This window comes from Oncorhynchus gorbuscha, linkage group LG19, assembly GCF_021184085.1.
Source record: "Oncorhynchus gorbuscha isolate QuinsamMale2020 ecotype Even-year linkage group LG19, OgorEven_v1.0, whole genome shotgun sequence".
Taxonomy (NCBI): Eukaryota; Metazoa; Chordata; class Actinopteri; order Salmoniformes; family Salmonidae; genus Oncorhynchus; species Oncorhynchus gorbuscha.
In genome coordinates, this window is record NC_060191.1 from 27,275,614 (window position 1) to 27,419,792 (window position 144,179).

The 144,179-nt window shown below is 44.9% G+C and overlaps 2 protein-coding genes across 3 annotated transcripts; one reads left to right on the plus strand and one right to left on the minus strand.

The window, feature by feature from the left end:
- Positions 1–11,791: 11,791 nt before the first annotated feature.
- Positions 11,792–16,866, minus strand: LOC124004710 (prostaglandin reductase 3-like). Its single transcript, XM_046313421.1, has 2 exons — positions 16,281–16,866; positions 11,792–13,617 (listed from the first exon to the last, which is right to left on the minus strand). The coding sequence occupies exons 1-2, from the start codon at positions 16,562–16,564 to the stop codon at positions 12,690–12,692; spliced, it is 1,212 nt and encodes a 403-aa protein (XP_046169377.1). The 5' UTR covers positions 16,565–16,866; the 3' UTR covers positions 11,792–12,689.
- LOC124004709 (teashirt homolog 1-like) lies at positions 15,996–63,889 on the plus strand. 2 transcript variants are annotated; one of them, XM_046313420.1, is made up of 3 exons: positions 15,996–16,132; positions 17,889–18,447; positions 59,150–63,889. In XM_046313420.1, exons 2-3 carry the CDS (start codon positions 18,408–18,410, stop codon positions 62,602–62,604), a joined length of 3,495 nt encoding a protein of 1,164 aa, XP_046169376.1. In that variant the 5' UTR covers positions 15,996–16,132; positions 17,889–18,407; the 3' UTR covers positions 62,605–63,889. The 2 variants fall into 2 exon arrangements, with proteins under 2 accessions (XP_046169376.1, XP_046169375.1); XM_046313419.1 differs by lacking the exon at positions 15,996–16,132 and adding an exon at positions 17,386–17,734.
- The last annotated feature ends 80,290 nt before the right edge of the window (positions 63,890–144,179 follow it).

The following is a 144,179-nucleotide window of genomic DNA, read 5'->3' on the forward strand; positions in this document are numbered from 1 at the left end:
AACCGTGGTCCAGTTAGGGACTAACCCAACACACAACGTGCAGCACTCTGGTCCAGTTAGGGACTAACCCAACACACAACGTACAGCACTCTGGTCCAGTTAGGGACTAACCCAACACACAACGTACAGCACTCTGGTCCAGTTAGGGGCTAACCCAACACACAACATACAGCACTCTGGTCCAGTTAGGGGCTAACCCAACACACAACGTACAGCACTCTGGTCCAGTTAGGAGCTAACCCAACACACAACGTACAGCACTCTGGTCCAGTTAGGGGCTAACCCAACACACAACGTACAGCACTCTGGTCCAGTTAGGGGCTAACCCAACACACAACGTACAGCACTCTGGTCCAGTTAGGGGCTAACCCAACACACAACGTACAGCACTCTCAAATATACTAGGATCAGAGCGAGAGAGAGAGAGGGGGTTTGAAGGGCAACTCATGTAATGTTGATTTCTCTGAACCAAGATTCCCCTCTGCTACGGCAACTGACCTCCCCTGACTCTGATGATCCCGGTTGCCATGGCGACTGGCAAAACAAGTGGCACTCCTGATTTTTTTTTGGGGGGTTCCGAGGGGTAGAAATTAACGTCACCTTGAGCTCCCATATTGGCAAGAAATCAATAGACTTTTCCCCACATCGCATCGGTCCAGTCGGCTGTAACATATCAATCCATACGTGCACACACATTTCAGCGTAATCCCCTTCTCTGTGCTGAGAGAGAGAAAACGGCATAAGAAATAAAAGGAGCCCAGTCTTTTTGAACTCCTCTTTTTAAACCAATCTTTCTTTTGATACTCCGAGCTGAACACAGAGTGTGTGCCTGCCGTTCTGGAATGGAGTATTTGTGTTCATTTAGTTTTAAATTCATTTTCTCATTTCTCAGACAAGCCTTAAGCAGTGAGGGGAAAACTGAAGGAACGACGCTCTGTTCAGCCCAAGGGCCTCCAGAAGCCATATGGGTCCCCACTTTGATGGAGGCCTCGGCATCATTAAAGTAGAGACAAGCAATGGGTCAGAAACAGCTACACTCACTGGATTCACAGAGACGGACGGACGGACGGGCGGGGGGGGGGGGATACCATTTTGTAAGCTTTCTCCAATGTCTCATCAAAGACATGCCGAAAAGCCAGTGTTAAAATGAAGAGTAAGAGAGAAACAGACTGAAATATATAGCTGTGGGTTAACAGAAAGCATCAATTAATTATGTAACCCATTGCAGTTCGCTTCGAAAGTTCACTGTTCATGAAAAAAATGATGTCAGCTAGCGCTTCCTTTATGAGCATAATAAAAAATTATACTGTTGTACTTAAGATTTTTAATAGAGTGACTATGAACATTTAGGGAGACTGGCATATGTTCATATCAGGGAGAAGACCCGGCTGTCCAAACAGCTGTGTGAAAGACCACCTCTGATCTAAACTACCTCTGGTCCTCAAAGGTCAAGCCATATTTTTATAATAGCAGCCCAATGGCTAACTCTAAATCTGGCCATGAAGAAGGGGGAAGATGAGAGATGGAGAAGATCAAGTTAATAATACGGTATTGCACACTAATATTCACAGGCTGCACCTCCGTCACTCGGCCGCGTCGGCGCCATTGTTATCAGCGTTCCACAGACGCTGCAGCGTATTGATGTCAGACTGATGGTTAAACGCTCAGTCTTTCTGAGCGGGAGCTAATGACTGTTCCGTCGTCAACATTGCACCATAGTGGCCTGGAAATACAATGACATTGCTAAAGTCGAAAAATAATGAGTAGAAAACCAATTTGCCGTCGGGATGACGTCGTCAAGTTACTTTAGAAAGACTGCAATGTTGCCCTGAGTTGGTCAGAAATAGCTAGCAATGCTAACGTTACCTAGCTAAAATGTTGGTGGTCTCCCCTCCATCTTATCTAGCGAACTAAAGTTCTATTGCATCACAATGATGACGAAAGCTTGTCCTACTAATGATTTGCCTTCTTTTGAAATGTCATCGTGTTTCCAAGCCACAGTAATGCACTTTAATCTTCATCAGCACCTATTGAGACGGCTTCGATTAGAATGCTCAGATGGGCAAAACACTATTGTGACGAAGCGTGCAACCCATGAATAGGGTAGAATATGTGACTTCCATTTCCAAAGGAAATAGGTGCATTTGTGTGTGTGTGCGTGTGTAAGACTGTGTGTGTGTGTGTTTAATTGTGCATGTGGTGTGTGCTCATGTATCATGCATGTGTTTTCTGTATGTGTGTATGTGTTTGCATGTGTGTTTGAGTACGTGTGTGCGTGTGTGCCGCCAGTGTGTGTGGGTGGGTGGGTTGTTCTGTGTGTTCGTGTGCGTGTGTGTCTTGAGTGCTCCTGTTGTCAGTAGTGATTTCTGAAGGGTTGTCTGTGTTCCTCGGCCATGATGAGACCGTCTCTCTCTGACATGATCTGTTCTGTTAAGGTCAAGCCCTACAGAATGTCAGAGATGATGACACGCACTCACAGCCTTTATCTAATCCTTCCATTTTCCTTTTTCCTTCTCTGTCTCCCTCACTCCCCTCAGTCACTCACATAAACCACATAAACACACACACCTCCCCCCCTCCCCAAGTGTCATGGGTCTTGTGTCTGTGTGTGTGTCTGTGTGTGTGTCTGTCTGTTCGTCTGTATTTCTGTCTTGTCTGTTGCTGTGTGAATAACCTATGTAGGGAATCATCCTCATTCAGGGTACCATTTTGTAAGCAATTTTCCTATTTGTACATTTTTATTATTTTTATTTTATGATAATATGGCCTTAAAGAGAGAGTTCCCCCGAAATGACAAAATTACATATTGTTTTACTTACCCCATAAGTAGTCTATGGACAAGGTATGACAGCAATCCAAGCATTGGTTTAGTTTCAGTGGCACTTTCTTAGCAGTTTCCAAATGCTAACATTTTAGGATTTATGGTAGAAATCACATACAAATCCTGGTACCGATATTAGCCTTTTAAGCGCATCATGTTCAAATCATCTATATATGAATCTTTTGAGCTTCACAATCAATTTTAGATACTTTTGGATTATTTGAACATGATGCATGAAAAATGCTACAGTAGTATCGGTACCAGGACTTGAATGGGATTTGTGCCACAAATGCTAAAATGTTAGCATTTGGAAACCAGTGCCAAAGCATGGATTACTGTCCTACCTTGTCCATAGACAGGTTAAAGAAACCAATGTGTTATTTTGTCATGTGGGTGAACTATCCTTTCAAGAGAGTGGGATAGAAGTTTTGGAGGGAACTACTATAGTTTAAATCATAGTCAATTCAATTTAGATGAATTCAGATTCATTGTGATCACTATCTTTGTCAATGAATTAATTGACAAAGAATCAGTGTATTTATGTTTCCTTTTCACCTTTTCACAAATGGCATAGGGGATGTTTGAAAGAGAATGTAATTCTGTTATTTCTAAACGGAGTCAAATTTATTCAATTAAGCTGCCATGAGAAATACTGTTATTTACACTTCAGGAGATTATCTGGATTTAATTTCCAGTTTATTTTTATTTTTTTATAATTAACAAAAAGCACATGTGTTTTTAACTAAGCCTTTTATTATGCGCACAGTCGAACATGTCATCAGTTAATCTTCGTTTTTCCCCCCCACCTACGTTTCCCTTTTTTCCCCGCTCACTGTCTCCATAGTCAACACTTATTGAATTAATCATTCTCGGCAGATCAAACAACAAAACCTTTTCAATCAAGCCTTCTGGGTGACGGCGAGGTCTCGTCGACATTTGCTGATGTCTTGTTATGCACATTTCAGTCGGGAACGAAGCGAAACTTGTCAAACAACATATCCGACACACTTCATGAAATAAACCCTCTGTTTGGAATATTTTACATGGTTTCTTTTGCTAATAAAGCTAAACAAGGCTTGCCTTAGGATACTAGAAGTCTTCCCTCGTATCTATTCAAGCTGTCATTCTTCTCTCACCTCTGTGAATTGGGCACGGTATAGTGGGAAAATAACAAAGGAGATAGTAAGGAACGGAGGGAAATGGAGGATAATATAAAGAAGAGCAGCACTTGACGGTAACTGGTTGAGATTAACGCCTTAGGGGGTACAGCAGTGGCTGTGATTCGGATACGGCGCCCCCAGCTAAACGCTGAAGGCCGCCTTGCCTAGAGGAACCCACGTTCACCCACAGGCAGTCAAAAGTTGTTTTCTTTCTTACCAGCGCTTCCCACTTTCCTCTCTCCCCCTCTCTCTCCTCCCCACAGACACCTGTCATATCCAATGTCAAAACTCCAGAGAAAGGAAAAGACAACGCAAAGAATAAACAAAGGAAACATGCCTTTTTAAGACGGCACCCTGCATACAGATCTGTAATGGATCGGCTCTTGTAGAAGGCCTATATTTTACATCATCAGCTCTAACCCAATGCATACCCAATACATACCCAATGCATACCCAATACAAACCCACTGCTCCAGTGCATGGCCCAGATTTCTCAATGTAGCCTTTGTCAATGGGGCTCCCGAATGGCGCAGCGGTCTTAAACACTGTTTCTCAGCGGTTGAGGTGTCACTACAGACCGTGGTTTGATTCCAGGCTGTATCACAACCGCCGTGATTGGGAGTCCCATACGGCGGCGCACAATTGGCCCAGCGTCGTTAGGGTTTGGCTGGGGTAGGCCGTCATTGTAAAATAAAATTTGTTCTTAACTGACTTGCCTAGTTAAATAAAGGTCAAACGAATGGAGACCGATTAACGAGGGTTTGAAATGATTCTATGCACTTCCTTTTTTCTTTTCACTTTCTCTCTGTCTTTCTATCTCTACCTTTTTCTCTTTCTCTCTCTCTCTCTCTCTCTCTCTCTCTCTCTCTCTCTCTCTCTCTCTCTCTCTCTCTCTCTCTCTCTCTCTCTCTCTCTCTCTCTCTCTTTCTCAGGCCATCACTAACTGATATTGCAGTCATACTTTGTCAGAAGTGAAATATGTGATGTTCTATTCAAACAATTGCAGGTACACAAACAAAAGTAATGATTTAAATGTATTCGTGATTTTTAATAATGAATCTGTTCTCTAGTTGAAGTTGGACCGCTGGTTTTGACGTGATTGGACGCTTGGACGACCCTTGTGTTAGCCCAGGAGGTGGTGTCGTAGCCAATGGGGGGCAGAGGACAGCACAGAGAGTAATGCCTGTTACATGCCATCAGGTTCAAAATAAACATTTCATCCTTTTCCCCCTTGTTTCGCCTGTTGTGTTTTTCTCCATTTTAATTCCTTTTATTTGTTTGTTTGTTTGTCGACCTTGCCATGTCAGGTGACCTTCCTGCATCCACAACCGACAAAAAAGAAAACCCTGACGTTTCTGTTGGTCCTTGAGAAAAAAAGAGGAAACAAATGCCCTCAGATACATTTACTCAGAAATAAGTGTGCCTTGAACGCCCGTGCCTGTCCAGGTCCCCAGCCACCATTGCCAAAGAAGTGTCAGCGGTGTCGTGACAACTTCAGCAACTGCAGTGTGAGATGTGACCCCTGGCCGGAGAGGGGGGGGCTTTGTCCCCCCAACCACCCTGGATTCTGACAGATGTCATATACCTCCTCCATAGGCGCCTTCTGTTTCCTGCTCACCTTTCTCCATCCTGCAGCGTTAGGTCTCCTGTCGTTGCCGCGTCAAAGCCTCTCCCAGCACACACACACACACACACACACACACACACACACACACACACACACACACACACACACACACACACACACACACACACACACACACACACACACACACACACACACACACACACACACACACACACACACACACACACACACACACACATACGTCCCTGCTCAGGTGCTGCAGACACTTAGAGCTACACAAATTAGAGATGGGACGGAAAAAACAATAATGATGAATTCATTTGCCTTGGGTTACAATGACGAGGAAGTCCTTGGGAAGGGGAGGAAAGGCGGGCCTTCGCTGCAGTGCGAGTTCAATTGTTTGCTGTAATAGAGTCCATATTTGTGTCTCTTTTGTCTAACGCTCTGTGTGAATCTCTCTCGAGGCAAGGCTGGCGCGCCATGCTCGCTCAAATCTGTTATTCAAAACCTCTGAGAGATGATTATGCTCTCATAGTATTAATCGAAGGATTCCTTTCTGAGGGAGATTGTCTGGTATTTAAGCATACCTCTGGTTCTACCAAGTGTTTGCTCTGATATTGCTCAACATCCATGACAGTGACACCACTCCTTGACAGTCTTGAAGAACTCCCACCGAATGAGATTCTGTCGTGTTACATTGTGTTACGCTATTGCCTGAGTACGTCAATGGCCCACTACATGAATAGCAGACACGACAAACCGTAACACCTAATGGGATTAGATTTCCATAAGCATTTTGCTTGGCCGCCCCGTAGGTGATTGTGTATGACTGAGCCAAATACACTGTTGGATGGAACATGCACTCTAAATCTGATCATAGGCGGAGATGTTGTTCACTTCTCACACCAGAACGACACACTGCTGGTGTAAACAGAGGGACTCTGGGAGTAATCCATCAATCAAAGTGACGGCACGGTGGAGTGATGGATATTGTAATCTCCGTGTTATATACAGGTGCAAGGGATGGATGGGTGACGATTAATGGACGAGACTGTTTCCGCTCACATCTTTGTCCACACAGCTTGGCTCCGGGTACGGCGAAGAAGACGAAGAAGAACGACAAAAAAAAGAAGAAGAACCAGAACAATAACAAGAAGAAGACAGCTGGCAGCCTACAGAGTACTTTTTGTATTGGCTGTAGCTGTGCTGTGCATGCTACTTTCTTTAATACCTCATATGAGAAAGTTGAGACAACATGTGAGTCCCGAGGTGATGTAGATGTTAGCACAACGATGTCTTCTCTCTTCTGGGATCTACAACAAGTAGTCATTTCTTGACAACCCTCAGCATCCCTGCCTCACCTCATTTTCACGCAACCTGTTTGTTTCTCACAGTCTGTCGTTGCTATCACCTCCATAATTATCCCTTTGTTTTTACTTCACTTCAAACTTCTTTCACCACGATTTACCACAAAACATCACCCTCTTCAGGCAAAGTCTTAAGGTCCAATTTCCAGTAGTTGAATTAAACCAAAAACTTCCAGATCAATTCTGTCCCCCTCCCATTGGTTCCTCATGTGTTTTCAAAGGATCAGGGAGGCAATATCTGAAGAACTTCTGAGCTAGCGTATGATGCTAGCAGCTTTGGCTCCTGCAGTAGCTACCATGCCTGTTGGTCCCAGTTTTTGTCATAAAACCGTGTGGTTGTCCACGTGTCCTTTAAATCAACATCTCTTTCCTTCCTCTCGCCAGTGCCTTCAATCCCCGACATACCGTAGCTACAGTTAAACGGTTTCACTTCGCTAATTGGCCGATGTCAACGCTGACACGATGGTAAACAAACTGAAACAAACGCAAGCTCATTAGACTGATCAGAGGAGAGGGAGAAAAAGAGATGTTAAGAGGAAAAAAAAAATATTTTCTGCTTTGAACGTTCTTCTTTTCTAAATGTAGCTAGCCTATCTTGTTCATTGAGTAGGGGAGAGACAGAACTACGTCTTTACCCTCATCTTTGATGGGACCCGACAGAAGGGGTTCCATTGCATTTTTTTGTTATATATAGGCAAGGCAGTACTTATCTTGTGCTTTCCAGTCCACCTCTTCACCATTGACATTGAACATATAGTTATCATCCAGGGGTTTGAGGATTTGTTTTTCATGACACCAAACACTTTAGCATGAAATCTCTCTTCTTCTCTGTCCTTCTCGCTATCTCACGTTTATCTCGCTCTCTCTCTTTCTCACTATTTCCCTCCCTGTCGGCGCTTGTCCCCCATTGGGCATCTGTCATACCATGTTTATGGTCCCTTTTGCTTTTGTGTCCTGACGACCACTGTCACCGGGAGGCTCCCATTACCGATGCGACCTGATGAACGATGTCACCCAGATGCCTCGCTGCTGACACCCCGGCGTCCTTGGCTGCAGTGACGTTTGGCGGGTAAAGAATGGGGACAGGGGGACCTGGTGTTTGGGCTAACTGAGGACCTGTCCGTCATTCGCATGGGGTGGGATGGACTGGGTGTTTCGACCTTTACGTCTGCAGTGGAGAGACACCGACCAATGAAACTGGGATGCTGTCGTCCGGCACGGTGTGCTGATAATATCATCCATCCACTGTATGAATACTTACTGCCCTTGACTTTCGCCTGCACACGTGACATCCGGCTCAATGATCGTAGGCTAGCCTTTCCTGACTGTACAGGTTGCACTGCGTTGTTACGTGGCTCAGGTTTGCTACTTTGTATATTGCCACCAACATCAGATACATTTGGATACGTTTTGTTTTCTCTACCACTCATATCGTATGACCAATATGTATTTGACTGGTTTGTGGTATTGAAATGCAATCTGAAAGCGTATTTAATAGACATATAGTACGTTTACAGGCACCTGGATGTTTTTCATTCATTGGAATAAATACATTGATTTGGAACATGTAAAATAACATGCGGGTTTAATCAATACATTAATTTATAGTATAATATTAAAGGAACATTCGGCCTGTACAAAAATAGAACCGCATTCAATCAGTCAGGCCTCCCTTTCGGCATCTTCCGCCCCCCTCTCTCGGCACCATCCCCTCCTCTCTCTCGGCACCATCCCCTCCTCTCGGCACCATTCTCTCCTCTCTCGGCTCCATCCCTTCCTCTCTCTCGGCACCATCCCCTCCTCTCTCTCGGCACCATCCCCTCCTCTCTCTCGGCACCATCCCCTCCTCTCTCTCGGCACCATCCCCTCCTCTCTCTCGGCTCTCTTTTTCTCTCCAACTCTGTGAATGTCTTCACTGGGCAGTGGAGCCGCTGATGAGTTCTTAAGCAGATCACACTGATAATTGTATTTCCGTCAGCTGTGCGAAAGCTGTCCGTGGAGGGAGGGTGACTGCCAGCGCACTGAAGAGCTACTTGTGTCGTCGCCGTGTCTCCCTGTTAACCCCCCCCCCACTGTAAAACCCCAATCACCAGGGATGCTTACTGTCTTCAGCCTCAAATTACTCAATCAGGAGGACACATTTATGGATGACACCTTTATTATAATTAATCAGGGGAACTTGATTAAGAAAGGAATTCCTCCTCCTCAGTGAGACTTGAGTGGCCCGGCTGCATATTCTAATTTATGTCCCACTGAGTCCTTGTGACCCTGACAGACCGACAGATTGCCAGCAGTACTGATACATGCACACCCACACACTGCTACCCTACACTCTTCGAAAACAAGGTGCTATTTAGAACCTAAAAGGTTTCTTTGGCTGTCTCAATAGAACCCTTTGAAGAACCATTTTTGGTTCCAGGTAGAACCCTGTTGGTTCCAGGTAGAACCCTATTGGGCTCCATGTAAAAACCCTTTCCCCAGAGGGTTCTTCATGGAACCCAAAAGAGTTCTACCTGGAACCAAAAAAGGGTTCCCCTATTTTCTAAAAGTGAACCATAAAAAAATGGAGAAATGCAAAATAATGACATTAGTATGGAAAACGCTCACAAGAGAAACCTTGTGTTCATATTTCTATGCAATACAAAATGAGCAAAAGTAATATATTATAATATATTTTGTTAAATAAAACCACCAGGTAAAAAGTATTGGAAAGCCACCTGTTTTTACCTGAACTTACAGTGTGTGCATTGACTAATGCAGTGATGGTGATTGAGGGGTCTGAGTGACTCTTTGTGACTGAAAGTGGACCTGAGCCATGACAGACTTAGCCACTAAGGCACCAGCTTATACCAGACCACACCGAATGATGTCTATGTTAGGTGTTCTAGTATGGGAACAGGGACAGGAGAGTCTAAAGTAACACGGTTGATTGAATACCCAGCTGATCAAATTGATTTGATGTATTACAACACTGGCATTTCACTAAACTGTTGACAGTATTTTCCATGTATTCTTATAATCAACAATTATATGGTTCAATTGAATTGAAAGCAAAGCTGTAAAAAGGTCACAGATCCCATTTTGGGCGTGTTATGCACAAAGCACAGACCTCTGACAAACCAAGTATCACATCTATTCATGACTTGCACTTTTGGACATTTATTTTGGAATTTAACTTTTCTCATATACATTTTTGTGGTTGTTTCATGTTTGCCATATTATAACCTTTTCAATTTTATGTTTAGAGTTTCAGGGCTATACTCAGGTTAAAGACGGATGCAATATACTGGATCTCCAAAGCCCTAAAGATAGTCTAAGCAATAAAAAAAATTAAACAATAACTAATATTTTCAAACTACCGTTGAGAAACGCGACACTTTTCCAAAACATGTTTGTCACTCCACCAACTTTTGTCATGTACCTCAGAACTACAACAGGTATGTGTCTATATGATTTGTTAAGAGCCTGCTAACAGCTACAAGCCAATTAAATCAAATGTGTTGTTTTCTCCAGGTTGTCTTGTGCTGTAATTGGACTGTGAATGTGCACTAATCATGGCTGCTACAGGTGGGCCCCGGAGGACCAGAGTGAGGCCTCGGCTGGTAATTGAAGACAGATACACATTGACAGTCCGTACGTCTAGCCAGAGTATGCACGCTACTGTACTCGAGCACGGTAAATTCAAGTGAACATTCATTTGTGTCACCTCTCTCACCGTTCTGTGACTAGCGTGTGAGAGTGTGCTCTTGCAGTGGAATGACTGAGTGAACAATCCGTTTTACGAGCGGTAAAGTGCATCTGCCTTTAACAATAGCTTTCGGGTTGCTCACCTTCATCCACGCTGTACAGTGACGCTGTTATCAAACACTTACAAGGATGGGCGCAGAGATGGATCACTTCATCTCTATATTTCACACAGGAGTAGAAATCAAAGAGGACCTCAAATGTTTTTAAAATACCAAAGATAGTAAGAACCAATCTACAGAAATACACTGCATGCATTACACAGACCACTATTCTATTGGAACACATATGGGTGTGTGTGTGTGTGTGTGTGTGAGACACACTGGTGCAGGTTCAAATGGCTTCAGGCTGGTGGGTATGTTTTGATTTCCTGAGCTGCCTGCCTGGTGAAGGTAGCAGCTTTGCATGCTGGGGTCACACCTGTAACGTGTTTCACACTGAGATCTTTTCTGAGTGGCCACCTGGAGGAGGATATTGCATGTCCACAGTGCATGAGCACACGGGCGTCCCTCCGCGGTGGAAACAGGTGTTTGTTTGATACATAACGTATTGCCTTAGAAGGGTTTTTTGATGACCTTTTCTCACTTCTAAAAAAAAAATGAATTAAAAAAAAAGGCCACAGAGTAACACCCACCTTAACTTGTAAATAGATTTAGTATGTAAGATAAGGCATTTCTCCATGACAATTGTATCCCACCTGGTAACTCATCTACCCTCACCTCTAATGTGAGGGTAGATAACATGATACTTAGCTTAAAAGGGTTCTATATTTAAATTATTTAAAAAAGTGTATTAGCTTAAGAGAATCCAAAATGTCAAGTGGAACCTTATCCTCACGGTAACAAAAAAAACAAGAAAACCGTAGGCCTACCTCAGAAGGCATTACACAATACATTCAATATAAGTGGGTTCTGCTTGTTGTGGGACAAACCAATGGGATTTTCAACCCCAAGTTCTGGTTAGCTGGACTCATTTTTTTATTATGTGCAGCTTGGGGCATGTGAATGGAAAGATGTTTCTGTCAGCCACAAACATGCTATAAAATACCAAGCACACCTGATGCTGCATTCAGTTCTGACAAGTATATACACAGACTTTACAACAAAACACGTTTCATTTTTTAATCAAGAATGTAAGATAATTTATTCTAGATATTTGAATGTTAATTACACATCATACATTGCAAATACTTCTCAAAATGTACTATTTTAAAACCTACTGTACATCTACAATACATTGTATTTCTGTTGATTTTGAAGTTAATGTATTAATTATATGAATGCGTAATCTGTTGTGTATGTGTGAGGGACTAAATGAGTCAATTGCTCTGGGCATGCTGAGGCATATATTCCAAAAGTATGACAGAGGTTTAAACTGGTAACACTTAATGTGATCATTATGCAATATTGTCCTCAGATGCTTTGTTTCCTGCTAAACAGAGGGACAAGTTCAGCTGATATGCTGGTACATTGTCTGAAGTGCAGTAATCATGCATAAGCTGTGGACAGTCAATGCAGCCACTGGTCTAGTTACTGTAAATACAAATTTTAATAGGATTACATTTTAGTTAGCTTTAGTCTTGAGCACAGAGCAATTAAACAAGTGTGTGTGTGTGTGTGTGTGTGTGTGTGTGTGTGTGTGTGATAGCATGAGAATGAGGGAGGCATTTGATCTAGAGGGGTACAGTATTATTTTCTTGAGATAACCTTCTGTTACACCAGCAATCTTCACTCTACAAGTATGATCACCGTTCATTCGGACTTTGGCTTTGCTTTATTCAATACAATCATCAAAACATAAAGGAACTGTCTCGAACAGAACATTTTAGTAATATCAAAATAGATTCAGGTGAAATAAACTGTTCAAAAAATATATTCAACTCAAGAGTACTGTAGATTGTCACAGTTTGGGTAATTTGCCTTCAACATATGTACTTGCATAGTTCATTTCATTATACATACATACATTTGATTTGTTTGAGGATTCCAGTGCATTCACATCAAGGCAAATCACAGTTTGCTGTCCAGTGAGGGTGGAGTCACCTCAACCACCACCTTTCCAACATTTTTCCCAGCATACATGTAGTCCACAGCCCTAAAGACGGACTCTAGCCCCACAAAACGGCCCTCGGGGGCCATGTCCCCACAGTCCACTTCACACACCAGCTTCCCTTTAGCAAACATCTGCATCATGCTTCCCATCGCCTCCTTGTAGTCAGACAGGAAGTGAGGTAGGAAGAACCCCCTCACACTGGCTGACTTCTGGAGCAGCTTCACGGGCAGAGTCCCTCCTTTAACAGTTGGGACCCCTGATGCCGTTTGGTACCCTGAGATGAACCCGATCACGATCAGCCTGCCCTTATTGGCCAGATTGTTGACCGCCATGTCAAAGATTCTGCCGCCTATGGACTCGTAGACTACGTCCAGGCCTTGTGGGTACTCTTTGCGCAGCGTGGCGCTCAGGTCCTCGGACGTGTAGTTGATGGGCCTGTCGCAGCCAATGGTCTTTAAGAAGCCAGCCTTCTCATTGGAGGAGCAGGTGCCCACAACATGGCAGCCGGCCTGTTTGGCAAACTGCACGGCGAACTGGCCCGTGCCACCGGCAGCGGCTGTCACCAGCACTGTCTCGCCCTTCACCAGGTCGCCAAGCCGCTTCATGGCGATATAAGCCGTGGCACCGCTTAACAGCAGGGTGAGGAACTCTGGCTTCACCGCGGGTACGGGTACGGTCTTGATCATGGGTATCACCGTGTACTCTGCAAAGGCCCCATCAGCAAAGTAGGCCACGGTGTCGCCAACGGTGTAGCGGGCGCTGGCACTCAGGCCGAGTCCGACCACCTCGCCAATGCCCTCGAACCCGGAGTCAAACGGTGGCTTCACCGTAGGGTCGTAGCGGCCTGCTGAGTAGTTGATGTCCGAGGCATTGATTCCAACAAATCTGCATGGAATGGAACAGAGAACAAAATACAAGTGAATGATTAACAATTGTTACCTAGCATTCAAATCAATTCATGTTGGTACAAGATTTTGATGATAACATGATAATAGTTAGTTATAATAAAATAAAGAGGTGCACTTCAGAATGCCTACAGTAATGTCTGCGAAGGTCAAGATTTCACTTCTATTCCCTAGAAAACCTCTGCGACACCGTTCGGGAAGGAAACATTGGTTTGTTTTGGCAATGATTCCATTTGGTCTTGAAAAAACACCCACCCGAAACACATTGCATGATGTCATGAGTCATTGTCTTGAGAGACACACAAGAACAAACTGCACTTTTAAATCTTGTATATTTCTTTACCTCGACATGAAAAAAATGACTGTTTTCATCTCAGTTGATGACATGGAGAAAAAGAAAATCCTTGTGTGAAACAAATGTATAAATAAATCATTGTCTATCCTCCAGAAGAAAGCTTGTTGCGACTCATCATTGTGCATGTCACATTTGCATTTTTAGCACTTAAAATGTACCAGCCAGGTTTAGTTACAAATAAATGGCTCCAATTAAATATAGGAAAACATCTAGTTTCACTATACTTTCCAAGTCACTTTTTCTTTGCAGCCCTTCTGAATTTTTTCTTCAAAACCAGTAAATATTGTAACCTGAATCTCTCATAATGGACCAACAGAACTGAAACACCATGCATTACAGAAGAGCCAGTTCAAACTGGGATCTCTAGTCAGGATTGGGCCTGATATTCTTAAAGATGCTGGATTTTTAAAAATGTGAACATTTGAATGCACAATCATCTCGGCCTCTGAAACATATCAATGCATATCTCAATTTAATCTCAACATGTGTCACATTCGGGTTAATAATGCATAAAAGAAAAGAAAAAAACAAACATTTTCCTGATAAACATTGCATTGTGAACCAAAGCATTGCAGAGGCCAACAAGTGGCCCAGCCATGTCCATGTCCGTAGACATGCCACACAACTACAATAACGTTCTAAATCCTTTATCTACACCAATACATCATCTGATATTGCATTTCACTATCACTTAATGGTTTGTCTTTTGTGCAATTACCTTAGCAGTGGCGCTGACCCACTCAATTTTCTAAACAAAGCTCGTTTCACCTGTGGTTTACAGCTGTGTGATTTTTATATTATAGCCCACGCTATCTAATTCCTAAAGTCCAGCCTAATTCATGGGTAAATCACAGTTCAAAAGGTCAAGGGTCATCAATAGCTTATAGAAATGATCATAGGCTATATGTGCAATTAAATGACCGTGGACTACAGTGTTGCGCAACTGTCTTCCCACCCCAGATAATTTAACCAAGCAGACTTTTATACAAGGCCTAAATGCGACATCACAGACATATCTGCTAATTTCGAGCTCTGCATTGAGACCATAGAATTGGCCTTTCTGGTGTAGTTATTAACAAATAAATAATAACCCAGATCAAGAAATAGGCCTTGATAACTAGGCCCTTCTTGTTTTTTTTTTCTTCAGTTGAAGGTGCCCGTGAAGCCTAGTTGTTAGCTAATAGCTAAATGTTGTAATTGTCCAGGCCAACTTATATGATGGGGATTCATTACAGACAACAAACAAAGAATTGCAAAAAAAAGAAGTATAAGGGCATAGGCCTACATGAAATTATAGAACAATACGTGATACCATACTTTTCAATCTATTTCAATCTACAATTCAAGGTTTCGGGTGGGGGAGAATAACCTACCACTGCATCAACAGTTATTTCCTTTTCCCAAGATCAGAGATAGGCTACCTCTCCATGGCAAATTTTATATACAATTCAAAATTCCACATTTTCAAGTTATAAATGCGAGATATTTTTTAAATTCCCTAAATTACGCATACACAATTAAGCACACAAAACAAATCCTGTGAAAAAGGTTTAGGCTACATATGACAATTTCTGTAAATGTTCAAAGCTATTTGATCTTTTGATAATGCTACTATGTCCTTGGTCTCTAAATCCATAATGCAAGACCCTCCCTTCATTTCACTGATCAAATGCGCTCTAATAGGCTACACCAGCATTGACCCGCATTTTAATATCTCCTCGACTTGTATTGTAGTAAATAACCGGTTAGATTAAGTAGCCTACATTGCTGCTCTGTTACTGTACCCGAATGTAATCAACATTTGTAAATATCTGGCTTTGAACCGGACAGACACATATTGAGTCTTATGCATTGGTTTTATGCAGCGGAAAATGATGATCCTGCCGCAGCCCCAATGCCATGCAAAGCTGTTTCTCCATCTCCTCATCTATTCGTGAGAGTCTTTACACCCCCCCCCCATGACTTTCTGTTTGCAGGTTTGTGACGTAAGGAGACAGGACAGAGCGAGATGCCGAGATGGATTGATAGACAAATGTAGGGGCGGAACTTGGAAATATTCCTCACCTATTTTGCTCGCTCCTGAAATGGTCGCGAGTGGGCTACTATAATCGATGGGGATGGATAATCGATTCTAACCGAGGTAAGAGACCCTTTCACAACTTGAAAAAAATACCAAATAGTTTATCAAAGATATTGGCTCCAAAATGTGCCCCATATTGGAATGGTCTATACATAGGCTACGCATACGCGGAAAATGGGAACCTATCCAATTTCTAACCAAAACTTACCGATTTCTGACAAGCAAGTCCCCGTCGCCAGGTGTCGGGACTGGAACAGTTTGTAAGGCAACGGCGTCTCTGAAATTCTGGCTGAGCTTCGTTACGACCAGCTTTTTCATGGAGCTCGGTATCGAAGAACCTTTAAAATCCATGAACTGCGTGGAGTATGACAAATCTACAATGAAGCGGCGCGATATAAAATGAACTCTGGAAAGTGCATCGGTTCCTCTGCACACCCCGCCGATTATCGAAAACACTCTCCTACCGTTTCTCAACAAAAAAGAGGTGGACATTGCACCAGGGAGGGACTATGTGACAAAGTTCACGGGCACTGGCTGTGCGTTGATATCAATATGTTTATCGTTAGCCTATGCTAGGCTTTCTTCACGTAGCAGGGTAGGCCACGCCGATGCAATGCGATAATAATATTAGCCGCGCGTTTTTTTGTTTTGTTTGTTGTCGCATAAAATCGACACGCAATAACGTGCTTTTGCAATGTTTGCTTTGATGATCACTAGGCTATAGCACGGCGCAACCTTGTAGCGGCAGCCAAACTCCTACTGTAGCGGCGTGTCTCCTTTTGAGTCCCTCCCCTTCCGGGACATGACACACTTCCTCGTAAGGTGAAACATATCAATCGTAGTCTCAAACATATCCTCAACGATTGTACACAAAAAGCCAAAGAGTTGCCAACACAGCCAGTGCCGACCACCACCATTCAGGTATTAACAAGCACCGTTAGTAGGCTATTACCTGAAGAAATATAGTTTCTCCCCAAGCATGCGTAAATGTTGGCGCTCTCGCACTAGGAAACTTCATCCCGAATGTTTCCAACAAATAAGTCCAAAACATTGCCATGTTGGGTTTGACATAGGATCGCACATGTCAGGCAAAATAAAGTTAGTGTGAGTTTGTCACATGAGGATGATGATGACTCATGATTAGCCTAGTTATGGTAATATAGCCTAACCTAGGAATAGCTTTGTAGTAATTGACTAATTGCCATAATAACATTATGCAGGAAGTTTATGGACCAATATTTCAAAGCAACAATTTGATATTTAGCCTACTGATGCAAGCTTTCCTTTGTCAGTCATTTCAATTTGAAGCGGAGGAAAAAACAAGACAATTAAAAAGATTGACAGGTGGGCTCTACTGTCAGGGTGACGCTTGTAGCGCGAGGGGAGGAGTGAAAATGAAGCAGGAAAAGCCACTCGATGCGTCTGTCTATCAGTTGAGACTGTCTGAAACGCGTCGAGATTCCCTGCGTTTCATTTTTTTTCCGGAGGAGCAGACGAGACCTCGGTTCACTCCCCTGGAGTTTACAGAAGGAACATTCTCTCCGGCGAGGGTGGATGCCTGCATCTTGTTTGTTTCTCTTTAGTCGCAGGCTCCCCACCACATCAACCACCTGCATATTCCTTGATCGGCGGCTGATAATAGTCATTTTAACGACTAGAAATGTAAGTAGAAGCCCGTACCACCCCGACTCAAACTAGAGAGGGGAGAAAAGTATCCGCTGACGGCGAGGCTTTGGTCGGAATAGGTGGCGTGGTGACGGACTGACATTAACCATCTAATGCCTGTCTATTTTCTCTCAATTCTGTTTTGTTTCAGATCTGAGCTTGAAGAAGCGCAGCCTTCCCACGGAAATACATTGTGTTCGCTCACACTGGACTTATTCGTTTACCATCAGAGTTGATTTATTTTGGAGTGAAGACGATACAAAGTAGCCACAACACCGCCATATAGCCCCATATGGCAGCAGGGGAGTGACTGAAACTTGGCTTCGATGTCTGCCTCTTTTTTTTCTGACACACAGAGATGAGGGAAGATGGTATTTGATAGACATGTTATGAGCTGGCGAAATTCGTGCGTCGTTTTTTTTCCCGTTTGTCCTTTATCTCCTGTCATTTGTTTCTATTCCTAGGCCTTAAGGACATATTTAGTTACATTGTGGCCGTTTCAGGTTGTCTGGCATAAGCCCACAATTACAAAAGAAACGAACCATTCTAATAGAAAAAAACTGTTTACGGTTATTTCCCGAAAAAAAAAGCGAGGGGATGGTTTTTCTCCACTGACAGACTTATTGTTTTGATCCCTGCATGAAAAGTACCGTGGACCGTGACGGTCACTATGCCGAGGAGAAAGCAGCAAGAGCCCAGGCGATCAGCAGGTAAGCACCAGCGCACACAGAAGTTCATTTTCACCGTCTCTTACTAAATGGAGATACAATGTCGGACTTTTTTTTTCTCTCATCTTAATTCACTAAATGTTTTATTTTTTCAATTTCCCATTTCTCGTGTTATATATACGCAATAGCCTAAAAATAAGTTTGACTTTCAACACATCTTCATTTGTTGACCATTATTGTTTTCTGTTTTGCCATATGATTTCTGTCAACGATAGGCCTGACGTGTTATTAGCTTGCCAGAAAAGTCGACTACTTGGGGAGCTAGATAAACGAAACGTTAGAGATATAGTTTCCATTTGGGGTTCATTGCAGTGTTAAAGAGCGAGTAATAATGAATAATTCACTTCGGAAGAGAGGGAGAAAAAAAACTGTCCCAGAGCCGGTTTTGTTTCTTTTCGGTTTTATTTGAGGATTGCCGTCATTGATTTGATGCGTGATTGATCGCCTGTCATGTGGCAGCCTTTGATCTATTCATCCCTGATAAACATCAGTATATCTCTCCATGGAGACACGCATGCTCCTTACCGGATTTAGCCACTCAAAGGACAACCCTAACCCTGTTGTCTAAAAAAATAAAAAAGACAAAAAAAAAGTCGTTAAAAGGAGGGGAATCCTTCTTTCTTTAATATTTTCTAGAGAAAATACTAGAGGGAAGAATGAAAGAGGGAGGAGGTAGAAGTGTTTTGAGGATCACAGAAAGGGCTAAATCCTAATTAATTCGGGCACCTGAACCAGCCTACCACCAGTAGCCCCCTAGGTCTCCGTTAAAGACCCAGAGATTTGCACTTCTTATCCAAATACACACCTTCTCCTCTCTTCCTACAGAGCACTTTACCAATGCAGCCCATGTCTACCATCCACAGGACCGTGGTGTTTACTATCTGACAACCACCGATAAACCACATGTCGAGGTGGAGGTCTAGTGGTTTGGATTTTTGACTCTCTTCTCTTTTTCAAGCCGACTTTAAAACAAATGTAAATGAGTGACAGGGATTTCTACCTCTGTGCTAATGAGGCGCAGCCTTTGAAGTTAGGCATTAACAAGTGGAGTGAACAAAAGACAGTCATGGAATTTTAAAGAGATTCTGAAATATGAGGTGTAAAGCGGACCGAACAGGAGGGCCGGGCAGCGAAGACTTTGAACTCGGCAGGTTTATCATTTTAAATAGGCGCCAAGCGATGGGGAGTCAGTGTGGATTGACTGTGAATAGTATTCAACGAGTACTTCTCTCTACAGCTCATCCGCTTCTGACGCACGGTGTTGAATAGCCGTCTTATGCTTTATACTCACTGTTTGAGTCGCATCTGATTAGTCTCTTGTGTTGTATCACATCAACAAACAAACAAACAAAAAGCTGGGTATCAGGCTATAGGATGGTTCCGAACAGGTCTTACATGAAAACATGCCATCACCTTGACCCCTCCACATGGTCCTATCGATCCGCTTGACTGTCATTGACCGGCTTATACATCATGGCCTTTAATGGCCAATCACAACTTGGCAGACGGGAGTGTTACCATTCTGTCATGATCGTGACAGTTTTTTTTTTTGGAAGTAACAGCACCCTCCAACCCTCCCCTTTAACATTTAACACAAATACAGACACACATTCAGCTAAAGCATGATGGTCCAGTGTTTCAATGCTAGCTAGTAGCTACTGAACCATGCCTGGTACTCTGAAGCCTACGAGGAAATAGAGAGGGAGAGCCAAGGGGGATATCGCCATGGTAATGCCATGGTAATAGAGGTTTAGAGAATGAGTACTCGAGCGACCATCGGGAAAAGAGGTTGTTGTGAGTTATATTTTCACTGAGAGGGTAAACCAGGTTCAACCAAAACAAATGTGGAACCCCAGGGGTACAGGACTGGAGCTTTAGAGGAGAATGGAACGGAGCACCACAAGGAGACATGTCTGGACAAATTTTATACACACAATATATAGTATTGGGCACCCTTTTCACTCGTTTTAGGGAGGTAGAATAGAGTGACATTTAATATAGGGCCTTTTTACTTTCTGTGTGTGTGCGTGTTGTTTGTGTGTGTGTGTGTCTTGTGTGTGTGAACGTTTTAACGGTTATAATGGCACCATAACCATACAAAAGGCCTTTTCCATATATACAGTATACGTAGTGTCATGGGAAAGCCATGATATCTACTCTTCTTTCAGATATCCTGTCATTTACGGTTAAGACAAGCTACGGTTCATCTCCTGCAGTGTATTTAAGGCAGTTGGTAAGAGTGTGTGTGTGTGTTACACAGCACTGTGTGTTGCTTCATTTCAGGCCTCATTTTGTCCCTGAATATCAGTTTCAGTCGAGGGTGATGAGGACAGGAGCGACGTAAAAAACAAAAACAAACTAAAAGAGAAGAGAAGAGCGACGTTGTCTTTCATTAAATTGGGGGCTGTGTGTCTCAGCCAGTCAGAGCTAGTAGTCTGGGGAGAAAAAAACATCTCTTTCCCAGGGATAGAGGCTTCTTCATTATCCGAGAGAAAAGGTAAGGTTGCTTATCTTGGCTTCATTAGAGAAAGCCCCTAATTATCTGTAAACCTGATGGATTTGTGACGGGCCCTGACGATTAATGCTGACAAATTCAGTAAGGTGTCAAGTCCGCAGCTGCCTTGATGTAATCAAGTTGATATTATACAGTCCCCGTAGCCCCTAGTGCAGTGTCAACTCAATTTGCTCGTGCAGGTGACAAATGGACTTTGCTACCTGACTAATCATGTCGGAGGAGACGATGCCTCTTAATGACCTCCCTAATCCTCCGCCTTTAACGACATAATAAAAGTCCAGACACACCGAACCACGATCAGCTGCGTCGTAACACTCCTGCATGTGCAATGTTTATGTTTCCCTTTTATATATTATAATAACCGCAGTTGTCTTTCGTAATCGTTACTGTGCGTAAGAAGACAATTGTACACCTCAAAATAGCTACGTGTTTTTGTAAATGTTTTTAACGCGGGAGTTGTAGCTGCTTTTTCCAGAACATTCTTTTTTTTTGGGGGGGGGGCTATTTCTTTTTCTCACAACATTCTGGTCAGTGTAATATGAAATAATAATAATCTGATAATATGTTTATGCAACAAAATTCTAGCATACAAAGTATAGCTTTTATTTGCTAGGCGTTTTCATTTGATGGTATATTTTGTTAACATTTTGATGCAGCGCATTGAGGGACACACACACACACACACCTTTTCACATCTTCACATCTTAACCACATTGCTTAGTCTCAATGTGTGGAAAATGTATCTCTCCCTCTCTTGTGTTTTAGGGGGCATTCTAGAAACCTGGTATAAAAAAATCTCCCAGTGTATTTCTAGTGATTTAAGAAGCCCAGTGCCCTGGGATTAATGGTTTAGCATGCCCGGGGTAGCTAAGATTACACAGCGACCTTTGTGCTCTAACTAGACGATGCTGTTACATGATATTCTGCGCTCGAAAGAATCAGCAATGCCGAGATTTATGTGGCCCGCTCTTAGATCAACGGCCTGAGGAGGACCATCTTCCACAAGGTCTACCCCCCCCCCCCCCCCATTTTATTTCCCTGTAGTCGTCTGCCTAAAATATCTTGGGGAGTAATCTGAAAAATGATATTAGCACCGGTAAAAAATTCTAATCTGGAAGCCGGAGAACGTAAAGATTTGTTTTTGGAGGTGCGTGCAAATGTAGTGGGCAATTTAGTCAAGGTCAAGGGAATGTTAAGCGATAAATGTTTCACACGCTCTCTCTGTCGTCGACTGAGACGTCAACGCTTGTTGCCGTTAGAATTGTGTGTTTTTGTGTACATCTAACAATTCTAAGGAAATGTGAATATGACATTTGTGAGTGCAAAGATGGGCCTCTGGATGGGAACGTGTGTGTGTGTGTGTGTTTTGATGGAATAAATGCTGATACCAAGAGTAGTCGTTGTAGCACTCTAGTGTCTCCTTTCTGTTGGGCCCTGCGTCTCTAGTATGTGAGAGGGCAGTACATTGACACTCTGTTTACCATATGAGTAACACAAGGACTCCAAGCTAACTAGGACACACAAGCGTCAAACACGTATCACTAATGTACAGTGATATACAGTAGGGGTGGGGGGGGTTCTGTGCTGTGTGTGTGTAACAGTTCCCTGAGTGTGTGTTTGGCGGTCAGGCTCTCTTCTCTCTGTTTCATCAGAGGTTACTTTAATTGGAGCGCCTGTGTCGTTAGCAGGTGGCATCGATTGCTTTCGTCGATAGCCAGTTTTGCTCTTCTGCCACCCTCTGAGACTAATAGTTAAATTTGCATCTGGGATTTGAGCCAGTCACTCGCCCAACCTCTACTGCCTTAGCTGGAGGTGTGTGTGTGTGTGTGTGTGTGTGTGTGTGTGTGTGTGTGTGTGTGTGTGTGTGTGTGTGTGTGTGTGTGTGTGTGTGTGTGTGTGTGTGTGTGTGTGTGTGTGTTTTAGTAGTGACACATATTCCAGATACAAGGCATGACAGTAGTAGACATTGGGTATATTTTTTTGTAAGTATTTAAGCCGTACAACCATACAGTCCTGAATGAATAAAAAGTATATGTATGTGTGAAGCTAAGGATACATTTCATATCATGTTTAAGCTCATCTTGTCTTTCTCTATCTTTCTCATTCTTTCACTAAGCTGCCCTCAGGGCACGAAGCTACCATCAGAAGAGTGTCACCCTCTCTGCACTGTAGACACACACACACACACACACACACACACACACACACACACACACACACACACACACACACACACACACACACACACACACACACACACACACACACACACACACACACACACACACGCGCGCGCACGGTGGGAGGTCATAATGGGGGTGGCTTAGTATGATGGGAAATCATATCATTAAAGCAGCCAGATGTGCTTTGTTGCTCGGGAGAAAAATGTCTCTCTGAGTGGGGCAGAAAAGAAAACGACGCCAAACATATAGAAGGCAACCCTGTGGGATTGGATTCACTAGCCCTGTGGGATTGGATTCACTAGCCCTGTGGGATTGGATTCACTAGCCCTGTGGGATTGGATTCACTAGCCCTGTGGGATTGGATTCACTAGCCCTGTGGGATTGGATTCACTAGCCCTGTGGGATTGGATTCACTAGCCCTGTGGGATTGGATTCACTAGCCCTGTGGGATTGGATTCACTAGCCCTGTGGGATTGGATTCACTAGCCCTGTGGGATTGGATTCACGAGCCCTGTGGGATCGGATTCACGAGCCCTGTGGGATCGGATTCACGAGCCCTGTGGGATTGGATTCACGAGCCCTGTGGGATCGGATTCACGAGCCCTGTGGGATCGGATTCACGAGCCCTGTGGGATCGGATTCACGAGCCCTGTGGGATCGGATTCACGAGCCCTGTGGGATCGGATTCACGAGCCCTGTGGGATCGGATTCACTAGCCCTGTGGGATCGGATTCACGAGCCCTGTGGGATCGGATTCACTAGCCCTGTGGGATCGGATTCACTAGCCCTGTGGGATTGGATTCACGAGCCCTGTGGGATTGGATTCACTAGCCCTGTCCTCTCTGTTTGCTTTGTCACCGTTATTATAGTTTTTACTTTTTTAAAAAGTGATAAAAAATAAAAAAATTAAGTGAAAGTATTTTAGTAATGTTATTTGTATGGAATTTGAATTAGATTGTTAGCCCCCAGCAGGACGCGTGCCAATCGATAAAGTGCTGTATTAGTGACAGAGGAGTGCGTGGGCAATGGACAAATTATCCTCCTGCAGCAGCTGTGACTGCCGGGTGGACTCATCCTGTTACCTGTGAGACCAAAGTCAGGCAAACCTTCCCCCTGGCAGAGACCAAATCTCCTCGCCATCTATTTCATGCCATGGAGTGAGCTATTTCCACAAGAGTAAATGCAATACAATCATTTATCATTTATAATTATTATTTAACTAAATGTGGGTTTGTTTGTTGTTAATGTCCCGTTTCTTTGCTTCGTATGTTATTCCGTAGATGGCATTAAATGCTGAGTAGGCTTATTGCTTGCCATATAGTAGTTGCAGAGGGTCTAGGTGGTTTAACAGCAAATTATTGTCAAATTGTTTGCCGCTTTATTTGGTTCATGATTTGAGTCCAGTAACAGGAACATGTTTTTTTCAAGATCTCCAAAATGTTGTTAAGTTAAAGTGTTCTATTTGCAGAGAGTTAGTTTGTCCTCTTGATCAGCGGTAGTGTTCATCCTTCGAGAGGCTTGGCAGTGCTATGGGATGTCTGTACCAGCCAAATTGAACATGTTTCTGCCATCAATAAAAGATGAGCAATTACAGAATATTTTGTCTAATAAGTATTTGAATACCTCGGCACAGAAAAACATGTAGCTTACCCGCTCATTACATCAGTTAGACATACACTTTGAATCTTCAAAGCGTGTTGAGGTAGACCAAACTTAAACAAAGCTTTCAGCATATCTGTCAAGGGGCGACCACAGTAGAAGCTACGGTAATAACCAATCAAAATCAGTTCCTTTTTAGTAGTCCAATAGCCACCACTAGCACTTCACCCTGCCCAACCACTTTTCCAAGGTTGCAAACTCAATTTTGCCAGATTGATTGTCGCCTTCACAGATGTTCTTGCCAGATCTTGATTTGTCCAAATAAACAGCAGGACGGCACGAGGGGACGAGCACGGAGAACGAGAGGCAAGCGCTTTGATGCCAACAAACAAACAGACAAACGAGGTGGGCCTACTACAGGGGAGCCGAGCCCTACCCAGGGACATCCTCGCACTCATCGTCCTCCTTTCCCTCTCTCTCTCTTTTCTCACGTCCATCTCATCTCTCCCCCCATCTTTGTTGCCCCTTCCCTCTTTCTAACATGTATCCCTCACACTCCCTCCTCTCTTGCTAGTGCAAAGACCTCTCATTGTATCTTCTACTCTTTTCCCAACATTGCAGAGATTAGGTCAAGTTCTCTGTAACCAGTGCTTAAGAGCCATTTTGTTTCTTAACTTTTTCAAGCAAAGCAAGTATGTCGATTGGCGGCAAAATGCAGGCGAGCGAAATAAAAGGGGGAGAGGGGGTAGCTACTAGCTAGGCAGGCAGCAACAGGGCTGGAGGGAGGAAGTTCCACAGGACGGGTATTAAAGCTGACAGAGGAACGGGGCAATGGACAAATTCTCCTGCAGCAGCTGTGACTGCCGCCATTATCCTGACAGGTGTCAATTAAGAATTACTGCCGGGTGGAGTGAGCCAGGGTGACTCCTCCTCTCTCACCCAGCTGTCGGCGTGTGAAAGAAATAACCCTTTACTCGTGTCACTTTGGTTAGCCCCCCTAGCAGTCGGCCCCCGAAAACAAGGGGCGCCGGCGAGCGTGCCAATCGATAAAGTGCTGTATTAGTAATTATTGCGCCCTTCGGGTCCGGGGAGTGCGGTGGTGTCCGATGGGTGTTGCTAGTCAGAGATAAGGACTTCCCATGATCCTCCTCTTCACCAGGCCTCGCTGAGGTAGTTGGGAGAGGGGTGTGTTGAGGGATGTGTGTCGGGCCGGGTGGACTCTATCCTGTGTGGAGTACCTGTGAGACCAAAGTCAGGCTGGCAAACCTTCCCCCTGGCAGAGAGACCAAATCTCCTCGCCATCTATTTCACTGACCCACTCTCCCACTCTAACCCCTCTCTCTATTTCAGGACAGGCTAATCTCACGGTCGCACGGTCGCACACATTGTAAAGTGGCTAGCTCTGTTCAGTGAGTGAGAAAATGAACACTTGTCATTGGCAGTCCTGAAGGCTTATTTCCTCCCTAAGTGTTGCTTTAACTCACATCTAACACACACACCCCTGCTCGTCACCAATCCATTTCACTATGGTCGGCACGTGTGTGTGTGTGTGTGTGTGTGTGTGTGTGTGTGTGTGTGTGTGTGTGTGTGTGTGTGTATATATATAGAACGTACAAGAAAGTCAAAGAAACAGATTTTCCCCAACTGTTGGCAGGGGTTTAGTTGAGTGTGAGTGCAGTTGGATGTTTGAAATACAGGGAGGGAGGAAGTCATTCTGAGGCCCATACTGCTTCCACCTCATCATTACTGAGGAACAGCGTCCTCCCGAGCAGGGAACTGGGAAAGAGGGCGCTGCTGGGAGTTGTAGGAAATGATGTCATTGGCATGACTGGTATAATGCTGTTTTTACTGACTATGCTCAGCTCTTGTAGTAGGGGGTGCAGAGAAGTGTGTTGGTTTGTCATTTGTGATAGCTTCGCTGGAGGTGTGTGTGTGTGTGTGTGTGTGTGTGTGTGTGTGTGTGTGTGTGTGTGTGTGTGTGTGTGAGCACTATGACTGTAGGTGTGAGAAAATCATTTTGTATTGTACCACATCTTCTACATTCTGAATGATTGTTTTTCCAAAGATAATATATTTGATGACACCACAGTCTTGTACGCGGTTGTTGAGAGAGTGAGTACATATCACATCCATATTACAAGGTATTATCAAACCAGTTAAACACCTAGTATGGGATATAGAATATGAATATTCTGAAACCATTTATCAACAGCCTTCATGGAATAGACAATCTGTGACAGAAGTGAAGTAGCCGAGGAGAACTGAGAACTCTGGGAATATTCAGTTATGGAGATTTACATGCTCACGTGGGAGTAGTTTCTTTGGAAATTCCTCCCTAGAAATAATTTGCCACACAACATTTACTGGGAAAGAGACGATACTCTCTGTGTTATTTTTCCATTCTGTTGTATTTGCATATCTCGTTGTTTTAAATAAGTGAAATGCTAGCTTTTTAGAGCCTTTTCCTACTCAGGCCTTTCCCCTTCTCTCTCTCTCTCCCCTCTTTTATCTCTCTCTCTCTCTCTCTCCCCTCTTTCTATCTCTCTCTCTCTCTCTCCTCTCTCCCCTCTCCCTCTTTCTATCTCTCCCTCAATGTCTGACTGGCCCCAGACTGCTCCAAGCTATTATCAAACTTGCCTTTTTTTTTATTCCATCGTATTCCATATTCCATCCCCATGCAAATCGGATGTGCTCCCTCTTATCACTTTCTCCCCCAAACGTTTGTGTGTAATCAGAGTAAACGGCAGAGCTAAAGGGGAAGCAGCGCTTCGCGCCGAGATGGACGGCGGGATTAAATATTAACCGGATGCGGGCTGACTTAAGGCAGTGTTTTACATAGCAGCTCCCATCGCGGCGGTCCGCAATGCATTGATCCCGGCGCTTTTATGCGTTTGGCAGCCGCGGCACATTTTTTTCCCCCACCATCATCTTTTCCAAAGGCCAGCCCTGGCGCGGTGGAGGGAAGGTGGGGTGTGTGTGTGTGTGTTCCCCCCCCCCTGCTCTTAAAGGAGTAGGTGAGATGGATGATAGCAATTTGAAATGTTGTTTGTGTGTGTGATCATGGAGATTGTTTTCTTATTACCACAGTATAACCACTGGGATGATTCATTGAGGCAAACACACAGCGTACCGAGGCTCAGGGAGCAGAGGTACCGGGAACCGCAGAAATAGAATTACTAGACGGGATGAAGCCCCTCAACTAAGGCACTTTGACTCACATCAGTATGTTTTGATGCCCAGGACTTTCAGCATCGCTGGGCCAATTATGTGAATTTAGGGTTCTGTTTAGCCTCCCATGATCAACCATAGAGTCCAACACTGTGGACTGTGTCGTTTAGCGACCTGCCCCCTTACGGTCGCTTATATACGCACTCTGAACTGTACGACTACCATACACTGACCTTTTTGTTGAATTTTGTCCCCTATTTCCTTTCCCCACCACTTCCTCTTCTGTGATTTAACGTGAAAAATCCCCCCCCAAAAAAAAAAACAACCCTGAAATGTAAACAATGGCCTCAGTGTGTTTGTAAGCGCAACACACCGGGCATATGAATGACGTTCTGCTAGCTAAAGGCAACGCCGTTTGTTTGGCCGGTCCGTGTGTGACGCCTCGTGAAAAACAGCCAATATGCAGCGGGTCACACAGGCATGCTATGCTGTTAGCAGGGCTGCTACGGGTGTGTGGGGTCAGTCTCAGTAGCGGGTTCCTCAGGAATTGTGTGTTTTGTGTGTGTGCTTAGGTAGTTTGTTTCTCTCTCTCCCTCTGTGTGTGTGTCTCTTTCTCTCGCTCTCTGTGTGTGTGCACGCGCCTGTGTGTGTGTGTGTGTGTGTGAAGGCCCTCTGGCATTTATAAATGCAGTGTCGGTCATGTGGTGGAGCGTTGCAGCCCTGTAGTCACTGAAGGAGGAGGTCAAACATGGCAAGGGGCTCATCACTCAGCCCTAATGATGCCTTGTTTTCCCGCCCCTCTCCCTGCTAGCACCCAGCCAGAGTGCACATCTGACGGGGTCGTTCGTGGGTCACGACCCCCAGGTGGCTGCCCGGGCTCTCTCACTAGACGACTCTTGTTTTTGTTTTCTCTCTCTCTCTCTCTCTTTCTCTCTGTCTCTCTGTCTCTCTCTGACTCTCTGTCTCTCTCTGTCTCTCTCTCTCTCTCTCTGTCTCTCTCTGTGTGCTTTAACTATCTCTTGTCTCTCGTCTCTCTCTCCCTCCCTCCCTCAGTCAAAGTAGCTGGTCCCCATAGCAACACATTGTGAACTCTTTTAATGTTGTAGTGGTTCAGTGGACCAATAATGTGTGGAATCTGTGTTGGTGCCTGTATCTGGCCCTCTCCTATTCCTCATTCCTGACATTTCTGACGGAACCCGAACTGATCTCGTATCAGTCGCTTCTCACTCTCCCTCATCATTCAGGAATGATATCAAGTGATCCCTCTGCAGTATCTGGCTGTCTTTCTTTCAGCCGACCACATGGTTGGATGATAAGTACTGAACTACTGATCCTTATTCCCACCCGCTTTGTTGAAGGCCTCTGATTTTCTGGACTGGCTTTTGGTCGCATGACGATTGAGAGGTGACACTGAAACATTTCCTCTGTCTCAGCTGATTCACACTATGGGGTTTGTTGGCTGTCAAATCTCCAGAGAACTGATAACAGGTCAGCCGTGAGAGGGAGAGAGAGAGAGAGGGAGGGAGAGAGGTAGGGGGAGAGAGAGAGAGTTTGCCTCACATGTTGCTGTGTGGGCGGCGTGCGCAGTCGAAGGGTCAGTGGGGAGTTGTGACAGGCTAATCTGGCAGGAAGGCAGGGTCGGCCGTGTCTCACGGAGCTCTTTTATTGGCTGTGCTCGCTTTCTCTCTCATTTGTTCCGCCAAACTATTTCGGAGTCTGATAGTCAAACCGATATACAGAGCTATTTGTGTATATTCATTCCGCGGGATCATGTTTATTACTGCATTGTCCTTTTCATAAACAGATGGATGACAGATGACCCAGTAGGGAGACAGTCATCCTGAATAACCGGAATGTGCTAAGGCCCCGCTATGTTCATACCTTGTTTTACTTCCTCACTGTGATAAATCTTCGATTCACCTCAGACGTTGCGGTGTCCTTCCTCGAGTTACTAGGTTAGTACGTCATTAGAAGCTGTGTCATTGTGTGAGTGAGAACCAAACCAGGCCACAGCCTAGCTGTCTCTGAGCATGCCTGTGTCAGGGAAAGAGAGAAGGGAGGCGAGCGAGGAGTGTGGGGGGGGGGGGGGGGCCTTACTGGGCTAAAGAAAACCTAAATCCTAATAAATAAAAAAAAAGAACATGCACTCTGCCCAGGACAACAGAGAGGTAGAGAGAGAGAGAGAGAGAGAGGAGGGGAAAAAAGTTGATTTCCTTTTTCAGCAGAGCTATACATCACAGGGCCTCCCAGCTGCAGTGTCACGGGCTGACAGAATGACATGTGTCATTTATCAAAGGGGCCAGGCCAGGGCCTTGGGAAACGTGCACCACAAAGCCTGAGAGAGTTCATTCCAATGCTCAACCCCCCCCCCCCCCCCACGTCTCCACTCCGCCCCCACCGTTCTCTCTCTTTCCTCACCCCTTCGCTCTCCTCGCTTCGCCTGGTGCCAAAAACAGGCCCTGTAATGTTTTCTGTCTTCCCAACACCAACGCTGCACTACTCGCACGCACACACACACACACACAGGGGCCCTGTCTGTACTCAGCTGTGGTGTGTTTGTGTGGCTCACTGTAGCTCCTCCTGGGAACTGTTACTAGAGCCTAGTGCTAAGCATGGTTTGGCCCTGCCTGCCCCCCTTCCTCCCACGTCATTCTTCACTGTAGTCACTAACATACTAGTAGCTACTTATGTTACCTTTGTGTTTTTTTGTCTCTCGCTATGGTCTACAACGTCGTCTCCCAGTATCTAGCTTTGGTAAGGGTTTGTGTGTGCGCCTGTGCGTGTGTGTTTGTTTATGTCCGTGTGTGTGTGTGTTTACGTTTGTGTGTCCGTGTGTTTACGTTTGTGTGCGTCACTCGTTACCTGCTGTTTCCGGAGTTGTTCGACAGAGTGATTATCTCCTACCCAGGCTCCTATCGCCCAGTGAGGTCCTTGGGGTTAGAAGCACTACCAAACACCTCACCCTACCCCCCTCTACCCCCACCGGCCACGCCAACGGTTAGAACATCACCAGACGCCTCCAGAATCAGTAAACAAACTCACCTTGGCGTGGCAGGGAAGCAGGGACACGGAGCAGCAGACAAGGCTTAGGTGTCTGCTCTCCTCTTTCTTTCTCTCTTTCTCTCTTTCCCTCTCTCTCTTTCTCTCTCTCTCTTTCTCTCTCTCTCTTTCTCTGTCTCTCTTTCTGTCTCTCTCTCTTTCTCTCTCTTGGGGTGTGTGGGAGGGCCCCTGTCAAAATGCTGCACTACATCACAGCGTTACTTAGGTTCTCTCTGATGCTTTGTTAGTGCAACTTAAGCTACAGCACATCGTGTTTACAGTATGGCTAGTACTACACCTGACCTTGTTGAGTCACTACCCTCTGTTGTGAGTGATGCCATAGAAGTGTATGGCGACAGGAAGCACATGCTAGTCCAATTATGTGACAAACTCTTGGAGATCGCCTAAACGGAACGTAAAAATGCCTTTAAACCGGCCACTGTTCCACATCTTCCAAGTTCTTACACTCGTTTGGTGTAAATTTCAGAGCTTTGATAGTGCCCTCTTCTAATCTGTAAACTCTGCCAAATAATCCGAAAGCCTAGTTTATGATTTATTGAAGTGTTTGCTCTCACACCGCGGCCAAGCTCGGTTAAAAACCTCAGGTTGCGCACCTTATGACTTAAATGAGTAAATGTAACTTGTGTACCTTTTCATTTGTTTGGGGGGGAAGAAAGTGGAAGATATTTTGACTGGAGCAGAAGCAGCGGCTGTGTGGTAGATGCATAATATTATCTGGTGCCGTAGGAGGAAGGGGGAGAGCAGAGCAGCTAAAAAGGCTGTGTGGACATCTCTGTTTAATAATTAAGTTCAGACCCAGGGCAGCATTAGGTGGCTAACAGACAAGACAGACAGAGAGAGAGGGAGAACATTTTTAAAGAGAGAGAAAAAAAAAAAGAGAGAGAGAGAGGGGGGGGTCAGCTAGATAGAACGAAGAAGAAATGGTGGGAGGTGAGAGAAGAAAAGCAAGAGATGTTGTGAGGTGTTTTTTCCTTTGCTTTTGTCCGTCTGATACAAGACGTGGTTCATCATTGAGGGGGAACATGGCTGAGTGACGACACCTCCGACAGGTCAGAGAGAGTTCACTCTAGTGATGGGGGGGGGGGGTCTATACAGTTAAGTATAGTTATATACACTGTTCAAAAAATAAAGGGAACACTAAAATAACACATCCTAGATCTGAATAAATGAAATATTCTTATTAAATACTTTTTTCTTTACATAGTTGAATGTGCTGACAACATAATCACACAAAGTTTCAATGGAAATCAAATGTATCAACACATGGAGCTCTGGATTTGGAGTCACACTCAAAATTAAAGTGGAAAACCACACTACAGGCTGATCCAACTTTGATGTAATGTCCTTAAAACAAGTCAAAATGGGGCTCAGTAGTGTGTGTGGCCTCCACGTGCCTGTATGACCTCCCTACAATGCCTGGGCATGCTCCTGATGAGGTGGCAGATGGTCTCCTGAGGGATCTCCTCCCAGACGTGGACTAAAGCATCCGCCAACTCCTGGACAGTCTGTGGTGCTGGTGGATGGAGCGAAACATGATGTCCCAGATGTGCTCAATTGGATTCAGGTCTGGGGAACGGGCGGGCCAGTCCATAGCATCAATGCCTTCCTCTTGCAGGAACTGCTGACACACTCCAGCCACATGAAGTCTAGCATTGTCTTGCATTAGGAGGATCCCAGGGCCAACCAAACCACCATATGGTCTCACAAGGGGTCAGGGGATCTCATCTCGGTACCTAATGGAGGTCAGGCTACCTCTGGCGAGCACATGGAGGGCTGTGCGGCCCCCCAAAGAAATGCCACCCCACACCATGACTTACCCACCGCCAAACCGGTCATGCTGGAGGATGTTTCAGGCAGCAGAACGTACTCCACGGCGTCTCCAGACTCTCACGTCTGTTACATGTGCTCAGTGTGAACCTGCTTTCATCTGTGAAGAGCACAGGGCCCCAGTGGCGAATTTGCCAATCTTGGTGTTCTCTGGCAAATGCCAAACGTCTTGCACAGTGTTGGGCTGTAAGCACAACCCCCACCTGTGGACGTTGGCCCCTCATACCACCCTCATGGAGTCTGTTTCTGACCGTTTGAGCAGACACATGCACATTAGTGGCCTGCTAGAGATCATTTTGCAGGGCTCTGGCAGTGCTCCTCCTGCTCCTCTTTGCACAAGGGTGGAGGTAGCAGTCCTGCTGCTGGGTTGTTGCCCTGCTACGGCCTCCTCCACATCTCCTGATGTCCTGGCCTGTCTCCTGGTAGCGCCTCCATGCTCTGGACACTACACTGACAGACACAGCAAACCTTCTTGCCACAGCTCGCATTGATGTGCCATCCTGGATGAGCTGCACTACCTGAGCCACTTGTGTGGGTTGTAGACTCCGTCTCATGCTACCACTAGAGTGAAAGCACCGCCAGCATTCGAAAGTGACCAAAGCATCAGCCAGGAAGCATAGGAACTGAAAAGTGGTCTGTGGTCACCACCTGCAGAACCACTCCTTTATTGGCGGTGTCTTGCTAATTGCCTATAATTTCCACCTGTTGTCTAAGAACCTTGGCGTGATCCTGGACAACACCCTGTCGTTCTCAACTAACATCAAGGCGGTGGCCCGTTCCTGTAGGTTCATGCTCTACAACATCCGCAGAGTACGACCCTGCCTCACACAGGAAGCGGCGCAGGTCCTAATCCAGGCACTTGTCATCTCCCGTCTGGATTATTGCAACTCGCTGTTGGCTGGGCTCCCTGCCTGTGCCATTAAACCCCTACAACTCATCCAGAACGCCGCAGCCCGACTGGTGTTCAACCTTCCCAAGTTCTATCACGTCACCCCACTCCTCCGCTCTCTCCACTGGCTTCCAGTTGAAGCTCGCATCCGCTACAAGACCATGGTGCTTGCCTACGGAGCTATGAGGGGAACGGCACCTCAGTACCTCCAGGCTCTGATCAGGCCCTACACCCAAACAAGGGCACTGCGTTCATCCACCTCTGGCCTGCTCGCCTCCCTACCACTGAGGAAGTACAGTTCCCGCTCAGCCCAGTCAAAACTGTTCGCTGCTCTGGCCCCCCAATGGTGGAACAAACTCCCTCACGACGCCAGGACAGCGGAGTCGATCACCACCTTCCGGAGACACCTGAAACCCCACCTCTTTAAGGAATACCTAGGATAGGATAAGTCATCCTTCTCACCCCCCCCCCTTTAAGATTTAGATGCACTATTGTAAAGTGACTGTTCCACTGGATGCCATAAGGTGAATGCACCAATTTGTAAGTCGCTCTGGATAAGAGCGTCTGCTAAATGACTTAAATGTAAATGTAAATGTAATGTCTATTCCATTTGCAGCATGTGAAATGTATTGTCAATCAGTGTTGCATCCTAAGTGGACAGTTTGATTTCACAGAAGTGTGATTGACTTGGAGTTACATTGTGTTGTTCAAGTGTTTTATTTTTTTGAGCAGTATATATTATTTTTGACAATATATCATCGCAATATTATTTTTGCACTAGTTGGCTGTACCTGCACCAATACGCCATCATTTTTCCCTCATCTCCATGACCGATCAGAACTTTCTCATGGCACTCTTGTTCCTCTGCAGCAGACATATGTCAGCAATATGTTTGGAACATCCAATTGCAATCAAATCTAATTATCGAATCGCAATACATATAGAACTGTGAGAATCGCGATACATACAGTTGAAGTTGGAAGTTTACATACACCTTAGCCAACTGCATTTAAACTCAGTTTTTCAAAATTCCTGACATTTAATCCTAGCAAAAATTCCCAGTTAGGATCATCACTTTATTTTAAGAATGTGAGATGTCAGAATAATAGTAGAAATAATGATTAATTTCAGCTTTTGTTTCTTTCATCACATTCCCAGTGGGTCAGAAGTTTACATACACTCAATTAGTATTTGGTAGCATTGCATTTAAATAGTTTAACTTGGGTCATACGTTTCGGGTAGCCTTCCACACGCTTCCCACAATAATTTGGGTGAATTTTTGGCCCATTCCTCCTGACTGAGCTGGTGTAACTGAGTCAGGTTTGTAGGCCTCCTTGCCTCACCCTTTTTCCTCCAAACATAACGATGGTCATTATGGCCAAACAGTTCTATTTTTTTCTTTTGATTTTCCCATGACGTCAGCAAAGAGGTACTGAGTTTGAAGGTAGGCTTTGAAATACATCCACAGGTACACCTCCAAATGACTCAAATGATGTCAATTAGCCTATCAGAAGCTTTTAAAGCCATGACATCATTTTCTGGAATTTTCCAAGCTGTTTAAAGGCACAGTCAACTTAGTGTATGTAAACTTCTGACCCACTGGAATTGTGATACAGTGAATTATAAGTGAAATATTCTGTCTGTAAACAATTGTTGGAAACATTACTTGTGTCATGCACAAAGTAGATGTCCTACCCAACTTGCCAAAACTGTAGTTTGTTGAGAAGAAATGTATGGAGTGGTTGAAAAACGAGTTTTAATGACGCCAACCTGACTTCAACTGTATCATATTGGCACCTAGGTATCGTGATAATATTGTACCGCGAGGTCCCTGGCAATTCCCAGCCCTAGTTCACTCCACCCCCCACTCCTCCCCCCAATGCATCTTCAGAACCCCCACCCTATGTGTACAAAGCACAACCACTGAGGATAAAGGAAGGAGACAGTGTCTTGACTTTGGTCTTCCTCATACTGCGGCCATATTGCCATCTAGAATGTTCCTGGCGTGCCACTCAACGACTGATAACAAGAGAGGAAAAAAAGAAGAGAGAGAAAGAGAGAAAGACAAGGTTTTGACTAAGTGAGCCCTGCGTCTTTGCAGCGTGACTACGTTAATGGCTGCTTTGCTTCTCTCCCCCTCGCTCCCTTTTTTATTCAGTCTCTCTCTCTCTCTCTGCCTCTTTGTCTCCCCTCTCTCTCCCGCTCACTCTCTCACTCTCTCTGCCTCTTTGTCTCCTCTCTCCCTCTCTCCTTCTCACTCTCTCTGCCTCTTTGTCTCCTCTCTCTCTCTCTCCTGCTCTCTCTCTCTGCCTCTTTGTCTCCTCTCTCTCTCACTCTCTCCTTCTCACTCTCTCTGCCTCTTTGTCTCCTCTCTCACTCTCTCCTTCTCACTCTCTCTGCCTCTTTGTCTCCTCTCTCTCTCACTCTCTCCTTCTCACTCTCTCTGCCTCTTTGTCTCCTCTCTCCCTCACTCTCTCCTTCTCACTCTCTCTGCCTCTTTGTCTCCTCTCTCCCTCACTCTCTCCTTCTCACTCTCTCTGCCTCTTTGTCTCCTCTCTCCCTCACTCTCTCCTTCTCACTCTCTCTGCCTCTTTGTCTCCTCTCTCTCTCACTCTCTCCTTCTCACTCTCTCTGCCTCTTTGTCTCCTCTCTCTCTCACTCTCTCCTTCTCACTCTCTCTGCCTCTTTGTCTCCTCTCTCTCTCACTCTCTCCTTCTCACTCTCTCTGCCTCTTTGTCTCCTCTCTCCCTCACTCTCTCCTTCTCACTCTCTCTGCCTCTTTGTCTCCTCTCTCCCTCACTCTCTCCTTCTCACTCTCTCTGCCTCTTTGTCTCCTCTCTCTCTCACTCTCGCCGTGTCTCGGCGGTGGCGGCAGGAACAGCCCTTTTCATTTGTCTTCATAAAGCCTAGTTTATTTTCCCAGCCAGATGTGAGCTGACAGACATCACTCAGTGGCCTGCCTCCACCGGGTCCCCCCTGTCCCCCACCCTAGTCCCCCGCCAGGAGGTCAGGAAAACAGTCACGTCTTCCCTCGGCCCCCCCCCCCCATCAGAATTACTGAAGATGGATGTGTCTTTAAAGCAGAGATTGATTGTGGATATCAGAGTTATGGCGCCATTTATCACGGCCGATATTATTTAGACGAGAGGGATTGAGCGTGGAGGTGTAACTCAGAGCCCTCCTGGGTGGTAGGGGGGACAATGTACAAGGAAGTTTAATAGATTGAAGACAAGGAAGTTTAATAGATTGAAGACAAGCATGTGTCTCAGTTACTCTGCACCTTTGTGAGAGAGATGTGTGTGTGTGTGTATGTTCAAGGGTGTATATGTGTGTGTTTATGAGGATGTTGTTCAGCCTGTGTGTACATGCATGCGCATGTTTGTGTCCTAGCTGTGTGTGTATGTGTGTGTATGTTCAAGGGTGTATATGTGTGTGTTTATGAGGGTGTTGTTCAGCCTGTGTGTACATGCATGCGCTTGTTTGTCTCCTAGCTGTGTGTGTGTATGTTCAAGGGTGTATATGTGTGTGTTTATGAGGGTGTTGTTCAGCCTGTGTGTACATGCATGCGCTTGTCTGTGTCCTTCTAGCTGTGTGTGTATGTTTGCCGGCTGTTGTTGTCTCCTCCTTTTAGATGTGTCTCCATTGATCCCCGGCGATGTGATCTTCCTTCGGAGCCTTTTCTCACCGGACGTTTGATTTATGGCTTCATTAGGATCCGTGTGCTGTCTCCCCTTTTCCCTTTGTCTGTATCCTCTCTCCCAGGTCACTCCTCTATGGAAGAGCCAAACCAAAACCACTCTCTGTGGGGGAGACCGGGAGAAAGGGACTCGTCAACTAAATCAAGCACCTCCACTAATTTTTAACTTTACCCCTTGTTTAACTTTACCCCTTGTTGTGCATAGGTTGGTTCTCTCGTGGTTTTCTGCCTTGTGCCCTGAAAGTACCTACCCTGCCAGAGTTGCACCTCAGCTTACCCCCCCCTCTAAGCCCCTCTCGGGTAAAAGCCTTCATTGTGTGTGTCGTCTTCTATGGTTCTTGTCTTCTCTCTGGATGAAGAGGAGGGATGCACTCCAACCGACATTCAAATGCATGCGGTCATGTGGCCAACAGTGCAGGACAAACACCACAGGGTGTAAACCTTGGCACTGAAAAGGAAGTGGGTGTGTGCATGTGTATGAGTGTGTTTGTTTGCTCGTGTGTGTGTGTGTGTGTGTGTGTGTGTGTGTGTGTGTGTGTGTGTGTGTGTGTGTGTGTGTGTGTGTGTGTGTGTGTGTGTGTGTGTGTGTGTGTGTGTGTGTGTGTGTGTGTGTGTGTGTGTGTGTGTGTGTGTGTGTGTGTGTGTTAACCTCCACATTTTGAGTACAAAACAATGGGAACACCTGCTCTTTCCATGAAATAGTGAACCTGGCGAACCAGGTGAAAGTTATGATTCCTTATTGATGTCTCTTGTTAAGTCCACTTCAATCAGTGTAGATGAAGGGGAGGAGCCAGTTAACCCCTCTAAGGTATGTGAGATGGTAGCGTCCCACCTCTTCAAAAGCCAGTGAAACTGCAGGGCGCCAAATTCAAAACAACAGATATCCCATAATTACAATTCCTCAAACAAACATGTTTTTACACCATTTTAAAGATACACTTGATGTAAATCCAGCCACAGTGTCCGATTTCAAAAAGGCTTTACGACAAAAGCAAACCAAACGATTATGTTAGGTGAGTGCCTATACACAGAATAACACAGTCATTTTTCCAGCCAAAGAGAGGATTCACAAAAAGCAGAAATATAGATAAAATTAATCACTAACCTTTGATGATCTTCATCAGATGACACTCATAGGACTTCATGTTACACAATACATGTATGTTTTGTTCAGTAAAGTTCATATTTATATCCAAAAATGTGAGTTTACATTGGTGCGTTATGTTCAGTAGTTCCAAAACATCCTTTGATTTTGCAGAGAGCCACATCAATTTACAGAAATACTCATAATAAACATTGCTAAAAGATACAACTGTTATGCAGGGAATTTTAGATCCACTTCTCCTTAATGCAACCGCTGTGTCAGATTTCAAAAAAGCTTTACGGAAAAAGCAAACCATGCAATAATCTTAGTTGGCGCTCAGAGCCCAATCAAGACACAAATATATCCGCCATATTATGCAGTCAACAAAAGTCATAAATAGCATTATGAATCTTCACTTACCTTTTCCGACGAAGATCAGCATGCACTCCCAGGACTCTCACTTCCACAATAAATGTTTGTTTTGTTCGGTAATGTCCATCATTTATGTCCAAATAGTTACTTTTGTTAGCGTGTTTGGTAAAAAAAATCCAAAGTCACGAAGCGTGTTCACTAAAAGCAGACGAAATGTCAAAAAGTTCCGTAACAGTCAGTAGAAACATGTCAAACGATGTATTGTATTAGGATGTTTCGAACATAAATCTTCAATAATATTCCAACCGGAGAATTCCATTGTTTTCAGAAGTGCGATGGAACGAGCATGGTCAGCTCATGGCAGACCTTACTCATTCCCTTCTCCTTCGGCCCCACCTAACAGTAGAAGCATCAGACAAAGTTCTAAAGACTGTTGACATCTAGTGGAAGCCTTAGGGAGTGCAACATTACCAATATCCCACTGTATCTTCAATAGGAGTGACCAAACTCAGATTTCCCACTTCTTGGTTTGATTTTTTTCTCAGGTTTTTGCCTGCCATATGAGTTATGTTATACACAGACATCATTCAAATAGTTTTAGAAATCTACTAATAATATGCATATTGTAGCTTTTATGGCTTTGTAGCAGGCCGTTTACTCTGGGCATGCTTTTCATCCGGATGTGAAAATGACTGCTCCCTACCCCAAAGAAGTTAATGATGTATTTTCAAACCCTTGAGACATGGACTGTATGTGTGCCATTCAGAGGGTGAATGGGCAAGACAAAATATTTAAGTGCCTTTGAACAGTCAGAGGTGCAAGGCGCACCGGTTTGTGTGTATCAAAAACTGCGACACTGCTGGGTTTTTTTCACACTCAATAGTTTCCCGTGTGTATCAAGAATGGTCCACCACCCAAATGACATTCAGCCAACTTAACACGACTGTGGGAAGCGTTGGAGTCAACATGGGCCAGCATCTCCGTGGAATTGCTTTCAACACCTTGTAGAGTCCACGCCCCCAACGAATTGAGTCTGTTTTGAGGGCAAAAGGGGTTGCAGCTCAATATTAGGAAGGTGTTCCTAATGTTTTGTCCACTCAGTGTATAGCTCACATTTAAAACATTCCCTTTTCCTATAGCCAAGCCGCCTGCCATAACTTACCTGCTTTCCTTCACGAAGAAGAGAATTTAAGTGTATTCTTTCTCCTGTTTCAAATCCTCGCCATTATCAGAAGTGTAAAAATGTAAAAATAGGCGAGGTAATCACACTTTGTGCGGCTGCTTTTGCCGTCAGTGCGTGATGGAAACGGGTCCAAATATGAGATTAAAAGCTGCCGGTGACTGGCGCTGTTAGCCAGATATGCCATAAACTTGACTATCTCCTATTGCGGATTAGCTCAAATTATACAGGGAGACAGCCTTGGTTCCTGCCTCGCCTGTTCTTAGGTGGGCATTTGAGGCACTCTTAAGTTGACAGTGTCTGTCTCTGCTTAGTTCACTGAGACCGGTCGTGTGACAGCAGATGCCCGGCATACTGCTTGCAAAGTCTGTGTGTGTGTGCGGGGAAAAGAGCGAGTTATCAAATGACAGAAAGCATGTGTGTTTCAAAGTGATTGTTTGTTTCTAGATAACTGCCAAGGAGTGACCAGTTTGAACCTCTGTATCTTTCTGCTGGTGATATAGTTAACTTGTGTAAGTCTTATATGATGGGCAATAAGGAAATAAATATAGACCGATGTTGTTCATCAAGTTTTCCTGTGAGTCAGTTCAGACGAAACGGCACCCTATTCCCTATAAAGCAGTGCACTATGTAGGGCATTTGGGACACAGACTTGGACAAGGTAAAAACTGGAAGAGATAGAGCCGGTGCTGAATTTGCTTTAGCCGGGCCCTGTTCAGCAGAGCACTCAACAGACATTGTTTTGCAACAGAAAGTGAAAATGAGCCGTCCTTATTGGAAAGGTCAAGCAGGTCCCTTCCTGTTTCCGGTCCGTCTTCAAGGCTTCAAGCTGATTGATGCTTTGTGAACAAGTGCTGAATTTGAATGTTTACAACGCAGTCACAGTGGGATTCAAACGCTCACGAGCCCCCAAAAAAGTTGTCTACTATGTCACCTAGTGTATGTGCAGATATGTGCAACACGTCATTGCTCTCTCACTTCGCTGTGTGTGCATCTTGCTAGCTGTCGCTGAAAAGGGCGAGGTGCTGAAGCTCATTGGCTGGAACTCGAATTGCTAGGGGTCCGGTCCACATGGGGGGAAAATGTGAATAGTCACTTTCAAACTAGGGATTTCGTGGCTAATTGAGGTAAGAACGTAATTCTGCTCATAGATTATGCATGTACTGCATGGACTACGCATTGAGAGATCCAGGCCAAAGTAGGAGGTTTGAAAAATATTTACTACTCGCCAAAATTCTGGAGCATGTCTTTAAGTGTTTGTACTTTCAAGTTAATACACCCCAGTCAGTGAGGGATTTTCTTATCCGATATCCACTCCTCCGGAATGTTGGAGCCCCAACATGCAAATACAGCCTGTTTTGAACTCCCTACTTCGCAGAGCCGGAGTGATTTGCAACGGTGACATGTCCTTTAATGTTATGCAGTAAAAATTGGAGGGGATTTATCAGCGAGACCCCTGTTTCCCTCGCGCTGAACGCTCTCCTGGGGTCACATGATGGCAGGTAGTTACAGCCTCGCCGCAGTTATTTACCGTCACTACACTTTTGATTTATGGCCTGGATCCCCCTCTTCTCTCTCTCTCTGCTCTGTGTCTCTCTCTCTGCTCTGTGTCTCTCTCTCTCTCTCTCTCTGCTCTGTGTCTCTCTCTCTCTCTGTGTGTCTCTCTCTCTCTCTCTCTCTCTGCTCTGTGTCTCTCTCTCTCTCTCTGCTCTGTGTCTCTCTCTCTGCTCTGTGTCTCTCTCTCTGCTCTGTGTCTCTCTCTCTCTCTGCACTGTGTCTCTCTCTCTGCTCTGTGTCTCTCTCTCTCTCTGCACTGTCTCTCTCTCTGCACTGTGTCTCTCTCTCTCTCTGCTCTGTGTCTCTCTCTCTCTCTGCTCTGTGTCTCTCTCTCTCTCTGCTCTGTGTCTCTCTCTCTCTCTGCTCTGTGTCTCTCTCTCTCTCTGCTCTGTGTCTCTCTCTCTCTCTGCTCTGTGTCTCTCTCTCTCTGCTCTGTGTCTCTCTCTCTCTCTGCTCTGTGTCTCTCTCTCTCTCTCTGCTCTGTGTCTCTCTCTCTCTCTCTGCTCTGTGTCTCTCTCTCTCTCTCTGCTCTGTGTCTCTCTCTCTCTGCTCTGTGTCTCTCTCTCTCTCTCTCTCTCTCTCTCTCTCTCTCTCTGCTCTGTGTGTGTCTCTCTCTCTCTCTCTCTCTCTCTCTCTCTCTCTCTCTCTCTCTCTCTCTGCTCTGTCTCTCTCTCTCTCTCTGCTCTGTGTCTCTCTCTCTCTCTCTCTCTCTCTCTCTCTCTCTCTGCTCTGCTCTCTCTGTGTGTGTCTCTCTCTCTCTCTCTCTCTCTCTCTCTCTCTCTCTGCTCTGTGTGTCTCTCTCTCTCTGCTCTGTGTGTCTCTCTCTCTCTCTCTGCTCTGTGTCTCTCTCTCTCTCTCTCTGCTCTGTGTGTCTCTCTCTCTCTCTCTGCTCTGTGTCTCTCTCTCTCTCTCTCTGCTCTGTGTGCTCTCTCTCTCTCTCTCTCTCTCTGCTCTGTGTCGCTCTCTCTCTCTCTCTGCTCTGTGTCTCTCTCTCTCTCTCTCTCTGCTCTGTCTCTCTCTCTCTCTCTCTGCTCTGTGTCTCTCTCTCTCTCTCTCTCTGCTCTGTCTCTCTCTCTCTCTCTCTCTCTGCTCTGTCTCTCTCTCTCTCTCTCTCTCTGCTCTGTGTGTCTCTCTCTCTCTGCTCTGTGTGTCTCTCTCTCTCTCTCTGCTCTGTGTCTCTCTCTCTCTCTCTCTCTCTGCTCTGTGTCTCTCTCTCTCTCTCTCTCTCTCTCTGCTCTGTCTCTCTCTCTCTCTCTCTGCTCTGTGTCTCTCTCTCTCTCTCTCTCTGCTCTGTGTCTCTCTCTCTCTCTGCTCTGTGTCTCTCTCTCTCTCTCTCTCTCTCTCTGTGTCTCTCTCTCTCTCTCTCTCTGCTCTGTGTGTCTCTCTCTCTCTCTGCTCTCTGTGTCTCTCTCTCTCTCTGCTCTGTGTGTCTCTCTCTCTCTCTCTCTCTCTGCTCTGTGTCTCTCTCTCTCTCTGCTCTGTGTGTCTCTCTCTCTCTCTGCTCTGTGTCTCTCTCTCTCTCTCTCTCTCTCTCTGCTCTGTGTCTCTCTCTCTCTCTCTGCTCTGTGTCTCTCTCTCTCTCTCTGCTCTGTGCTCTGTCTCTCTCTCTCTCTCTCTCTCTCTCTCTGCTCTGTGTCTCTCTCTCTCTCTCTCTCTGCTCTGTGTCTCTCTCTCTCTCTCTCTCTCTCTCTGCTCTGTGCTCTGTCTCTCTCTCTCTCTCTCTCTCTCTGCTCTGTGTCTCTGCTCTGTGTCTCTCTCTCTCTCTGCTCTGTGTCTCTCTCTCTCTCTCTCTGCTCTGTGTCTCTCTCTCTCTGCTCTGTGTCTCTCTCTCTCTCTGCTCTCTCTCTCTCTCTCTCTGCTCTGTGTGTCTCTCTCTCTCTCTCTCTCTGCTCTGTGTGTCTCTCTCTCTCTCTCTCTCTCTCTCTCTGCTCTGTGTGTCTCTGCTCTCTCTCTCTCTCTGCTCTGTGTCTCTCTGCTCTGCTCTCTCTCTCTCTCTCTCTCTGCTCTGTGTCGCTCTCTCTCTCTCTCTCTCTCTGCTCTGTGTCGCTCTCTCTCTCTCTCTCTCTCTGCTCTGTGTGCTCTCTCTCTCTCTCTCTCTCTGCTCTGTCTCTCTCTCTCTCTCTCTGTCGCTCTCTCTCTCTCTCTCTCTCTCTCTCTCTCTGCTCTGTGTCGCTCTCTCTCTCTCTCTCTCTCTGCTCTGTGCTCTGTGTCTCTCTCTCTCTCTCTCTGCTCTGTGTCGCTCTCTCTCTCTCTGCTCTGTCTCTCTCTCTCTCTGTCTCTCTCTCTCTCTGCTCTGTGTGTCTCTCTCTCTCTCTGCTCTGTGTCTCTCTCTCTCTCTCTCTCTGTCTCTCTCTCTCTCTCTCTCTCTGCTCTGTCTCTCTCTCTCTCTCTCTCTCTCTCTGTCTCTCTCTCTCTCTCTCTGTGTCTCTCTCTCTCTCTCTCTCTCTCTGCTCTGTGTCTCTCTCTCTCTCTCTGCTCTGCTCTGTGTCTCTCTCTCTCTCTGCTCTGTGTCTCTCTCTCTCTCTCTCTCTCTCTCTCTCTCTGCTCTGTGTCTGTCTCTCTCTCTCTGCTCTGTGTCTCTCTCTCTCTGCTCTGTGTCTCTCTCTCTCTCTCTCTCTCTCTGCTCTGTGTCTCTCTCTCTCTCTCTCTCTGCTCTGTGTCTCTCTCTCTCTCTCTCTGCTCTGTGTCTCTGCTCTGTGTGTCTCTCTCTCTCTCTCTCTCTCTGCTCTCTCTCTCTCTCTCTCTGCTCTGTGTGTCTCTCTCTCTCTCTCTCTCTCTGCTCTGTGTGTCTCTCTCTCTCTCTGCTCTGTGTCTCTCTCTCTCTCTCTGCTCTGTGTCGCTCTCTCTCTCTCTCTCTGCTCTGTGTCGCTCTCTCTCTCTCTCTGCTCTGTGTCTCTGCTCTGTGTCTCTCTCTCTCTCTCTCTCTCTGCTCTGTGTCTCTCTCTCTCTCTCTCTGCTCTGTGTCTCTCTCTCTCTCTCTCTGCTCTGTGTGTCTCTCTCTCTCTCTCTCTCTGCTCTGTGTCTCTCTCTCTCTCTCTCTGCTCTGTGTCTCTCTCTCTCTCTCTCTCTCTCTCTGCTCTGTGTCTCTCTCTCTCTCTCTCTGCTCTCTGTCTCTCTCTCTCTCTCTCTCTGCTCTCTGTGTCTCTCTCTCTCTCTCTCTCTGCTCTGTGTCTCTCTCTCTCTGCTCTCTCTCTCTCTCTCTCTGCTCTGTGTCTCTCTCTCTCTCTCTCTCTCTGCTCTCTCTCTCTCTCTGCTCTGTGTCGCTCTCTCTCTCTCTCTCTGCTCTGTGTCGCTCTCTCTCTCTCTCTCTGCTCTGTGTCGCTCTCTCTCTCTCTCTCTGCTCTGTGTCGCTCTCTCTCTCTCTCTCTGCTCTGTGTCGTCTCTCTCTCTCTCTCTCTCTCTCTCTCTGTGTCGCTCTCTCTCTCTCTGTCGCTCTCTCTGTCTTTCTCTCTCTGTGTCGCTCTCTCTCTGCTCTGTCTTTTTCTCTCTCTCTCTCTCTCTCTCTCTGCTCTCTCTTTCTCTGCTCTGTGTCGCTCTCTCTCTCTCTCTCTCTCTGCTCTGTCTCTCTCTCTCTGCTCTCTCTCTCTCTCTCTCTCTCTCTCTCTCTCTGTGTCTTTCTCTCTCTGTCTTTCTCTCTCTGCTCTGTCTTTTTCTCTCTGTCTTTCTCTCTCTGCTCTCTCTTTCTCTGCTCTGTGTCGCTCTCTCTCTGCTCTTTGTGTCTCTCTCTCTCTCTGCTCTGTCTCTTTCTCTGTCTTTCATTTTTCTTTCCCTTTGGTCTTCACTCTCTTCTCTCCCCCTCCTCCTGTAATAATTGGAGTTTGCGATGTACACGTGACATGAAGTTGAGCGAGTTACTCAGTAATAACCTCTTTTGCTCAGTGTGACACAGTTACACTGTAGTTTTGTGGCTGGAACTCTGGGCTCTTATTATGTTATCCCCCCCCACCACCACACACACACACACTGCACATGTGTTTCCCCATGAACGACAGTAGGCCTACATGTCCAACCCTTTCACTATACTGACGGATTACATCTCTCAAACAACAGAGAGAGAGAGAGAGAGAGAGAGAGAGAGAGAGAGAGAGAGAGAGAGAGAGAGAGAGAGAGAGAGAGAGAGAGAGAGAGAGAGAGAGAGAGAGAGAGAGAGAGAGAGAGAGAGAGAGAGAGAGAGAGAGAGAGAGAGAGAGAGAGAGAGAGAGAGAGAGAGAGAGAGAGAGAGAGAGAGAGAGAGAGAGAGAGAGAGAGAGACGGGCGGTGTAGATGTATTGAAGGACAAGGCAGCTTCACGCCGGCCAGAAAGACTGTGCTGAACACCTGCTCCTGCCTCCATCGCCCCTTCAATTTCCCCCATTACCTGTCAATCTATCACACGCAGAACCAGATCAAACATCTGGAAGGGGAGGGGGGGGGGCAGGAGAGGAAGGGAGGTGTGTAGGCAGTGAGAGGGAGGGGAGGGGAGTGGAGAGGGAGGGAGGGAGGAGTGAAGTAGGAGGCAGAGAGAAGGGACAGTTTGTAAGACTAGTAAAAAAAGTCTGAACCTTTGCTAGTGAGTAAACTGCTTTGGACAGTTCTACGTGAAATCTTTAGGTTATTTAAACTTGTTTTGGACTTTTTGTCACCATTCCTCCTCAATCCAAGTGTGTCTTTGTTTTATACTGGTATGCTGTACAGTGCAGTGTACCCCCTCCCCTCTGGCTTTTGGACCGGTCTGCTCTCCCCTGCCTTATCAATGTTTTGGGCTGCTCTGTCTCGCCCTTGATTGGCGCCTCTGTGTAAAGAGGTGAATCTCTGACAGACAAGCGCCTCTGCAGGGAGGCGGGGAGTGGGGTGTCGGATTACAGCGACAAGGCTGCTGCATCTGTGTACCTGTGTTTTTGTGTGTTTTTGTGTGTTCCTGTGTTTTTGTGTGTACCTGTGTTTTTGTGTGTACCTGTGTTTTTGTGTGTTCCTGTGTTTTTGTGTGTACCTGTGTTTTTGTGTGTACCTGTGTTTTTGTGTGTACCTGTGTTTTTGTGTGTACCTGTGTTTTTGTGTGTACCTGTGTTTTTGTGTGTACCTGTGTTTTTGTGTGTACCTGTGTTTTTGTGTGTACCTGTGTTTTTGTGTGTTCCTGTGTTTTTGTGTGTGCCTGTGTTTTTGTGTGTGCCTGTGTTTGTGTGTGTACCTGTGTTTGTGTGTACCTGTGTTTGTGTGTACCTGTGTTTTTGTGTGTACCTGTGTTTTTGTGTGTTCCTGTGTTTTTGTGTGCGTGTTTGAGTCAAGGGAGGGGGAGGGGGAGGGGGTCTGAGCTCATCAAGGTGCATTAGTGCATGCATGACCAGTTCCACCCCTCCCTTATTTTTGATCTTGCTCTCTTTCACCCTCTATTTTGCTCTCTCTCTCTTTTGTATGTCTCTCTCTCTCTCCACTGCTCAATCTCTCTCTCTCTCTCACCCTCTGTTTAGCTCTCTCTCTTTTGTATTTTTCTTTCTCTCTCCCCTGCTCTCCCCCTTAGTGTCTGAGCTCTTGTGATTTACGGTAATTATCCATCGTTGGGGTCATCTATCAGGCTCGCGGTTGCTAGGCGATGGAGACAGCTGCGGCTGGCCGGGCCGTTTTCTAGGCTGCACTGTTGTCTTGTCGAGGTGGGGGTGGAGTGGGTGGGGGTGCTCAGGTGAAGTTGGGCTTGCTGGATTGTCGGGCCTGCACAGGGCCTGACACAGAGTGTCACAGGTGCCTTTATAGCGAGAGAGGGGAAGGGGTATGAGGGGGAAGGGGTATGGATGTTGAAATGGGGCAGGTGGAAATCAAAGGAAGTGTTTGGGGGGAGGGAGGGACGGGGGGTGGCAGCTTAAAAGGCACAGGTGTGTGTGTGTGTGTGTGTGTGTGTGTGTGTGTGTGTGTGTGTGTGTGTGTGTGTGTGTGTGTGTGTGTGTGTGTGTGTGTGTGTGTGTGTGTGTGTGTGTGTGTGTGTGTGTGTGTGTGTGTGTGTTCTGGTGGTGGGGTACGTTTTAAAAAGGGATTTATATGGGCAGATGGACGTTTGGTGCCTTTCGAGAGAGCGGATGTTTTAGGGGCCGTGAAAATGAGGGTGGAAGGAGAGAGAAAGGGTTTTATAACTGTCGGCAGGTGCGACTCGGAGCCTGATGGCCGTCTGGGCCTGTGAGTTGTGTTAGCCCTCAACCTCTATATTATTTTGATGACTCTCACTATGCTAATAGGAAGGTACGTAGACTGGGTTAACTGTGGCTGGACCGGTGAACTTTTCATTATGACAGTGGTGTTGTTAGTCTGACACATGGATGCGGTCTCTTTACCAAAACAACACACACACACACACACACACACACACACACACACACACACACACACACACACACACACACACACACACACACACACACACACACACACACACACACACACACCTGCCCTCTCCACCCCTCCCTTTACCCAGAACTAATTACAAGCGGTTAGTGTTTGCCATCACGTTGTTTGGGTGGGAGATTAAGAACACCTCTCTGTTAATTTGTAATCAGCTGTTTGTTAATTAGCTAACCTGTTGTAAGTGGCCTTAAGGGCCGTTGTGTAATTAGCTAAGCTGCTGGAAGCGGCGAGTGTGTGTTGACATTGACCTGAAGCGTCCACTCGACCGTCCCAGCCACTGTCGTGTCTGTCGTCTGCTGTCACGGTCACCCTGGACAAGGAGGTGGCCTTCAATCAATTATTATACCCTCAGCCCATTATGTTTGTTCAGGGAACACATACACATAATGCATAAACTGCTGTGTTATACACACACACACATACACACCGGGCATGTACGGACACACACGCACACACACCCCTAGTACCTGTACCCACTACCTCACCAGCCTACTACTTTCCAAGCATTCCTGGAGAAGAAGTACCAAAAAACTACAAACACACACACACACACACACACACACACACACACACACACACACACACACACACACACACACACACACACACATACGCATTCTTTTGAACATTTACCATTTACATCTTCATATAAAACAACATCCCACCTAAATGAACAGCATCTGTGTTGGAGCGGTTTTTAACTCCTCACTTCAAAGGCACTTGTTTACTCTCCTGCCTCCCGACATTGTCTCTGGTAATTAAACGGACGTGTTGAAATTGATGGTTTAATTATACAGGGCTTGTTATGCAGAGGAGACGACAGGGGGGGTTGAGCTGATATGCCCAATAAATACATTGCATATTGTTTTATTGAACCTCTGACTGTTTGTGTGCGTGTGTTTGAATGTGTGTGTGTGTGTGTGTGTGTGTGTGTGTGTTCACATGCACGCCTATACGTGCGTGAACACGTATTTTGCCCCTCCCCTAACAAGCTAGTAACATGCTCAGTGCGTGTGTGGGTGAGAATGAAAATAAAAAAGTGAGATGAATTGCGATCGATCCCTGCTGGTCGACTCTATTGATCACACTATTCAACCCAGCTGTACTGCACCCAGTGCATTCATTCAACACCCTTTGAAAACAGCCACTCGTTTTTACATCCCCCTCTTTACAATCAGACAGGAGAACCAACAATCATGTTGCTAAATATATAAGGGTGTGTGGGATAATGTACAAGAATACATGGTGCAGAAATTGTGTGTGTGTGTGTGTGTAGATACAAGAGGTATGGTGTGTGTAGATACAAGAGGTTTGTGTGTGTGTGTGTGTGTGTGTGTGTGTGTGTGTGTGTGTGTGTGTGTGTGTGTGTGTGTGTGTGTGTGTGTGTGTGTGTGTGTGTGTGTGTGTGTGTGTGTGTGTGTGTGTGTGTGTGTGTGTGTGTGTGTGTGTAGATACAAGGAATGGGTATTTTTCTGTGTGTGTGTGTGTGTGTGTGTTTTGCGCGTGCGTGCGTGTTCCCTTGCGCAGGTGTTTGTGTGTGTGACTCTAATGTAGAGGGGGTTCAGTCAGGCTTGACCACTGACAGATAAATGCTTTGTGTTGTAGAGCTGCCAGCTCAACATGGCTGTGTGTGTGTGTGTGTGTGTGTGTGTGTGTGTGTGTGTGTGTGTGTGTGTGTGTGTGTGTGTGTGTGTGTGTGTGTGTGTGTGTGTGTGTGTGTGTGTGTGTGTGTGGATACAAGAGGTATGGTGAGTGCGTTGCTTCTGTTTTATTTTTAGAGCCAGGTCTATTAATGCACACACACACACACCATACCTCTTGTATCTACACACACACCATACCTCTTGTATCTACACACACACCATACCTCTTGTATCTACACACACCATACCTCTTGTATCTACACACACCATACCTCTTGTATCTACACACACATGCTGTACATGTACATCTCACACCTCCCCTCCTTCTCATTCAATATGTCTAAACCTACACACAGAGCAGTGCTACCTGTCTACCAGGCAGTAGTTTTCCTCTCTATGCCCTCTAGATGTGTCATGTAAGAGCTGTTACCACACAACACTGCAGTGTTCAGTGTGTGTGTGTGTGTTTCCCATCATAATCTCACATTTGAATCTCACAAATACTAATGTTGTGTTGTGCCGTCACTAAGCTGTGGTACTACTGTATGAACACAGAAGGGACTAAGGGAATAGAGCAATCTGGAAGGAATTCTGTTGACATGACTTCATCGTCTCACTCTTCACCCCTTGGCTAACACTTAAGCTGACACAAATATTCAAGGTTACGGAGGCCACATTACAGCAACTGTAACTATGCCTCGCGAGTTGTGTATACATCATCTTTCAACCCTCAACCTTGTGGGGACACGCACAATTGATACCCATTCAAAATCCTATTTTCATGAACCCCTAACCTTAAGCTTAAACCTAACCTTTAACCCCTCAGCCTAATTCGAGCAACTGCTCTCCGCACCTCTCTGATTCAGAGGGGTTGGATTAAATGCAGAAGGCACATTTCGGTTGAATGCTTTCATTTGTACAACTGACTAGGTATCACCTTTCCCTAACCCCAACACTTAATTCTAACCCAACCCTAAATGGGGGGGACTGGCAAAATGTCCCCAGTTGGTCAAATGTTGGTTTGTTTACTGTTCTTCTGGTCCCCACAAGTATTGTTAAACATGTCTACACACACACACACACACACACACACGCTCCGTCTCTGTCTGCAGGAATAGTGTGTGCGGCCACCGCTCCACTCTGCTCCGGCTGGCAGTTTTCTCAAATGAGTGGAGATGAATCGGTACGGTGAGGTGGAATGGCGCAGCAGTTATTTAAGGCTCTGTAGGTGCTTGGCCATATGCTCTATTTTTCTACTCGAGAGGGGCTGACGTCCGGTGGTTGGACCAGTGTGGAGGACAAGAGAGAGAGAGAGAGAGAGAAAAGCAGGGGAGGATGGACATGTGGAGGTGGAGGTGGAAAGAGGTGTGGGTGGCAGTGGAGGGTGGCAGTGGAGAACCTATATCACGCACATCTCCCGACTCGATGTTAGGACTTAGGAAGACGATGCAAGGGAAACAAATAACTTATTGCAGAAATGGATAATTATCTTATCTTTTGATTTCCCTGTATTTTACAAATACTTTTTACCTTGTTAGGTAAGATGGTCCCTCCAGTGGTGCTAAACTCCAGACACTTACAGTAGATATCCATTCGTTCTTTCTAGAGGTCGACCGATTATGATTTTTCAACGCCGATGCCGATTATTGGAGGACCAAAAAAAGCCGATACCGATTAATCTGCCATTTTTTAATATATTTTTTTACAATTTGCAATGATGACAATTACAACAATACTGAATGAACACTTATTTTAACTTAATATAATACATCAATAAAATCAATTTTTCCTCAAATAAATAATGAAACATGTTCAATTTGGTTAAAATAATGCAAAAACAAAGTGTTGGAGAAGAAAGTAAAAGTGCAATATTTGCCATGTAAGAAAGCTAACGTTTCAGTTCCTTGCTCAGAACATGAGAACATATGAAAGCTGGTGGTTCCATTTAACATGAGTCTTCAATATTCCCAGGTAAGACGTTTTAGGTTGTAGTTATTATAAGAATTGTAGGACTATTTCCCTCTATACCATTTGTATTTCATTAACCTTTGACAATTGGATGTTCTTATAGGCACTTTAGTATTGCCAGTGTAACAGTATAGCTTCAGTCCCTCTCCTCGTTCTTCCCTGGGCTCGAACCAGGAACACAATGACAACAGCCACCCTCGAAGCAGGGTTACCCATGCAGAGCAAGGGGAACAACTACTCCAAGTCTCAGAGCAAGTGACGTTTGAAACGCTATTAGCGCACACCCCGCTAACTAGCTAGCCATTTCACATTGGTTACACCTGCCTCATCTCAGGAGATGATAGGCTTGAAGTCATAAACAGTGCAATGCTTGACGCACAACTAAGAGCTGCTGGCAAAACGCACGAAAGTGCTGTTTGAATGAATGCTTACGAGCCTGCTTCTGCCTACCACTGCTCAGTCAGATACTTGTATGCTTGTATGCTCAGTCAGATTATATGCAATGCAGGACACGCTAGATAAACTAGTAATATCATCAACAATGTGTATTTAACTAGTGATTATGATTGATTGTTTTTTATAAGATCAGTTTAATGCTAGCTAGCAACTTACCTTAGCTTACTGCATTCGAGTAACAGGCAGTCAGTCTCCTTGTGGAGTGCAACGAGAGGCAGGTGGTTATAGCGTTGGACTAGTTAACTATAAGGTTGCAAGATTGGATCCCCCGAGCTGACAAGGTGAAAATTGGTCGTTCTGCCCCTGAACGAGGCAATTTACCCACCGTTCCTAGGCCGTCATTGAAAATAAGAATGTGTTCTTAACTGACTTGCCTAGTTAAATAAAGATTTAGTAAAGGTGTAAAAAAAACAAAAAAAACTATCGGCCTAATCGGTGTCCAAAATCGATTGTAATGAAAACTTGAAATCATCCCTAATTAATTGGCCATTCCGATTAATCGGTCGACCTCTAGTTATTTCTTAGACATCTACATGTAGCCTACTCTATACGGTCCTGTATGCAACCAACTGTATCATGGAGGGTGGGGAGTGGAAGGTGCCAGGCCCAGAGTGGATGGTTCCAGGCCCAAATGCTGCCCCGCTGTTGTGCCTACAATCTTAGAAAAAAAAGGTGCTATCCTAGTACCTAAAACGGTTATTCGGCCGTCCCCATAGGAGAACCCTTTGAAGAAGGGTTCCAGGAAGACCCTTTTGGTTCCATGTAGAACCCTAGAACCCTATCACTGTCAAACGCTCCCCAAAAAATTCAGCGAGTAGGCCTTTCTAATCGACCTGGCCCGGGTATCCTGGGAGGATATTGACCTCATTCCGTCAGTAGAAGATGACCGGTCGTTATTTAAAAGCGATTTCCTCACAATTTTAAATAAGCATGCCCCATTCAAAAAATGTAGAACCAGGAACAGATATAGCCCGTGGTTCACTCCAGATCTGACTGCCCTTGACCAGCACAAAAACATCCTGTGGCGAACGGCATTAGCATCGAATAGCCCCCGCGATTTGCAACTTTTTAGGGAAGTTAGGAACCAATATACACAGGCAGTTAGGAAAGCTAAGGCTAGCTTTTTCAAACAGAATGTTCATTCTGCAGCTCAAACTCCAAACAGTTCTGGGACACTGTAAAGTCCATGGAGAATAAGAGCACCTCCTCCCAGATGCCCACTGCACTGAGGATAGGAAACGCTGTCACCACCGATAAATCCACAATAATTGGGCATTTCAAAAAGCATTTTTCTACGGCTGTCCATGCTTTCCACCTGGCCACCCCTACCCTGGTCAACAGCCCTGCACCCCCCACAGCAACTTGCCCAAGCCTCCCCATTCCTCCTTCACCCAAATCCAGATAGCTGATGCTCTGAAAGATCTGCAAAATCTGGACTCCTAAAAATCAGCAGGGCTAGTCAATCTGAACCCTCTCTTTCTAAAATGATCTGCCGAAATATTTGCAACCCCTATTACTAGCCTGTTCAACCTCACTTTTGTATCGTCTGAGATCCCCAAAGATTGTAAAGCTGCCGCGGTCATCCCCCTCTTCAAAGGGGGAGTCGCTCTAGACCCAAACTGCTACAGACCTATATCTATCCTACCCTGCCTTTCTAAGTTCTTTTGAAAGCCAAGTTAACAAACAGATCACCGACCATTTCGAATCCCACCGTACCTTCTCCACTATGCAATCTGGTTTCCGAGCTGGTCATGGGTGCACCTCAGCCACTAAACAATATCATAACCACCATTGATAAAATACAGTACTGTGCAGCTGTATTCATCAACCTGGCCAAGGCTTTCAATCACCACATTCTTATCGGCAGACTCAACAGCCTTGGTTTCTCAAATGACTGCCTCGCCTGGTTCACCAACTACTTCTCAGATAGAGTTCAGTGTGTCTAAAAGGAGGGCCTGTTGTCCGGACCTCTGTCAGTCTCTCTGGGGGTGCCACGGATAAATTCTTGGGCCGACTCTTTTCTCTGTATACATCAACGATGTCGCTCTTGCTGCTGGTGATTATCTGATCCACCTCTATGCAGACGACACCATTCTGTATACTTCTGGCCCTTCTTTGGACACCAGATGAGCTTCAATGCCATTATTTCGCCACTATGGCCTATTTATTGTCTTACCTCCCTTATCTTACCTCATTTGCACACACTGTATATATATATATATATATATATAATTGACTGTATGTTTGTTTATTCCATCTCTGTGTTGTTGTTTGTGTCACACTGCTTTTCTTTTACCTGGCGAAGTCGCAGTTGTAAATGAGAACTTGTTCTCAACTAGCCTACCTGGTTAAATAAAGGTGAAATACAAATATTGGGTTCCATATAGAACCCTTTCCCCAGAAAATTCTACATGGAGCCCAAAATACTTCTACCTTGAACCAAAAATGGGGACAGCTACAGAACCTATTTGGAACCCTTTTTCGAAGTGTGTACCGTCAGGGGAGGGAGAGGAGGGCCTCGGTGGGCAGACCGACACGCAGGCAGCCCACTGCTCTCTCACGTTAGCCGCTCCAGAGGAATCCACAACCCAGCATGCTCTCTGTCTGCTCTCCCTCTCTGACACGGCGGGCCCGGCAGCAGACATTACCATAATTGGGTTTTCTACATGATGGGACAGAATAAGTAATAATGTCACTTTATTTACAACCCCCTCGCCTCTTGTCCTGGTCCGAGGAGCTATCACCCCCCCCCCCCCCCACCCGTCCTCCTCGTCCCCTTCACATACACTCATCCTACCCACCTCCCCCTCCTCCTCTCTATCTCATCCCTCTCTCTCTCTCTGGCTGGCGCGAGTCGTTCTCGTCGGGCTGCCACGGCGCGTAGGTCAAGCGATGGCTTTTTGATCAGCTCCTGTCCAAAGCCATCAGGGCTGAGAGGACTGTAATGGAGGAGCAGGGTGACAAACAGAATGTAGGGGAAGGAATAAGACTGCCAGTTTCCCATTAGAGCGTGGGATAAATGGCCCCTGGCCCCCACCTCCCTCCCAGCTCCCCATACCCCCACTAGCCCACTCCAACACCAGCCTAAATCACATGAGTGAAGGGGGCCGGGATTGGACATTAGTGGCGCAAATGACTGCGGTGATTGCACCCCTCTTTCCAAAATCACATCAGATAAATAGAGAGATGTGTGTAAGGAAATAGGAGGGGTGTTGGGGACGGGAAATGGGGGAGTAACTGACTGGTCTCATCCCCCGTTCTCTCCCTCCCTCTCCCTCCCTCTCTCGTTTCATCGCCTTTCTGCTTTTCTTATCTGTTTTGTTTTGGTTTGACTGCGGCCAAATGGCGAGGCGCGGCCAAATGGTGAGGCACCGCCAGCCTGACAGAGATTTATTGATTTAACAACTAGCAGAATTCGGAAAGACAACAAAAACACAAAATGGAAGGGCCAGACCGAGATGCCAAAGTTTGAGAAGAAGTGATATGACGCCGAGCTACTCTCTGCTAAAACGCTGATGTGCATGTGATTACATTTAATTTGTATCATTCCCCAAGTCAAATGAAACAGACTAGTGTGTGTGTGTGTGTGTGTGTGTGTGTGTGTGTGTGTGTGTGTGTGTGTGTGTGTGTGTGTGTGTGTGTGTGTCATCTCCAGCCCTAACATTGTGTTGAGACAGTACAGAGTGAAAAGGAACACAGTCATCCTCATTAATCATAACACCGTCTAAACCCGTGTCTCTCTGTCTCTGTCTCTCTGTCTGTCGGTCTCCTCTCCTACAAGACTACACACATCTGGAAACCCCCTGACGTGAGACGAAGCTAGGGTTTACTTTGTTTGGTAACAGTCAAGGCTTCCCTGTTACATGTCCACAGACGTGCAGTCGGCCTGTTACTGATAGTGTAGTTTGATGCACATAATATAGATGGACTGTCCACTAACCACTTTCTTCAGAACAATGTAGATCCTCCGTGGGGTTGATGATGTTTATTATGTGTACGTGTGTACGGTGCCCGAGAAATGGCGTGGCGTTTAGTGTGTGCGTTGCGGTGACATGGCGTGGCTTGATCCGGGCCGTTTGTGACAGCACAGGCCTCGGACACATCCTGGCCGCGCCACCACCTGTCCGCTTGACGACGAGGTGTCCCGGAGCAGAAGTGACAGGTGCCTTTACGCCCGCGCAGATGGCCCCGCTCACAGCCATCACCCGCTCGGCAAGCTAAACCACCGGGGACGGCACGCCAAACCCCTCCCCTCGCTCCCGTCTCCCCTCATAAGTGCGTCTAGGTCTAGGACACATTGAGGAGGCGGGATTCGGTCACCAGTCGGATTTTGAGTCGTTGTGTTCGATCAGGTTTCATGAATGGCTGAACTGATAAAGCTGTCCTATTTCTGTTTATTTATTTAGTTTGGGGGGGGGGGGCATTGTCATCTGCTTGCAATTTAATCACAGCGTCAAAATATATAGATTTTATGTCTCACAATTGTCTACCTAGGTGTAATTTTTTTGTGTTTCATCGTAAGATCCCACATTCATAGTTTCTGAAGCCTTCCACTTTCCAACCTGTGATTTTACAGATGTTTTAGGTCGTTCTTTTGTCTGCAGGCTCTCTTTGTTGTTTCCATGACAACGCGAGGGGATAAGCATTGATTGACAGCTATCGTCAAAGGGTTTCCTTCGCGTCCTGTCGTTCCCCATTCCCCGCCCCCTCCCCTCCCTGTCTGTATTTTGTCATTCACTCACAGACAGTTTTCTCCCGTTCCATTCACCCTTTCATTCCGTAGATTTGCGGGGCTGCCAAAATGCCGCTTTTGGCACCGATGATGTGGACATAGTTATTCACATGGGTTCGCTGGAACTGATCAGAGGCTAGTGACGACTGAATAGCCATTTTACTGTATGATTTCATAGTCCTCTTTCTTTTCAAGCACAGGTTGGCCGTTGGTGAGGGGAAGGCTGGCGTAATAACGGGGACATGTTTTACAGTTAGCTTGTACAGTATACAGCTAATGCTAATCTGCTGTGTTACGGATTTTCAGAGTTTTAGGGAACTGTCTCAGCTTCTGTCTGTCAGTGGGATTGAAACACAGCCAGGTTCTCCTGTGCTGCGCTCGTTTCCCTCCAAATCCTGTCAGGAATCAAGAGAATGAGGAGAATACACTATGTGGCTCGTTTGGAGAGAAGGGCCTATCAGTCATAGACAGAAAATACAAACCTATAGACAACGTTAGGGCCTTTATGTTCGAAAGGTACCGTGTTAAAACCTACACGTATGAGAACATGCGAATGGCACACACCAATGCAGGCACACACACACACACACACACAAACGTGCACACACACCCACACACACACATAAACGTGCACACACACACACACACACACACATAAACGTGCACACACACCCACACACACACACATAAACGTGCACACACACACACACACATAAACGTGCACACACACCCACACACACACACATAAACGTGCACACACACACACACACATAAACGTGCACACACACCCACACACACACACACTTCCATATGCAGCTGCTCGCCTTTTCCCCCTCCCATCTCCTCTCAGGCAGCAGTAAATGGTGCCAGTGTACATATATCAGGTATTATGTCCACTTAGATTATGATATGACAGGTTAGCGTGCTGTTTGAAGCTGACAGCACATCTGTTTCATCAGGAGAGACTGATGCTGGCATCTGGGACACACATCTCACCACGGAGGAAGGAGATAAAAAGAGAACTGAGGGGGCCGTCTTTCCTGTCTCCCTCCCTTGCTCCGTCTCTTGCTCTCTCTCTCCACCTCCTTTTACTCTGTTCCTCTCCCTGACGTTCTACTTGCTCGCAGACTCCCTTACAATATTTTCCCTTATTCTCTCTCTCGTACCTGTTGTGTTGTAGTTTCATCCCCTGTGTTTTTTGATGATAAGTTGTTTACACGCTGTATGTGTCAGGGAAAATAATACAGAACGCCATGTATAGTATGACCCATACCCATGTCTACCTCTCAAACATAACAGAGACAGTCAAGGAGTGTCACTCCCCTATTTGACATTGTAGAGATGACTTGACAGTGCTGTCTGGTATTTAATATCATTGTATTTGTTAACTCGGTGAGAGTGGCCTGAAGGAGATGCAGCAACATCCCAGAATGAGTGTTTTGTTTCCCTCCCTCCTGATTGGTTGCGTAAGCTCACCATGTGAAGTTCACTGTGTGTGTGTGTGGTGTGTACAGTGGGACAAAAAAGTATTTAGTCAGCCACCAATTGTGCAAGTTCTCCCACTTAAAAAGATGAGAGAGGCCTGTCATTTTCATCATAGGTACACTTCAACTATGACAGACAAAATGAGAAGAAAAAAAATCCAGAAAATCACGTAGGATTTTAAAGGAATTTGTTTGCAAATTATGGTGGAAAATAAGTATTTGGTCAATAACAAAAGTTTCTCAATACTTTGTTATACACACTTTGTTGACAATGAGAGGTCAAACGTTTTCTCTCTTCACAAGGTTTTCATACACTGTTGCTGGTATTTTGGCCCATCCCTCCATGCAGATCTCCTCTAGAGTCGTGATGTTTTGGGGCTGTTGTGTGTGTGTGTGTGTGTGTGTGTGTGTGTGTGTGTGTGTGTGTGTGTGTGTGTGTGTGTGTGTGTGTGTGTGTGTGTGTGTGTGTGTGTGTGTGTGTGTGTGTGTGTGTGTGTGTGTGTGTGTGTGTGTGTGTGTGTGTGTGTGTGTGTGTGTGTGCGTGTAGAGATAAGGCATGAGGGAGAAGGAAAGGAGGGGAGTCAAGTAGCTGGCTGACAAGGCTACACACTTAGCGATATCCTAGGGAACAGGAGGCATGGGCAATGAAATGGGGAGTAAAGAAAGAAATTGTCAACACTTTAGTGTCTTCTTTCTCTATAAAACTAGATTTCTTCACCACTGACACTCAGACATACGCATGCGCGCACACACACACACCACACACACACACACACACAGATAAAAGCCCATATTTCCTGCAACAGATTATTCATCGCTAGGTTGTGTTAGTGCATTGTAAATATTTTATTTCACTTTGTTGACCTCCTTTTTCTCTTTTCTCTATTGCTCTCTCTTCCAGCTTACTCGCCAGAGGACGAGTTTAAGGCAGGAGCAGTCGACGAGGAACACCTGCAGGATGACGGGCTGTCACTGAATGGGGAGGACACTGCGTACCTTTGCAACGAGGGAGAGGATGGAGGCCAACCGCCCAGCTACCGGGCCTCTCCACTCAGCAACGGCACCAACCCAGACGCTGGTTACGGCTCCCCGCTCAGCGATGCCAGCGACCGGCTCACGGACTTCAAGAGCACCTCCTCCAGGGATGGCCATGAGAGGGAGGAAGCCCCCCTCCCCTCTGGACTGAACAATGGCCTCTCCCTGAGGGACAGCCTGGCTCAGATGAAAGCTGTCTATGCAAACCTGATCTCAGATGCTTCCTGGTCCAGCATTGCCATGGACATCATGAAAGCCACACCGGCTACTGCTGGCGCCATCCCCACCGCCACCAGCCCCACCGCTACCACCACACACAACAACAACCACAGTGAGAACAGCAATGCTAGCAGCCACCACCACAATGGGAGAAGAAGTACCGCCACCGCCTACCACCACAGAAGCAGTGGCAGCTCTAACGGCACCGCGGCTAACTCCATCAGTAGCAACAGTGGCACCAGCAGTGGCGGTGGCGGTGCTAGTAACGGTGGGGCTGTGGCCTATGACTGGCACCAGGCAGCCTTGGCTAAGACCCTCCAGCATACCCCTTACCAACTGCTGCCTGAGCCCAGCCTGTTCAGCACGGTGCAGCTCTACCGCCAGAACAACAAGCTCTACGGCTCAGTCTTCACCGGCGCCAGCAAGTTCCGCTGCAAAGACTGCAGCGGCGCCTACGACACGCTGGTGGGGCTCACGGTCCACATGAACGAGTCGGGCCACTACCGTGACGACAACAAGGACAAGGAGGAAGAGCGGGGCAAGCGCTGGTCCAAGCCCCGCAAGCGCTCCCTGATGGAGATGGAGGGCAAAGAGGACGCTCAGAAGGTGCTCAAGTGCATGTACTGCGGCCACTCCTTCGAGTCTCTGCAGGACCTGAGCGTTCACATGATCAAGACCAAGCATTATCAGAAAGTGCCTCTCAAAGAACCGGTGCCAGCCCTGGCCACTAAACTGATGCCCTCTGCCAAAAAAAGAGCCCTCCAGGACGCCCTGGTATCCCCATGCTCCCCAGACTCTGTACATGGTAGCGGTGGCCACATGCCCCAAGGGGACATTGTGAAAGACCCCAAGTCCACGACAAACCCCTATGTCACACCCAACAACCGCTACGGCTATCAGAACGGTGCCAGCTACACTTGGCAGTTCGAGGCTCGCAAGGCACAGATCCTGAAGTGCATGGAGTGCGGGAGCTCTCACGATACATTGCAGCAGCTGACTGCCCACATGATGGTCACGGGTCACTTCCTTAAGGTCACAAACTCTGCCTCAAAAAAGGGCAAGCAGCTAGTGTTTGACCCAGTGGTGGAAGAGAAGATCCAATCCATCCCTCTGCCACCCACCACCAACAGGCTTCCAGTCCCCAGTGTCAAATCTCAGCCGGTCTCCCCTGCACTCTCCTGCGGCTCTGACGAAAAGAGAGAACCGGAAGACGAGAGGATTGAGGCGAGCGAACCAGGGGAGAAAAAGATCAAAGAGGAGATGGAAGAGCCAGGTGAGAAGATTGAGGTGAACGCTGGGTCGTATAAGTATCTGACAGAGGAGGACCTGGAAGAGGCTCCTAAAGGAGGTTTGGACATCCTCAAGTCCCTGGAGAACACTGTGTCCAGTGCCATCAGCAAGGCCCAGACGGGCACGCCTCAGTGGGGTGGTGGCTACCCCAGCATCCACGCTGCTTACCAGCTCCAGGGCCACATGAAGCACGCAGCACTGCACTCCTCGGTCCAGAGTGTGCAGATCCAGCCTGTGTTCAACAGCGGGCTCCGCGGGCTGGTGACCCAGGACTCCAGCTCAGTTATCCACTCCCCCAGGAGCCCTGCATCTCCGCCCTCTCGCAGGAGCAATGTTACTGCCATGGAAGAGCTGGTGGAGAAGGTCACAAGGAAAGCTGTTGCTGCTGCTGTGAAGAAAGAGGAGAAGTTGGTCAGCTTGGACCGCCACAGCCATCCATCCTCCCTCAAGTCGCCGTCTCCTGTACTGAAAGAGCAGAGGGACCACCACTCAGCACCCAATGACTTCACCGTCGGGAAGCCCCTCGTGAGGAACAGCGGCCCTGGAAATGTAGAGTCAGAGCTGGTCTGCAAAAAGGAGCCCAAAGAGAGCCTGGTAGACAACCACCACAGCCATTCAAAGAACGGCCCAGAGACTCGCCAGTCACCCATCACCAACGGCACCAACAGCTTGGGCATCATCACCGATCACTCACCAGAGAGGCCTTTCATCAACCCCCTCAGCGCACTTCAGTCAATCATGAACAACCACCTGGGCAAGGCCTCCAAGCCCGTCAGCCCCGCGGGTGACCCGCTAGCCATGCTCTACAAGATCAGCAACAGCGTGATGGAGAAACCGGCCTTCAACCAGACTCAAGCCAAGCAACCCGAGCCCATCAACTGCTACTATCAATACGAGAGCAACGACCAGCCTATGGACCTGAGGAAGTCCAAAAACAGCAACAACAGCAACAACAACAACAACAGCAGCACTGTCAGCAACAGCAACAGCAGCATAAATGGTAACAAACCCATAATGTCAAGCCTGTCTCTGTCTGACATTTCTTCTCCTCTGAGAGAGAATGCTTTGATGGACATCTCAGACATGGTGAAGAACCTTACAGGCAGGCTGACACCCAAGTCCTCCGCCCCGTCATCCATCTCAGAGAAGTCGGACGCAGACGGCAGTGCGTTCGAGGATGCTCTGGATGACCTCTCCCCGGTCCAGAAGAGGAAAGGGCGGCAGTCCAACTGGAACCCCCAGCACCTCCTCATCCTCCAGGCTCAGTTCTGCTCTAGCCTGCGGGAGACCCCGGAGGGCCGCTACGCCATGACGGACCTCGGCCCCCAAGAGCGGGTTCACATCTGTAAGTTCACAGGCCTCTCCATGACCACCATCTCTCACTGGCTGGCCAACGTCAAGTACCAGCTCCGGCGGACTGGCGGGACCAAGTTCCTGAAGAACATGGACTCCTGCCAGCCTGTGTTCCTCTGCGGTGACTGTGCCTCGCAGTTCAGGACTGCGTCCGCCTACATCGGCCACCTGGAGTCTCACCTGGGCTTCAGCTTGAAGGACCTGTCCAAGCTGTCCAATGAGCACCTACGGGAGCAGCAGGCTGCCTCCAAAGTGATCACAGACAAAATGACTTTTGGCAGCACCCTGGCATCCCTGACCTCACCAGACGACGACACTGGCTCAGTTTACCAGTGCAGGCTTTGCAATCGGACATTCGTCAGCAAGCACGCGGTCAAACTGCACCTCAGCAAGACTCATGGCAAGTCACCAGAAGATCACCTGGTGTTCGTCACTGCTCTTGAGAAACTGGAGAAGTAGTAGAGAGGTCTGGAGCTGAGGGAAGAGACAGATAAACAGACAGAAAGACGGCTGTGTAACTGACCAGAATTTCATTGCACTAAGATAACATTGTTCACAGTTACTGCACTGGGCCAAACTGAGCTGCCAGAATCAGTCTTATTTTTTTGTTGTGATACTGCCTGACTGGACCATGTCTTATTAGATTTTTTTTTGCCAAGCTTTTTTAACACTTATTTTGTAATGTATTTATATGCTATTTGTCTGATCTGTGCATGTATTTTAGTGAACCAAGGTTAAACACGTTTTTTTGTATCTTTTCATGACAAAAAAAACGACTACTGTTTCAATGGTGACTAAAGTGGTGAAAAAGAATTAAGGGGAAAAGAAAACTGTACAATACTTGATATGAAGAAGGTGAAAAATCATTGTACACACCAAAAGAATGGAAGAACCCCTTCAAAGGCTGAAGTAGCACCTTATAGACATTTAAGATTTTATTTGTAAAGAGAACGTTTTAAGATATTCTGCATTTGTCAAAATATGTTTTAATTTGAAAGATAAATTATTTTCTTCTCTCGGTTCTTGTCACTCTGCAACATCTTTGATAATGAATGGCCTGCTCAGAAATCTGTCAGTGTATGACAAAACTAAACAGATAATGTAAACATTCAGAGTAATTGAAATGCTGCTTTCGGTTACATATCAGTCAGTGAAAATGAATGGCCGTACAGTATGCAAGTTTGCTAAAAAAAAACTTTTATGTGAAGTATCACTTACAGTAATTTTCCAATTGTTTGTTACCAACTCCTCTTTTTAAAATTTTGCCGCTTCGAATTCAACCATAAAAAGAGCAGTCCTTTACATGTAAATGACTTGCAGTGAAATGTCATACTCCATAAGACATATCTTGCCATTTGCAATAGCTCAACATTCTTTGTTCTTAAAGGTGTGTGCATTCTTTAACTTTTATATCATCATTTTATATAATAAAAAAATAATAAAAAATGTTTTAAAAAATTGTGTATATAGATATATACTGTAGATCCACAAAAATGTCATTTTTTAAGAAATAAGAATTTAGCTTCTTTGGCTTGGTTTACAGAAATGATTTGAATTATACTTGCATCCAGTTTGATGCATGATATGGTGTGAAAAAGAATTAAGCGATGCACAATGACTATACATTTCAATGTTTTATCAATGATATTGTAAAAAAAAATATTTCTAGCACCGATTAGTTTGTTTCATTTTTGTTTTTTCTCAATTGTAAAATAAATCTCAAAGCAGTTCTTGTTAACAGTCATGCATTTGTGATTGTGTGTTCATTTTGCATGGAAGTTGAAGTTGAAGTCGGAAGTTTACGTACCCTTAGGTTGGCGTCATTAAAACTTGTTTTTCAACCACTCCACAAATGCCTTGTTAACAAACTATAGTTTTGGCAAGTTGGTTAGGACATCTACTTTGTGCATGACACAAGTAATTGTTTAAAGACAGATTATTTCACTTACAATTCACTGTATCACAATTCCAGTGGGTCAGAAGTTTACATACACTAAGTTGACTGTGCCTTTAAACAGCTTGGAAAATTCCAGAAAATGATGTCATGGCTTTAGAAGCTTCTGATAGGCTAACTGACATCTTTTGAGTCAATTGGAGGTGTACCTGTGGATGTATTTCAAGGCCTACCTTCAAAGTCACTGCCTCTTTGCTTGACATCATGGGAAAATAAAAAATAAATCAGCCAAGACCTCAGAAAACAAATTGTAGACTTCCACAAGTCTGGTTCATCCTTGCGGACAATTTCCAAACGCATGAAGGTACCACATTCATCTGTACAAACAATAGTATGCAAGTATAAACACCATGGGACCACACAGCCTGCTCTACCGCCCAGGAAGGAGACACGTTCTGTCTCATAGAGATTAATGTACTTTGGTGCGAAAAGTGCAAATCAATCCCAGAACAACAGCAAAGGACCTTGTGAAGATGCTGGAGGAACCAGGTACAAAAGTATCTATATCCACAGTAAAAACGAGTCCTATATCAACATAACCTGAAAGGCCGCTCAGCAAGGAAGAAGCCACTGCTTCAAAACCGCCATAAAAAGCCAGACTACGGTTTGCAACTGCACATGGGGACAAAGGTCGTACTTTTTGAAGACATGTCCTCTGGTCTAATGAAACAAAAATAGAACTGTTTGGCCATAATGACCATTGTTATGTTTGGATGAAAAAGGGGGAGGCTTGCAAGCCGAAGAACACCATCCCAACTGTGAAGCACGGGGGTGGCAGCATCATGTTGTGGGGGTGCTTTGCTGCAGGAGGGACTGGTGCACTTCACAAAATAGATGGCATCATGAGGATTGAAAATTATGTGGATATATTGAAGCAACGTCTCAAGACGTCAGTCATGAAGTTACAGCTTGGTCGCAAATGGGTCTTCCAAATGGACAATGACCTCAAGCATACAGTGGGGAGAACGAGTATTTGATAACCTGCAAAATCGGCAGTGTTTCCTACTTACAAAGCATGTAGAGGTCTGTAATTTTTTATCATATGTACACTTCAACTGTGAGACGGAATCTAAAACAAAAATCCAGAAAATCACATTGTATGATTTTTAAGTAATTAATTAGCATTTTATTGCATGACATAAGTATTTGATCACCTACCAACCAGTAAAAATTCCAGCTCTCACAGACCTGTTAGTTTTTCTTTAAGAAGCCCCCCTGTTCTCCACTCATTACCTGTATTAACTGCACCTGTTTGAACTCGTTACCTGAATAAAAGACACCTGTCCACACAATCAAACAGACTCCAACCTCTCCACAATGGCCAAGACCAGAGAGCTGTGTAAGGACATCAGGGATAAAATTGTAGACCTGCACAAGGCTGGGATGGGCTACAGGACAATAGGCAATCAGCTTGGTGAGAAGGCAACAACTGTTGGCGCAATTATTAGAAAATGGAAGAAGTTCAAGATGACGGTCAATCACCCTCGGTCTGGGGCGCCATGCAAGATCCCACCTCGTGGGGCATCAATGATCATGAGGAAGGTGAGGGATCAGCCCAGAACTACACGGCAGGACCTGGTCAATGACCTGAAGAGAGCTGGGACCACAGTCTCAAAGAAAACCATTAGTAACACACTACGCCGTCATGGATTAAAATCCTGCAGCGCACGCAAGGTCCCCCTGCTCAAGTCAGCGCATGTCCAGGCCACTTCTGAAGTTTGCCAATGACCATCTGGATGATCCAGAGGAGGAATGGGAGAAGGGCATGTGGTCCGATGAGACAAAAATAGAGCTTTTTAGTCTAAACTCCACTCGCCGTGTTTGGAGGAAGAAGAAGGATGAGTACAACCCCAAGAACACCATCCCAACCATGAAGCATGGAGGTGGAAACATCATTCATTGGGGACGACTGCACCGTATTGAGGGGAGGATGGATGGGGCCATGTATGGCGAGATCTTGGCCAACAACCTCCTTCTCTCAGTAAGAGCATTGAAGATGGGTTGTTCTCCCCACTGTACCTCCAAAGTTGTGGCAAAATGGCTTGAGGACAACAAAGTCAAGGTATTGGAGTGGCCATCACAAAGCCCTGACCTCAATCCCATTGAAAATTTCTTGGCAAAACTGAAAAAGTGTGTGCGGGCAAGGAGGCCTACAAACTTGACTCAGTTACACTAGCTCTCTCAGGAGGAATGGGCCAAAATTCACCCAACTTATTGTGGGAAGCTTGTGGAAGGCTACCTGAAACGTTTGACCCAAGTTAAACAATTTAAAGGCAATGCTACCAAATACTAATTGAATGTATGTAAACTTCTCACCCACTGGGAATGTGATGAAAGAAATAAAAGCTTAAATAAATTATTCTCTCTACTATTATTCTTACATTTCACATTCTTCAAATAAATTGGTGATCATAATTGACCTAAAACAGTAACTTTTTTTTACAAGGATTAAATGTCAGGAATTGTGAAACTGAGTTTAAATGTATTTTCCTAAGGTGTATGTAAACTTCCGACTTCAACTGTAGACACAGTGAAAAGACTGGGGCTAACTTCGATAATTCCCTGGTTACTATTTTATGGTTAAGAAAATAAATAACACTCGTATAGTTGCTCAGAGGAAATACTGTAACGAAATACTCACCTTGCACAACATTCTGTGTTTACAAGGTTATATAAGGTGCAACATTATATTTGAACAAATTATATAAAATGATATATTACGTGTAGGGCACACAAAAGAACATTAGCTTTCCTTCATCATTGATTTAAAAAAAAGAATGTCTATAAAAAAACCTAGTGTCATACCGCAGACTAATGACTGAGAATCATCATATAATGATGATGATGAGGGTGACGATAAGCTGTAAGGGTGTTTATTGTGCTGTGAGCCCCATGCTAGGCTTGTGACTGGCCTTTGGAGTTTTCTGCGCTGAAAGAATCAGTGTTGTCTTCATGATGGGAATGAATGTGCTTGTGCCTGTCTTCCTGGAAACGAGTCCGATGGGTGTCTGTTCCATTTGACACAGACTGCTGACTGTCGCCACTGAGCAACTCAATAAATAACACAATTAAGATGAGTCAATACTGAGACAATACTATAATATGAGTTTTTCTTAATAATGTCACACAGCCAACTCTTTCAAGAGTTAATGCATTAGATCAGGGACAGAAAGATGAATCCTAGTATTAACCCACCGGGCGGGCACACACTGGTTGAATCAACATTTTTCCATGTAATTTCAATGAAATGTGCCTAGTGGGAAGTGAGCTTTGTTTGACCTTTGCTGTAGTTTAACAGTCTCACATAAGATACGTTCCTCGAGCAGCTGTAGAGAAATGGCACCATCCAGAATTTGATGGCTCATCTCTCCCCCAGGTCTCAGATTTCCGACTGGGTTCTAACTAGACTTTGTGTCAGCAAAGGAGCACAACAGTGTAATGACTTGCAGTCCTCATTCTCAAAACGTGTTGTATTGGCAGAGTGCGCTGTGCCTATCACTGTCACACACACACACACACACACACACACACACACACACACACACACACACACACACACACACACACACACACACACACACACACACACACACACACACACACACACACACACACACACACACACACACACACACACACACACACACTAGTAAGTAGAGTCTTTGTGGGGAAAAATGACAGACCTTTTTTGATCCAGCTTCACCTTAGCATGTGCTACATGGATTCGGTGACAAAGGAAACACAGAGAGTGAAGATTAACCTGGAATGAGGAGGCAGTTTTCCTGGAATGGTGTTAGGGAGTTGGGTTAAAAAAACGAACAGAGGAGATAAACAAGGAACACTTTGAGGAGAGACTGTTCAATGCACACAATACATTTTTTTCGGTTTAATACCCTACGGGTTAAACCTGTAATTTTGCTCTGCTGTCAGATCGCTGTCTTTTGAGCAGATAGAGACTCTCTCCCTGCTTTGTTAGAGATCAGCACACTGTTTCCTGTGCGTATTCCTGTGCGTATTCTATGTAAATTACATGCGATAATCGCAACGCAGGACACAATGCTGGTTCCCGTGGTGCAAATGCAAACCGAGGGTAGATAAACACAGTCTGGGCAGATTTGCATAGCATTTGTGTTTTGGGCGCGCAGAAACGTGCGCCTTGAGGATTCGTGGGGATTTCCTCGAGGTTTTGTATTAGTAAATGCCGACTTCCTCCCAGGGATCGGACCATTATGTACAGGAGCAGCAGACAGAGGTGGGTGTCGAGAAGGACCACAGACAGAATAACTAAATATTACCTGGGCTTGTAACAGTATGTGGAGGTGAACATATCAACTTCTCTGCCGCTCTTACTGTAACAAAATAGGAAAGAAGAACAATCGCTACAAATAATAGAGAAATGTCCCCTAAATGGAGAGGTGTATGTAACATTAGCCACTCCTGAACTCCATCAGATCTCAATCGTTCAAATGCTCGAGGAAGTGTGTGTGTGTTGCCATGTTTTCATTTCCTGTGTGACTTTGCATCTGATCCCTCACAGGAGCATTAATCCCCTTCAAGGTGTATTATAAAACTAAGCTCTGCCTCTGGGTTTGTATTATGTACATTACGTGCACACACACACACACACACACACACACACACACACACACACACACACACACACACACACACACACACACACACACACACACACACACACACACACACACACACACACACACACACACACACACCTCAAGTACCTTTTAGGTCCATGTGTCTGGACTGTTTTACCTGTGAATATGTCGTGGTTACCGGCAGGCAGATAGATCAGAGTTACTCCCCCTTAAACAAAGACAAGTGGCAGCAGAGGATACCACCGCCGGGCGCTTAAAGCCTTGAACTCTGTGCGCACCAACGTACGCTTTAATACCCCCTCAAAATACCACACGCTCCCAGCAAAACAATGCCTGACAGTATCAGCACAACACAACCAACGCAGACAAAGGGCAACTTTGTAACCATAACTGAAACGAACACAGGGAGAATCTGTTTGTCTCCTGATATGAGTAGCTATTGTCAACGTTGGGAGGTTATCGACGTGTGTTTGTGTTACGTGAAAGGTGGCTAAACAACGCTGTTTCCTTTTCTCATTCCATTGTCAAATTTCATGTTGACCTGATATTCGAGAAGGACCACAGACAGAATAACTAAATATGCTTCAGTTAGAATACAGCGCTCCACAGAAATAGTTTGCTCGAGATTAGGATATGAAATTTCACTCTCTAGTTAAGTTTCCAGGTTTTCTATGCTGCTGATCAGTCCGCTGTATCATTGATTCACCCTGAACACTCTCCCTGGTGTTTCATGGTGTTGTAACTCAATGGAGTCCATCATGTTGCAGTCACACTGCTTCCTTCAGCTGGATGTAATTGATATCTGCTGGTTGCCACTGAGGCGCCCTTGTAAAATGCCATATTAGTGTCAGAAATAGTGCAGTTGTTTTAGATGGCCGGCCAGGGGCCCTTTTTATCAAAGCAAGGTTATGTTGGCGTAGGAGGGAGATGTGACAGAGTTGTCTTGGCAGAATGATGGTGGCTGACACATGCGGCTATAACGGATGTTGTAGATAATCATTGTCTGCCACGTCTTTAGTTATGATCTCTTAGGCTGCCTGGATGAGGACTGCAGGTGTATACCGCCAAGCCCCTTCATCCATCACATGCCCAGACAAAATGCTGAAGATGAAATGCTTCTCCATCTTCGGGATGAGGGATGTGGTTTTATTGAACACCCTCCCCTCCTCTAAAATCTCTCCATACTGCCTGACTGCAGGTTACTTTCTCCTAAGAAGGGAGGTTGTTGTGTTGTTTTTTTTCTCAATCGAGGAAAAAGCACAAAGAAATGATGTTGAAACGTACAGTGTATCTATAGCAGAACAGTAAATGATCAAATGCTCAAATACATCTGATCTATTTTCTTGCCTTAAACCACCTTTTGCAAACCCTTTGAACACACATGTCGTCAGCGAATACAAAATTCACTGTTACGTGTTTGTTTCACAAATATTTGCACATTGTTTCAAAGAGAAATGTGCACAATTGTGTTCACTTTTTCCGTCAATCAGTAAACACTACTGCACAAAATTCTAAATCACCCCATCAGTGTCATACAGTGGTGGTCGATGCCGTTTATTAAGATAAGGGAGAACAACATTTTTTTTAATGAGCATGAACTTATTTCTAGTACAGCATATTGAATGACTGACTTTCACATTCCATTCACCCAGCTCAATGTAACCCAGTTCAATGATTCTTCAAATTTGCCACCCTTTGCCTTGATGACAGCTTTGCACACTCTTGGCATTCTCTCAACCAGCTTTGCCTGGAATGCTTTTCCAACAATCTTGAAGGAGTTCCCACATATGCTGAGCACTTGTTACCTGCTTTTCCTTCACTCTGGGGTCCAACTTATCCCAAACCATCTCAATTTGGTTGAGGTCGGGTGATTGTGGAGGCCAGGTCATCTGATGCAGCACTCCATCACTCTTATTCTTGGTCAAATAGCCCTTACACAGCCTGGAGGTGTGTTGGGTCATTCTGTAGAAGAACAGATAGGCCCACTAAGCGTAAACCAGATGGGATGGCGTATCTACACAGAATGCTGTGGTAGCCATGCTGGTTAACTGTGCCTTGAATTCTAAATAAATCACAGACAGTGTCACTAGCAAAGCACCCCCACACCATCAGACCTCCTCCTCCATGCTTCATGGTGGGAACCACAAATGCGGAGATCATCCGTTCATCTGATCTGTGTCTCACAAAGACAGTTGGAAGTTGGAACCAAAAATCTCAAATTTGGACTCATCAGACCAAAGGACAGATTTCCACCGGTCTAATGTCCATTGCTCATGCTTCTTGGCCCAAGCAAGTCTCTTCTTATTATTGGTATCCTTTAGTAGTGGTTTCTTTGCAGCAATTTGACCATGAAAGTCTGATTCACGCTGTCTCATCTGAACAGCTGATGTTGAGATGTGTCTGTTACTTGAACTCTGTGACGCATTTATTAGGGCTGCAATTTCTGAGGCTGGTAACTCTGATGAACTTATGCTCCTCAGCAGAGGCAATGCTGGATTTTCCTTTCCTGTGGGGGTCCTCGTAAGAGACAATTTCATCATAGCGCTATATAGTTTGTCTGACTGCACTTGAAGAAACTTTCAAAGTTATGAAAATCTTCCGAATTGGCTGACCTTCATGTCTTAAAGTAAAAAAGGACTGTGGTTTCTCTTTCCTTATTTGAGCTGTTTTTGCCATAATATGGACTTAGTCTTTTACCAAATGGGGCTATCTTCTGTATACCACCCCTACCTTGTCACAACACAACTGATTGGCTCAAATTGTAATGATGTACGCTGAGAGTCAGAAAGCTAGTTCAGGGAGTGAATACATTTAATAAATGAACAAAACAAGAAACACAAATAGCACACCGACATGAAACAGAAACAGTGACGACTGGGGAAGAAACCAAAGGGAGTGACATATAAAGGGCAGGTAATCAAGGAGGTGATGGAGTCCAGGTGAGTGGCATTATGTGCAAATGCGGGTAACGCTGGTGACAGGTGTGTGCCATAAACAATCAGCCTGGTGACCTAGGGTTCCGGAGAGAGCACACATGACACAAATGCATTAAGGAGGAATGAAATTAGACAAATACATTTTTAACAAGGCACACCTGTTAATTGAAATGCATTCCAGGTGGCTACCTCATAAAGCTAGTTGAGAGAATGCCGATAGTGTGCAAAGCTGTCATCAAGGCAAAGGGTGGCTACTTTGAAGAATCGCAAATATAAAATATATTTAAATTTGTATAACACTTTTTTGGTTACTATAGGATTCCATATGTGTTATTTCACAGTTTTGATGTTTTCACTATTATTCTACAATGTAGAAATAGTAAAAATAAAGGAAAACCCTTGAGTGAGAAGGTGTGTCCAAACCTTTGACTGGTACAAAAGTATGTGTACACCCCTTAAAATTTGTGGATTCAGCTATTTCACCACACCGGTTGCTGACAGGTTTTAAAAATTGAGCACACAGCCAGGCAATCTCCATAGACAAACATTGAACGTAGAATGGCCTTACTGAAGAGCTCAGTGACTTTCAATATGGCACTGTCATAGGATGCCACCTTTCCAACAAGTAATTTGGTTACATTTCTGCCCTGCTAGAGCTTCCCCGGTCAACTGCAAGTGCTTTTGAAGTAGAAAATCTCTGTTGAAGTAGAAAATCGTGGCTCCGCCGCGAAGTGGTAGACCACAGAAGCTCACAGAATAAGACCGGCAAGTGCTGAAGAGTGTAGCACGTAAAAAACAACTGTTCTCTGTTGCAACACTCACTACAGAGTTCCTAACTGCCTCTGGAAGCAACATCAGCACAAGAACTGTTCGTCGGGAGCTTCATGAAATGGGTTGCCATGGCCGAGCAGCCACACACAAGCCTAAGATCACCATGCGCAATGCCAAGTGTCGGCTGGAAGGGTGTAAAGCTCGCTGCCATTGGACTCTGGAGTAGTGGAAACGCGTTCTCTGGAGTGATGAATCATGCTTCACCATCTGGCAGTCCAACGGACGATTCTGGGTTTGACGGATGCCAGGGAAATGCTTTCTTGCCCTAATGCATAGTGCCAACTGTAAAGTTTGGTGGAGGAGGAATAATGGTCTGGGGCTGTTTTTCAGGGTTCGGTCTAGGCCCCTTAGTTCCAGTGAATAGAAATATTAACGCTACAGCATACAATGACATTCTAGACGATTCTGTGCTTCCAACTTTGTGGCAACAGTTTCTGGAAGGCCCTTTCCTGTTTCAGTATGACAATGCCCCGTGCACAAAGTGAGGTCCATACAGAAATGGTCGGTGTGGAAGAACTTGACTGGCCGGCACAGAGCCCTGACCTCAACCCCGTCAAACAACTAATCGCCCAACATCAGTGCCAGACCTAACTAATGCTTTTGTGGCTGAATGGAAGCAAGTACCTGCAGCAATGTTCCCAACATCTAGTGAAAAGCCTTCCCAGAAAAGTGGAGGCTGTTATAGCAGAAAACAGGGGACCAACTCCATATTAATGCCCACGGTTTTGGAATGAGATGTTCGATGACTTTTGGTCATGTATTGTATGTTTATCCCCGTTTCGTTTCCGTTTGCTTCCGTTTTAAGAAATCTTTTTCAACAGAATCGGAGGAAGGAATACACCCCTGATAAACACCCAACACACAATACACTCCACACGCAAAAACAGTTCCCTTTCCTAGCAACCACATACAAACAGCGTGATCCCTTTGACCATTGTATAATTAATTATTGCATCTTCGCACTCTCCTCCTCTCACCTTTTCCCTTCGCTTGTGGACTTCAGTGCATAGTGCATCAGCATTCTGTGACCAGGCAAAAGAAAAACTTTCCAAGACACACCATATCATACCCGCTAACCGCTACACACAGCCTACATCGTTGTCACCATATTAGCTAGCATCTTAGTCAACATAGCTACTAGAACCAACGCATTAGTAAACCTGCTACAATCATGCACCACATCCAATAAGCAGTTTAGCCGTTACACTGGCGGGCCCTGGTGGCAATAAATTAATAAAACCAAAAGCTTACCTTGACTTGGAAGAGTTCAGGTGTTGGATAGCCATAGCCAGCTAGCTAACATATCATCCCTGTTTTACCCTGGTGTTTGAGTAAGCTAAACTAGCTAGCTGCATTCGCTAGCTAAGTAAGTGAAAGTGAAAGTGGAAATAAAAATACAACAAAATCTCTCTCTCTCTCGCTTCTCCTTCCTTTTTAAATAGATGTTTGTTTTCAAAACTTTCTCTTTGAGTCAACTACTCATCACATGTTATGCACTGCTAGATAGCCTTATCTCAGGCTTTCAGTACTAGATTCATTCCCTAATCCTTTGATTAGGTGGGCAATATGTCAGTTCATGCTGCAAGAGCTCTGATAGCTTGGAGGACATCCTCTGGAAGTTGTCATAATTACTGTGTAAGCCTGTGGAAGGGGTGAGAACCACGAGCCTCCTAGGTTTTGTATTGAAGTCAATGTACCCATCCTCCGGCTACACCATGGTGCTACCCTACAGAGAGCTGTTGAGACTACTGTAGACCTTTGAAAAACAGTGTGTTTCAATCAATTATTTGATGACGTGAATACATTTAGTATAGTTTTATCTAAAAAGGATAACTTTTTCATGTTGAACTATTTTTATTTTTCAGAAATTCAATGAGCAGGATGGTCCTTTTCTGAGAAGCCTCCACTAGGGTCCTACCATGTACAATATATGGAAAGATTTAGGCAATGGGGACTGTCTAATTGTTAGACTTTTGCAGAAATGCAGAGATGCAGTGTTAATTTCATTAACAAAAATACTGACTCAAATATTCAGCAAAAAATTGAGGAGACTTAACTGACTAAATAATAGACCCCCCCACAAAAAAACCTATAAATTAACGAAAAGGATTTTTAATTTCAGTTGACTAAAACGAGAAGAGACCAAAATGATCTCACGAACCACGTTTCCATCCACACTCTTTATGAGTGAAGTCATACCCTATATACAAATATTAAATAATGACAGCTGTGATGGAAAGAGGTAGCTTCGGTACAATTTTATAAATGCCGACGGATACTGTCATTTGTTCATTCAACATGGTGGGAACTTTTTCTGTGGGTAAAATGAATTGGTATGATATGGTGTGTGAAACCATGCAGTTTATTTGACTATCGGTGGTTTAACTTCACAGGGTGGTTTAAGTGCATGGTGATATTGATGCTCCAATCCAATAAATATTGAGGGTCTTATTCTGGTGACATGATGATCATCGCTTGACTGCGGTTTAACAAATACAATAATTCTCAATTCTTATCCATAATAATCTCACCATGTAGACTAGACTACCCATCTGTACTGTATCTGCCAGGCTCTTGTCCATAATAGTCTCATCATGTAGACTACCCGTCTGTACTGTATCTGCCAGGCTCTTGTCCCTAATAGTCTCATCATGTAGACTACCCATCTATACTGTATCTGCCAGGCTCTTGTCCATAATAGTCTCATCATGTAGACTACCCATCTATACTGTATCTGCCAGGCTCTTGTCCATAATAGTCTCATCATGTAGACTACCTGTCTGTACTGTATCTGCCAGGCTCTTGTTCATTATAATCTCATCATGTAGACTACCCATCTGTACTGTATCTGCCAGGCTCTTGTCCATAATGGTCTCATCATGTAGACTACCCGTCTGTACTGTATCTGCCAGGCTCTTGTCCATAATAGTCTCACCATGTAGACTACCAGTCTGTACTGTATCTGCCAGGCTCTTGTCCATTATAATCTCATCATGTAGACTACCCATCTGTACTGTATCTGCCAGGCTCTTGTCCATAATGGTCTCATCATGTAGACTACCCGTCTGTACTGTATCTGCCAGGCTCTTGTCCATAATGGTCTCATCATGTAGACTACCCGTCTGTATTGTATCTGCCAGGCTCTTGTCCATAATAATCTCATCATGTAGACTACCCGTCTGTATTGTATCTGCCAGGCTCTTGTCCATAATGGTCTCATCATGTAGACTACCCGTCTGTATTGTATCTGCCAGGCTCTTGTCCATAATGGTCTCATCATGTAGACTACCCGTCTGTACTGTGTCTGCCAGGCTCTTGTCCATAATAGTCTCACCACCGGGGCAAATTACCTGCCCTCCAGGACACCTACACCACCCGATGTTACAGGAAGGCCATAAAGATCATCAAGGACATCAACCACCCGAGCCACTGCCTGTTCACCCCGCTATCATCCAGAAGGCGAGGTCAGTACAGGTGCATCAAAGCTGGGACCGAGAGACTGAAAAACAGCTTCTATCTCAAGGCCATCAGACTGTTAAACAGCCACCACTAACATTGAGTGGCTGCTGCCAACACACTGACACTGACTCAACTCCAGCCACTTTAATAATGGGAATTGATGGGAAATTCTGTAAATATATCACTAGCCACTTTAAACAATGCTACCTTATATAATGTTACTTACCCTACATTATTCATCTAATATGCATACGTATATACTGTACTCTATATCATCGACTGCATCCTTATGTAATACATGTATCACTAGCCACTTTAACTATGCCACTTTGTTTACATACTCATCTCATATGTATATACTGTACTCGATACCATCTACTGTATCTTGCCTATGCTGCTCTGTACCATCACTCATTCATATACCCTTATGTACATATTCTTTATCCCCTTACACTGTGTATAAGACAGTAGTTTTGGAATTGTTAGTTAGATTACTTGTTGGTTATTACTGCATTGTCGGAACTAGAAGCGCAAGCATTTCGCTACACTCGCTAACCATGTGTATGTGACAAATACAATTTGATTTGATTTGATCTGCCAGGCTCTTGTCCATAATAGTATCACCATGTAGACTACCCGTCTGTACTGTATCTGCCAGGCTCTTGTCCATAATAGTCTCATCATGTAGACTACCCGTCTGTACTGTATCTGCGAACTGCTGGCTAGAGCGCACGTGCCAAAACCAGAGTAGGCACATTTGTATTCATCCGCAAAGTTGAAAATGCAATGGAAACACATTGAACTTTAGATTTGTATTCAGTACATGAAAACTTAAGCGAAAAAGTACATTTTTTGTGCACTATGTCATCACACAATTATTTTTATCAGCAACAAGTCTGTTAGGAAAATTTGCATATTTTCTTTATTCGGAATTTAGAATATTCGCATGAAAATCTGTTGCCAATTGGATGGAAACCTAGCTTGTGACGAAAATCTGACTAGTAAATGGACTAGACAATAGTTTTTGGAGAGTGTAGAAAGTACAATTAATATTACAATTAATATTAAAGTACAATTATATTAAAGTATTAATATAACAGTACAATTAATATTAGCAGTACAGATGCACAGTGCAGTTGTGTTCAGCAGTGGGAAGGACTCGCCACACCCGTCACATACAGCCTACATCAGCTGGTGAGGTTCGGGGAGCAAGAGATGAGTGTGGGCAGAAAGGCTCTGCTCCAGCTCAGCCTCCAGTGATACACATTGCACAGGGGACTCTCTTTCGTCCCTGTAGATAACCAGTCACCGCCTGCCTTCTAGTTAGCGACCCTTCTCGCTGGCAACTCTCTTGCTTACCTGTAGCTAACCAGTCATCAACAGCCTTCTATAGTAGTGAACTACCCATTGCCTGGATAAGAAATGTAAGTGACGAAATAAAAACAACAACAGCATTGAGTGTAATAGTAAAATAACAGTCGAGCTCTGTTTTTATCTCACTTGAGTATAAAAATGAGTCTGTCTTTGAATTTGTAGTCTCCCTCCCACTTTCCCCAATGGATTTCAAAGCCAGGTTGTAGCCAATGTAGTCAAATCTCCCTCCTTTTCTCAGAAGAAAATGGCTTAATTTGAACCCTTAATTCAAATGATGTGACCCGTAACACCAGCGCTACATTTTTTTTGAGGTGCGTTCAGCAGGATGCACCGTTTTGGAACGTACAGATAGAAATATGCTAGGTAGAACAAACATGCCTCTCTGACATGTTGAATAAGGAATAACTTTGGAACTATTCATTGGAATTTCTACCAGCAACATTTGAGAACGTTTTGCAACTGAACGTGGCCTTTGTAACATTAGCAGTAGCCTACAGTCGTGGCGAAAAGTTGAGAATGACACAAATATTAATTTTCACAAAGTCTGCTGCTTCAAATTGATGGCAATTTGCATATACTTCAGAATGTTATGAAAAGTTATCAGATTCATTGAATGTCCCTATTTGCCATGCAAATAACTGAATCCCCCAAAAAACATTTTATTGATTCGAATAACAGACTGGAAGCTTCAAAAGGAGGGTGGTGCTTGGAATCATTGTTCTTCCTCTGTAAACCATGGTACCTGCAAAAGGACTAGCTGACATCATGTCAGTGATTCTCTCGTTAACACAAGTGTGAGTGTTGACGAGGATAAGGCTGGAGGTCACTCTGTCATGCTGATTGAGTTCGAATAACAGACTGGAAGCTTCAAAAGGAGCGTGGTGCTTGGAATCATTGTTCCTCCTCTGTAAACCATGGTACCTGCAAGGAAACACGTCCCGTCATCATTGCTTTGCACAAAATGGGCTTCACAGACAAGGATATTGCTGCCAGTAAGATTGCACCTAAATCAACCATTTATCAGATTATCAAGAACTTCAAGGAGAGCGGATCAATTGTTGTGAAGAAGGCTTCAGGGCGCCCAAGAAAGCCCAGCACCAGGACCGTCTCCTATAGTTGATTCAGCTGCGGGATCGGGGCACCACCAGTACAGAGCTTGCTCAGGAATGGCAGCAGGCAGGTGTGAGTGCATCTGAACGCACAGTGAGGCGAATAACTTTTGGAGGATGGCCTGCTGTCAAGAAGGGCAGCAAAGAAGCCACTTCTCTCCAGGAAAAACATCAGGGACAGACTGATATTCTGCAAAAGGTACAGGGATTGGACTGCTGAGGACTGGGGTAAAGTCATTTTCTCTGATGAATCCCCTTTCCGATTGTTTGGGGCATCCGGAAAAAAGCTTGTCTGGAGAAGACAAGGTGAGCGCTACCATCAGTCCTGTGTCATGCCAACAGTAAAGCATCCTGAGAGCATTCATGTGTGGGGTTGCTTCTCAGCCAAGGGAGTGGGCTCACTCACAATTTAGCCTAAAAACACAGCCGTGAATAAAGAATGGTACCAACACATCCTCCGAGAGCAACTTCTCCCAACCATCCAGGAACAGTTTGGTGATGAACAATGCCTTTTCCAGCATGATGGAGCACCTTGCCACAAGGCAAAAGTGATAACTAATTGGCTCGGGGAACAAAGCATCGATATTTTGGGTCCATGTCCAGGAAACTCCCCAGTCCTTAATCCCATTGAGAACTTCAATCCTCAACAGGTGGGTGGACAAACAAAAACCCACAAATTCTGACAAACTCCAAGCATGGATTATACAAGAATGGCTGCCATCAGTCAGGATGTGGCTCAGAAGTTAATTGACAGCATGCTAGGGCAGATTGCAGAGGTCTTGAAAAAGAAGGGTCAACACTGCAAATATTGACTCTCTGCATCAACTTCATGTAATTGTCAATAAAAGCCTTTGACACTTATGAAATGCTTGTAATTATACTTCAGTATTCCATAGTAACATCTGACAAAAATATCTAAAGACACTGAAGCAGCAAACTTTGTGGAAATTAATATTTGTGTCCTTCTCAAAACTTTTGGCCACGACCATATATGCAAACACTTGGTGGCACAGAAAGAATGGAAAAGGGATAGTAAACAATTTATTGATTAAATTCCTCTTGCAACTACACTATATCTGACTGAGTGAATAACTTTATTTTGAGTTAATGTGGACCGATTAACTCAGACTTCGGCACTTGGAACAGGACTTGAGCACTGGGACTCGTACTTCCGTCATAAGGACTCGTGACTTGACTCGGACTTGAGACTCGATTCGAACTGGAGGTTTAGTGACTCGACTGCAACACTGGGCGAAACAGTCATTAGCTGTTTCTCTCTCTCTCTCTCTCTCTCTCACTCTTCTGCTCTCTCTCCTCTCTCTCTCTCTCTCTCTCTCTCTCTCTCTCTCTCTCTCTCTCTCTCTCTCTCTCTCTCTCTCTCTCTCTCTCTCTCTCTCTCTCACTCTTCTGCTCTCCTCTCTCTCTCTCTCTCTCTCTCTCTCTCTCTCTCTCTCTCTCTCTCTCTCTCTCTCTCTCTCTCTCTCTCTCTCTCTCTCTCTCTCTCTCTCTCTCTCTCTCTCTCTCTCTCTCTCTCTCTCTCACTCTTCTGCTCTCTCTCTCTCTCTCTCTCTCTCTCTCTCTCTCTCTCTCTCTCTCTCTCTCTCTCTCTCTCTCTCTCTCACTCTTCTGCTCTCTCTCTCTCTCTCTCTCTCTCTCTCTCTCTCTCTCTCTCTCTCTCACTCTCTCTCTCACTCTTCTGCTCTCTCTCTCTCTCTCTCTCTCTCTCTCTCTCTCTCTCTCTCTCTCTCTCTCTCTCTCTCTCTCTCTCTCTCTCTCTCTCTCTCTCTCTCTCTCTCTCTCTCTCTCTGCTTGTGTGTGTCTTGTTTGTTTTGTATTTAATTACCAATATCTATTTTCCTCAATTAGGAATTTAGTTTGCCAGATAATTATTATATATTCTTCTATATGTTTGTCATATTTCTGCTGTTGGGAAGAGAATATGTTGTTATGCAGAAAGGTGTTGGTAGGACAAAGCTATGTATGTTTGGAAGTCAGTAATTTATGTTTACTAAAGGTTAATGAGGCAATACAAATGTGATGTGACAAAAATGTGACTAAAATGAAAGGGCATTTCGTTTACTAAAATAGTCCACTGTTTTCGTCATTTTGACAATTACTAAACTAAATCATTATTCAAATGACAAAAATGTTATTATGACCTAATTATATTTGAGCCAAAATCACTAAGACTAAACTAAATCTAAAAAGAGACGCAGTGAATAAAGTTAGGTTACTTCTAAGTAACCTTGGGTTAATCCTACAGTAAATCATCTCTAACATTATGACCTTTCATAGTAGAGCCATGATCTACTGGGTCTAACTTTCTGTATTTTCTACTTGGACTCAAGAGATGACTCTGGTTGCATTAATATTTTTGCAGGCAGTCGTGTTCTTTTGATGACTGTATTTGAAATTTTGAAGGTATAATATGAATTTTGATTAATTAATTTATGTTTTGAGAAGGCATCTACATTTCAAAAATGCATTTACTGTTTTGTAAAAGGCCACAGAGTTTTGTGTCTTTTGGACTCTGAAAATCAAATCAAATCAAATTGTATTTGTCACATGCGCCGAATACAACAGGTGTAGACCTTACAGTCAAATGCTTACTTACAAGCCCTTAACCAACAATGCAGTTTTAAGAAAATACCCCAAAAAAGTCAGAAATAAAATAAACAAATAATTAAAGAGCAGCAGTAAAATAACAATAGCGAGGCTATATACAGGGGGTACCGGTATAGAGTCAATGTGCGGGGGCACCGGAGGTAATTGAGGTAATTTGTACATGTAGGGAAAGTTATTAAAGTGACTATGCATAGATAATAACAGAGAGTAGGAACAACGTATAAAGGGGAGGGGGGGGATGCAAATAGTCTGGGTAGCCATTTGATTAGATGTTAAGGAGTCTTATGGATTGGGGGGGTTAAAGCTGTTAAGAATCCACTTGGACCTAGACTTGGCTCTCTGGTCAGGTCTCTGACCTCCTTCCTATAGGCTGTCTTGTCGTTGTCGGTGATCAGGCCTACCACTGTGTCATTGGCAAACTTAATGATGGTGTTGGAGTCGTGCCTGGCCGTGCAGTTATGGGTGAACAGGGTGTACAGGAGGGGACTGAGCATGCACCCCTGAGGGGCCCCCGTGTTGAGGATCAGCGTGGCGGACGTGTTGTTACCTACTCTTACCACCTGGGGGCGGCCCATCAGGAAGTCTAGGATCCAGTTGCAGAGGGAGGTGTTTAGTTCAAGGGTCCTTAGCTTAGTGATGAGCTTTGAGGGCAATATGGTGTTAAACGCTGAGCTGTATTCAATGAATAGCATTCTCACATAGGTGTTCCTTTTGTCCAGGTGGGAAAGGGCAGTGTGGAGTGCAATAGAGATTGCATCCTCTCTGGATCTGATGGGGCGGTATTCAAATTGGAATGGGTCTAGGGTTTCTGGGATAATGGTGTTGATGTGAGCCATGACCAGCCTTTCAAAGCACTCCATGACTATAGACGTGAGTGCTACGGGTCAGGGAGTCATTTAGGCAGGTTACCTTAGTGTTCTTGGGCACAGGGACAGTGGTGGTAGTCTGCTTGAAACATGTTGGTATTGCAGACTAAGACAGAGAGAGGTTGAAAATGTCAATGAAGACACTTGCCATTTGGTCAGCGCATGCACGGAGTACACGTCCTGGAAATCCATCTGTCCCTGTGGCCTTGTGAATGTTGACTGGTTTAAAGGTCTTACTCACATTGGCTGTGGAGAGTGTGATCACACAGTCATCCGGAACAGCTGATGCTCTCATGCATGTTTCAGTGTTACTTGCCTCAAAGCGAGCATAGAAGAAATTTAGCTCACCTGGTGGGCTTGTGTCGCTGGGCAGCTCTTGGCTGTGCTTCCATTTGCAGTCTGTAATAGTTTGCAAGCCCTGCCACATCCAATAAACATCGGAACTGGTGTAGTCCTGTGTTGATGCTTTGCCTGTTTGATGGTTTGTCAGAGAGGGCATAGTGGGATTTCTTATAAGCTTCCAGGTTAGTCACACTCCTTGAAAGTGGCAGATTGACCTTTTAGCTCAGTGCTGATGTTGCCTGTAATCCATGGGTTCTGGTTGGGGTATTACGTACAGTCACTGTGGGGCGAAGTCATCGATGCACTTATTGATGAAGCCAATGACTGATGTGGTGTACTCCTCAATGCCATCGCAAGAATTCCGGAACATATTCCAGTCTGTGCTAGCAAAACTGTCCTGTAGTTTAGCATCTGCTTCATCTGACCACTTTTTTATTGACCGAGTCACTGATGCTTCCTGCTTTAATTATTGCTTGTAAGCAGGAATCAGGGTCAGATTTGCAAAATGGAGGGCGAGGGAGAGCTTTGTACGCGTCTCTGTGTGTAGAGTAATGATGGTCTAGAGTTTTTTTTATCTCTGGTTGCACATTTAACATGCTGATAGAAATGAGGTAAACACTGATTTAAGATTCCCTGCATTAAAGTCCCCGGCCAGGAGCGCCGCCTCTGGATGAGCATTTTCCTGTTTGCTTATGGAGGTATACAGCTCATTGAGTGTGGTCTTAGTGCCAGCATCGGTCTGCGGTTGTAACTAAACAGCTACGAAAAATACAGATGAAAACTCTCTAGGTAGATAGAGTGGTCTTCAGCTTATCATGAGATACTCTACCTCAGGCGAGCAAAACCTTGAGACTTCCTTAGATATCGTGCACCAACTGTCGTTTACAAATATATAGACCGCCACCCCTTGTCTTTACCAGAGGCTGCTGTTCTATCCTGTTGATAGAGTGTATAACCCGCCAGCTGTATGTTATTAATGTCATCGTTCAGCCACGACTCGGTGAAACATAAGATATTACAGTTTTTAATGTCCTGTTGGTAGGATATACGTGCTTTTATTTTCCAGTGATTGTACGTTGGCTAACAGTACGGATGGCAAAGGAAGATTAGCCACTCGTCGCCCGATCCTCACAAGGCACCCTGATATCCTCTCTGTCTCTTTCTCCTGCGAATGATGGAGATGAGGGCCTGTTCGGGTGTCTAGGGTAAATCCCTCTCATCCGACTCATTAAAGAAAAGTTATTTGTCCAATTCAAGGTGAGTAATCTGTGTTCTGATGTCCAGAAGCTCTTTTCGGTCATAAGAAGCAACATTATGTACAAAATAAGTTACAATGTGAAAAAACTAACAAAATATCACGGTTGGTTAAAAGAGCCATTACATCGTCAGCCATCCCCTCTGGCATCATTATACACAAATCGACAACATTGTTCCAAAAAGTCCATGTACAGTACATGATTGAGAAAAACTGTACTATGCATTTTTTTATTGCTTTAAATATAATTGCAATACAAGAAGAAGATATGTGTTTTATTTTCTTTTACAAATAATTCTGATCGTTTGATTTAGTTAAATGTGACCGACCGCCGCAATTCGGTTTTATGTAGCAACATTTAAAATGTTTTATTTTATTTTTTTACATTGGATTAAAGTAATGGCATATCATACACTGCAGTTGATGAACAACGGGAAAGTAATTCTGCTTTGAAAGTTGATAAATGCGTAACCACACTTTTGAGAAAATGGCCCTTGAATGTTTTGGTACACCTACTCGAGAGCTCTTCTTTGTTTACACCTATTCCGTATCATTCACATCCTCTTAAGCCTTAGCCCCACCCATCTCTTTAAGGATTCACATGTGAGGCCATGTGTTAAACACAATAAGCGAGGTAGTGTAGTAAACAGCCAAAGATTTCAAGACCAAAAGTGGTAAAAGTAGTAGCGTACAATAAGGAATAACTCTAGGTATTCTAGGTAACTCTAGGTAAATACACTTTATCTAGTCCTTGGCCTATATCTTAATCTGACTTTGAACGTGTGTAGATAAACATGTTGCATAAATATTTTACATTTAATAGATGATGCTTACCCAGACAATACTATAACAGCTCCCAGCCAAATCTAGCTACGTGGAGGGGTCACTATCGTCTAGACATGTACACATGTTCATGAAATACAATAGATGGCCGTAATCACCCCCAGACACACCTAGCTAACTTGATGGGTCATGTAATCATTCTCTTGCAAGTGGAGTCTTTTGTTTAAACATGTAGCTAGCGAGCAATGAACCATAATCCCAACCCATAGCTACAGTACAAACAGATTGTCATAGCTAGACACCATGCAGGAAATGCTGGAGTATGAATCTGCAGGTAGCTAAAGCTAACCAACTAGGTTCAATGTTAGCTAGCTAGCTAACATTACGCCATAGCTAGCTAACATTACGCTATAGCTAGCAATGCAAATTGATTTTTTGAGATACAAATACTATTACTACACAGATCATACATGTAATGTTCACTAGAAATCCAGCAACATTAGCTAGCGAGCCAACAAGCTAAAGTTCGCTAGATAGCAAACAGTATGCTTTAACTTGCAATGAAAATGACTTTCTGATGTATGTTATCTGATCAGATATCTGATGATATCTGAAAATGTAGCTAAACTTATACATGGATGAACGCTTCACGGCAGCTTGTCTTTTCCGTTTGGTTTATAGCTAGCTACAGCTTGTTTGGCCCGTTGTTGTGTCAAGTCACTCCGGGTTCACACTGACAGTGTGCAGAAAGTAGTCCATCACATCACTTTTTCCCACTGCTAAATTCTGGGCAGCAATGTTGTTGAGAGCAGTAGCAGCATTTTTTCAGATCTCCATGGCTAATGATATATCTTTCAAAAAAGCTGTGGTAGCAAGGATTATCTACACAAACTGAGCAGCTCATGTTACAGACAGAAGCATGCTACATGGCAGACCAATCTGAACTCATCTCTCCTCATTTCCAACCCAGCCCTTATCTCAGCCAATTAAGCACGTAATTTAGCAATTTTATTCAGATTTACAGATGGCATATACATTTGTTATTAAGTTCACGTTCCAGAAGGTATTTATGTCCCCCAAAAAACGCATTTTGATTAATAAAAAAAGCAGTGTTTTTATTTATTATCCGTTATTTTACCAGGTAAGTTGACTGAGAACACATTCGTATTTGCAGGAACGATCTGGGGAATAGTTACAGGGGAGAGGAGGGGGATGAATGAGCCAATTGTAAACTGGGGATTATTAGGTGACCGTGATGGTTTTGAGGGCCAGATTGGGAATTTGGCCAGGACACCGGGGTTAACACCCCTACTCTTACGATAAGTGCCATGGGATCTTTAATGACCTCAGAGAGTCAGGACACCCGTTTAACGTCCCATCCAAAAGACGGCACCCTACACAGGGCAGTGTCCCCAATCACTGCCCTGGGGCATTGGGATATTTTTTTAGACCAGAGGAAAGAGTGACTCCTACTGGCCCTCCAACACCACTTCCAGCATTAAGTAGCGATGTTGGATATACACCTAGCTTCTTGAAATGGGTCACAAATATAGAATTAAATAATCAAATTACTTAGGATAATAATAGACAAAGAAATATATCTAGAGGATCTCGTCAATAGTGTTGCCAGGAGACACATTGTCAAAACCCAAATGTATAAAACATATACAGTAAATCTTTAATGATGCATTTCCCACTATCTGTTGTGTGTATGATTTAGTCATTGACCTCTTGAGAGGTCTCTGAATATGAGATGCACCATGTCCCTGTCGCTTCCTATTTTATATCAAAGAGGTCAATGTAGAAAATGACTCGAAACCAATTTGTGTTACAAAAAAATACTCCTGAGAAAACACTGCGCTTGGTGTTATGTTTGATATGCACAGAGACACTTATCCATCCATTCACTCCGCCACCCCGCGAATAGAGAAGTGCTCCGGGAATCGCCGCTGCAGCCGCTGCATCAGTGAGATATGATGCTGGTTGATTTTGATCATTGACATTTGCTTTTTCGTGCATTCCCCGAAAACAACGGCCTCCCTTCCATTAAGGAATTATTCAAATGACCTTCAACGATGCATGTTTTCCTACAGTTTTGTTGTGGGAATATGAGAACGCATAGTGACATCTCAATTACTTATGCAAGGCTCAGACTAGGCCCAGTGGAGGCAATCACCATGTGTGGAGTCCTCAGTCACTCCGAATCAAAGAGGAGCCCGGACAGACACACATAATTCAGACAAGTCAGACAGGATTTGCATACAAAGACAAAAAGCAAAAAAATAGACAGGGCATAAATAAAAAATGCATCTTGAGTGGGAAGTCAAGGTAGAGTGTGTGTGTGTGTGTGTGTGTGTGTGTGTGTGTGTGTGTGTGTGTGTGTGTGTGTGTGTGTGTGTGTGTGTGTGTGTGTGTGTGTGTGTGTGTGTGTGTGTGTGTGTGTGTGTGTGTGTGTGTGTGTGTGTGTGTGTGTGTGTGTGTGTGTGTGTGTGTGTGAGAGAGAGAGAGAGAAGGTTTGAATTGTTAAAAAAGGGCATAATATGTCATGTTTTATGTGTGGAGTTCCTCAGCCATCACTAGCCCCTAGCTCACAGTGGACCAGACAGTCATAGTCCGTCTTTATCCCCTTAAACAGAGGGTCCTTCCCCCCTGGAAGTGACACATTGTCTAACGTGTGCTGATGGGGGTGGAGGGATCGGGTGGGGTGTGGATGGGGGGGCAGGCGGAGGTGGAGGGAGGCTACCCGGAGTCACGTCATTAGCGCGTTCGGAGGGAGACGCAGGGCCTCCCTGACACATGTCACGGACAGCAAGCCCAAGCCCACGTATGAACCTGACACACTGCGCATAATTTATCCCGTGACACGATCTGCATGCCGAGTTGTTGATCTGTTGTGTTTGGTTTAGACATGGGCGCTGGCAGGGAAGACAGAGGGGGTCATTATGCAGGTAGTGGTGGGGGGGAGTGGGGGTGAGGTCGGTGGTGGAGGTTAGAGGGGGGTGAGGTGGAGGAGGTGGCAGGAGGGCATCTCTGTACTGTAGCTACACCACACTGAAGGGGCGACACATTTGTCATGTCCAGTGAAAAGTGACATACACAAACAAGCAGAGCCACATATAATACACACACACACACACACACACACACAAATATATACAGTCACCTTCAAAATTATTGACACCCTTGATAAAGAATAGCAAAAAACACAGGATAAAGTAAATAATACAAATGATTTTTTTTATTTTTGTATGCTAATACAATTGCTTAGATATAGAGATCTTGTTTAAGTTAAACAACATTCTGAAAAAGATAGGGATCAAAATTATTGGCACCCTAAAGATTCTTAAAAATGGAATCAAACAAAATACAATCTGCATTAACATTCTACTTTTTTAATAACCCGTTGAGTGTAGGGGGCGGTATTTTGAACTGCCCATTTTTCAGGTCCAGAAGCTAGAATATGCATATAATTGTCAGATTAGGATAGAATACAAACAAAATATTGTCTGTGAGTATAACAGATCTGATATTGCAGGCAAAAACCTGAGGAAAATCCAACTAGGAAGTGCCTCTTATTTTGAAAGCTCCCTGTTCCATTGTATGCCTTCCCTCCATTTAAAGGGATATCAACCAGATTCCTTTCCCCGTGGCTTCCACATGGTGTGAACAGTCTTTAGACATAGTTTCAGCCTTTTATTCTGAAAAATGAGCGAGAACGATCACATCATGTCAGTGGATGGCTGGGTGCCAGCAGAGTTTTGCATGTGCAACAGCTTGGAGCAGACATTTTCTCTCTCTCTCCTATTGAAAAAGCTACAATCCGGTTGAAATATTATTGATTATTTATTCTAAAAACAACCTGAGGTTTGGTTATAAAAAATGTTTGACATGTTTCTACAAACTTTACGGATACTATTTGGAATTTTCGTCTGTGTCACGCCTTGGTCAATATGTTTTGTGTTTTCGTTATATATTTTGGTCAGGCCAGGGTGTGACATGGGTTATGTGTTGTGTTCGTATGGGGTTTTTATAGCATTGGGATTGTGAATGATTAGGGGTGTGTCTAGTTAGGCTTGGCTGCCTGAGGCGATTCTCAATCCGAGTCAGGTGATTCTCGTTGTCTCAGATTGGGAACCGTATTTAGGTAGCCTGAGTTTCACTTTGTATTTTGTGGGTGATTGTTCCTGTCTCTGTGTTGTTTCACCAGATAGGCTGTAATTAGATTTCACGTTCCGTTTGTTGTTTTTGTATTGAGTTATTTTCATGTATCGTTCCGTTTTCATTCATTAAAGATCATGAGTAACAAACACACTGCATTTCGGTCCGACTCTCTTTCGACAAACGAAGAACGCCGTTACAGTCTGCCCCGTCGTGACCGCTTGAGCCTGTGGATTTCTGAACAAAACGAGCCAACCAAATGGAGGTATTTTGGATATAAAAATAATATTTAAGGAAAAGGAACATTTATTGTGAAAACAAAAGGAACATTTATTGTGTAACTGGGAGTCTCTTAAGTGCAAACATCTGAAGATCATCAAAGGTAAGCGATTCATTTTATTGCTTTTCTGACTTTTGTGACCAATCTACTTTGCTGCTAGCTGTTTGTAATGTTTTGTCTGCTGAGAGAGATGTCCTTACATAAACGCTTGGTTTGCTTTAGCTGTAAAGCTTTTTTTTTTAAATCTGGCACGCCAGGTGGATTAACAACAAGCTAAACTGTGTTTTGCTATATTGCACTTGTGATTTCATGAAAGTTAAATATTTTTAGTAATTTAATTTGAATTTGGCGCTGTGCAATTCAGCGGATGTTGATGAAAATTATCCCGCTAACGGGATGGGTGCGCCAAGAATTAAGTTATTCTCAGTTTAAGAAAATGTATTGTGGCCTTCCATGGCTTCCTGTTCCACTGGGGTATGTCATCAATCACCATGGGGAAAGACAAAGAACTCATAAATGAAAGAGACAAATGGTTGTTGACCTATATATATCAGGCAAAGGGAATTCAGAATATATATATATATATATATATATATATATATATATACTCTACATGACCAAAACGCGTGTGTATTTTGTCCCCACGCTCAGTGAGAAGGATGACTCTTTAGGCAAAGAAAAGTCAAAGGGCCACAGTTGTAGAATTACAGAACTTGGTCGCATCATGGAGTCACCAAGCCTCTTATTCTACAATTAGAGGCCACCTCCCTGCCAATAGGCTCCCTGGAAGGGTTTCTGTGAACAAAGCCTTTAATTGTGAGCAACCAACAAATGTACACACCTAGAGCTAAATGGCATTGCCACTTCGATTGGAGCCTGGTGCTGTTACCATATGAAATGAAAATAGAGGTCTTTGGCCATGCACACCAGCAGTATGTTTGGCATCGAGAAAAGAATGCATATGCAGAAAAGAACCTCATAGTTAATGTCAAATATGGTGGTGGATATTGGATGTTATGGGACTTTTTTTATTTATTTTTTGCTTCCCCTGGTCCTGGGGAATTGGGTCACTTAGCATCATGAACTCCACCCAGTACCAGGACATTGTAAACAAAAACCTGGTTGCCTCTGCTAGGACTCGGAGGCTGAAACTTGGCCACAAGTGGATCTTCCAGCAAGACAATGACCCCAAGCACCAACGTCTCCGTTTCAGCGGCAACTGGTCAATTTAAAAAAAAAACTCTGATCTTGTAGATTATTTAGGCAAATTTATGAGTTAGGAAAGTATGTATGAATCATACAAAACAGGATTGGAGAGCCTTTGCGCACAAAATATATTGATGAAACAAAGATACAGTGCTTTGTTTCATCCTCAAAGTTGCCATATTCAAGTTCAATGCATGAGGCATTGGAAGGTGGAAAACAGTGAACAGATAGGGGTTGAACAATAGTCATTCTCAATAATCATGGAACTGTATGACAACTGGCCCGTCCTCGTGAACCATGTGCCAGGCCCCAGGTTTAAACTGCTACATGTGGTCTTAGTAAAGGAAAATCTACATGGATGTGGCAAAATAAAGAAAGGCAAACGGAATGGAATGATGCAAAATGTAGGCTACAAAATTAAGGAAACTTACATTAAATTAGAAACTGGATGGTTCAAGTCCTGAATGCTGATTGGCTGACAGTTGTGGTGTGCCACAGGTATGACAAAACATTTTATTTACTCTAATTAACTTGGTAGCCAGTTTATAATAGCAATAAGGCACGAGGGGGTGTGGTATATGGCCGATATACCATGGCTAAGGGCTGTTGTTACACACAACGCAACGCAGAGTGCCTGAACACAGCCCTTATCCGTGGTATATTGGTCATATACTACAAATCCCCGTGACAGTTACAGTATAAGTGTATGTGTGTATTACTGATGGTGGCTCCTGATAGTGGCTAATATTTAACAAAATATTTAACATATAACTGATAATAAATTGAATCCCTGCAAATTATGATTAGAATTATAAAATGATAGCCTATGACATGTCATGTTAATATGACAGCGGGTTCGCTCGACCTTATTCATGGTTTCATCGCACGTAAATGTGGTGGAGTTCTAGAGGAATTAAGTCAAGAATACATCTTTCTGTGGACTCACCCCTGACACACCTTCTTAAATCTCCACCCTAAAATGAATAGTGGGTGAATAGCAAACTATTCTCACGCCTAAATTCAAGGTCAGAGTACACGTAGAGAGAAAAGTGCATAAAAAAATGGAAGTTCCATTTACACGCGCTAAACTCGGGTCAAAATCCCCCCTATAGAGCACTGCATTTCAATGGTCATCATCTGCTTTGAGTTCCTTCTGAATGTCTTGATATAAAATGAATACCACCCCTTGTTGTAATAATACCTCAGACTATTCCATTCCATTCCATTCCCCTTCACTTCTGTTTCACTCTATTTCACTCTATTTCATCTCTGCTCCAGTGACTGACTGACTGAAGTGTTTATTCAGACATCACTGTGTGTTCATACGCATTTTTCCATTATGGCTGTACTCAACACCCCCCCACCCCCAATTCCCCCTCCCCCGCCATCATGTTTACATGAATTATGCATATGAGCAGTCTCATTAGAGAAACCCCTCCCATGTCACACGGCTAATCCTTGTCGTTGCCCCAGTAACCAGATTAGAGGGAGTAGGGATAGGGACCTCGGGGGCCGGTTTGGTCAGACCCAGGCCCTTGATGTATAGAGATGTGGGGATGTGGTGGGCCTCAAGGCCTGAAATAGATGGCCACAGTCCTAGCACCTGTCCACTGCTGTTAGCATGTTAGCATAGATAATAGGAGCTAATAGGAAATGTGACCCTCCATTTGCTGGTTTGCCCAACATTATGGAGGGTATTTTGTAAGCCTTAACACTTCGGTCTGTTTTAAGGCTTAACTATAATTTGCGGTCAATTTCATTTCAATGATAATAAGGCCATTTCATTGACCCCAACCCTGGTAGCTACAGACTTAACGTGAACAAATAACTCACATTACCATGGACAGTATTGTTTTTGTACAGAAAGTACATTAAAACAGTGGCCACAAGTGGGGAGACGATGACACATTGGGAAGGTGTAGACTGTGTGACAGAAATGGTCCATTTCGTAAGTGCACCGTGGTTGTTTAGAGTCTATTAATTGTATAGCGCCACGTGGGATTATCCATCTGCTTAAAGGTTAACTGCCTTCTCACTTGTGAAATGTGCGTTTTTAACACAGCGGCGCTGCTCCATGACAAGCCGTCTTGTCTCCTGACGCGTCAATAACGTTTTGTATTTGTCTGAACAAAGAATGAATAGAGTTTAAACTGCATCTGAGCAAATTGGACGATTCTGATGGTCCCTAGAAGGCTATCGCTCTCTTCAGAGCCATGTTGATATCCTACTCTTCACGGCGACATTATAAATAAACATGCCTGGTAACAGATCTGCTGCCTGTCTGTGCATGGCCAGACAATCCACTTAATGGCCACGTTGATGGGGGCCTCATCACCAGAGTGATGGAAGGAGGGGAGCTGCTAGTGTCTGGGGTTTGATTTAATGGACTGCTTGTCACATCCCTGTCACTTTTACTGGATAATTCTACTTCACCCTGTCAGGTGGATGTGTGTGTGTGTGTGTGTTTGTGTGTGCGTGTGTGTGTGTGTGTGTGTGTGTGGTGGTGGGGGGGGGGGGGGGTAGAATCTTGTAATACACTGTAATTAATTGAACAGACACATTTTGTTACCAGTATTATCACCTGACAATTCCCAGAGAGGCAGAGACAATGATTCCCATGGTGAGTATGCCTGACCACAAAACTCGACCAGTAAGTCCAGTAAGTCTGAGGGAACTCGGAGGGGAGCACTATTTAAGGAATACGGCGCCATTTCGGACGCAACCTGTGTGGCTGCTCCAACATCCCTCCCTATGTAGAGCCAGCCAGCCACGGAGTGCCACAGACACTGACGAAGGCGTGGAGAAACACATGCCAAAAAAAGGCCCTACTGCCACCCTCACTCTCACATCGCGACAATGATAGGCTGTCATCACACAGCGCTCAGCAACGTCACCCACAACATGAGCACCCACACACGCACGAAGGAGCACATGTACACACACATGTACACACGTCTACGCACGCACACACACCAACGACCCACGGCTGTGAAAATCCGCACCAGTCTGACAACAGTGACAACCAAGACACCCTTGTCACTTCAGTTATTTTTACACCAGGCCTGACAACACATCAAAACTCCCTCTCGTAAGGGAAACAATATGAGACCACTGCATCAAGCATCAGGCCCATTAAACGCTATGTATGTGTCACACAGCACATTTTATTATGCATTAGGCCCAATTAAGTTAGAGGTGTGGTCTAACTCATGTTACTATGTAATGGTAGTGGTACCCTATTGAGTGTTGGAATGTAGAGATAATATTCTGGTCCAGCTGAAAACAACAACATCACTACATCCTAGATTGCGATCCCTGTAATGGTGATCAGTTTGCATGGGTTGGGATGCACTAGAGATAATATCTGTTCAGACTGTGTGTATGTCTGTGTGTGTGTGTGTGTGTGTGTGTGTGTGTGTGTGTGTGTGTGTGTGTGTGTGTGTGTGTGTGTGTGTGTGTGTGTGTGTGTGTGTGTGTGTGTGTGTGTGTGTGTGTGTGTGTGTGTGTGTGTGTGTGTGTGTGTGTGTGTGTGTGTGTGTGTGTATGCATGTGTGTGTGAATGCGTGCCTGTGTGTGTGTGTGTTGAGGTCTCAGGCTGGCAGGCGAGGGGTTAAGTCTCTGGCCCTGGCCGCTGTCAGGAAGCAGACAGCTGCTTTGTGATGCGCTTGATTGGCGGCCTCCGGCACTGAGATCAGTGGCTGCGCCGTGTGATATGTGCCATTTTGGCCTGCATGTGATGTGCAGTGCAGTTTGTCCGTGGCGTCGCATAAGGAAGCCTTGGAAGTATTGTTGGTTGTCACTCAAAGGGGATGTGGCAGCTCAAAATTCGGCACCTGGGTTTTTCTCTTCAAAGATGCTTCATTTGATGCTGTCATCTGAAAAATAAGGTAATAAAATGAGACCCAAACATACAAAGCCTAAAAACATTCACATGGCTTTCAGAAGGTTTTCACACCCCTTGACCTTTTCCACATTTTGTTGCTTTACAGCCTGAATTTAAATTAGATTAAATATATATATTTTTTGTCACTGGCCTACACACAATACCCCAAAATATAAATGAAATCACATTATTTACAAGTGAATGAAAGATTTTTAAGCTGAAGTGTCTTGAGTCAATAAATATTCAACCCCTTTATTCAGCAGCAAAAATGATATGTTGCATGGACTTACTCTGTGTGCAATAATAGTGTTTAACGTGATTTTCTAATGACTATCTCATCTTTGTACCCCACACACACAATTATCTGTACGGCCCCCCAGTTGAGCAGTGAATTTTAAACACATATTAAACTACAAAGATCAGGGGGGCTTTCCAATGCCTTGCAAAGACAAGGGCACTTATTGGTCAAAAATAATAAAAAGCAGACAGACCTTTTAGCATATTGAAGTTATTAATTACACTATGGATGGTGCATCAATACATTTAGTCACTACAAAGATACAGGCGTCCTTCCTAGCCGGAGAGGAAGAAAACCGCTCAGGGATTTCACCATGAGGCCAATGGTGACTTGACCTCATGGTAAAAAAACAATCAAGTTACAGAATTGAATGGCTGTGATAGGAGAAAATTGAAGATGGATCAACAGCATTGTAGTTACTCCACAATACTAACCTAATTGACAGAGTTCAAATAAGGATGAAAATGTACAGAATGAAAATATTCCAAAACATCCATCATGTTTGCAACAAGGCACAAAAGTAATACTGCAAAAAAATGTGGCAAAGCAATTCAGCGTTTGTCCTGAATACAGTGTTGATTGGGGCTAATACAATACAACACATTACTGATTACCACTCTCCATATTTTCAAACATAGTGGTGGCTGCATCATGTTATGGGTATGCTTGTAATCATTAAGGACTGGGGAGTTGTTCAGGATACAAAAGAAATGGAATGGAACTTTTAAGCACAAACAAAATTGTGGAGGAAACCTGGTTCAGTCTGCTTTCCTCTGTACACTGGGAGATTAATTTACCTTTCAGCCCAAGGCAAAATGTACACTTGAGTTGCTTACCAAGAAGACGGTTTACGTTTCTGAGTGGCCGAGTTACAGTTTTGACTTAAATCTGCTTGGAAATCTCTGGCCAGACTTTAAAATTGTGGTCTAGCAATAATCAATAACCAATTTGACAGAGCTTGAAGAATTTTGAATAGAATAATGGGCAAATATTGTATAATCAAGTTGTTCAAAGCTCCTACAGGCTTACCCAGAAAGACTCACAGCTGTAATTGCTGCCAAAAGTTATTCTAACAATCTATTGACTCATTGCATATGCTGTGTTCATTTTCAATAAATCTGCAAACATTTCTAAAAACATGTCTTTACTTTGTCATTATGGAGTGTTAGATGGATGAGAGAGAAAAACAATTAAATCCATTTTGAATTTAGGCTGTAACGCAGCAAAATGTTTATAGCTGTTTTACTCAACGGTTTCCATAATATATTTTCTACACCACGTTCAATTTTTTGAGAAGAAAGTCAGTGCTCAGTCAGTCTAATGGATAAAACAAAGAGAACGTAATATTGTCAATAAACATCCCAGCTAGCAATGAGGAATTGGCCCAGAAGCGGCCCTCTTCCGGGGGGCCGGAACTGATTGAATCGACCCAGAATCTTGTGTCGGACTCGTCCCGGACTCAAAATGGAATCGGCCCAAGTATATCAGGCTGTTTCCGTCTACCGGAATTCACCCTACTTTGCCTGCGTTTTACCAGCATCCCCCCAGAAGCGGCCTGATGCAAATTTAAATAAATGTATACAAAATGACCAGATTTAGTCATTCTAAATATGACTATTTTATACCCATCCACAAAAATGATTTTGTGTTGGAGGACACACCATACACCTGTTGACCATGTCAGTGGCCCACCACAGGAGACACTACAGAGCAATGGGACAAGGACCTCCTGGCCAGCCAAACCCTCCCCTAACTCAGACAACACTGTGCCAATTGCAATTGAGTCACTTCATGGGTCTTCTGGTCACTGCCAGCACAGGTTTTGAACTAGCATCTGTAGTGATACAGTGTTCATAGCATTGCAGTGTCTTAGACCACTGCGCCACTTGGGAACTTCCATCCATAACATCTTTAATGCTTATCAATTGCCTTCCATGTATCAAGATACTAAAATGCCATGCAGGACTCTTAAATAATACCATTGAAATGTTAATTGTATTTTTTTATCACAGAAACATTGAGGAAAATATGGAAAAATAAATAAATAGTGAAATGTTATTTATATAAAGCAGCCCCTGTAATCATCTGCCAGAGAGTAGCCACAATCGGCCCATGCCCCAAGTAATACATTTGGGTCAGATAACTCACACCGGAATCAGCCTGAGCTCAATCCCCGCATCCTAGCCATAAGTAATACTTCCGAAGGCGGCCCAGACTCGGGCCACATGATGTCAGCCGAGTCTGACTCTCAGCTGAGTGCCATGACGATCAGTCGGAATCAGCCCAGATCCCCTGTGCTAGCTGGGATGTTGACAATAAACATATTCTTGTCAATAAACATACTGATTCATCACACATAAAGAAGAGTGTAGGCCATATGCAGGGCGAGAAAACAGAAATGCTAATCGCTAGCTACTGGGCCACACTCCAGGGAAAACAATGCCCTTGCTGTTAGCCTCCTGTTAGCTCTGACAGAATGGGATTAAACACAGTGTGTAAAATGTTACAGTTCAGAACAGCCCTTTGTACATTTTGTGACAAAATAGTCAAATTAAGTCTTTACCCCATGCAGCTCTACCCTTTCCCTCCTCTTCCCTCTTTGTTTTTAGCCTGGAGCTAGTTAGTGGGGAGAGGCGTCACAAGCGGCCAGCGGAGGTCAGCTATGCCTGCAGGCATGAAGGCCTTCAAGTCTGCGGCCTCTCATCTGGCCATTTAACACAACATAGAGGGACTAGATGGATACAGCAACAAGGAAGTAACACTACAACAATACACTAAACCGCAATTAGCAGAACAAAATCTCATCCGAATAATGGCATTGTTTAGTATGAAGCTATTGAGCCCTACATGGTTGAATGCCTGTTTGGGAGATGTAAATTGAAGTGCTGTATGTACAAATTATAGGAATAGACATGTATTAATATTTGTATGGTCATAGCTCTTTAATTAAGCAACTTCTTAATACAGTATCCAATCTATGTGGCTTTTGCTTCTTTAACTGAAAACAAAGGAAGATCCAAATCAACATATTTTTTTCCCCCATTTTTCACCATTGTCACCTTGAACTAAATGTATTTCACTGGAGGATATTTCCATGGAGTCACAGTGGCATCTATCCTCTGTCTGACTGTCTCTGGAGGTGCTTGAAGCGTTTATCCAGCAGAACTGACAGAGAGAAGGCTTTAATTAGCAAGCCTACTCTCTATATTGCATAACATACTGTACTGTCTGTCTGAACGCTAGATAGTAATATTCATTCACTGATGTTTTTGAAGGACCAGTTGGAGAGAGCGTAGCTCCTCATTTACGCCACATAATTAAAAGCAAATGACAATTCCACTTACTGATTTAATTAACCACTTTAGATAAAGCAAACGCACACACGCGCGCACGCACACACGCGCGCACGCACACACGCGCGCACGCACACACGCGCGCACGCACACACGCGCGCACGCACACACACGCACACGCACGCACACACACACACACACACACACGCACCCACACACACACACACACACACACACACACACACACACACACACACACACACACACACACACACACACACACACACACACACACACACACACACACACACACACACACACACACACACACACACATAGATGCACACAAATAGGTCAACCACGAGGGTTATTTAATCACGTAATATTTCAACTAGGAGCTTAATGATTTTGATATTATTCAAAGGATAAACCGGCCTCATCTCGCTCCATTTTGACGTCAGTCAACTTGACATCATGTAAATACTCTTTCAAGCTCGGATTTCAATATTTTTCCCCCTCCAATAATTTGCGAGTTCTCCTCAGTGTTAACGATGAAGGGTTTAATTCATCATAACAGTATTCGTACAACCTCTAATTAGCGGCAACACTCGTACAACAATGCCGCTGTTATCTCAACATGCAAATGAGCTCTCAGTCTGTTACGTGTGCTCATTTTATGAAACGGGCGATAACTAACGCCTGCGTTAATCTCCTCTGCATTTAACCCCGGTTACTTTTTAATCCGCCATCCATAACAAACAAACAACCAATAATCCTATTACCGGCTTGATGATTCTCTTTTTATTTATTTTTTATTTTTCATTGAATTTAATCTCAATTAGAGGCAGAAAAACCTAGACAGACTGACTGCACTTGACAGGAAGTACCTTTCCCTCTTTCTTTCTCAGTTTGATGGATAAGCCGTGGATAAGTCTCAGTCTCTTTTCTCTCCTCTGGCTGTTCATGTTGAGATTCAGCATGAGTGAAGCTGCATCACATGTACACACACATACAAGGACACACATGCACATGCACCCAGGCACAGGCACATGCACATGCACATGCACATGTACACTCACGCAAGCACAGACATGCCTGCACGCACACGCACACGCACACGCACACAAACCCATACACTCCCTCCCTGTGCTGAGGGAGTCTGAGACGCTGGCCTAGGTTCACTGACCTTGTCTGTATTGACAGGTCCTGCTATTAGGGGTCAAGGCGGTTAGGAGTCCCTGTGGTTAAATTACTGAGAGATGAATGCTGCATGCTTCACTGTGTGCCACTGTCTGTGTGCATCTCTCTGTAACACTCTACCTATTTATGGGCTTGTGCGTGGGACTGAGTAAATGTCACTAAAGGTATGTATGCTAGGGTTTATTACATTGTAATTTGACAATGTGGCTGTGGCTATTGTTCTTCATGTTTTGACATACTAACACGTTGCAGTAGTTGAGAGTTAGTGTTGATGTTTGACTGTTTGATTTGATGTTTACTGTTTGTCTGAGAGAGTACTTTTATCTTCGTGCCCGTTTGCAAGAGATTCAACTGATAAACATGGACTATCGACAAAAGCATCTTCAATACAACTGAGATTGACTGCTTCGTGTGTGTTCCCTTACTAAACAAACGTGTCATATGTGCAGTTTCACGTGTGAAAATCAAATGATCACATCTGAAATCTATGTTTTTTTCCTCTCTCACATGTTGAGTTGAAATTTCACATGTGAAACCAGATGTTCACATTATTAACATTTTGAGTTCACACGTTAACACCACTTTTGCACGTGTAGAATAGGTAGAATAACATGTTTTAACCTCACATGTGAATTGCAGTTTTACATGTGAAATTTGCAGTTTCACTTATTAAAAACTTTCACTGCATATCTCATTTTCACATGTGAACATGTTTAACATGTGAAACCACGTATTTGGTGTTAACATGTTGCAGTAACAATGTTTCCACCAGTGGAATTAGAGTGACCGCATCTAAAAAAAAGCCCAAATACAGGACAAGGGAGCGATTTAGCGGGACATTCCCGTGACAGTGGGTAGAATGCATTTTTGCGGGGCAGGTTTACTGAATCACGCTCAAATGGCGGCATAGTTCTGCTGTATGAAGGTCACTACCTGTTAAAGGGGCAATCCTTCGTTGGTACATGCATTTTTTGGACTTAATCATATGTACCCATTGATTCTTGAAGAATATAACACATAAATGCCTCATCATTTTTGTTCAACTGTCGCACCCCACCAGAACCCAAAATGTAAGCTAGTATTACTCCAATGTAAACAACCACTGCATAGACCGAAAAACATGGCTAAAACAATCATTTTGATATCATGGATGGTCAGTCCTTGCATCCATAGCGTTTCATTTGAGAGTGGTTGCATTTCTCCAGCCCCGTCCCTCAGCTTTTTACTGAAGCTGTGGCAGGGAGGACCCTTTGTTGATACTTCAATGAAGGTGTGCCGCTTTAAGCACCTTAAATAGAGTCATAGTGTTATTATATTGTGCCATCCTCTAGTGGGCGAGTCACTTTTGTGCCGTTAAGATCAAGCGAAACATTTGAAGCCGAGAACAACATTGTAAGTATTGCAAACAAAAAGAATGATATTGAAAGCAAAACATACACCCGAAAGTATTGATAGCGAACACAAGATATTGCAAGGAAATCATTTCGAAATGCAAGAACAAATATATTGTAGATGGATGAAAAAAACGTGATCATTATCATTTTTTTATGCAATTTTCCTTATCTTTGGTTACGTTACCCTGGCCTTTGCTGCCTCATTTCGTGTTGCTCATTCCAGCAAAATGCTGGTTTGCCTTTGAACCTAAGCAGGGTCTCTCCTGGTTGGTCCCGGGATGGAAGACCAGATGTTGCTGGAAGTGGTGAAAAATAAATGTGTCAAACGTGTCCCGAAAGCCATTTTTTTTTTTTTCATGTGATTTCATTTGTAAGGGTGGGGTTGCATCAGAGTATCACTGAGTGTGTGTGCGTGATTGTGTGTTGTGACAGGTCATTGTCATTGACCTCATCCGAGAGTACACCAGCCCTCTTTTATGTTCACCCCCCGCCCCACACACCAGATCTGCCACCACAATTAAGGTCTGAATGAGCTTCACTGAGCATCATTACCTGTTGACACCAGGCGATGAGGTGATATGACATGCTGCTAGTCTGGCTAACTAGGTCAGACTGTACAATTACCAGGCTTTTGGAGGGCTCGGGGGCTGGGGGGGGGGGATATATAGGAGCGATATGGTGGATTTAAGTTGTGTGATATGGCTTCGGAGACATCTCCTATCAAGCCCAGGAGCCATTCTCCTAAAGATGTAATGACATCTCATAATTAGCATCATGTCCCAACTTGTCTGCTGCTTTTAACTGTCACACTGTATTTGTGGTGAGGCTGGCCAATTCCAGAAGAGATGGGGGAGGAGCTATACAGTGAAATGAATAGACACTCATGTGATCTGTCACATCCCACTGGTTATTACTTAGTGTCTGGAGGAATGTAGCTAACAAACTGTTGATGACATGGCACTCAAAGTCATCTGGAGGAACCATAGGAAACCATTTCAGATGTCGGTAATATCAATTGTTGGTTAAATGAATTTGACATATTGGTTATATGTCACCTTAGGTATATGTAAACCTACCTTTTCATTTTTTTAAACTAGGGAGGTCAGTTAAGAACTAATTCTTATTTACAATGGCGGCCTACCCCGGCCGAACCCTAACCCGGACAACGCTGGGCCAATTGCGCGCCGCCCTGTAGGACTCCCAATCACGGCTGGTGGAGATACAGCCTGGAATTCAACCAGGGTCAGCACTGAGATGCAGTGCCTTAGACCGCTGCGCCACTCGGGGGTCCCCCACCTCTCTTTGTTTGTTTATGAATTCTCGATCTCAACACAATATGATGATATAGTATGTCAAAGATGAGCCACAGCAACAGTTTTATTTTTGTTACTCTTCAAAATAGAACCTGGAAACAAAATTGTTATCTCTTTGCTGTCATACAATTTCACAATTGTAAGCATTTCTCTGTCTTAATGTAATTCAACATTTCAAATAGCTTGTACCTATGCCTGTACCTACACTTCTAGGACTCATGTTATCCTTATTTGTGTCAAACCATCTCTCCCGCACCATCACTTTCCTGTCCCATATTGAAGGAAGTAATCTACCTGTCAAAGCACAAAAAGAAACCCCAATGCAAGTCTTTGGGCTCTATCTATCTATCTATCTATCTATCTATCTATCTATCTATCTATCTATCTATCTATCTATCTATCTATCTATCTATCTATCTATCTATCTATCTATCTATCTCTCTCTCTCTCTCTCTCTCTCTCTCTCTCTCTCTCTCTCTCTCTCTCTCTCTCTCTCTCTCTCTCTCTCTCTCTCTCTCTCTCTCTCTCTCTCTCTCTCTGTCCAACATGCCTTTTTAATCCATCTCTATATGATTCCTCTGCTCTCTATCATAAATCTCTTGCTGTCCTGCCTTATATATAATGTATTTGCAAAGAGAAGGAATAGAGGTGACAGAGTCAGTAGTTACTATGATCAAACATCGTACCTGGAGGCTAACTGGGAATCAGGGCCCCACTGACAGGGCCTACAGGGAACGAGTGTATGAGAGGGAGGGAGAGAGGGTGGAGGGATGGAAAGGGGGATGGCTAGAGGTAGAGAGGGAGGATAAAGGGGATAAAGAGAGAGAGGGTGTGGATAGAGAGGGAGAGACAGAGGGAGGTAGAGGGTGGCTATACATACTGTAAGGGGTAATGGATTGCTGGGTGTGTGAATAAATCACTATTGTACAGGCTAATCTCTCTCACTCACTGGCAGGGTAAATACTTTGCTTATAGATCCAATACACGCCTCACTCTCTGCAGCTTGTTGGGCACGCTCAGTAGGCACAAGGCCTCTCCGAGACACTACACCTGCTCCTTTAAATCATCCCTCATTCATTCTCTCATCTTTTTTCACTCCATCCTTTCCACAGAGAGGTGGATGAGGCTCTTCGTAACGGATAGGGCTGAGACAGACAGTGTACTTTCCCTCCCTCCCTCCCTCCCTCCCTCCCTCCCTCCCTCCCTCCCTCCCTCCCTCCCTCCCTCCCTCCCCCTCCCTCCCTCCCTCCCTCCCTCCCTCCCTCCCTCCCTCCCTCCCTGTCTGTCTGTCTGTCTGTCTGTCTGTGTCTGTCTGTCTGTCTGTCTGTCTGTCTGTCTGTCTGTCTGTCTGTCTGTCTGTCTGTCTGTCTGTCTGTCTGTCTGTCTGTCTGTCTGTCTGTCTGTCTGTCTGTCTGTCTGTCTGTCTGTCTGTCTGTCTGTCTGTCTGTCTGTCTGTCTGTCTGTCTGTCTGTCTGTCTGTATATTGATAGATACTCTAATTGTTTCATTGTGCATATTGTTATGGAGAGGTATATTTCAAATACCTTCTTTTCCTGTAGCTTGGCTCCAGCTTGGCTGCATTTGGATGTCCCTCTCCACACCCCATCATTGTAACTGCAGGGTAAAGACATCCCTCTCCTCTTTTCCCCCTCCCTCCCTCCCTCGGTAATCTGGCCCTGTCTCTAAATGTGGAGGTGCTGCTGCTCGGGCTTGATTGAAACAAACGGCTGCTGATTGCTGATCAGCCAGCTGTAAAGCCTGGCAAGGATATGAGCTAATGAAAAAAATGGACCTGATTTGAGAGGCACAGAGCGTCGCTCACCCCTGCTCGCCCCTGTCCCCCTGCTGCCCACCCCCCCCCCACTGCCCATCATTGTCAGCCTGCCTTCCCCTAGAGCGAAGGGAAGGGAGGCAGTGTGACTGTGTTGCTAGCACTGGCCTCGACACATGGAGACAGAGCGAGGGAAGCTACCACTGTCTAGCTGGTTGTAATGGCAGTGTAAGGGCTGACTGGGGAAGTGGCATGGAGGAATGAGTGAGACCACGAGGACATTACAGGGTCAATCGTTGTGGCTGTGAGGCCTTTCTATCCCGCCTGTACAGCTCTGGGTTAGAGAGGCCCTCTAAAACAATTGTCAATGCGTTATTCACTTAGCTTAGCTGTACTGGTTTACCAAACAACTATTTGGCACAGATAACATAATACGTTGCTTTTATTAATTGGTTGGAGGCTCTAACAATTTTTTAAAACGATTTTGGTTGGTGTCAGACCTACTGTGCTGCATGTTATCCTTGTTACAGCTCATTACTGGCATGGCCATATCGCCATTGTCACTCTATCGCTAATGAAATGAAATGAAGAGTCCTCCGAATGTCTTCATATCTTGTAGACGCTTCGATAGTCTTGCTGATGCCCCCTTTCCAGTTCCACTACACACCCACAGACGCCCACTGGCCCCTCATCTACCAGAGTCGGGCTAAACCGGGCCATAATGGCCGGTGGCAAGCCATTCGGATTGGCGATAACACATATACACATGTGGGGGGGAAAAAAGTCCAATGACCCTGTGTACACAGAATTAGCCGTGAGATAGCCACGCAGGCATCCTGGCTGCGTTAGGCTAGTGTATAACAACACAAAAACAACCTCATTATTAGAGCAGAGAGAGGAGTGGGAAGAAGCCAAATGATTTTCCTTTTACCTCCCCGTTTCCCTCTTTTTCTTTGACAGCAGCAGTAAATTAAGGAAGTGGTGATATTTAATACCTTTTAACCTCCCCGAGACAGTTTTCTGATCAATTATGTGAGCCGGCTGTAATTGTTAGCCGGGTTAATGATTCTACATGTGAGAGGTGGTGCGCCAGCCAGCCGGCCCCTAAGATGGAGGCCTGAGTGCAATTACCTTAAACACCTCAAGTGTACTGGTGTCTGGAGAGGACATTACAGAGAGAAAGTGTGTGTGGGGGGGTGGGGAGAGAGAGAGAGAGAGAGAGAGAGAGAGAGAGAGAGAGAGAGAGAGAGAGAGAGAGAGAGAGAGAGAGAGAGAGAGAGAGAGAGAGAGAGAGAGAGAGAGAGAGAGAGAGAGAGAGGATACTAAATAATACTGAACGTGTGCATAAATGTGTTTGGATACTTGTGTACGTATACTGTATGTGCACTACGCATCTTTACCAAATGTCTCTGTGTGTGTGTGTCTATATGTCTATGTGTGCGGGCGTGCATGTGCGTATGTCTGTGTGCTAAACAGGGTAATAGTGGAATGACACCTCTCCCGTTCCTTTATTGAACAGCTCATGAGGGTGTCCCTCCATGCCTGCGCCGTGTGTACATCTAGCCAGGCAATTTAAGAACATTAGACCTTGTGAAACCGCGGGCCGGGGCCTGACAGCCCTCCAAACACTAAATAAATCACATTTTTATTGTGTAGGAAGCTGGGTAGCTCCGCTGCACATGAGAGCGCTTTTTAAAGAGAGCACGTTTCAACACGACACCCGTGTTCACTGTCCGGCCCCCTCATGTGTGAGAAAACATGTTTCCAGACACATTTGGAATCTTAAACGGGACATTTTAACACCGAACCCCTCAGACTGTGGGACTGTCTCCACAGGGTTAGAGGCATACCTCTGTGTGGGTTTGTCATTCTTTCTGTAGATTGTGGAACCATTGATGATCTGATACTACTATACCATCTTGCCAATCGAGAGAGATTTGAGTGTGGTAGAAGATGTGGTAGAATATAAAAGAAAATGTTTTTTTTCCCTTGCCATACAACAGTAAGAGTAACAGTTGGCGGTGTTGAATGACTGTAGGACGTGCCGCTCGCCACCGACACAGAGGAGGGTGACACGGTCTGACCTCCTATCCGTATGTCTGTCAGTGTGGAGGCTGGCTGAAGGCAGATGAGGAGGAGACGATGAGGCAAAGTCCAAGCATAGTTTACAATGCACCAAGGCTCAACTGCTTTGGCCAGTGAACCAACTCGTTTCTACTGATATGGGAATGAAACCAAAAACCATTTCCGTGACATAGACTGACCAGGTGAATCCAGGTGAAAGCTATGACCTCTTAATTGATGTAATTCGTCAAATCCACTTCAATCAGTGTAGATGAAGGAGAGGAGGCAGGTTAAAGAAGGATTCTAAAAGCCTTGAGACAGTTGAGACACGGATTGTGTGTGTGTGCCATTCAGAGGTTGAATGGGCAAGACAAAAAGATAAGTGTCTTTGAACGGGGTATGGTAGTAGGTGCCAGGCGTACCGGTTTGAGTGTGTCAAGAACTGCAGCGCTGCTGAATTTTTCACACTCAACAGTTTCCCGTGTGAATCAAGAATGGTCCACCACCGAAAGGACATTAGGACAACGTGACACAACTGTGGGAAGCATTGGAGTCAACATGCGCCAGCATCCCTGTGGAATGCTTTCCACACCTTGTAGAGCCCACGCCCGGACGAATTGAGGCTGTTCTGAGTGCAAAAGGGGGTGCAAAACTGAATATTATGAAGGTGTTCCTAATGTTTTGTACAACTCAGTGCATATTTGTTCATTTACTACGACTTGGAATGAAGCAGATGTAACATAAAATGACACATTTAAAACAAATGAAATGATGAAACTATTATAAATGTGTTAATTAACGTATGCACTTGACCAAGGATACGTTAACACACTTTATTGTGTCGATAATTACCCATTAAACAGTAGGCCTTTAAGGCTGCGGGTATGGTGGTTGGCGTCGTGTCCAACCCATAGGTGCCATCTTGAATTAGGCCCATTGCTGGAAGAGAGCATTGTTTGCTCCTTTTACCCCTCTCATATTCCAAACTGCTTTAGGGGATAATAGAAATGTAAGAGCCATCCATTGGATTATCGACTGTAGACCTGGGATTTCATTGGGATTACATTTTTCTATTTGTTTTCCTTCAGATTATAGAGCCATATTTTGTTAACATGCAAAAGTCACATTCAGTGATGCGAGCTCATCCCGGTACCAACAAGCTCTGTAGCAGGATAGATAAACGCTAAAGTCGGGACCGTGACAAACTTAACAGTGAGTGAGTGATGACCGTGAAAACACACAAGGCTGATGGCTATGGCTATGTTCAACCAGTTGATTATTCTTCTGGCTTTATCTAGCTCTGTTTGTGATAGTTTACCTTGCCTCACAGGCTTGCTAGGTAATCCATCCTCTGACTACATCTGTAGACACTAACCTTTGCGGACACTAACCATCTGATAGCGTGTTTTTTTTTCCCCTTGCGCGAGCAGTATTTGAAGTTGCACGTGACGTAAACGAAGAGCTTTCTGGTCCTAAAGCTTTCTTTCGTGACATGGCCGGGTTAATGGGTCTATACTTCCTTGGATTTGAACGTGGACTTCCTTTCAAAGACTGAACCAGAGGTTCTGGTAGGACTAAGGCTCGTTGGATTTGAGTGATTGATTGATTGATTGATTGATTTGTTGCTTATGTTGAACCCCCTCTCTTTTATTCCTGGTAAGGTTGCGGGTCAGGCAAGCTCGTCACAAAGAGGAATAGTCGAGTGGAAGCGGCACAGATGAGGATGAGAGGAAGACAGAACTTGACTTTGTCTGCCTGGCCTCGTGATGGTCTAACTGACGGCCCTCCACTATTCTCCCTCTCGTCCCTCCGTCGTTGTGGAATGGCCATGATAGACGTGCCATGATTTACCATCTGAGGGAGGGGGGTGATCTGCACAGCAGATGTTTTAGACGTTCTGGACATTGTTTTTTTATCTGGAGCTGGGAGGGCAGAAAGGGGATCGAATTAGAATTGATGGAGTGGATCTGCGGAGTTGCATACAAGCGACTGTTGATCTTTCCTGAGGCCTGTGTTTGTCTGGAAGGTGAGCGATAGCTGTTAGGAATGTGTTGGCGAGGACAAGAAAATATATTTGATTCACAATCAAATTCGTTTGGTACACACTGAGACACGGACATACGCACATGGGGACACACACAGACCGATCCCTTCCCCTTGCCCCACCCTCTCTGAGCAGGACTGTTGATCAGATGCCGGCCCAACAGCAGACCATACCAATAGTTTCTTCTTCCTGTTTACTAATAGAAAACTAGCCAGCTGGGTCACATTCATTTCCCTATTTCTCTTCCACAGGCTCTGGCCTTCAAAGCAAGCCTGTTTATCATTAACTTGGTCATTTGGTAATTTAAACAGATTTTTATCCGAACAACAACCTCCCCTCATCCCTGAACACCAACCCGTACACTACACAGCTTAACAGAGCAAGTGCTCAATTAGTCTTCTACTTCTGTGCTCAGTTCTTTTCGATGGCTGTGGAGTGGGGCTTTTGTTTGTCGAAATGTGAGCAGAGAGCACTTTGGAGCGGCTCCACGGACGGCTGTAGCTAGCTGGGTGACAATGGAGGTGTTAGAGGAGGCAACACACACACACACACACACACACACACACACACACACACACACACACACACACACACACACACACACACACACACACACACACACACACACACACACACACACACACACACACACACACACACACACACACACACACACACACACACAGGCAGCCATGTTGAGCTGGCAGCTCTACAACACAAAGCATTTCTCTGTCAGTGGTCAAGCCTGACTGAACCCCCTCTACATTAGAGTCACACACACAAACACATGCGCAAGGGAACACGCATGCACGTGCAAAACACACACACACACACACACACACACACACACACACACACACACACACACACACACACACACACACACACACACACACACACACACACACACACACACACACACACACACACACACACACACACACAGAAAAATACCCATTCCTGTTTTTTCCTTTTAAAACCTGGCTCAAATCTGCTTTTTTCTAGAAATTAGCCATCTGTGCTGTCCGTGAGTGACAATGTTCATATCAATCCTTGAGCACCCCGTCTGCACACACACACAGTCACACACACACGTGTGCGCACACAAACACACAAGAATGTGCACAAAGGAACACAGGCATGCACACAAACCCATCTAATGTGCATCAACACAACTGATATCTGGCTACTGGAGAGGTAGGGTAAGGGTGTTAAGTGAACCACAAGCAGATTCATTTTGGACTGACTATGATAGCCACACACAAACACACACGCACTTGCAGACGTGAGCACACACACACATTTATACTCACCACAAATAGATACACACACACACACACACACACACACACACACACACACACACACACACACACACACACACACACACACACACACACACACACACACACACACACACACACACACACACACACACACACACACACACACACACACACACACACACACACACACACACACACACACACACACACACACGCAGCGTTCCTTTAGGACAAAGATGGCTGGTGGTTAATGAATCATTTTTTTAACACCATTAGATTGAAAAATGAGCTGCGCTAGACCGTGCGTATTTTTCCCCACTCTCCTTCTTTTCTGTTAAGCTTGAGTTTCGATGAATGGCTTTCATCAACAAACTGCATCTCATTAGGAGTGATGATGTGCCGTATGCTGATCATCATCATCTGCGAGTGGACTGATGAGCGATGAATGTCATCCTTAATGGAGCCGCGACATCTCCCCCTATCCTCAACCAGCTAGCGCTGCGCTAACGCTAATTACACAACATGCAGCAGCTAGCCAGCCACCCGCCACAACGTACAGACCACGTCCACTAGGTTAACGGCAGAGTCCAGACAGCCAATGAATATTCACCACTCACTCTCAGCGCACGTCGTCGCAGGTGGCTCTTTTTACAGGTGACAGAAGGACGACGAGACAGCGTTTTTTTCAGCGAGATCGCACCTCATGCTAACTTGCAAATCACGTTGACGCAGGGTAACGATAGTAAGTGACTCCTTTGTCCTCACACCGCCTTGGCTGGGGCTGCAGATGCTGTGCTTTGCCTGGAGTTCTCTTGGCCTGTACACAAAAAGAGAACACTCTCTAAGGAAAATGCCCGTTACTTCAAAAACATTGCTGAAGAATGTAGGGTCACTCGCCATTACTTTTGGTTAAGTAAACCAGGTGTATGGCGTTCCTTTTTAGGACATCATTCATACGTGTTTTTAAATGTGCAGTTAACCATTCCCGTGTTCATGAGCAATTGCTGGCATGTTTTTCAGAGTATTCTGCCAAATATGTCATAAAAACCTCTCCAAGGCTGCAAGAAATCACAGCCCGTCCCTGTCTCAAGTCTTCTCTGACATGAGGCAGCTGGCTACTCTAGTAGTGTTTTCCCCCTCTGAAGACGCCAACTCTGGAGAGTGTAAAGAGTGTCCGCACTCCGCTCTGAATTGGCAGAGATTTATGAGTAGGTCAAACCATAGAGTGTAAGAGAGTATACTCAGGGAGAGTTTGGGCTGAGATTTTACAATGTGATGGTTGGGTTCAAAGGTTAATGGTTAATTCAAAGTTCATGCTCGCATATAACACATTTGTAATTACGTAGATTACGAGAGAGAACATATTTATCCCATACAGGTAGAACGGGTGCAAGCAGACACACACACACCCACGCACACAGGTGGACACATAGGCGCAAACACAACACATACACACACGGCACACCATATGATTAGTCAGACAGAGGTAGGCCTTTTCACCCTTGTTGTTACATACACTGTGCCACGTTATACACTGTGTGCTCGTGGTTTACGCTATGACAACCTATTCCTCCGTTTTATAAGAGAGTGTACCGAGTGTGATGAGGAGGAGGAGGAGGATGATGTACAGCGTCACGTCAGCATAACAGGGAACGAGATAGACATCTTCCATCGTCAAAATAACTCACCAATAATCTTTTGTACTCTGTTTACTTGCATTATTCAGCATTTGTTGACAAGAAAAAAACAAATTCTGGACAAATCGTTAATAAATATTAGTTCAAAATAGGTTGGTTTAGAGGGTGATGCCGCAATCGGTGCAGAATTGCAAAGAGATGTACATTCCCGATTTGATCCAGTCCACTGACATGCCTTTTATGCGTCTATCTTGGTTTCAACTTCACTTTTCTATTTTCTATGATTTACAGTTTGGAGTGTGTTGAATGTTTCATGGGCCATGGTGGAGGCCACTCTCCTGCAGCTTATTCGGCACTGAACACACAAACCCCGTCTATTTCCGTTCCTGTTTGTTAAATATTAATCACACATTCCCACTGTCTTATCCACTGTGTGTTTGTGTGTGAGTATACTGTTCAAGTACTTTTCATAGTGTGCGTGTGCGTGTGCGTGTCCCTTGGGTGTATTGGAAAGGGTACTGCTGTGGAACTCCCCACCAAGACCCCACTCATCCTTGGTCATTTTCCTACCTTAGGCCCCTCTTATGGTGGTGACCACATTTGAAAACATCAAACTACTCAACTCATACGCGCGCACAAACGGGTCAAATAGAATCATCCAACTCTCCCTTTTACCAAATCCCGCCCGGGTAGAGAAGTGATAGAGTATGGGAAGTGATAGAGTAGGTGCCCCCCCCCCTATGTTGAAACTTCTCCCACACAAAAGACACGAGAGTGGGAGCGAAATAAAGGAAAGGAGAGAAGGCAACCTTTTGGGTGATTGTAATGTTGTTTGGGTCTGAATTCTTAAACAACACACAAGACAGTTAATGAGAGCATGTGTTCTAAGGCAAAGACAGTCTTGTATTTAATCTTTAACCCCCCCCCCGTCTTCTCTAGAAGAGGGATAAACAAATCTAGCTTGCGTTTTTTCCCTCCTGGCCTATCGTATACCATTTTATTAATGATTTCACTTAAACTTAGAAAAGTGCAAGATGGCAAGACGACGACACAGCGGAACATGACATAAAAAGAACACAAGTCCTAGCTGAAGGCTTGCGAGGGGCCTGTACTGTATCTCTGAGTCGCAGTTAATTACAAAACGCGCTCATGTTTCATTAACCCCTCATCAGTAATTAATCACGTGCTTTGATGTAAAGTTCAGCTTACAAAAGCGCAGAGGGAAAATTCTCTCGCGGTTGGTTATACGAGTACAGCCCTTCCTCACTGTAGTTGGTACACGGGGACGGCCACTTCAGGAACTAAACATTTGTTATGACAGCACTATTTGTTTTCTGCTCCCAAATGCCACCCTACTGCATCTTCCAGGTCCCACAAGAGTCTCTTTGCCACAAGAGGCGGTTTGCATTTCAAACATGAGAGCTGTAGCGTAATGTGCACAAGAGTCTTTTGCCATTTCATTCTGACAAGTCACTGACTACATTAAAGGAACAGAAAATGTTATCGTTGGTGAGTTTGTGATTTTTATGTAGGTTTAACGTTGCTGTAAACCTTCTACCCCAGGTCGCAGGTATTTTACTTTCTAAGGTCTTGTTCCAGTACTGTATCTATTGCCAGATTTGTGTACAGTTTCCCAAGCTGAGATGTGATTACGGGTAAAATAAGCCCCAGCCGCCAGTTCGACCAACCGCTCTGTCCTCTCTCTCTGTCTGTCTGGGGTGAGCTGGGGGTCGGGGGGTGAGGGAGAGGTCAGGGAGAGGGTGTTGTGGGCAGGGTTTGACTGTTGTAGACTGTAGAATGTGTTCTGTAGGGGGTTGGGGGTGAGAGGCAGGTCAGGTTGGATGTGTACACTATGGAGGGTGTGGGGATGGGGTAATTACATGGATGAGGTCATTACACTCTGACTCAGGACCACCTCCATTGGACAGCCCTATAGTCTACTCTTTGAATATGACAACCGAGTGGCATTGTTAGCATATGGGCATTTCCATGTAAAAGGACCCATGAGCACCAACATGGGAAGTTCATAGGAGCATATCAAATTGGGTGTCAAATTGAAGCTAAGAGTCTATAGTTTGGGGAAACTAAGGCATAGATACATTTTTCAACCATTTTCCATCTTAAAAATGAGGTATAAGTAAAGGTTATTACTTCTAGATTAACAGATTTCATAGCTGACACCCCATTCTTTCTGCAGACATCTTTTAAATCTTAATTTCGGAGTTGACATTTAACATTTTTGGAAAATGTGGTCGCATATGGAGATTTTACCCCAACTCTGTTACCAAAGTTTGCCTCTGCACAGTTCTTCCAATAAATTTGTTTTTGTAAATGATTCAGTGGAAACTGATAAAGTAGTCCTTGTGCATATGATTGGTCAACATTTCAAATCAATGGTCTTTGTTTGGCACACATTTTAAAGTTAAATTGATTTTTGTCAAAGTGTTATTCTGTTAAGGTGGAATTGCCCTTCTATAATGCTAACTTCTTTACCTAACTAACCACGCACACCCGACATGTCGACACACCCTTCACCTCCGTTAATCAGTAAGCGCATGATGGATTGACAGATATTATTAGCACAGAGAGACACTGAACCCTCAGTCAACCTCCCCTCTTCTCCTCTCCTCCCTTCTACTTCACTTCCTCTCCCACCCAAGCAACCCTGTCCTCCATTCCTCAGAACAGACCGACTGGAGGCCATGTTACCGTCATCAATGTTTTTGTTGTTATTGTTCCTGCCTATGTTGATATCAATTAGGAAATTCTTTAACTCGGCAGAAAAAAATTGTGGGCATGTTGTTTTATTATTAAAGAGGAAGAAGAGACACCCCGGCAAACTTGTGCGAGTTAATGAGAAGTAGAGTACAGTTCTTCAGGGAGTTCAATAGCACGGCACACAGAACCCCCCCCCCCCTCGTGTGGAACACAATATGTTAGTGCTCTCCATTCCAATCGGAGGAAATGTTATATTTACCACTTTTCTTGTTGGCACCACAGGTGCCTTTTCTGAGAAGTTACTGTATATTTATAGTGTGAATGGTTTTAGGTTAAAGAGAGTCATGTGTGTGTGTGTGTGTGTGTGTGTGCGTGTGTGTGTGTGTGTGTGTGTGTGTGTGTGTGTGTGTGTGTGTGTGTGTGTGTGTGTGTGTGTGTGTGTGTGTGTGTGTGTGTGTGTGTGTGTGTGTGTGTGTGTGTGTGTGTGTGTGTGTGTGTGTGTGTGTGTGTGTGTGTGTGTGTGTGTGTCAGAATATGATCTACAGTGCCTTCAGAAAGTATTCATATCCTTTGACTTATTCCACATTTTGTTGTTACAGCCTAAATTCACTACAACTTGATTGGAGTCCACCTGTGGCAAATTCAATTGTTTAGAAAAAATTAAATAAATAAACACACCTGTGTGTTTAAGGTCCCACAGTTGACAGTGCATGTCAGAGCAGAGCAGAAGCTATACCATGAAGTCTAAGGAACTCTCCGTTGTTCTCAGAGAGAATTGTGATGAGGCATATATCTGTGGGTATAAGGGTATAAAACCACTTTTGGAGTGTTGAAAGTTTCCAAGAGCACAGTTGTTGTCACGCCTTGGTCTTAGTATTTTGTGTTTTCTTTAATTATTTGTTCAGGCCAGGGTGTGACATGGGGTTATTGTATTGTCTTATTGTGGTTTTTGTAGGCATTGGGATTGTGGTTGATTAGGGGTGTGTCTAGTATAGGCTTGGCTGCCTGAGGCGGTTCTCCATCAGAGTCAAGTGATTCTTGTTGTCTCTGATGGGGAACCGTATTTAGGTAGCCTGGGTTTCACTGTGTATTTCGTGGGTGATTGTTCCTGTCTCTGTGTAGTTTCACCAGATAGGCTGTAATTAGGTTTAACGTTCCGTTTGTTGTTTTTGTATTTGTTTAGTTATTTCATGTCTCACTTTTTTCATTAAAGTCATGAGTAACCACCACGCTGCATTTCGGTCCGACTCTCTTTCTACAAACGAAGAACGACGTTACAGTTGGCTGTCCGTCCGACCAAACTTAGCAACCGGGCAAGAAGGACCTTAGTCAAGGAGGTGACCAAGAACCCAATGACCGCTCTGACAGAACTACAGAGTTCTTTGGCTGAGATGGGAGAACCTGTCAGAAAGACAACAGTCTCTACAGCACTTTACCAATATGGGCTTTATGGGAGAGTGGCCAGAAGGCAGCCACTCTTGAGAAAAAGGCACATGACAGCACGCCTGGAGTTTGACAAAGGCACGTGGAAGACTGAGACCATAAGGTAAATATTCGGATGGCCTGATGGCCTGAATGCAAATTGCAATGTCTGGAGAAAACCAGGCACATCTCATCAACCTCTCTAACACCATTCTTACCATGCAGCATGGCTGTGGTAGCATCATGCTATGGGGATGTTTTTCTGTGAGACGGATATGGAGGGTGGGAACAATGAATGGAACCAAATACAGAGAAACTGCTTGATGAGAAACTGCTTCAGAGTGCAAACGATCTTAGACTGGGGCAAAGATTTACGTTTCAACATGGCAATGCTGGAATGACTTCAGAACAACAGCCCAGCCAAAGCCCAGACTTGAATCACATTGAAACACTGTGGAAAGAATCTTGAGTGGCGCAGAGGTCTAAGGCACTGCATCTCAGTGCAAGAGGTGTTATTACAGTCCCTGGTTCATATCCAGGCTGTATCACATGCGTCAGGGATTGGGAATCCCATAGGGCGGTGCACAATTGGCCCAGCGTCATCCGGGTTTGGCAGAGGTAGGCCATCATTGTAAATAAGGATTTGTTCTTGCCTAGTAGGATCGGGACCCTTTTTTTGCCATTTTCGCCTTAAATGACATACCCAAATCTAACTGCCTGAAGCTCAGGTCCTGAAGCAAAGACATGCATATTCTAGATACCATTTGAAAGGAAACACTTTGAGGTTTGAAAAAAAGTTAAATTAATTTACACATTTGATCTGGTATAAGATAATACAAAGAAAAAAACATTTTTTTACCCCTCTTTGAAATGCAAGAAAAATGCCATAATGTATTATTCCAGCCCAGGCGCAGTGTACACGCAAAGTTTTAGACTTATCCAATGAACCATTGCATATCTGCTCAAAATGTTGTATCAAGACTGCCTAAATGTGCCTAATTGGTTTATTAATACATTTTCAAGTTCATACTTGTGCACTCTCCTCAAACAATAGCATGGTATTCTTTCACTGTAATAGCTACTGTAAACTGGACAGTGCAGTTAGATTAACAAGAGTTTCAGCTTTCTGCCCACCTCAGATACAGTATGTCTATGTCCTGGGATTTTTTGTTGTTGTTACTTACAACCTCATGCTAATCACATTAGCCTATGTTAGCTCAACTGTACCGCGGTGGGGACACCGATCCCTGTTCACCACCACTGGCCAATCTAACACTTGATAAAATCCCCATATACATATGTAAAAGACTGATACAGACCGACCCAAGATGACTCAAAGCTGTAATCGTCACCAAAGGGGTTATTTCTGTATTTCATTTTCAATAAATTTGCAAAAAGTTTTAAAAAATGTTAACATAAAAACATGTTTATAAGGTATTGTGTGTAGATGGGTGAGATTAAAATAAAATGTCAGCCATTATGAATTCAGGCTGGAACATTTACATTTAAGTAGGTTCGAATGTCTAAAACTATTAATTTAATGCCAGTATATTACTACTGTATGATTGCCATAATTTACCATTATTGAAAGAGGCCCATACATCTTCAGCCACCTTCTCCTTCCTCCTGAATCCTCCTCCCCCTCCCCCCCTCCTCCCTCTCTGCAGATGACTTCGTCAACCATTTTGAAAAGAAGGTCGACGACATCCGATCCTCGTTTGCTAAGTCAAACGACACCGCTGGTTCTGCTCACACTGCCCTACCCTGTGCTCTGACCTCTTTCTCCCCTCTCTCTCCAGATGAAATCTCGCGTCTTGTGACGGCCGGCCGCCCAACAACCTGCCCGCTCGACCCTATCCCCTCCTCTCTTCTCCAGACCATTTCCGGAGACCTTCTCCCTTACCTCACCTCGCTCATCAACTTATCCCTGACCGCTGGCTACGTCCCTTCCGTCTTCAAGAGAGCGAGAGTTGCACCCCTTCTGAAAAAACCTACACTCGATCCCTCTGATGTCAACAACTACAGACCAGTATCCCTTGTTTCTTTTCTCTCCAAAACTCTTGAACGTGCCGTCCTTGGTCAGCTCTCCCGCTATCTCTCTCAGAATGACCTTCTTGATCCAAATCAGTCAGGTTTCAAGACTAGTCATTCAACTGAGACTGCTCTTCTCTGTATCACGGAGGCGCTCCGCACCGCTAAAGCTAACTCTCTCTCCTCTGCTCTCATCCTTCTAGACCTATCGGCTGCCTTCGATACTGTGAACCATCAGATCCTCCTCTCCACCCTCTCCGAGTTGGGCATCTCCGGCGCGTCCTACCTGACAGGTCGCTCCTACCAGGTGGCGTGGCGAGAATCTGTCTCCTCACCACGCGCTCTCACCACTGGTGTCCCCCAGGGCTCTGTTCTAGGCCCTCTCCTATTCTCGCTATACACCAAGTCACTTGGCTCTGTCATAACCTCACATGGTCTCTCCTATCATTGCTATGCAGACGACACACAATTAATCTTCTCCTTTCCCCCTTCTGATGACCAGGTGGCGAATCGCATCTCTGCATGTCTGGCAGACATATCAGTGTGGATGACGGATCACCACCTCAAGCTGAACTTCGGCAAGACGGAGCTGCTCTCCCTCCCGGGGAAGGACTGCCCGTTCCATGATCTCGCCATCACGGTTGACAACTCCATTGTGTCCTCCTCCCAGAACGCTAAGAACCTTGGCGTGATCCTGGACAACACCCTGTCGTTCTCAACTAACATCAAGGCGGTGGCCCGTTCCTGTAGGTTCATGCTCTACAACATCCGCAGAGTACGACCCTGCCTCACACAGGAAGCGGCGCAGGTCCTAATCCAGGCACTTGTCATCTCCCGTCTGGATTACTGCAACTCGCTGTTGGCTGGGCTCCCTGCCTGTGCCATTAAACCCCTACAACTCATCCAGAACTCCACAGCCCGTCTAGTGTTCAACCTTCCCAAGTTCTCTCACGTCACCCCGCTCCTCCGCTCTCTCCACTGGCTTCCAGTTGAAGCTCGCATCCGCTACAAGACCATGGTGCTTGCCTACGGAGCTGTGAGGGGAACGGCACCTCAGTACCTCCAGGCTCTGATCAGGCCCTACACCCAAATAAGGGCACTGCGTTCATCCACCTCTGGCCTGCTCGCTTCCCTACCACTGAGGAAGTACAGTTCCCGCTCAGCCCAGTCAAAACTGTTCGCTGCTCTGGCTCCCCAATGGTGGAACAAACTCCCTCACGACGCCAGGACAGCGGAGTCAATCACCACCTTCCGGAGACACCTGAAACCCCACCTCTTTAAGGAATACCTAGGATAGGATAAAGTAATCCTTCTCACCCCCCTTAAAATATTTAGATGCACTATTGTAAAGTGGTTGTTCCACTGGATGTCATAAGGTGAATGCACCAATTTGTAAGTCGCTCTGGATAAGAGCGTCTGCTAAATGACTTAAATGTAAATGTAAATGTACTTTTGTACCTGGTTCCGCCAGCATCTTCACAAGGTCCTTTGCTGTTGTTCTGCGATTGATTTGCTCTTTTTGCACCGAAGTACGTTCATCTCTAGGAGACAGAACGCATCTCCTTCCTGGGCGGTAGGACGGCTGTGTGGTCCCATGGTGTTTATACTTGCGTACTATTGTTTGTACAGATGAACGTGGTACCTTCAGGCATTTGTAAATTGCTTCCAAGGATGAACCAGACTTGTGGAGGTTCTACAATCTTTTTTTCTGCAGTCTTGACTGATTTCTTCTGATTTTCCCATGATGTCAAGCAAAGAGGCAGAGAGTTTGAAGGTAGGCCTTGAAATACATCCACAGGTACACCTCCAATTGACTCAAATTATGTCAATTAGCCTAGCTTCTAAAGCCATGACATAATTTTCTGGAATTTTCCAAGCTGTTTCAAGGCACAGTCAACTTAGTGTATGTAAACTTCTGACCCACTGGAATTGTGATACAGTGAGTTATAAGTGAAATAATCTGTTTGTAAACAATTGTTGGAAAAATGACTTGTGTCATGCACAAAGTAGATGTCCTTCAACTGTGTGTGTGTGTGTTATTCAGAGGGACGTGTCTGTGTGTACCTCCACCAGGAATATAGCCAAGTGTACCACCGCCACACTGTTTCTCTATATAGACACATGCCGTATGGAAAATCACATAATATGCATGGACACTTAGCAGAAGTAGCTATCCATATCCTGATCAAGGACGAATGTCAGTTTCTCCTTCTCTCTCGGTGTCTCTTTCTTCCTTTGTGAACACACACACACACACACACACACACACACACACACACACACACACACACACACACACACACACACACACACACACACACACACACACACACACACACACACACACACACACACACACACACACACACACTTTCTCTCGCACCAAGCACTGTTCTTATTCCACTGGAACATTATCAGTGGTTCACAGAGCCAAAGGGTCAGACACAAGACCTCTCTCTCACCCCTCACCCTGCCATGACCTCCTGACCTCAGATTCATCAAGGCTGTGCTACTGTTGGGTTCATGGGGTCAGCCACTGTTCAAAGTCACACAGTAGCACTGGGAATGCACCCTCTCTACTAAACCCTTCTTCCCCTGCCTAGATAGTGTGAATTAGCCTGTCTACTAAGGAATGCATTTTTGATATTTTACAGGCCACCTGATCTCATGATCTCCGTACTGGACTGTTTCAAGAGGTACCAGGGAATCTGAGAGTAGCTGTCGTTTATCTATGAACTGTACATTTGAACGTGACTATGAGATGGTATGATGAACGATAGTGATGAACAGTTGCTTTGCCCTGCTGCCCTTTTGTTTGGAGGGATTTCTGATGCTTTGGAGGACCATCTCTCTATCTCTTTATCATTCATTACCGTAATCGTAAATACAGACACACTCACCCACATTTGGTATTTCCCTCGTGTTTCAGGGTGACAAATCAAGTGATATCCCACCTCGACCCTTTGACCGCTCAGGCCTTCTGGGTAATGATGATACTGATGGCATGACAGCCATGTTGCCCAGCGGCCATCTGGACTTCCTGTCATAGCTCTGTGATTGAGAAGGAGACCGGCCACCGGCCACGCATTGATTTCCACAACAAGTCTCCCCTACAGGGCTCCATCCAGTGTGGCCACTCAGCATTGTGCACAGTGACCTCTGAACTCTCTCAAGAGAGGCTTCGGGAGGTCACTGGGTCGACTGTCATCGTTGGCCCATCGTTCCCCCTCTCTCCCTTAGCCTAACCCTAAAGTTCACCATCACCCTCCGAGCTGATGCTGTCTGGGATGCGATGAATCCACTATAGCCATCTGATAGTCAGACCTTTGGCGTTACGTCAGGAGAACGATACAGATCCGCGTCCGTGTCGCTTTATACAAAGAGTCGTGAGCTGTGTCTTTAATTCTGTGACACCTCGGACCACCCAGTCACACCTGCGCAGTCATGGCCATGTGGGGATCCACATCATTCGGTGGGTTCTCCTTGTGATTGATCGCTATTGTAGAGTTAAATACCTGCTGGTACCTGGCAGAGAACAGTGGCGCTTGGGCCTCATCCCATCAGGTCCTGATTATTCTCGGGGACACAGAGGGCTCCCAAAAACACACCATCATGACAAATGAAGGCCCAGGGGTGGGAGGGTGGAAGGCAGCCGGTGGAGAGTGAGAGTAGAGTCAGTCACTGCAGACCGATACCAGTGCATATTTAGGGCCCCACATTGGGCCTAAAACAGTGTTTGACGTGCAGTAGCAGTGGGGAGGGATGTAGCAGACAATCTGTATTGTCATATGGATGAGCTGAAAGAAAGTCATCAAATGTCTATTGAGAATTCCAGCCAGCTGCCTTGATTAACACATTCAGCACTGAATCAACTCCATGGAGAGGGAGAGGCACATCCAGCCACAGGCACATTTCTGAAGCTTTTGACACTTTTATTTTTTGCTCATTTCCCATGTTTATTGTCATGGTAATGAAGTCGCAGTGTTGTTGTCAGATTTTTGGATCCATCATAAATGTATGTAAGAGCTACTACTCATACCCCCTGTCCTCCGTCCCCCCCGTCCCCGCCGTCCCCCCAGCACTGTCAGTGATCATGACACCCTGAATGTAGCCTAATTGAGCGAAACAAAAATGTTTTTAAAATGTTTTATTGAGCAATTATTGTGCGGTGACAACCCCCCGAAAGCATTGCTCGTATTGTGGCTCAAATTAGTGTCGAAGAAGGAAACTTGTTACATTTCCCATCAACTTCCCTTCAGACATGTAGTCCTGTGATCAATAAACCCATACAGATGATCTAATAGCTTTGCCTGTTCTGAGTGAAGTGATTTCAGTGCTGCGCGTGGGAGTCAGTCTCCACCAGAGACGAGCTTAAAGCATGAACATGTTGAGAAAATACAAATTAACAAGGTAAATACCAAATCCTTTGCCTGTTAGAGGACTTTTTTCCCTCTGTTCTTTTCTGTTCTTTTCTCTTGCTCACATGCATTTGAGCCAATCCACCACAGAACACTGATCTCAATGGGCTTCTAAGGGCTCTGTGGGAATAGCAGGTGTGCTCCTGCCATGTGTGAGGCAATCAGAGGTCTGTATCGACACAATCAATCCCACACAACACCAATATGAGGGAGATGCACCATCTGTGAATGTGTTGCTCTTCACATTGCCTAAAAGTTCAACAAGCAAACAAGCAAACAGACTGAAGTGTGAATGCTGAAGTGGCACCCCGGTATGGACTGTGTCTGTATGTTCTTCCTCATCTCTCTGTCTCTCTCTCTCTCTCTCTCTGTCCCTATCTCTTTCTCCGTCCTTCTTTCCATATCCCTCCCTCTCTCGCCGTCTCTCTTTCTCCATCCCTCTCTCCATATCCTTCCCGCTCTCTCTCTCCATATCCGTCCCTCCCTCCCTCTCTCTCCGTATCCATATCTACCCCCTGACTCTTTCTGTTTCTCTCCCTCTCTCTCTGGATCTGGCTCTGGCTGTAGCTCGGCAGCCATTAGCTTTACAAATCCAGCCTTTGATCTGTATTTGGGTTGGTGCCTGTGAGGGGTGTGGAGCTTCAGGGTAGTGTAAAGAGGTGTGTGTGTGTGTGTGTGTGTGTGTGTGTGTGTGTGTGTGTGTGTGTGTGTGTGTGTGTGTGTGTGTGTGTGTGTGTGTGTGTGTGTGTGTGTGTGTGTGTGTGTGTGTGTGTGTGTGTGTGTGTGTGTGTGTGTGTGTGTGTGTGTGTGTGTGTGTGTGTGTGTGTGCGTGCACATGGGGGTGTATGTGTGTGTCTGTGGAGTAGCAGGGTGTACTTAAGGGCGTTGGTAGCCACTACAGCAGATAAGAGTGGTGAGCGTGTCCGTCCACTCTCACCGCGGTATAAAGAGGGAGTCAGTCAGTTCTCAGGGAGAAGCAGGGATGATAATGTCAGTTCATTTGCATTTGTACTGAATGAATAAGCTGCCTAATGGTTTAAATATAACTCACTTACTGCTCACTCAAAATTCCCATCTCTGCCCTGTCTGTCGCACGCCCATCAACCCCCCTCCACTTATCTCACACTCCACAGCCTCTCTCTCCTCCACTCTCTCTTCCTTGCTCCATAACATCACCCAATACTTCTCCTCTTCCCTGTTCCTGCAAGCGCCGAGATTATTACATTATTAAATGGAAATCACTTTCACTTCTCACTTAGCCCTTGTTTGATTCCAAATAGCTGCTTTCGATGACTGTTTATGACTGTCGTACGAGTTCAGATTGTACAAAGCACATTATCAGATGATGGGGGTGACTAAGGATGAGACTCCAGACTAAAACAGACTGGTGGCAGTCTTTTTGTTCCCAGACCGTCCAGCCTGTCTCTTCTCCTGAGTCTCTCCTTTTCCTTCTCCCAGTTTAATCAGTTTGACCTCTCTTCCATTCTTCACTCATTCCCCTACATCTTTCCTCTCCTTTCCCCCTTCTCTATCTCCCTCTTCTCTCCTTCTCCCCATTTTCTCCTGAGGGATAATGAAAGGTTCCCCTCTTCCACTGTGGAGCTTGCTGGGAGAATTCACCTGTTTCTGCTTCAGCCTACCCGCACTGCATTAAGTGGGGATTTATGGATCCAGGTTCCCATTGAACCAAACCATTTGTCTTCCAGTTTAGTTTACCAGCATTCTTTATTCCCCACAGATTTAAAGAAAAGGACAAAAGGCATCCTAATTTCTCTTACGGTGGAAGCCAAACAGCCTACAGCGGTCCTCTTCTACAAAAGGATGCTGTGTGTAGATGGATAGACGTGATGGAAATGCAGGATAATTGTAGTACAGTGAGGATGTCTGGTTTATGGGTGTTTTACATGAGTTTATTTGGGTTTCAAATGGGTCTCTCTCGTCAAATCGGGAATGATTCCATGTCTAAATGTCGAATCATAGAATTGAATTGTATCAGAGACACAATAGAGACACAGTTCTTATTAATTCCATGCATCTACTAGACATGGGATACTGCAGATCAAGCAGGATATATGTAGACAGGTGTCCCTTATATAGGGCAGTAAATGGAGATTGAAATCTTGAAAGGGAGAGGATTCCCAGTAAGATTCCTTTAGAGACTTCCTGATCGTACAATCCCAGGATCAGCAAGTTTGTCGAAGCTGTAGTGTCAATCATTGACGAGAATCATTTTTCTCAAGGCAAGTGAATCTCAATGAAGTTATTGTGTCAGTGAATGGGTTGAACATGTTTCAATGTCTCATTAAGTACAACTGGAAAGAGGACTTAATGCAATTGCACTGTTTGTTGCAGTTCGGCAGATTCTCTTGTCCAGAGCGGCTAAGCGTATACGTTTTCATACTTTTATTCCCCCCCCCCCCCCGCTCTACCAACTGAGCCACACGGGACCCCAATTGAACAGCGACGATTCAACCCTCTGGCCCTGATAAAACACACCCAAAGTATCCTCATCCTTACACTCTTCGGAAAACGTGTTCCAAAAGGCTTCTCCGGTTGTCTCCATAGGAAAACTCATTTCGGTTCCATGTAGCACACTCTGGGGAATAAGGGTTCTACCTGGAGCCGAAAGGGTTCTACCTGGAATCAAAAATGGTTCTTCAAAGGGTTCTCCTCTGGAGACAGCCGACGAATCCTTTTAGGTTACAGGTAACAACTTTTTTCTCCCCCCTAAGAGTGTAGAACCTAGTGGGAGCCAAGTTGTTGTGACCAGACTTCTCAACAGATACCCTGTGAAAGGACCTCAGCCTCAACCATCTCCCATCTCTGGTGCTCAGAGGCAGAACATGCATTAAAGTGAAAAAGCTTTCACCCCCTCTGACTGCATGTGTGCATTTAGTATCTACGTACTCTGAAACCTTCCCTAAAGGCTGTCATCGTCGAGTCTACATCCCGCCTCCTTTGCGGCGCGACCTAACCAGGATCCACATCTGCATGTAGGGGGGAGGCAATTGTGGAGCGGAGAAGGGTTCTTGTTGGTTTTTGTTTTTTGAAAATCTTTTGAAATCTTCCACGGTGGGATGAGATAGGAAAGGCTGGCGAGAGGTGTTCCTGTGTAACCGCTAGCATCTCACCACCTCTCTCGGCTCCGACTGTGACCCCAGCCCCGGGTGTGTGTGTTCTGATTCCCTTTGTACATGCTCTCTAAGATGCTCTCACTTTCTCTCCTCTCCTTCGTCTCTGAAATGAACGAAAGTAGCTCCAGAAATACATCGCCTCTGGTTTGTTGTTGCCCATCGACAACTTTTTTTTGTTGTTCATTTTTTGCCTCTTTTTCTCTTTTTATTTCTTCCGTTATTAATTTTTTTCAAGTCTCCCTTTACGATCAATATCGGTTTGGTGTGTTTTGAAGCCTCGCGGCCAATGAAACCTGAGCTACTGGATTTTGAAGTTGGAATTCGGACATTTTTTAGCAGTGAAGATAATGGTCGAAAATAGGATCATTTGGGAAATGTTACGTAAAAGTCTAAATACGTTTCCCCGATTTCAGTTAAATATGACATAAAACAATACAGGTTCATTTGAAGTAACTTAGATTTTTGTTGGGTCTGTTTGGTTGTTTGGAGTCTGTTCCTTTCGTACATATTCAATGTCTGACATGACAATAACAGAGAATATATTTTAAATGTCTTTCAAGAGAATCCTAAAAAAATGAAATTGAAATTCGCCTCTTCTAAGCTCCATGTTGCCCTCTTCCACCACTCCCCCCCCCCAAAACTAAGATGTCCTCCACTTAGTGTAGGTCAGTTCAGAGGACGAAGGCAGTGCTACTGTCCAGTTCTACTGGGGACCTATGACCTACATGTCTGGCTAAGACCGCTGGCTTCATCCCCCTCACGCCTGGATGTCAATTACACCATCAGCTGTTGTTGAAACAAGGTGACTCCTTGTTGGGGGGGTGAGAACAGAACAGTGAGCCTCACTCCAGCTCTATCCCTCCCGACCTCCCTCTCTTTCTCCCTCCCTCCATCCATCCCTCCATCCTCTCCTCCCCAATTACCCGCACCTGCTCCGCTGCTTTTACTGTCAGCCGGTCGGGTCCTGCCGCGCCTGACGAGGGGCCATCATCATCTGTCTGTCTGTCTGTCTGTCTGTCTGTCTGTCTGTCTGTCTGTCTGTCTGTCTGTCTGTCTGTCTGTCTGTCTGTCTGTCTGTCTGTCTGTCTGTCTGTCTGTCTGTCTGTCTGTCTGTCTGTCTGTCTGTCTGTCTGTCTGTCTGTCTGTCTGTCTGTCTGTCTGTCTGTCAGGGATGTGTGAACACGGGGATGTAAAGAGCAGAGCGAACTGAGCCGACTGGTTTACCTTTTATCCCCTCCGTCATCTGTCCGACTGGCCATAAAGAAGCAAACGGGCCACGTCAGAGAGGGCACATAAAAGCGCGCGCGTGTGTGTGTGTGTGACAATGCTTTACGCCCCTCTTTATATTAATTTCTATTCATAACAATGCTGCCCTTTGACAAACTGCTATAGTACACGAGTGGGGAAATGGTAAATAAAGTTTACTTACAAGATCGTTACAGCGTAATACAGTAGTAATACATTATGCATTTTGTCTGTCGGCTTCATTATCTTGTTACCATAGATACCTGTACTTATGTAATCAATTGATTTTCGAGTAGTCTAAAAATGACATTTTAGAGTGTGTGACGTTTCGTTTCGCTAAGACGTGACTGATGAGGGGTAATGCGAGAACGAGAGGGGGAAGGGGGAGAGAGGGAGGGGGGAGAGAGAGAGGGAGGGGGAAGAGAGAGAGGGAAAAATAGGGAGAGAGAGATATTTAGGCATCATTGCTTTCCCTCCAGGTGTCTTTGGCCTGCATGATTTCATCTGCGGGCCATAATAAACTTCCTTAATGAAATAAGTAATTAACATATTATAATTGTGCTGTGGATGATTTTGACAGAGATCATTTTCCGTATCTAATGCTATGCTAATTTAATCTGTTCCCCTCCTCTGCCCGACACGACCCTTCTGTGATTAAGTTTCATGGCATCTCACTTTCTGTTTCCTCACCTCTCCATAGCTTTCTCCTCTCAGTCCCCCCTCCTCCCTCCCTCCCTCCCTCCCTCCCTCCCTCCCTCCCTCCCTCCCTCCCTCCCTCCCTCCCCTCCCTCCCTCCCTCCCTCCCTCCCTCCCTCCCTCCCTCCCTCCCTCCCTCCCTCCCTCCCTCCCTGTGGTTGTGATGGATTGACTCTTCCTCTGTAGTTCAGGGCCTTGTTGTCGTCGTTTTGCGAGGAGGAGAGACGTGCACAGATGGCAGGGGACTGGAGGCCAGGGTGGAGGCTCTCCTCTCCTCTGTCTGTATGTGTGGTCTGTGCTCGTCTGCATGGGAAATTAGTACAGAGAGGAAGAGCATGGAGGGAGGGAGGGAGGGAGGGAGGGAGGGAGGGAGGGAGGGAGGGAGGGAGGGAGGGAGGGAGGGAGGGAGGGAGGGAGGGAGGGAGGGAGGGAGGGAGGGAGGGAGGGAGGGGAATCACTGCACTGATTGAAATATAGCTGTTCTGGGCCAGGTCTTCACGAAGAAATAGAAGAGCCCCCACTTCTGGCCCAGAATCTCAGCACAGCGACTATCCCTCAGTGGATTGGGCAGAGGAAAGGGATAGGGAGGGGGTCGAATGATCTCATTCAGCTGTGGCTCCGACGTGGGACCACCCCCATCTCTCTCCCTCTGACCCACTCTGCACCTCTCACAGTGGATGGAGACACACACAGGGCTCTCTCTCTCTCTCTCTCTCTCTCTCTCTCTCTCTCTCTCTCTCTCTCTCTCTCTCTCTCTCTCTCTCTCTCTCTCTCTCTCTCTCTCTCTCTCTCTCTCCCCGTCACCCATGAAACGATTCGCACAGTGTTCCCGTCATAACCTGCTGGTCCAGCCCCAGCGTTCCTCCCTCCTGGGAATACCGCTAGGGGAATATCCCACCCCACACCCCCTGTGCATCGACCGAGCACACAGTCTGAGACTGGGAGACGGGACGGAAGGCAATACAAATAGGCAGGGCTTCTCCCGGAGACAAACACTACCAAAGTACCTCCCTGTTGTTCACAGACAGAGAGAGACAGTGTGGGAACAGTCTCGTCTGTCTACTGTTCTTCCCGTGGGTTTCTCTAGGTTACTGTAGCAAACAAGCTAGCTTTGCACCTTCACTTCCAAAGACAATATTATCACTCTGGTGAAACCACGATGCTTTGTACAGCAACGTTAAACCACAGGATATATTGAGTACTTCTTCCAGTTGAGATCCAGTTGAGATCTGAATAAATGCATGCACGTTTCTGAGACTTCTTTTGATACTACAGTGAGAAAGATGTACGTTGCACAAGTATTTTTAGGCCTTGAGTGTTTGAATACATGGAACTCTACAAGAAAACACAACACAGAACGAAGGAACGGTGAATAATACATAACCAGCATTTTGTTAAACAGTTTCCACTATTTTAAGTAGAGCACACAGAACAACTGAGCTGTATGAATATTGTAGGATAGAGAGGCTTCATCATCCCTGGCAGGTTTGTGTGTGTGTGTGTGTGTGTGTGCGTGCGTGTGCGTGGCGCGCGTGTTTGCATAATTTAATTAAAAACTTTGTGTCCATTTCACCTTAAGTAAAATCCAATGTGTCCACCTTTAACTGTGGTTAGAAATCAATGTCTCTTGACTTCGCCGTGTTAAAAGGGCATTGTTCATTCAGGAGCAAAATACCCGTTCACTTATGCAGTCATAATTGATAACGAATGAATAAGTTCTACTCTAAATGGAGCGTGAAAATATATAATATATATATATACAGTGGGGCAAAAAGGTATTTAGTCAGCCACCAATTGTGCAAGTTCTCCCACTTGAAAAGATGAGAGAGGCCTGTCATTTTCATCATTGGTACACTTCAACCAGAAATCACATTGTAGGATTTTTAATGAATTCATTTGCAAATTATGGTGGAAAATAAGTATTTGGTCATTAACAAAAGTTTATCTCAATACTTTGTTATATACCCTTTGTTGGCAATGACAGAGGTCAAACGTTTTCTGTAAGTCTTCACAAGGTTTTCACACACTGTTGCTGGTATTTTGACCAATTCCTCCATGCAGATCTCCTCTAGAGCAGTGTTGTTTTGGGGCTGTTGCTGGGCAACACGGACTTTCAACTCCCTCCAAAGATTTTCTCTGGGGTTGAGATCTGGAGACTGGTTAGGCCACTCCAGGACCTTGAAATGCTTCTTACGAAGCCACTCCTTCGTTGCCCGGGCGATGTGTTTGGGATCATTGTCATGCTGAAAGACCCAGCCACGTTTCATCTTCAATGCCCTTGCTGATGGAAGGAGGTTTTCACTCAAAATCTCACGATACATGGCCCCATTCATTCTTTCCTTTACATGGATCAGTCTTCCTGGTCCCTTTGCAGAAAAACAGCCACAAAGCATGATGTTTCCACCCCCATGCTTCACAGTAGGTATGGTGTTCTTTGGATGCAACTCAGCATTCTTTATCCTCCAAACACGATGAGTTGAGTTTTTACCAAAAAATTATATTTTGGTTTCATCTGACCATATGACATTCTCCCAATCTTCTTCTGGATCATCCAAATGCTCTCTAGAAAACTTCAGACGGGCCTGGACATGTACTGGCTTAAGCAGGGGGAAACGTCTGGCACTGCAGGATTTGAGTCCCTTTGGTCCCAGCTCTCTGCAGGTCATTCACTCGGTCCCCCCGTGTGGATCTGGGATTTTTGCTCACCGTTCTTGTGATCATTTTGACCTCACGGGGTGAGATCTTGCGTGGAGCCCCAGATCGAGGGAGATTATCAGTGGTCTTGTATGTCTTCCATTTCCTAATAATTGCTCCCACAGTTGATTTCTTCAAACCAAGCTGCTTACCTATTGCAGATTCAGTCTTCCCAGCCTGGTGCAGGTCTACAATTTTGTTTCTGGTGTCCTTTGACAGCTCTTTGGTCTTGGCCATAGTGGAGTTTGGGGAGTGTGACTGTTTGAGCTTGTGGACAGGTGTCTTTTATACTGATAACAAGTTCAAACAGGTGTCATTAATACAGGTAACGAGTGGAGGACCAAGGACCCTCTTAAAGAAGGTCTGTGAGAGCCAGAAATCGTGCTTGTTTGTAGGTGACCAAATACTTATTTTCCACCATAATTTGCAAATAAATTCATAAAGAATCATACAATGTGATTTTCTCAATTTGTTTTTCTCATTTTGTCTGTCATAGTTGAAGTGTAGCTATGATGAAAATGACAGGCCTCTCTCATCTTTTTAAGTGGGAGAACTTGCACAATTGATGGCTGACTAAATACTTTTTTGCTCCACTGTATAAATATATATTATCATATCATATCGTATGTAGCTGTTTCATCTAAATTGTGCTTTCATTTATCTTTCAGAATCATATGACAGGTGAGATGAAATGATGCGCGCCTGTCCGTGTGTGTGTGTAGGAGAGAGAGGTCAGGGTGAGTCAAACAAGAGGATGGGTAATATGAAACAGCTGAAATGTTGAACGTACAGGGCGTCTAGTACCTTAGGATGAGTGGCAGGACACATGCCACTACATAATGAGAGGTCACCCCTCCACATCTCTGCTAAAGGGTATAGCTACCGTACAGTACACACACACACACACACACACACACACACACACACACACACACACACACTAGCGACACACTCCCATTACAACTACAGCCAATAGATGCATGTGGAGGCCAGAGAGTCACTGTATTGATAAGTACAGTCATATTATGCTTCACTTGTCTCTGATTCCAGGTCAAGCAGATGATTGGCTACACTGCCATAGGCAACCGTTTGAAACATGGAAGTCGCGTGACGTGTCCGTTTCCCATGTCAGGACACACGCAGTCTCCTACAGCAATGGACCTTGCCTCATTACGAATCTCTTTCAATGATTCTCGGTAGGATGTTTCAAGAACGTCGACTTATGTGTTGTGAGCGTAGAAATAGACTGTCTAGTCAAAGTATAATTGTATCTATGAATGGTTCACGTTGAGCACATATTATCCCCCTTTTGAAATATCTGCCTGACCCTTGGACGACCTTTTGCGAATAGCAAAGTGCAGTAATAAAACCAGTTGCGGCGAGGCTGGATCGATCGGGGCCCTCTCCACAGCTCTCTGTCCCCTGGTCTCAGACAGACACAGGAATCATTGGGACAGACGGTAATCGAAGGCTGTCACCGCAGTGTCTAGCAGGAGAAGATGATCCCGTTCTCTTTTCATTTTCTTTCTCCTAATCCTCCTATTCCCCTTTAATTTTTTCTCTTTTTCTCTGTCACGCCCTGACCTTAGATGTCTCTTTTTTTCTATATATTTTGGTTAGGTCAGGGTGTGACTAGGGTGGGTACTCTGGTTTTTGTATGTCTAGGGTTTTTGTATGTCTAGGGGTTTTTGTATGTCTATGTTGACCTGATATGGTTCCCAATCAGAGACAGCTGTTTATCATTGTCTCTGATTGGGGATCATATTTAGGTAGCCATTTTCCTCATTTGTGTTGTGGGATCTTGTCTATGTTTAGTTGCCTGGCTGCACTAGTCGTATAGCGTCACGGTTCATTCGTTGGTTTTGTTGTTTTTGTTAAGTGTTTCATTCATTCGAAGAGAATGTACGTATACCACGCTGCGCCTCGGTCTCACTCATATGACGATCGTCACATTCTCTCTGGCAGTCTCTCTCTCTCTCTCCCATCTTCCCCTCTTCCACTTCTCTGTTTCCCTGTCTCTCTCTCTCTCTTCTTTCTCTTTTCCTCTGGCAGTCGCTCTCTCTCTCCCCGTCTCTCGCTCTCTTTCTTTCTCTTTTTCTCTCTCTCTCTTTCTTTTTTCGATTTCTCTTTCTCTTTCTCTACCTCTCTCTCCCCCCTCTTTCTTTCACCAGGTTGTAATGATAGGATAAATCTCAAGGCCCAATCAGCAGAATAGGACAGAGTCCCAAGGCTAATGGAATGCATGCAGATATGTTGTCTTTGTGTCTGAATGTATGAGCAGAGGAAATTAATGTGAGGCTCACCCAGTCAAATGTAATTTCTTGCCCTGGCTTTTGCCCTGCAGAAAAACTCTGACTGACTGCTGCAGACTCAGCTGTCTGAATGGCTGAGGACACACACACACACACACACACACACACACACACACACACACACACACACACACACACACACACACACACACACACACACACACACACACACACACACACACACACACACACACACACACACACACACACACACACACACACACAAATGCATACACATACAGTACCAGTCAAAAGTTTGGACACACCTACTCATTCAAGGGTTTTTCTGTATTTTTACTATTCTTTCACTATTATAATAGCGAAGACGTCAAAACTATGAAATAACACACATGGAATCATGTAGTAACAAAAAAAAGTGTTATTTTTCATTTGGCATTCTCTCAACCAGCGAGGTAGTCACCTGGAATGCATTTCAATTAACAGGTGTGCCATGTTAAAAGTTCATTTGTGGAATTTCTTCATGTGTTTGAGCCTATCACTTGTGTTGTGACAAGGTAGGGTTGATATAGAGAAGATAGCCCTATTGGTCCATATTATGGCAAGAACAGCTCAAATAAGCAAAGAGAAATGACAGTCCATCATTACTTTAAGACATGAAGATCAGTCGCAAAAATGATCAAGCGCTATGATGAAATTGGCTCTCATGAGGACCGCCACAGGAATGGAAGACCCAGAGTTACCTCTGCTGAAGAGGATACGTTCATTAGAGTTACCAGCTGCAGAAATTGCAGCCCAAATAAATTCTTCGCAATGTTCAAGTAGCAGACACATCTCAACATCAACTGTTCAGATGAGACAGCGTGAATCAGACTTTCATGGTCGAATTGCTGCAAAGAAACCACTACTAAATAATAATCAGAAGACTTGCTTGGGCAAAGAAACATGAACAATGGACATTAGACTGGTGGAAATCTGTCCTTTTGAGATTTTTTGGTTCCAACTGCCATGTCTTTGTGAGACGCAGAGTAGGTGAATGGATGATTTCCGCATGTGTTGTTCCCACCGTGAAGCATGGAGGAGGAGGTGTGATGGTGTGGGGGTGCTTTGCTGATGATACTGTCAGTGATATATTTAGAATTCAAGGCACACATAACCAGCATGGCTACCACAGCATTCTGCAGCGATATGCCATCCCATCTGGTGTGCATTTAGTGGGACTATCGTTTGTTTTTCAACAGGACAATGACCCAACACACCTCCAGGCTGTGTAAGGGCTATTTGACCAATAAGGAGAGTGATGGAGTGCTACATCAGATGACCTGGCCTCCACAATCACCTGACCCAATTGAGATGGTTTGGGATCAGTTAGACTGCAGAGTGAAGGAAAAGCAGCCAACAAGTGCTCAGCATATATGGGAACTCCTTCAAGACTGTTGTAAAAGCATTCCAGGTGAAGCTGGTTGCAAGAATGCCAAGATTGTGCAAAGCTGTCATCAGGGAAAAGTGTGGCTACTTTGAAGAATCTAAAATCTAAAACAAGTTTTGATGGCTTCACTATTGTTCTACAATGTAGAAAATAGTACAAATATAGAAAAACCCTTGAATGAGTAAGGGTGTCCAAACCTTTTATTGGTACTGTGCATATGAACACACACACACAAACGTACATGCACATGCAAACACAGGCATAAGCACACACACATAGGAACACGCACACGCACGTACGAACTCAGGGACACACGCACACACTCACACGTACAAGCACTTACAAATACATCCACGAGCACCAAACACTCACACACATGCTTCGAGTGTCCTCTTTCACGGAGTGACAGGTGTACATGGAAGGCACAATATGACTAGAGGCCATGGTAACAAAGGCTCGTCTCCGGGGAAACGCTTAGCCTTACACGGGTCCGTCAGACATGAAAGAGACAATTTCAGGTGGCAGAAAATGGAGCTGAATGGATAAAAAGGAAACATTTGGGGTTCTGTGGCACTCAGCATCGCCTGCGGCAACGGCTTTGATAGGAAAATGGATTCTGATCCTTGATTATATACACCACAATCTGAAACAGCCAGAACACGGAAGCGACTTGAATTAAATGGTGAAGATACACTCACCAGGACCATTAAGGTTGCCATTTTCATCTCTCCTCTCAGCACGAGACCAACAACTTCTCCCAAAACCAGGCAATGTCGAATATATCTAAAACAATTCAGTGATCAAGGTCTTTCACAGTAAGCAGGTGCTAGGAGTAGAGCTTTTATGGTACAGCCCAGTACTGTCTCTGTAACAGCAGACGTACCCTGCCAATATAAATGCAGTATTTTGTTGTTGGTGTACTGTCACCATCCAGCCTCCATTGTTTGTGGTTGTGTGTGTGTGTGTACAGCGCCCCATTGTGTGTGTGCGCGTGTGTGTTATCCTTGGGCCCTGGCCATGTCAATCAGCCCCCTGCAGAGCAACTGCCCTTCACGCTTCTGTTTATCTACTGCCGCTGAGGACTGGGACACCAGATAAGAGTACATCACACACACACGCGCGCACATACACACACACGCACGCACGCACGCACACACGCACACACACACACACACGCAAAACTGAATTGTAATGACATTTTATCCTGCAGTTTAATTGACATGCATGTCTTCATCTCTCTAAGAGAACGGATCCTCTCCCTTCTCATATTCTGATTGAGCTCATTTAAGCTTGAGTGCAGTGATCACACTCAACCTGTTTCACATCAAATTAGCCACCCATTTGAATTCAAATGTCACATCCTGACACCAACTGAATAGCTCTGTCCCCCCAACCTGTGAACTAATCGAGGAAGAGAATGAGGAAGTGAAAGAGAGGAGCAGCAGTGGACCTGTGAGCTGCACATGTCCAGGAGTGTCTTGGGGACAATTGAAATGGCTGAATGAAGCGTCGTGATAAGTCTTCATGGACGGCAAGCTAGCCCACCTGGCCCATGTGTGTGTGTTCTGTATGATGGGAGTATATTCATCAACCTTTCCCCCTGGCACCACACGGCGCTCAGCACTGAAACACCAATACCTCGCTACTGATAAAGCCATGGACTCACAGACATGCATGCATTATCACAAACACGTTTGGGAGAGTGCGTGCATGTGTGTGTTTGTGCGCGCAGGCTTGTGTGGTGTTGCAGTATACTACCAAGATGCCAATCTCTTTTGCCTGTCTTTTCCCCTTAAGTCCCAATTTCTCTACTGCCTGCAGTCAGAGATGGAGAGATAGCGGTAGAGAGAGAGAGAGAGGTAGGTAGAGAGAGAGAGAGAGAGAGAGAGGTAGGTAGAGAGAGAGCGAGAGAGAGGAAAAGGTTGATGCTATCAGCGTTATAAAGGCCACCAGGTCATTGTCACGTGTCACTCAGAGTAACACTACCTCTGATAAACCCAGGCAACCCCCCCCCCACTGTCACCGCTGCGTTAGGTGTGTGGGTCCTGGATGCCAGCATCCTGACGAGGTACGAAATAAACCTCCTGCACTAGCCCTGATAAACATCTAAAACGGTTTCTAGTCCCCAGGGGCTAATGGGGAGACTGGGAGCTATCAAAATATCAAATGCGCGTGACAGCTTACAAGGACCCAGGTCTGTCAAACACTCGCCTTCAGAGTGTGATTTAACTTCCTGCACCAAGCCTGCCCTGGCAGGCTGAGAAATTGATGTTTTGGGTTCCCCCCCGTCTTTTGCACGGATGTAATACTTTAATGGACATATTTATTTAGACAAACAGAGACACCGGGCACAGGTTTTAATTAGGTAAACAGCTCGTTGGGTGGAATTGATGGCGATCCACTAATGAAGGTCGTCGCAGGCTAATAGCTGTGCTTCCCTATGTCTTGTGGAGCGGAAACATTTCATGAAATAGAGTGAATTCAGCCATCTTTCCTCTTCCCCCCCTTTCTGTCTATTCTGTCATTTTTAGTCTTAATCTCTGTTGTTTTCTCTCTCTTTCTTTTGTCCCATCCTCACTCTCGCTTGCTGCCTTCTCTTTCTTTCTTTCTTTCTTTCTTTCTTTCTTTCTTTCTTTCTTTCTTTCTTTCTTTCTTTCTCTCTCTCTTTCTCTCTCTCTCTCTCCCTTGCTCTCACTCCCTCTCTCGACAGGCCCGGCCCAGGATAGATGACTCTATCCTAGGCCGGGCCTGTCGCATTCTCAGTCGCTCTCTCTCTCTTTCATGGGCGGTGTGTGTTGGGAGTCCTTGCCGGTGCGTCTGAAGGACAGAAGGACAGAGTAGCGGTCGTGGAGCCGTGTCAGGTGTCTTCTCCGGGAAACTCGTGGAGGTGACGTTTGTAACTAGCCGCCCGTCTGTCGTCTGAGGGGGCCATGTCTTCTGGCTGCTGTCAGTGGCACAGGCCTGAGTTATGATTATGATTTATCACTATGATTTATGATACCTACTGCTGTTTCGTTCCTTTCTGACTGAGTGCAGTGTAGGGAAGGTATGTGTGTGGGGAGTGAGAGTGTGTGTGTGTGTGAGGATACAGGAGTGCCTCTATGTCCATTCAGAAACACTATGAGTCACGGCATAAAGCACACAACAGAAAAAGTTTCTGGTTAGACTTACTGTTGCCTACTAACCAAAGTATTGTACAGTCTTTAATGCCAAACTGAGGGACATTTTGTAAATATTCTCAAATCCTGTGTGTTGGGGTGCAGTGAAACATGCTGTCTGTACTAGTCAAATGTAAATGTAATGTAGTCAAGTCATTTAAGAACAAATTCTTATTTACAATGACGGCCTAGGAACAGTGGGTTAACTGCCTTGTTCAGGGGCAGAACGATCGATTTCTACCTTGTCAGCTCTGGGATTCGATCTAGCAACTGTTTGGTTACTGGCCCAACGCTCTAACCACTAGGCTTCCTGCCACCCAACAGGAGAGGGGATGTGGGGGAGAGGGGATGAGGGGGAGGGCACTGGTTCACATCCACAGATAAACCCTCACTCAGGAGACATAAAATAGAGCGGAACTGAATATGTGTGTGTACATGTGTGTTCTCGTCCGTTGTGTGTCGGCGGGCAACCGTAGGGTGCATGTGACACGTCTAGTGTGGTAGTGCCTAGGTAGAGGTAAGTTGCATGCCCGCCTACCACGGGCTTGCACGCTCTCGCTTACAGCTCGCTGCCACCGGCTAGCCCTCGTGGTGAAGTCCCTTGTCGGTACAAAGCCTCTCCATGACTCCTGTTGGGACTCCTCGCGGCGGCACACGTTAACTGGTGGTCTTGAAACTCCAGGCTAACCGGTAGGGGATCTTGGAGCAGCAGTGAGCCCCAGAGATGCGTCTGTACAGGCCCACCTCTGTGTGGACACATCCTGGCAGCCGTCAACCACTGTCCCGCTGCCTTGTGGGATAGTCTGGTACGACAAAGGCTAGGGGAGCACACCCTGAGAGAAAAGCAGCGTGCTGGCGGCGCGCGGTAGGCAGACGCCTACAGATCCAGCAGCCTCCTGCAGCTGTGGAAGATACCGGTCTTCCTGGGTTTCCCCTCTTGCCACCGGAATTCACCTTCCTGCACGCCAGCGGCACAGGACTATTATGGTTGCCAGCAGTTGGGACTTGAGTGGCAGCTGCTCTCGGCAGACCCCTGTGTGACTGAGCAGCCCTATTTAGGAGCCAGACTGCTCAGCGCAGCTGGGGAGAGGCCTAGTAAAGGTGGCCTAAAACATTGCTCACTCACTCCATCCTGGATAGGCTTCCGCACCTATCGGGGGTTCCATTCAGCAGTTGAAAAATGCTGAAGAAATTAATTCCTTTCAAACTGGCAACATAGAACATCAGAACTTTTTTGGACACTGACGATAATAGCGATAGACCCCATCGGAGAACAGCTTTTATTGCTGCAGAACTAAAGCACTACAACATTGACATTGCTGCCCTGAGTGAGACCAGGTTCCTGGATGAAGGTTCCCTGAAAGAGGAGGGAGAAAGCTACTCCTTCTTCTGGGAAGGTTACCCTCTGGGTGGACAACATCAACACGGTGTAGGACTGGCTATTAAGAACAGCCTTTTAGCCAGCCTCACCGAAACAACTGTCGGCATAAGTGAAAGAATCAGGTCTCTCTGTATCCCCCTAGCCAAGATGCATTATGCTACTCTTCTCGGTGCATACGCACCAACATTACCATCTGAAAAGGAGGCAGAGGACTGATTCTACCAGTCATTAGATGAGGCCCTTCACCGCATCCCCAGGAATGACAAGATGTTTCTGCTGGGTGACTTCAACGCAAGGGTATGGAGAGAACAACAGGATATGGAGTGGGGTGCTGGGTAGGCATGGTGTTGGCCAGGTCAATGAGAACGGCATGCTAACTGCTAACTCTATGTGCCAAGCACAATCCCATTGTCACAAACACCTTGTACCAGCAGAAGAGAAAATATAAAACAACATGGATGCTCCCACGCTCCAAACACTGGCACCTGATCGACTACATCATAGTGAGATGTTCTGACACTAATGACATCGTGCTGACACATGCCACGAGGGGTGCAGAATGCTGGACAGATCGCGTATGATACCGGCTAAACTCCAGGGGAGAATCCGTCCCCTCAAAGCCTGCAGAAGTCCAGTAAGAGGCGTCTGCTCTGTACCCGGCTTGAGAAAGCTGCAGTAAGGGACGGGTTCCGTCACTCTCTCGCTGAAAGGCTGAAAGGCTGAGGGAGACTCAACCTCTTCTGAGTGCAGAGGACCCCATGGACCAGAAGTGGGCATCTATTAATTCAGTGCTCTATCAAGCAGTGGCCCACTCCATTGGCTATAGAGGTAAGAAACATCAGGAGTGGTTCGATGAGAATTCTGACACCATCACAACCTTACTGGACAATATGCACAAAGCACACAGAGCTACTCTCAACAGCAGTGGCGTGCATTAGTCAAGGAAGTGCATACAACCTTGTGTGCTCTGAAGAACAAATGGGGGATGAAATCTAAACTTATATTGACAAAAACAACATGCACAATTTCTACAACTCAACTAAAGCTTTCTATGGCTATAGAAATTGCTCCATCACCCCACTGAAAAAAAGCTGATGGTCTGACTCTCTTGAAGGACCAAAACCAGATCCTGATGAGGTGGGCTGACCACCACTCATTCAACGGTCTCCTACAGACCACTTCGTCCTGGAAGAACTGCCTGTCGGTCCACCCATTCAAGGCCTCTGCCATTCGCCAGTCTTCCAACAGGTGTTACCAGCTATCTGTTCCCTCAAGAACAACATCGCTCCTGGCACTGACAGCATCCCGGCAGAGATACTTAAGAAGGGAGGTTACACCAGTACATCACTGAGGTTTGGGACCGGGAGATCATCCCCCAACAGTGGCGGGATGCAAACATTGTCACCATCTATAAGAACAAGGGTGACAAGTCCATCTGCGGCAGGAGTATTGCCGACAAGGTCCCTGCCAAGGTGATGCTACACAGGCTACTGAAGAACATCACAGAGGAACTGCTGCCAGAGTCACAATGCGGCTTCAGAAAGAACAGGAGTAGAGTAGACATGATACTCACGGCACGGCAACTCCAGGAGAAGTGCTGTGAACAACAACATGACCTTTTCATGGCCTGTGTCGACCTCTCTAAGGCCTTCGACACAAATTTGTCAACATCTTTTGCCAGTTCCATGATAGGATGATGGCTCGGGTGGCCATAGGAGGGCAGGAGTCAGTGCCCTTAGGTGTAAGCATCGCTGTGGGGCAGGGGTGTGTGCTGACACCTGTACCCTTTTTAACCTGGAAACCTACTCAAAATCAGGAGGCTCCAAGCAACCACTAAGGGGTTCTTGAGCTGAAGTATGCTGATGACTGTGCTCTTGTTGCCCACACTCCAGAAGACCTTCAGTCAGTCCTTCCAACGGCTGTGAGGGTCTATAGCAGGATGGGAGTGTCTATCGACACCCCAAAGACAGAGGTAGTCTGCCAATGGAGATCCAGCCCTCCACCCACCATGCCTGTCTTCACCATTGAACATACATCACCGGCAATAGTCCCGTCCTTCAAATACCTGGGCAGCATCCTCTTGGAGGACTGCAGAATCAACCTCAAAATTCAAAATACAATTAAGCAAGCATCAGCTGTCTTCGGGAAACTCAGACGCAGGGTTTTCCAAAACAGGGATCTTCACCTCCACACCAAAAATCGCTGTCTATTTGGTATTTTGGTATTTTATTAGGATCCCCATTAGCTGTTGCAAAAGCAGCAGCTACTCTTCCTGGGGTTAGCTCAAAGACAGCACTACATACATTTTTTTAAAGAACACGCAACCTACATATCAATGCATACACACAAACTATCTAGGCCAAATAGGGGAGAGGAGTAGTGCCGCGAGGTGTTGCTTCATCTGTTTTTGAAACCAGGTTTGCTGTTTCTTGAGCAATATGAGATGGAAGGAAGTTCCATGCAATTTGGGTTCTATATAATACTGTACACTTTCTTGAATTTGTTCTCGATTTGGGGACTGTGAAAAGACCCCTGGAGACATGTCTGGTGCGATAAGTGTGTGTGTCAGAGCTTTGTGTAAATTGACTGTGCAAACAATTTTGGACTTTCAACACATTCATGTTTCTTAAATAAATAAGAAGTAATGCAGTCAGTCTCTCCTCAACTCTTAGCCAAGAGAGACTGGCATGCATAGTATTTATATCAAGCCCTCTTTGTTACAATGAAGAGCAAAACGTGCTGCTCTGTTTTTGGGCCAGCTGTCACTTAACTTCTTGCGTCGAGCCATCCCGGTTCCGGGATCGTGAATACAGCCTCAAGCTCATTACCATAACGCAATGTTAACTATTCATGAAAATCGCAAATTAAATGAAATTAATCTATTTGCTCTCAAGCTTAGCCTTTTGTTAACAACACTGTCATCTCAGATTTTCAAAATATGCTTCTCAACCATAGCAAACTAGCATTTAGCATTTAGCGTTAGCATTTAGCGTTAGCATTTAGCATTAGCATTGCTGGCTGCAAGCTTAGAGGTCTGCTGTTAGAACCAGTAACTGCTGCTTTACCACACTTGGGTAGCGGAATTACTTTGGCTTCCCTCCAGGCCTGAGGACAAAGCCTTTCTTCTTGGCACAGATTAAAACTATGACAGATAGGAGTGGCTTTAGAGTCAGCTAACATCCTTAGTAGCTTTCCATCTAAGTCGTCAATGCCAGGAGGTTTTGTCATTATTGATCGATAACAATAATTTTTCCACCTCTCCCACACAAACTTTACAAAATTCAAACTTGCAATGCTTTTCTTTCATTATTTGTTTTTCCATGCATGAATATAATTGCTCACTGTTCGTTGTTGGCATTTCCTTCCTAAGTTTGCCCACTTTGCCAATTAAATAATCATGAAAATAATTGGCAACATCAAATAGTTTTGTGATGAATAAGCCATCTGATTCGATGAAAGATGGAGTTGAATTTGTCTTTCTGCCCATAATGTCATTTAAAGTACTCCAAAGTTCTTTTCCCATCATTCTTTATATCATCGATCTTGGCTTCATAATACAGTTTCTTCTTCTTTGTGTTGAGTTTAGTCACATCACTTCTCAGTTTGCAGTAAGTCAGCCAGTCAGATGTCCAGCCAGACTTATTAGCCACTCCTTTTGCCCATCTCTTTCAACCACACGGTTGTTCAATTCCTCATCAATCCATGGAGCCTTAACAGTTCGAACAGTCAGTTTGTTAACAGGTGCATGTTTATCAATAATTGGAAGAAGCAATTTCCTAAATTCATCAAGTGCAGCGTCTGGGTGCTCCTCATTACAGGTTTTCTCAGTCGCTTTGGTGCATTTCTGAGATCAAAAGTGCAATTCTTGATACTACTTGTACAAATTCCAAATCATCTAGTCACTTGTGCACATCATTAAAGCAATTTCTTATTCCTTTGAAGAAATTGCAATTGATAATGTACAAGTGTCAGCTTTTTTCCACATTATCAATTACTCATGTCATGTTGATCAAAATATAGTAGATAGTTCTCTGTTGAATAGTCTTACACCTCAAAACATCTAGGCATTAGTTCCTTGCATAAGCCATTACATGCAAAATTGTTTAACTATTTGTCATAAACTGTCAAGCATAGTTTTACACATTTCTATTAGACCTTTTGTACAAAAACGTGAATTGATGAATCGTGCAGGTGAAATTGACCCTCACTCATGAAGGAATGTAAAGTGTTAGTTCAACCAACAATCAACCAGTTGTCTAAATTGCTCAAAGTTGCATCTCATGAAGAATCAATTGGCAAGCATATATAGACAGACCACAACACAGAGTTGCAATTTTCCAATAATGGATGGACCAGGAAACGAACAGGGTCAACAGCCAAGAGGAGGAAGAAGAGGAGCAAGGATGCGTGGTGGAAGGCAAAACAGAGGAAGAGGCAGAAGAGGCCATAGGCGCATATCTGATGACATAAGGGCCACTATTGTAGACCATGTTGTCAATCATGGCCTTACAATAGCTGAGGCGGGTCGAAGGGTGCAGCCGAATATTGGGAGATCAACCGTGTCCTCAATAGTTCAAACGTTTCGAAGAGAGAACAGGTATGTCCACCAATGTACAGTGCACTGTTACCGTACATAAGCAGTATACTGTATACTTCCTACAATGCTTCTTATTACAGTAGTCCACTTGTATTTCACAGCATACAGAAATATACTCTATACAGATACATACTGCACCTTACATGCACCCACCTGTATGTTTTACAGTAAAATGTGTGTTTGCATAGTTTTTGTCTATGTGAAAGTGTGCGATGCATCACTGCATTTTCCCCCACATAGGACTGCAAGATTACCTCAAACCGGTGGCAGAGGACGCCTTTTCACACCTCAACAGGAGGAGGCTATTTGCACCATGATCCGAGCAAACAATGCCATGAGACCCAGGGAAATACAAAGGGCCATTATAGAAGACAACGATGTCTTTGAAAACATCCGTACGGTTAGCATCTCAACCATCGACAGGGTGCTGCATAGAAACCAGATGAGTATGAAACAGCTGTACCGTGTACCATTCCAAAGGAATGAGGACAGAGTTAAGGAGCTACGGTACCAGTATGTACAGGTAAAACATATATCTATGTAACTACTTTACAGCAACATTTTATAGTGATACATAGTACAGTAAGCATAAACTGCATACATTTCCATTGCTGTGGAAGGAACATGCAATATATGTACATTTTATGTCACTCTTCCTTAGCAAAACAAATTCAACTGTGTGTTCTGGGATATAGCGTATAATGGAGTTGGAATCAAGTGAACCCTCTCACAACTTTGTATACGTGGATGAAGCTGGCTTCAACCTGACCAAATGCAGAAGGCGGGGTCGGAATATCATCGGTCACAGAGCTACTGTGGATTTGCCAGGCCAACTGGGAGGAAATATCACCATGTGTGCTGCTATTTCGGAGCATGGTGTCCTAACCCATATCCCCCTTATAGGGCCATACAACACCCAGCATCTTTTGATTTTATTTAACCAGGTAGGAAAGTTAAGAACAAGTTCTCATTTACAATTGCGACCTGGCCAAGATAAAGCAAAGCAGTTCGACAGATACAACGACACAGAGTTACACATGGAGTAAAACAAACATACAGTCAATAATACAGTATAAACAAGTCTATATACAATGTGAGCAAATGAGGTGAGAAGGGAGGTAAAGGCAAAAAAGGCCATGGTGGCAAAGTAAATACAATATAGCAAGTAAAACACTGGAATGGTAGTTTTGCAATGGAAGAACGTGCAAAGTAGAAATAAAAATAATGGGGTGCAAAGGAGCAAAATAAATAAATAAATTAAATACAGTTGGGAAAGAGGTAGTTGTTTGGGCTAAATTATAGGTGGGCTATGTACAGGTGCAGTAATCTGTAAGATGCTCTGACAGTTGGTGCTTAAAGCTAGTGAGGGAGATAAGTGTTTCCAGTTTCATAGATTTTTGTAGTTCGTTCCAGTCATTGGCAGCAGAGAATTGGAAGGAGAGGCGGCCAAAGAAAGAATTGGTTTTGGGGGTGACTAGAGAGATATACCTGCTGGAGCGTGTGCTACAGGTGGGAGATGCTATGGTGACCAGCGAGCTGAGATAAGGGGGGACTTTACCTAGCAGGGTCTTGTAGATGACATTGAGCCAGTGGGTTTGGCGACGAGTATGAAGCGAGGGCCAGCCAACGAGAGTGTATCTACTCAACTTTTTAGAGACTCTCTACAGGGCTCTCATCCCTGATGATGAGAGGGGTCTATTTAGAGAGGATTTGCCAAAGTATGTGGTCATTTGTGATAATGTGTGTTTCTATCGATCAAACATCATAAGGCAATGGTTTGTGACCCACCCGAGGATGCTCATAGAATTCCGCCCACCTTATTCACCATTCCTTAACCCAATTGAGGAGTTCTTTTCAGCATGGAGGTGGAAGGTGTACGATCGTCAGCCACACACACAGATGACCCTGCTGACTGCAATGGATGCAGCATGTGAGGACATCACAGTAGACGCCTGCAGAGGATGGATAAGGCATTCCAAAAGATTCTTTCCACGTTGCATTGGAAGGGAAAATATCCGGTGTGATGTGGATGAGAATATGTGGGCCGACAGACAGGAACCTCTGGATGTGTAGAGACAGCACAACAGTGCTGCGGGCAAAGTTGTGCCTTAGGGGTGGTTTCCTGTGTTTCTTTCTAATTTAGTTTTTTTTTCCTTTGTCCCCCTTGGGTTGTCCAGTCTCTTTCAATCAATAACCCACATACAGTAATATGTAAATAGTACTGTTGAAATTGATATATGCCATAGAAGTGCAGCCTTGTGCATTTTCAATACAGTAACTGTCATCCAAACTGTAGCCTGAGTTACATCAGGTAATACCGTCAAAGTACACAGTTACATTGCCAACATGCCTAAACATTTTGACGACCTTGTTCGTGAACAATGACTCAATGACTTATCATTCTGATGACACTGACATGATCATTGGCATGAATATTTACTGTTGAGAGATGTACTAAGGATTTTTAGTGACTGACTAGCTTTAGAAACATATCTATTGTACATTGCAGTTTGTACAAATTGTTCTGAGAAATGCACTTATTATTTTGCACGTTAGGGATGATGTGAAAAATGCACCAAAGCGACTGAGGAAAAACTGTAATCACATCAGATCAACAAATATTTTGAACATCATCCACATAAGAGTCACAGCAAAATCTTTTGTATGATCTTATACACTATTTTAGGCCCAGCTGTTGGAACTTTGGCTTTCCTGAATATAGCCACTATATTGTGATCACTGCATCCAATACAGCTTAAGAACAAAGTTCTACAGTATTAGTAAAGATGTGATCAATACATGTGGATGATCTTGTTCCTGTAGTGTTTGTAAACACCCTGGTAGGTTGATTAATAACCTGAACC

Excerpts from the sequence above, each read along its gene's own strand:
- LOC124004710 (XM_046313421.1), bottom strand. The coding sequence starts at position 16,564 with ATGTCCACCTCTTTTTTGTTGAGAAACGGTAGGAGAGTGTTTTCGATA. Across the intron at positions 13,618-16,280 it reads GACTTGCTTGTCAGAAATCG|ATTTGTTGGAATCAATGCCT; the intron begins GTAAGTTTTGGT and ends CATTCCATGCAG.
- LOC124004709 (XM_046313420.1), top strand. The coding sequence starts at position 18,408 with ATGCCGAGGAGAAAGCAGCAAGAGCCCAGGCGATCAGCAG. Across the intron at positions 18,448-59,149 it reads AGAGCCCAGGCGATCAGCAG|CTTACTCGCCAGAGGACGAG; the intron begins GTAAGCACCAGC and ends TCTCTCTTCCAG.